Source organism: Tasmannia lanceolata, unplaced genomic scaffold, assembly GCF_043159265.1.
Source record: "Tasmannia lanceolata isolate RefF3 unplaced genomic scaffold, GAP_Taslan_0.1 ptg000015l, whole genome shotgun sequence".
NCBI lineage: Eukaryota > Viridiplantae > Streptophyta > Magnoliopsida > Canellales > Winteraceae > Tasmannia > Tasmannia lanceolata.
In genome coordinates this window covers 30,885,788-30,992,843 of record NW_027518692.1, presented here as the reverse complement: position 1 = coordinate 30,992,843, position 107,056 = coordinate 30,885,788, and the positions used below count along the sequence as shown (strand labels likewise).

The 107,056-nt window shown below is 38.5% G+C and overlaps 5 protein-coding genes and 1 long non-coding RNA gene across 7 annotated transcripts; 2 read left to right on the top strand and 4 right to left on the bottom strand.

Annotated features, from left to right (window-relative positions):
- The first annotated feature begins 6,136 nt into the window (after positions 1-6,136).
- LOC143846399 (transcription factor MYB3R-1-like) lies at positions 6,137-34,190 on the top strand. Of its 2 annotated transcripts, none has more exons than XM_077354833.1 (12): positions 6,137-6,332; positions 13,745-13,971; positions 14,417-14,471; positions 16,722-16,779; positions 20,054-20,148; positions 20,344-20,447; positions 21,976-22,104; positions 22,646-24,479; positions 27,501-27,790; positions 30,274-30,391; positions 31,783-32,025; positions 32,866-34,190. In XM_077354833.1, exons 2-12 carry the CDS (start codon positions 13,868-13,870, stop codon positions 32,998-33,000), a joined length of 3,165 nt encoding a protein of 1,054 aa, XP_077210948.1. In that variant the 5' UTR covers positions 6,137-6,332; positions 13,745-13,867; the 3' UTR covers positions 33,001-34,190. The 2 variants fall into 2 exon arrangements, with proteins under 2 accessions (XP_077210948.1, XP_077210947.1); XM_077354832.1 differs by having other exon boundaries at positions 6,139-6,332; positions 27,498-27,790.
- A 337-nt stretch (positions 34,191-34,527) lies between these two features.
- Positions 34,528-36,399, bottom strand: LOC143846401 (photosystem I reaction center subunit VI, chloroplastic-like). Its single transcript, XM_077354835.1, has 2 exons — positions 36,083-36,399; positions 34,528-34,845 (listed from the first exon to the last, which is right to left on the bottom strand). The coding sequence occupies exons 1-2, from the start codon at positions 36,344-36,346 to the stop codon at positions 34,666-34,668; spliced, it is 444 nt and encodes a 147-aa protein (XP_077210950.1). The 5' UTR covers positions 36,347-36,399; the 3' UTR covers positions 34,528-34,665.
- A 3,852-nt stretch (positions 36,400-40,251) lies between these two features.
- On the bottom strand, positions 40,252-52,261 carry LOC143846400 (aspartate aminotransferase, cytoplasmic-like). Its single transcript, XM_077354834.1, has 12 exons — positions 51,983-52,261; positions 50,430-50,501; positions 50,230-50,291; positions 50,045-50,128; positions 48,535-48,634; positions 48,327-48,447; positions 44,969-45,132; positions 44,673-44,810; positions 42,742-42,863; positions 41,863-41,957; positions 40,998-41,118; positions 40,252-40,579 (listed from the first exon to the last, which is right to left on the bottom strand). The coding sequence occupies exons 1-12, from the start codon at positions 52,199-52,201 to the stop codon at positions 40,495-40,497; spliced, it is 1,383 nt and encodes a 460-aa protein (XP_077210949.1). The 5' UTR covers positions 52,202-52,261; the 3' UTR covers positions 40,252-40,494.
- Positions 52,262-58,386: 6,125 nt separating this feature from the next.
- Positions 58,387-71,378, bottom strand: LOC143846397 (uncharacterized). The gene is made up of 7 exons (XM_077354830.1): positions 70,606-71,378; positions 69,206-69,537; positions 63,436-63,775; positions 60,849-60,997; positions 60,648-60,741; positions 59,403-59,474; positions 58,387-58,699 (listed from the first exon to the last, which is right to left on the bottom strand). The coding sequence occupies exons 1-7, from the start codon at positions 71,128-71,130 to the stop codon at positions 58,655-58,657; spliced, it is 1,557 nt and encodes a 518-aa protein (XP_077210945.1). The 5' UTR covers positions 71,131-71,378; the 3' UTR covers positions 58,387-58,654.
- Positions 71,379-72,382: 1,004 nt separating this feature from the next.
- Positions 72,383-80,828, bottom strand: LOC143847085 (uncharacterized). The gene is made up of 4 exons (XR_013234935.1): positions 80,510-80,828; positions 80,205-80,265; positions 72,842-72,915; positions 72,383-72,649 (listed from the first exon to the last, which is right to left on the bottom strand). It is a non-coding gene; the product is annotated as an uncharacterized LOC143847085 (long non-coding RNA).
- A 4,772-nt stretch (positions 80,829-85,600) lies between these two features.
- Positions 85,601-105,384, top strand: LOC143846389 (TOM1-like protein 9). Its single transcript, XM_077354820.1, has 10 exons — positions 85,601-86,100; positions 90,814-90,892; positions 92,474-92,572; positions 92,670-92,783; positions 95,116-95,276; positions 99,764-99,845; positions 100,821-100,906; positions 102,199-102,363; positions 103,237-103,703; positions 104,635-105,384. Exons 1-10 carry the CDS (start codon positions 86,000-86,002, stop codon positions 105,162-105,164), a joined length of 1,884 nt encoding a protein of 627 aa, XP_077210935.1. The 5' UTR covers positions 85,601-85,999; the 3' UTR covers positions 105,165-105,384.
- Positions 105,385-107,056: the final 1,672 nt, after the last annotated feature.

Genomic DNA, 107,056 nt, shown 5'->3' with positions numbered 1-107,056 from the left:
ACGCTAACTAAACTCCAATTGTGAACGTTAGGTGTCAAAGTTGTGAGTTTGTTTGAAAGTTTAAATTCGTGGCATTGAACCATAGGTGTCATGATGTTTACTTGGGATATCTGATTGTATTAAAAGGACATTGCTAGGATAAAACCTTAGTGAGTGATAGACCTGGCAAACGGGTGGGTCGGGCCGGGTCAACCCGCGGGTGATGCGGGTCACACGGGTCTAGTCAGGAGATGACCCGCATTTTTGCGGGTCAGAATTTTGGTGACCCGCGCGGCCCGCGGGTGGGCCGGGTCAACCCGCGGGTCACCCGCAAATTCAAATAGTAGTTTATTTTGGAAAATATTATCACTGGATTTTGATGAGGGGGGTATGGCCGGCACCGTGGGATGATCCAAACCGTCCATTAGATGGCCCACAGCCTAAATAGGTTGTGCCCCAAAAATCATTTCAATAGGTTGATCCTAACCCTCCGATCTAGAGGGTTAGGATCAAGTGATCAACCCTCTAACATTCAAATCGGAGGGTTGGGATCAACCTATGGTGCTAGCCACAACCTATTTATATTCTATGGTGCCAGCCATAACCCTCTAAATTAGCGTAACAAAATCACCACCCTTTAAAAAGCCAAGTGACTTGTGAGTGCCCGCGGGTGCCCGCGGGTTGACCCGACCCGACCCGTGTTTTTGCGGGTTGGGTCACCCGCGGGTTAGTTTTGACGGGTCACTAAAACTCAGACCCGTGCCCGCAAATTTGCGGGTGGGTCGGGTCGACCCGCGGGCACGGGTCGCTTTTGCCAGGTCTAGTGAGTGATAGAACGGATGATGTAGTTCTAGGCTACATGGACAGACTATACATTATTGAAAAACAAATCCATTGAATTCATACATGAAGGGTGCTTGTGAATAATGGTAGTGCCCTAATTGTATCGGTCTAAAACTCTACATTTTTAACTGCGGTCCGAGACACCTATTCTGACTCTGACTGCATAGTAAGTACTGAATGTAGCCGATGAACTTTTCAGATGATCATTCATGACACTCATAAGTACCCTTAAGATATGATTGGATAACCCTAAAGTAAGTTGACCAAAGCGGTCTTTGTGAGCATAATTTGGAGCCTTGGAGTTTAGACCCTCGGTAATGATTACTCTGCCACTTTCAAGTCCTTGATGGAAACTTAATAGAGAAAGGCCAGAAGAGTTGTTTCAAAGGCAACATATTGAGTCCGACAGATATGGAGTCCTAGTAGGGTCAATTCAGGGGCGATGCCAGAAATTTTGCACAAGGGGGGCAAAAATTATAGTAATTTTTTATCTATCTTAAAATTAAGATAGAAAAAATTTCTATCTGAAATTTTGCACAGGGGGCAAAAATTATAGTAAATTTTGCACAAAAAATGGAGATAAAAATGGTAAAATTAAAATTTTAAACTTATTTTCTATCTTAGGGATGATTGGAAAGAGGGGCATATTTTTTAAAAAAGGGGGTAAGTATAAAAAAAATTAAAAAAATAAAGGTATATATTTTTTTCTAAACACTAAGGGGGGCAATTGTCCCCCTTTCCTCTCATGTGGCATCGCCCCTGGGTCAATTGGCAGAGATTAAGACTTGGTATTTAGTATCGCCCTTATGTACGATGGATGACACATGAAGTAATAATACCTCAAGTTTGTGATGGCTGGAAAAGTGATAGGACCCTATCTTTATATGTTATAGGTCCTTTTAAGTAAGTACTCCTAGAAACAGGTAAGGGATAGATCTAGATATTACTACGCATGTTTTGAATTTCATTTGCGGATTCTTATGAGTAGCGTCTAAGTAGAGGAAAATGGATCATTACAATATGGAAAGAGAATAATGTAAAGATTTGAGTCCGTTATTCTTCTCTGTTAATTTATAAATGTTGGTTTTATTTGTTTTAAAAACCTTATTTCAGGAAACTTGATTCTTTCATCTATAAATCATAGTTTGAAAACATAACGGATATTTTCTAATTCTTCGTTCCCATTTGGTATGTATGTGGTCCTTTTTAGGACAATCCATATAGATTGATATTGGTTTCTTCTTATGATCGTACTTGAATTACTTTGCATGAGAATAAGATAGTCAATAATGCGGGAAATAAACAAATCGAACGGGTAAGAGCTTATCCAATCAATGGCTCGAACATTAGGCAAAAATATATGATTGATGGATTAGTTTGAAAGAAAAATTCATTTGATTTTATTGATTCCAATATATGTATGGAGTACGTCAAAGGATACGACGATTAAGGGTCTAAGGGTGTCACCTAGAGTATCGATCCACTAAAGGTCATTTATGCTAAGATCAGTGTACCATTTCTAACTCTGACGGTTAGTGAGGGAGATTATCAGTCTCTAACCATTATAGTTGAGTTTCACAGCTATTATTAAATTTCTCTTTAAATGAAGGTCAGAAGCCATGGATATATTTGTGATCTATAAAGTAAAAGTTGAGAACTTACTTGACTTGCAGATCAAAAAATGCTATGGTCTATAAAGGTAATGAGTATTGTGGCGACACTCATAAATGAGATGTGATCCAAGGGCTTTCACCTTATATCTGCAAGAAAATGGTATTACCGTATGGACGTGGTGAGAAGCATGTTGGGTAACTCATTTTTGCCTGAGTTCCAATGGGAAGATACCTTAAAGATGGGAGTGCACATCCTAAGTCGGATTTCTATTAAGGTCACACTTAAGACCCCTTGTATGATATGGATCAATAGGAAGCCAAGATTTGAATATTTGCACCTATGAGGTTGATTGGCCAAGGCTAAAGTCTACAATCCCGAAATAAGGAAGTCGACCCTAAAACTATTATTTCCTATTTCAGTGGTTATCATAAAAGGTTCAAATTTTTTTGGTTTTCGTGTCTTAAAATTAGTACATGTATCACATAGACAAGATGCACCGAGTTTTGGGAAAATGGTGACCTTAGTGGGAGTGTTGTGCCTAGGAAAAAAGAGCCTCTGAGAAGAACCGTATTATGATCCCGTCTCTTTCCATCAAGCTATAATGAGTGATCTGTCGGTTCGGTGCTTGAGGCCATGAAGGAAGATCTGCTCTCAATAGAAATGAACCAAATTTGGAAAGTCAGCGAGTTGCAAAATAGAGTCAAGCCAGTTGGCTATAAGTGGGTCTTTAAGATCAATGTTTGACTACAAGCGTGGCATTGAGATGAATAAAGTATGACTGATTGCAAAACGCTACACTCAAAAGGGTGGGAGACTATAAAGAGACTTTCGCTCCAATTTCAAAGACTCTTTATGGAAAGGCATGGCTTTGGTGCCTCCTCTTATTTCGGTAGTGGTATTTGAAGTTTTACATATTAATTATAGGATTTGAGTTCAATCAATATATCATGGATAAATGAATATATCTTAGGGATAGTGGGAGTGATACCATCATTTTTTGGTATCATGAGTTGATGGTGTACTACTCTAAATTGGTATTACTTTTGCCATGTTGTATTGAGACAAGAAAGCGCAGGCGCTTGGCCTGGGTAATTCTTCTGCCCAAAGTGATGAATTACTCTAGTGCCATGTCGACTATGCCTTGAAGGAATCTTGGTGTAAAGGATCTAGGCAGAACATTCTATACGATAGAAGTCTATGTTTACTTAGTTAGGTCTCAAGGATTATTGGGGATTGTCTCATAAAGGCTACATTGACAAAGTCCTTAAATTGTCAATATGGATAAGTGCCCCACTGGTAGTTTCCTTTGTGGTCAGGGACGATATATTCAGCTAAGTGAGAGACTTGTCTTGAACATGCTCAGGAACAAAAAGACCTGAACTTGGAAATAAAGATGCCCTACATGGGGGGAAGAAATGACTCATAAGACTGACTATTATTTTGTTGGGCTTTACGTTGACAAATGAAGAAGCAAAAGAAAGGTACTTCAGTTGGAGAGCTTTTCTTCAGCTATGACAATTTGGCTCGGACAAATGTTCTATCTTCAACTGTTGCGACCACGGAAGGAACGTCCAGAAAGATGGACTTCAAAAGCTTTGAACTGTCAATTTTTCACTGGAATCTAGCAATGCTAACACTTCTTCCTCCTCTACTTTCTCCCCTTGAAGATGGGCGAGGGAACTGATGGTGCAAAGGGAATCGCACCAACATGGGTGGGGGATCTTGGCTCTCTTCGTTTCTTTACAGGCATGGAAGTTCATCACGACTCACAAGGTCTCTACTTATCCCAAAGTCGCTATACTACTGATCGTCTTCATCCTACTCACATGGATGATGATAAACCTTGCTCAACTCCTATGGCCTCCTCCCTTCGGTTATCTCGCTTTAGCGGCACGACTCTCTCTAACCCTAGTGAGTATGGTAGCACGACTCTCTCTGACCCTAGTGAGTATCGTAGCGTAGTTGGCAAGCTTCAATTCCTATCTCTCACACGTCCGAACATCTTCTTGCGTGTTAATAAAGTGTGTCAATTCCCTCACCGTCCAACCACCAAAGATTGGACTGCAGCCAAAAGGATCCTACGGTAACTCAAGGGCACTCTTCACGCGGGGCTTCTTCTCCATCCATCCTGTTCATTATCTCTTACAGCATTTTCTGATGCATACTGGGCAGGGTGCCTTGATGATTGAAAGTCCACCGAAGACTATTGTCTATACCTTGCTCTACCATCATTGCTTGGAGCTCTCGTCGACTACCAACAATTGCATTTTCTAGCACAAAATAGGAGTACAAATCGCTTGCCGATACTACCGCTAAAATTTATCGGGTTCAATCCCTTCTCCATGACCATGGTGTTTCTCTTACTCGGCCTCTTATAATACGGTGTGACAACATTGATGTCACCTACCTCTCTGCCAATCCAGTCTTCTGTGCTCGTACCAAACATGTCGAGATTTATTTTCAATTTGAACGTGATAAAGTTTGCAAGAGAGAACTCGATGTCCGATTCATTTCAAGCTCGAATCAACTTGCCGATCACTCACCAAACACTTAGCACGCGACGTTCTTACTGTTACGGAACAAGCTTACAACAATTTCTCCACTACTTTGCTTGTGGGAGCTTGTTAAGGGATCTAGTGACATCAATCATGGTGATCTGATTGAAGTCAACATCTCTCCCTAGAATTACCTCTCTAAGTAAAATTGCTTTATTTCTAAATATGGGACTGCCATATATAGCTTATTGCTTTGTATTAGATTATTTGCTCTGTATAGATTACGAATCCCATTCAAAATCTTTTCTTGTATAGCTTGGGATTCCCGGATCATGTGACACTTGAATTCTGTATATTATCCTCCTCTCATCCTTGCACGCACAAAAGAAACAAATTTCAAATCCATAATTGCATTCTCAATAATATTTGAGGATCTTTTTCCAATTTTAGTAATTTTTTTAAAAAAATAGAGGATTTGCTAGGGAATTTCACGGAAAAGGCATTCGAGGATGACTTTTATAGGAGAGAACAACCACCTCATATGAATGAACTAATAAGACAAAATCTCCTTAAAATTGAGCCTGCGTGTCTGTTTAGTAAAATTTTGACAAAAATATAAGATTTACTAGGGAGTTTCTTGAAAACTCGCTCCGAGGCTGACTTTTGCATGAGAGAACAGCCACCTCAGATGAATAAGACAAAGTCTGCTGAAAATTGAGCTCGATTGGCTGTTTTCTCTTGCAAAATTCAGCAGTAAAAGTCCTTTCCAGGTTTTTTTTTTTTCTTGGGATTTATGTGGGTAAAGGTAGGAGACAAAAGAGGGGACAAGCATTAATTAGAGAAAGATATTATGATGAGTGGAGAGAGAGGTAGAGAGAGAAAGAGAGAACACCCTTTTCAAGACAAGATTTTGCTGAAGTCAGCAAGAAAAAGCTGATGTGACCACTAAACCTTTACCCACATAAATCCTGGGAACAAAAAAAACCCAGCAACCAAACAGAGCATTAAAGTTTCCGTGAGGGTGCTCGGATACGTTTTAAACAAAGAAATAAAGTTACTGTCCGTACGGTAAACGGACGGGGTACAGCCGGTTGCCTGCCGTTGGGGATTCGAAATATTTTAAAAGTGGGCTTAATATAGTATTTGACAAAACCCTCGAAGCGGACGTTTGTGATCTCGTCATCCTTCACGATCGGAAGAAGGTCACCCGTTAGATCAATCTAGATCTGATAGACGTTTAAACGTAGGGTTTAAAATACGAAATCCGCCCCTCTTATGTTCTCTCTCTCTCTCCCCCCCCTTCTCTCTCTCTGCGAATTTTTTCCTTCTCCGTTTGAAGAATCGGAGATTTCTAAGATCTGCGAAGCTCAATCCATCTGCCTCATCGATCTCTTCGATTACGTGAGTTTACGATTTTCTTTTCGAATTTATTTGATCTGGAATTAGGTTATAGTCTGTTCATTTGCGTTTTCTTTTAAATTTGGGTTTTTTTTTAAGAATATTTTGAGATTAGGTTTCGATCATTGGTTTATCTGAAATCCCAATGTCTCGAAAAGGAACTTTCAAAATTTTGTTGAAATTGCCTTTCTGTAGATTTGATTTTTCATAGTTGAGGGCAATTTTTGGTTAATTTGAATAGTGTTTCCCTTCAGAATGTCATTTTGAGAATTAGGGTTTTCTCACTTTTCTGTGTTGTCTTAATATATGATGAAAATGTAGGTGGCAATTGGGTTGAAATTGCCATTCTGTAGATTTGTCTTTTAGTGGTTGAGGGGGATTTTTGGTTGATTTGAACAGTGTTTTCCTTCAGAATATCATTTTGAGAATTAGGGTTTCCTCACTTTTCTGTGTTGTATTCATAGGGATTTTTGGTTGATTTGAACAGTGTTTTCCTTCAGAATATCATTTTTAGAATTAGGGTTTTCTCACTTTTCTGTGTTGTATTCATATTTGATGAAAATGGAGTCTTTGGCTGGTTGAATTTTGTTTTTTAAAACCCTAATTTGGTTCAAGAGAAGCTGCCAGAGGTTCGAGTTTACTTGGTTGATTCGAACCTACCTTTAGGTGGTTTTTTTTGTTTTTTTTGTTGAAATTTGAGGTTTTCCACAGTTTTATGGGTTGCCTCTGTATTTGATGAAAATGGTGTATCCATCAACAGCACCTAAGTCCGACATGCATAAGGAAATTGCGGTGGACTGACTATTAACAAATGTTAGACTTCTATATTGATGAATGCCAATGACACCTTTTGTATTTGATGAAAAATGGTGTGTCCAAACACAGCACCTTAGTCCTACATGCGTAAGGAAATTGCGGTGGACTGACTGTTAAAAAATGTTATAATTCTAAATTGATGAATGCCAATGGCACCTTTGACCTAATCGAGTGCCTTGGATTGAAAGCGGCGACATACTGTGGAAAGTAGCCAGTTGCTATGGTGTCTGAACATGGAGCTTTGGATGAGGAAACCAATAATCCCACTTGGTATCTGCAGAACTACTGTGCTCAAGAAGATTAAATCAGTAGGTTTTTAACCGGTCTGAAGCTGGGTTTCAATCATCATCCGTTCGGGCCACATATGAAGATGCCGGCGATACTCTTCAGCAGAAAGCTCCTCGAGGAACCCTAATCTCAGCCGGGGATAGGAAAAGAGACAGAGAGAAAAGGGTGACTTAAGATTCCGTCGCCTTGGTTTTCACGACACCATCCCTTTGCCGCTGGTAACCAGGTAAGTCCCTTTGTTTTTTCTTGATTCGTTTGCCCTGCTCTCAAAAAAGGGGCTAAACGAACTCATAGAAAAAATTGATCGAATTAGGTTGTGTGCATTGGCTTCGGGCTGTCGTCGTATTTGAAGAAATGCCTTAGAGGTAGAAACAGTTTCTTCTGGGGCGTCTCCCTCGGTGGAGGCTCCCCCACATATAGATTCTTCCTCCCTTGCTTAGGTCTCCAGGCACTGCCTACCTAGTTCCCCCGCCAACAAGCTCTTCAGGTCCGGCTACCTGGGCTCCCCTTGTTCAAAATTTCGCTGATCCAGCATCTAGAAACTTGTTTTTGCCACAACTGTCACTGGTATTCCAACCCTTTTCCTCAGTGTAGAAGACATAAAGAATGGTTTTGCACCATTCAAATTGGCCCTTGTGGCCAAATGCTCTTATGGTCACCCTTCATTGTTTGTAATAAAAGGGGCGATCAAGCAGAAATTTCACTTCTCTTCTGATCTTGTTGTAACGATCCTAGACCAAAGACACTTCCTCATCAAGTTTGGATCTGAACAGGATGTTCCCTCCGTATGGCTTGCAAACAACATAAAAATTCAGTATTTCCTCCTCCGGCAAACAGTGGAACCTCCCATTGCTCCAATATGGATCACCCTCCCTGGCCTACCTCTGTATTTCTTCAACGATGATTTGCTGGCTCTAGTAGTTTGTCTCCTTGGGAGGATGCTCAAAATTGACACTCCAACCATTCAAGGAAGCAGAACAGATATCGCGATAATCTGTCGAAATCAATCTCTGAGAAAAACTCTATGATCACATCTGGCTAGGGATCCCTGGTGGTGGAGTCACCTCACAAACAATCATTTATGAAAAACTTCTAAAGTGGTTTGACCTCTGCTTCAAATTCGGGCATCATGACTAGGAATGTAGAACTAATGTCAAGGTGATGAAGCCGCAGCAAGTCACACCAGTAGAATGCCATAAAGAGGGAGGCGAAGCCTTAGCATCTAAGGATGCTGCCAAACTAAATTATGGCCAGGGAAGCATGTCAACTAAATCCTAGGTAGTGAAATCTTTTGCTAACTCCAGACTTTGTTAAGGATGCTGTCAAACTAAATTATGGCCAGAGAAGCATGTCAACTAAATCCTAGGTAGTGAAATCTTTTGCCAACTCCAGACTTTGTCTCTAGATGGACCTTGGCTGAAAAAATACCAAGTGAATCAAATTCTAGAGGAGCGGGCGGTGATACCCAAAAAAGGTCTCTTCTGATTATCTGATTATTACAAATGCAGGACTGCAAACTCAAGAGAAAACACACCAGCTTATTCTTGAAGTTCTTGAATTGCAATCTATGGATCAATTGGAAGAAGAAACCACACAGGCTATCACCATACAAAGTGTGGAGCACCCATCTGTGACTGGCCCAATGGAACCATATATAGACCTTGAGCTGAGGGTAGCAACACTAACAGATAAAAGATTGGTTCTGCTCAATTTTCCGGGGACACAAATCAGAATCATGTATCCTCTGCTTTCATCCTAGAGAGAAGGCAGAAAGCCTTTTGATGTCAAAGGGAAAAACCAGCCTTGCCACCTTGAGATCTCCTTCAAAGTCAAACAATAAAACCAAATCAAGACTGGCTCCAGTTCTGCCCCAAAGCAAAAGATCAGAAAGGGTTCAGAACTAGGCCCTGCCTCGACTGGGGCAGCGCCAAGATTAACACCAATTACCAGGGAAATAAAACCCAAGAAAAGTAAGGGAAACTCTATCCTTGTTGCCTCCCTGCCCATGCTCCTCTTATAAGGTCCAGGAAAGTCAAGTGCCAGAACTCTTATAAGGCCCAAGAAAATCAAGCACCTTCTGGCCCAGCCTCAGCAGGTTTGGTCCCTTTAATCGTCCCAACCCCCTCTGATCACATAGCAGGAAGGGACCTTTTTGGGCTAAAGCTCAGGTTCTCACTAGCAGATAGCTATTCTCTTAGGGAGCGCCCCCGCCCTTGAACCTCTGCCTGATGTTCCACTCAGCTGTCCTGGGCCCGCATTAGCAAATTACTGCCCCTGCATCTTCTCCGCTAACCACTAAAGCTCCAACCCCACCTGCTGCCCGAATGGACCCCTTTGCTACCAGCTTACCGAGAGAGGAGGCAGTTAGGCAGAGAAGTCCTTTCAGAAGCAGGTTTGCTATCCGGCTCAGAGTCATAAACAAATGAAGACACATGTCAGATTCAGGTCATGATATTCAGGCTTGAAGATGATGGAAAAAGCCACTCAGCTCCTCCTATAGTCCACAAACATTGGTTTCCATCGGGCCCTTTCTTGCTAGGAGGATCCCCATCTAAGCTCCCTTCTTCGACTAGTTTTCTAGAGGGGCTGGACTGTTTCGAGGAAAGAGTACAGGCTCTTTCAGAGAGAGTCAGAGAAGATTCTTTAGGCTTGCTTTGCTAAATGATAACATGAGTCTTGACACAGAGGTAGACATTGAAGATCCAACACCACTACGTATGCAACCCAGTAGAACCAAGGAAAAATAGAAAACAATGGTAAAAACACGGTCAAGGAGAATCTCAAAACCAACTTCTCACCATGACAAAGGCCTGATAATATTTGCGAAGGGTTCCAGGATTTTTGGGCTTAGATTCACAGAGCTACAAAGAGGGCTACTAGTCCTCCCCGTTGGTCCTAAGCTTACTCTATTGCTACCCTCTTTAGCTCTTTGTTAGGGTTTTCTCTTTTTGCTAGTGAGGCTAGGAGGCCTACCCACTGCTTGTTTGTCCCTTATCAACTCAACTCAACTAAGCCTTTGTCCCAATTTGGTCCTAAGCTTACTCTATTGCTACCCTCTTTAGCTCTTTGTTAGGGTTTTCTCTTTTTGCTAGTGAGGCTAGGAGGCCTACCCACTGCTTGTTTGTCCCTTATCAACTCAACTCAACTAAGCCTTTGTCCCAAACTAGTTGGGGTCGGCTAATGAGTCCTTTAGAAAATTTTCATGAAGAACGTGAAAGAATTTACCCGGTTCAAATTGGCTAAGTCTAATCCTAACACTAGTTGTATGCCCCTTATCATATGTAAAAAATTTAGAGGTTCGTGTCATGGCCGCATTCCTTTTCAGGTTTGTTGGATGGAAGATCAGAAGAAGAGAAAGAGGAGAAGAGAGTTGAGAGAACGGAAAAGGAGAAAAATGAGAGTTAATCAGGCCCTCTCACAAATATGATTTATATATAGCTGTACAGTTTGCTAGGGTTATACACAATGAAATGATCAATATACCCTCAACCTGATATACAAACTACATAACTCATCCAATACTCCCCGTCAAGATGGAGTGTATATATCGTACATTCCCAGCTTGCTACAAATATCACTCAACTTTGCCCTTCCTAATGGTTTGGTAAACATATCGGCCAACTGATCTCTTGATCGAGTAAATACAATGCATATTTCACCCTTCCGAATCTTCTCACGAATGAGGTGTCAGTCCATTTCAATGAGATTAGTCCTCTCATGAAACATTGGATTTGTGGCAATATGGACTGCTGTTGTATTATCACAATACAATGATGCTAGAGATGAGGGGAAAATAGTCCTCTTAGATAAGAGCCCTAACCACGTCAGAGCCCCACGTGTGTGCCATGGCTTGATACTCCGCTTTTGCTCTTGATCTGGCTACCACGTCTTGTTTCTTACTTTGCCACGACTCCAAATTCCCCTCAACAAAGGTGTAGTATCCTGTAGTGGACCTCCTATCTGCTGGAGATCTTGCCTAATACGCATCCGTGAATCCCTCCAGCTTGACATGGCCATGTTTCTTAAAAAGTAAGCCTTTCCCAGGATCACTCTTCAAGTACCTCATTATGTGAACAATTGTAGCCTAGTGAGAAGTGTGTGGCAAAGTCATGAATTAACTGACGACTCCCACTACAAAGGAAATATTAGGACAAATGACTCTCAAGTAGATTAATTTGCCAACTAGCCTCCTGTATTTGCTTAGTTATTCTAATAAGTCTCCCTGATCTAGATATAGCTTTACATTAGGGTCCATGGGCATGTCAGTAGGTTTCACTCCCAAGGAACCTGTTTCCTCTAATATATTCAACACATATTTCTATGAGACAACGAAAGTCCACCATGAGATTAAGCCACGTCAATCCTAAGAAAGTACATGAGATGACTTTAGTCTTTAGTGTAAAACTTTTACTTTTTCTAAAGGAAGGTCTTTAGCTTCTGTATGCATGTGTTGTTTTTCCCGTAATGACAATATCATCCACAAACACTATCAAGAAAATGTCCCCGACATCAAACTGAGAACTAAATATGGAGTGATCCATTGCACATTGCTTCATACTGAAGCGCATAACCGCCTCTTTGAATCTTCCAAACCATGCTTGAGGAATTTGTTTCAGCACATATATAGCTTTACGAAGACGACACACTGATGATCAGGGAGGGGAAGTTTTGTCTCTCTTTCAGATGTCCTTGGACGATTTAAGGTACACCATAGGTCCTGCGACCTTGGGTTCCATTGTTTTCCAAAGAAGGGTTTTGATCTCGTCTTTCTGTCTCCGTTTGCTATAAGTTTTATCTTCAATATCAGGGGGATCTCTTTCAATAAACTTAACCTTTCCTCAGGCAAGAAGAAAGGTTTCAATTGCCATTCACCATGGTGGATAATTGGAGCCATCCAATTTAATGGATGTCATTTGAACGTTTTGAATCTCCACAGTAGGCGAAACAGAGGGAGTAGCCAAAGACGGACAGATCACACAAAATTACTAATTATTATTCAGACAACAGAGAGAACATGAAGATATTAGTACCTCACTCCAACCGACGAAAGTACCTTAGTAAAACCATCAATATTCAGACAATGTATTACTTTTCAGAAGCATAGTAACCCCAACATCACAAACAATCGGCACTCTAAAAACTTATCGGGTCATGGAGAAGACGGGGAGCACGATGAACCAGACACACAAACCAGGGTTACCGTTCAAACGATGCAGCTGTACCATTGGTACTGTTCATGCAGTACTGTTTACGTGACACTGTTCATGCGGTACTGTTCACGTGGCATTGTTCATGCGGTACTCTGTTCACATGGTACTATTCACGTAAACAATAACTTGTTTTTGAATTTTGGAAGCAGAAAAAAGAGAAAGTGGGAGAAAAAAATGAGAACGTAAGAACCATAGGGCTCTGATTCCATGTTGGATGGAAGATCAGAAGAAGAGAGTAGAGAGAATAGAGAAGGAGACAAGTGAGAAAGTTAATCGGGCCCTCATCAATATGATTTATATATAGGTGTGCAGTTGCTAGGGGGTTATATATAGTGAAATGATCAGTATACCCTCAGCGTGGTATACAAACTACATAACTTATCCAACAGGGTAAAAAAAAGTTAAAAGGCTGAAGTGAAATAAGGAAAGTCTCATCTCATCTAATTTGTGAATAGTTAATAACGGACTGCTAACAAATTCATAAGAGAAACCGTGTGGTCCTGTTTACTTTTAATTGATTAATTTGTCAGATTGAGGTTCAGAGCCTGGTTGAACAACAGTAACTTACAATGACTCTCCCGAGGTCTGCTGCATCTCTGTTTCTGGAACAATATGTGGCGGATACTCACAAAGAAAATTGTGACTCAGAAAAACTAGAACTGAATCCTACTGTCAGGAGATGCATAGTGAACTAGAAATAACCAGAAACCAAAGCAACCTCCGATCTGGACCCTTGTTTTGTTTGGTTGAATTTTTTATCATTTTGTACTTTGATTTGGTTAACAAGAACCAATTAAAGATTAGAAGTTACTTGGTTGGAGACACTTTATTTGCTTGACTTTAATCCTAACTTGAATCCTAATTTCTTTAAGATTTTATATAGGTTCATGTTTCTCTTAGTTTTATGGGTTGTCTTCATATTTGGAGGCTTTGGTTCGATGAAGTTCAGACTATATTTTACTCATTATTGTGCCTTTGAATTTTTTTCTTTTGAAAATGAAAAAAAAATTAAAAAAATTCGAAGAATGTTTCTCTCAAACATTTCTCTACTGACTTGCATAAATGGTGCTCCTTTTTTTGTTTTGCATTTTCGATTTGCAGTTTGTTTTGCACTATTAAGAGGTAGCTCTTGTAGCTCTTTCTGGAGGTTGCTGATGGTTTGAGGTATGCAACTTCACTATATGAGAATTGAGGTATGCAACTTCACTTGTCAATCAAGGAGCAATGGCAAGTGACAGGACAAGAACTGGCCGGGGAGGGGAAGTTTCCGTTCCTCCTCTCCCAGATGGGGCTGGCGAGGGTTTTCATAAATCAAGACCTCTGCATGGGTAAAGTTCCTAAAGTAACTTTAAAGATAGCACGATGTTTAGTTCATGTTATATATATATATATATATATATATATATATATCTTTCGTTTTCTTCTCTTCTTTGTTTGTAATTGTATTATTGTTAAGAATAGGTCTATAGATGAACATGCTTATTAGGTGGGATACATGTAAACTCTATTTCATTTATCAATAACTACCTATGGTGGAAAACAAGCTTTGTATGTAGGGTGATTTTTGTGTATTTGCTTTCGTCAGTTCCACTGCTACGGAATTTATGTATGGTGGCGGATGTTCATGATTTTGGGGGATATATCTTTGAGACTATTGGGATATTATAATTTCTTTTTGTTTCAAATTTGCTCCTGGCTATCATATTTGTTCAATTGAATGTATTGAATGATTGCTGGTGGCTAACCTAACACATTTATGTGATGCTTTTGTAGGAGAACAAGTGGCCCAACGAGGCGCTCGTCAAAGGGGCAGTGGACAGCTGAAGAGGTAATATTTACATGGAAATGTATTCATGGTATACTTTTTGGAATTAAGAAAATATGATATGTAACCGGCTTAGGAACTTTTTCATTTTTTAGTGTTTGGTTGTAGCTATTTCCTGTGTTATTAAGAGTGGAACTCTTCAGTCATCACTTTTGTAGGAGCTTATCATTTTTCAAATATATAATTTTTGTTTGTGATCTTTTAGTTTCTGGTATATCTTTTAAAAATGAGTGGAATTTGATCTTCTCTTTTGTTAGATATCTTAGTGACATTTTTCTTTGATATGTTGAAGAAATATTTTTCATAAACTCTTAATTTTCCAATTTTATGAGTTTCTTAAGTCTTCTTCTTTGAGTCTTTTCTAATGTCTATTCAAGTAAATGACAGGAGCCACTATAGATGGAATATTCATGATGTGATGCCTGTGATATACTCATTTCATTATGTTATTTCAATTCAGTTCTGCGAATTGAACAATGAAAAACTTTTTTAGAAATATTGCATTACACTTTCAGTTCTATTCTAATGGTTGTTTACTTTTCTTCTTCTTTTACTCCCATTATTTATCCATTTGCTTTAGATGCTCTTTTGTATGAACTTGACATTTAAAAAGTTAATTTATTTTTCTTTTTTCCCTTTATTTATGCCATCTCACTCTTTCTCATTATTGGGGCTTGTAACTTTTATGATTTTTCATTTCCTCTTCCTTTTTTAGCGAAAGGAGTGTGCATTTCCATGGCATTTGAGGAGGCAGTGTGGCCTCCAAGCAAGGAGTATCATGATCCCTCCCAAAATTTTAACCTTGTGAAGTTGCTTCTTTAGGAGTTGTTCATTTTGTGTTCTTGTCAAGGCACTCTAATAAATGTTCTTGTATTGTAGTTTCTGATGCCTAGATTTTTTGCAAATAAGCCTAATCTATCTTTTTTGCTACTTGATCCGTTTAGAGATAAATGTACGGACGTGTAGCTTTGATCATGGTTTTAAATTTCGGCCAAAATCCGAAATTTCGGATTTCGGATTACGGTCGGGACCGAAATTTAAAACCAAAACTGAAAAACTGAAATTTTAAGATTTTCACCGAAATTTCCACCGAAACTGAAATTGCCACGGAAATTTCATATCCACCTAAATTTCGTTTTCGGCTGAGGCCAAAACCGAAACCGAAATTTCAAACCATGTCTTTGATTCTTTTTTTTTTTGAAAGGTAATATTATAAATAAAGGAAAAAAACAGGAGACCGAGATGGAACTCCCATATTTACAATAGAAAACGAGAAGACAAAAGAGACGAAATATACAATCAACGGCACACCACTCCTCAAGGAGGAAGGTGGTCAAACCACCTAATAGGACCACCAGATCACCACGCTTGGCAAGCACATCCGCCTTATTATTTGCCGATCTTCTGACATGTTGATATCCTATAGAAGACCTCGAAGTTATATCACCAATCTCATCAAACATGGAAAGTAATCTCCACGGAGGAGCCTTCCCACCTTCAGCCAACGAATCACATTTAGCGAGATCCAACAGACTTCTATCAATATGCAAAATGCCAAAATGCGCAGCCCTCACTTCAGCTTCAGAGGCATCACAGACACCTATAGAGCCATAGTATGCCCACACTACTCCCCCCTCTTCGTTATGACACTCCTCCCACCCCAGCCGGACCCGGATTGCCAAAGCTCGCTCCATCAAAATTAACCTTAAGCATATTTTGAGGAGGCGATTCCCACCTTTGCGAGACAAGAGCTCTCCGATCAACACTAAAACAAACCTCCCTCCAACCTTCCCAAAGATCATAAGCCAATACAAACCGGAAAGAAGGAAGGCATCTCACCCAAGATATAACCAAGGTGATAATCTTCAAGTAGGTCCAATGAGGGTTCTTAGCTTTCCCCTCAAATATCCTAGCATTCCTCTCCTTCCAAATAGACCACCACGTAGCAAGTAAATAAAAATTCCACAAAGTTTTCCCTTTTTCCTTCCAAGGAACCCCTCCCCACTGATGCAATAACGACGGAATAGACTTTGGGAAAACCCAACAAATACCAAATCTCATGTTTTTTATTCTTGGAAAAACATGAGATTGGCCCATCATGTCTTTGATTCTTGAAGCTTTGTTTTGTGCAAATTTATGTTTTTCAGTGTGTGTTTTTGATGGGTTGCTTCATTTATATTTATTTGGTTTCTATGGTGTTATCCTGTGCACATCTTCTGATAAGGTGGATTGCTTTTGTGTTATTGTATGCAGGATGCGTTATTATGCCAAGCTGTCCATCGCTACAAGGGGAAAAATTGGAAAAAAATAGGTAGCTTTGTACTTGATATCCATTATAGATGATACATATACTCACACTAGCGCACACACATATATGCGCACACACACACACACACACACACACACATATGGGAGTAATGTTTTTTGCTTGGTCTAGCAGATTACGTTAATGTTATCTGCTCAGTCGGCCAAACACAGTGGGGGCCCGCCCGCATTGTTCCAAAGCATTCATTTGATGGGCCCTGACATAGATAGGGTGTGCCCAAAAAATCAGCTCCATAGGATCATCCTAACCCTTCGATTTGTGGAGGTTAAAATTGACAGATTTGTGGAGGTTTATACCCGTCCATTTTAACCTCCACAAATCAAGAGTTGTGATGATCCTATGGAACTGATTTTTTGGGCACACCCTATCTATCTCAGGTTCCATCAAATGAATGGTTTGCATCACCCAAACAATGTGGGCGGGCCCCCGAGCCCCCACTGTATTTATGGCCGACTGAGCAGATAATGTATTTGCTCGACCGAACAGAAACACTTTTCTGTATATATATCCTATTATTTTATTTGCATGCACCTTTATATAAGTTACGATTAATTTCTTCCTAACCATTGTTTTTCATTTTTTGTTCTTTTTCTTTGGCTTTTATTGTCATTTTGCCACCTCCAACCAGTTCTTCATCCTTTCCTTCCTAGTCATTTTATATTGGCTGTAATCTTCAACTAGGACATCTTGCAATTATCAATGTACTCATGAATGATTGGACTACTCTCTCCAAGCTTTGTAACAGAGTTTAGCATCTATCATTTAATTATTTTCTATAGTTTCAACAGAAACTATACCTGGACATTGTTTTCCTAATTATTACCACGATTACCTCCTTTTCTGATTCTGAACAAATTTCACGCATATATGATGAGAATTAATCTGATGAAACTTTGAAGTTCTTAGAAAAAAAGGGGCACCCAAACTAAGTTCATTGTATTTGGGTTGGAAACCTGTCAAGCTTGGAGACCAAAGTTCAGACCTGGATACTGTAACTAAAAACAAGAACGATTCATAAAATGCCAAAATATTTGTCCGTAAAGTTGATTTAAGTAAAAGAATAGTGTAATCTAAACTTTGTGTTAAGACATAGCAGTGATGTGTTACTGAGGTTGAAAAACAATGGAACTGAAATGGTAGGCCACAGAAGACATTAACAATAGACAGTTCATAAACAACAGAATATGAGGGTAAGAATGTCATTGTTGGCTAGATTTAGCATGCTATGGTGTCATGGTGGTTAAAGTTCAGAGATACTATTTACCATGGTTTTAAATTTCGGCCGAAATACCAGATTTCGTCCGGGACCGAAACCGAAATTTATACCTAAATTTACACCGAAATTTTGGTTTCGGCCTCAGCTGAAACCGGAACCGAAATTTCAAACTTTGCTATTTACTTAATATGTTGTTTGGATATGGTTATTGTGTAGAACATCTTGTGTACATTTTCTCCCTACAAGATAGGTTTGTACGAAGATAATAAACAAACATGATTATATTGTGCTTTGTAGTTGTATATCTAGTAAGAATTGGTATCCGCTCCCCAATCAAGTGAATTGATCCCACCGGATTAACTCTTATTTAAGAGAGATTTTTCTGATGGAGCACCTTCTCATGGTGCCATCTTGTGACTGTTAGTGTTGGGCATGGAGAAGGAGCCCATTTGATATATCAAGGTCCTGTTTTAAGGACTGACACTCTTTATAAAAATTACATGTTTTTGCACCAATCCTCGTGAGAATTGAACATGAGACATTAGACAATGTTTTGTGTACCCTTACCACAAACACAACAGTGAGGGATTCATTATAAAAATTATATATTGTGAAGCATTACGATTTAAAATCCTGTTAGAATATTTTGTTATGTGCTTCTCCACGATCATTGAAATTTTCTTCATAGTTTTGTCCGTCGGTGTAACATCAGAAGAGTATTTGTAGTTAGTATTGTGTTGTTGTTCCGGTCCTTTTATCTGTCCATAGAGCCATATTTGTTGTTCTGGATGAATTGTTTCCCAATACTTCAATAGCATATCAGTTGTTGGATGGTTACCTTGCCGGTAGAAATCATTCTACCCAGGTCATTTTGTCCGTGGTTATCAGGAACACTAACAGTCCAAGGGAAATCGTAGCTGGAAAACCGTTTTGGAAACAGCCGTGAGACCATCTCCCCAGATTCCAGGGTTTTTTGTGATAATTTGTTCTTGAATTTGAATATCATGTCTCAAAATGAGATAACGTGTTTTGTGAGTGCGGGAAACAGGTCTCCGAAACAAACAAATTTCTAAATTTTGTTTGTTTTTTGAGAAAATTCTTTCTCAAAAATATGCCCAGTTCTGGAGAGATTTGCAATGATGTTCTTTGAATTCGAAAACTCTTTCTCAAAGTGAGAAAATGCATTTTGTGAATGTGTGAGACATGTTTTCAAGGTATTTTACCGATACTTTGTTTTTTCTCTTAAAGGAAATGATTTCATTTTTTGTTTCTTCTGCAATTATCCATCAGCTCCTCCAACTTCCAAGTGTCCCCTTTTGTTTCCTTTCACATATTTCTTTCATTTGTATGCGCCTTGTAAACTCTCACATGTCCTGCATCCTCTTGTCTTGGGCATGCATTTTCCTGTATTTGTGTTGCATGATATTTCTGTCTCTTGGTCTAGCAACTATATGTTTTACCTAACCTGTTTATCACGTCATGACTTTCTGCTTTCAACCCTGAATATACCACGTGAAACTACCAATTACTCCAAAAGCTTAAGCTATTGGATATGACTTTATTTAATCTTTTATACTTTAAACCCCCCCACACACGTGCCCTCCTTTTAGGGTTAGCCTACACGTGGCACATGTGCATGGATTTAAATTTTGGTTTCGGTCCCAATTTCGGCCTTGGACGAAACCGAAATTTTGGCCGAAATATGGTAAAAATAATAATAATAAATTAATCATTTGGGAAATTTCGTAAAAATATTATTTAAAAAAAAAAATTCTCAAAATTTTGGCTGAAATTTGGGAAATCTGAAATTTCGGATTTCGCAAAATTTCGATTTTGGTCCCAACTGAAATCCGAAACTGAAATTTCGGATTTCAGACAAAATTTAAAACTATGCACATGTGGCCCCTCTATTTTTTGGGTTGGCCATTACATGTGGATTTTTAATATCATGGAGTTTTGAACTGACCTTTGCTATGGTGCCATGCGAAACAACCAATTACTCCAAAACTCATTCCTTTACATGTACTTTTTTGCGTTTTGCAGCCGAATGTTTTGCAGATCGCACTGATGTTCAGTGCTTGCACAGATGGCAAAAGGTCTTAAATCCTGAGCTTGTGAAAGGACCTTGGTCAAAAGAGGTAAGTTATTCTAGCTGTAACTTTAATCTTATGAACCTACGCTTTTCTGCTACCTATAAGTATTATAAATATAAACAGTCTTGCAAACCTTCCCTGCTACCTTTATTTTCACATTTTCTTCTCTTCTACTTGGAATTTTTTTGAATATTCGTGCTATGTTATCTAATTTAATTGATATTACAACATCTTAAACAGGAAGATGACATGATAGTTGAATTGGTGAATAGATACGGGGCAAAAAAGTGGTCAACCATTGCTCAGGCATTACCTGGACGCATTGGAAAGCAATGTCGAGAAAGGTATGACTGAATAATGTATTTATCCATAATATATACTCTAGACTTCAGATGTGATTCATATACATATATTGTTATAGTATACCATTAATAAACTTACGGTTTTGGTTTCGATATGCATTTTAGTTTCGGTATGAATTTTGATGGGCATGCTAACAGAAACATTTTGGTTGTTTGTGTCGGTTTCGATGGAAATTTAGAACCATGTTTTAGAGTGTTTCTCAATTGAAGTGGAGTTTGCATTTTTTTTCTTTACCTTGTTTAGTCTTGGAAATATCTGGGTTGCTTCTAACTCATGCTTGATTAGAGCTTAACTTTGATTAGTTATAAAGCTGTGCAGCTGGGCTTTAGAGTCTTTCTCAACTGATGAAGTCGAGGTTGTATTCTTCTAGGTAATGTAGTCAGGTACCTTTTTCTAGAGTTGGACGTTAACAAATACTTATCAACGATTGAAATTTCGGTTTTGGTTTCTGCCTCAGCCGAAAATGAAATTTGAGTGGTAATTTTGGTTTCAGCTTTAAATTTCAGTCCCAGCCGAAATCTGAAATTTCGGTACTTCATCCGAAATTTAAAACCACGATACTTGTACAGAACAACTGCCTTCTAAAACATTTGATAAGCATTATCTCCAGATTAGATGTTTTGGAATTTCGCTATATAAATCGACGGGCAAGTTCCTTTGATAAGCATTATCTCCATCCATTTGCGCGTACTTTGAATAAGAAAATAATTATTCTGTGTAGAATTTAAGTGGCATATTCTTTCTTTCACTTACTTGATAATGTTGAAACACCTCATGCCTTTGCATGTTTGGTCCCTGTTCTATAATTTTTTGGATGTATAAAGTCAGATACCTTGTGACCATGGTTTTAAATTTCATCTGAAATCCTGAAATTTCGGATTTCGGTTGGGAGCAAAACTGAAATCCACAAAACCCGAAATTTAGGAAAAATGATTTTTTTATAATTTTACTTATTTTCCGAAATTTCAGATTAAAAAAAGTAATTCAATTTTTTTCCGAATTTCGGGATTTCGGCCGGAATTTCGGTTTCAAAACTGAAACCGAATCCGAAATTTAAAACCTTGCTTGTGACTTGTGTTAGTGTTGAGAATCGAAAATTGTCTTTACTCAACTACTTTATATGACATGTTCTTAAGCATTCTTGCTCGTTTTAGATTTTTAAGACATTCACTTTGTAGATTAACGGTGGTGTTCTTTTTCATACTTCATGGAGGCTGCATCTATCCATTTGTGTTATTTTAAATAAAAAAACTAATGTTCGTGTGCAGAATTTAATTCTTCTTATTTGTTTTTATGTTTGATAATGTTGAAACACCCAATGCCTTCTCATGTTCTATTACTAACATAAACTGGTGGTGTAGGGAGACCAAGTTATTCCCTTTCTAATTTCAGAATGTGGTGTGATGTGGGTTATATTTTGATTTGTTGTGGAACAGCTCTGTTCTTTTTGGATTAATTATTTTGTGTTATTAGAGCATGTTATTTAAGTGAAATGGAATCATATTTCAGGTGGCATAATCACCTTAATCCTGCCATAAATAGGGAGGCATGGACTCAAGAAGAGGAACTGGCATTAATTCATGCTCATCAAATTTATGGGAACAAGTGGGCAGAATTAACAAAATTCTTACCTGGAAGGTAGATCCTGAAGTTCTTATCTGTCTGGAATAAACACACCACTCTTAAAATTAGTTTCTTTGAGGTTTTTTTTTGAAAACGTAAGGGCTGGTTTCTTCTTTGGAATTATTTGTTTCCATCTGACCCAGATTCATCTTTTAGCCTTCTAACAACTTTGCTGTTTCAGTTGCTTATGCACTGTTGCTTAAATATTTTTTATGAAGTTGCCTGTTTTTGCATTTACCTTTCACTTGAGGCCAAGGTTTAAAATTTCGGTTTCAGTTTCGGACATAGCTGAAACTGAAATTTTAGCTGAAATTTGGTAAAAAAAAAAAGCAAAGTAATTTCGGCCGAAATTTTGGGAAAAAAATTTAAAAAATATCATTTTCCCAAAATTTCGGCCAAAATTTTGGATTCTGGCCGAAAAATCGGATTTAGGTGGTTTCGGTGTCGGTCCCGACCGAAATCTGAAATTTTGGTATTTCGGCCGAAATTTGAAACCATGCTTGAGGTCTGTTTGTCAATTTAACTATTGAATATCGCTTTGTTCTATGCACATCAGGACGGACAACGCAATAAAGAATCACTGGAACAGTTCTGTGAAAAAGAAGTTGGATTCCTACTTGGCATCAGGGCTGCTTGCACAGTTCCATTTCCAAGGTGTGCCTCATGTGGAAAACCCAAACCAATGTATTTCATCATCGTCTGTGAGTAAGCAACAGAGCAGTGGAGATAGTGGTTGCAAGGATGGGGCAGAAGTTGAAGAATTATCAGAATATAGTCATTGTTCAGCTCCTGTTGGTTGCTCTGAATCTGAAGAAAAGGCGCAAAATTCTCATTCAACACTGGGTTCTAAAGAATACAACTCTCCTATTGAAAAACCCACTTGTGCAATCCCAGAAATACCTTCGAGTGTGGCCATCTCTGCTAATACCTTTGGCCAGAAGGGTTTACGTGAGTCTGGAAGATCCGACAGTAATGCTTCTCAGTTGAGCTCTTATGAATTGCATAAGGCAGCTTCAATGGAGGCAGTGCCAGAATCAACGGGCAGCTTACTCGAAAAATGCTATAACTCAGGTGCCGGCGAAAACCATGATCAAGAATATGTTAATATTCAAAGCTCCATATCTCTGGGGGATATTGTTATTGGTCCTGATAAACCCGAAAATGAAGTATTAATATCTCAAGATAATTGTAGTTTGACTAAACTTCTAGAAACAGGGAATTATGGTGGTTTTTCTTTGAGAAATCTTATGGAAGGTTCTAATGACTTGGATGGCTATGGAAGTTCGTTAGTTTTCCAACCTGAAATTCAAGGCTCTGAAACAACCCGGAGTTTAGCGCCTTGCTCTCACCCGTATTATCCTCAGAGATCGTCTGATATGTTGGGAACTTCGTATCGTCAGAGTTTTTTCACTGTAGGTTCTCCATCTCTACTGTGTTCCAGTGATGGTAAACTTATATCTATTAATGAGAATACTGAAGTTAGAGAAACACCAATTAGCACTCAAGATTTAGAGCCCATTACGTGCTCATATGATGACTTTATCTATCTGAACAACTCCGTTACTTCTCCCAGTGGAGATGAAAGTGCCAAGGGTTGCATGCTTGTTGAAAAAGATCAAAAAAGGGATGCTTTGAAACCTATTCTCGATGAAATGTGTTCTTCCACACCCATGGATTCCATTGGAAACCTTACTTGTGTGGATGGAAGTGCAATTATGCATACAGAAAATCAGGATCCAGAAGCTCTATTTTATGAGCCTCCTCGCTTTCCAATCTTGGATATTCCATTTGTTAGCTGTGATCTCATACAATCTGGTGGCGAGGCATATAGTCCACTCGGGATTCGGCAACTTATGAACTCAATGAACTGTTCTACTTCATCATACAGCTTATGGGATTCGCCTTCTCATGTTGGTAGCCCTGATGCTGTTCTAAAGAGTGCCGCCAAATCCTTCTTATGCACTCCTTCCATTTTAAAGAAACGACAGCGAGAACTATTGTCACCTTTGCAAGGAAACAAGATTGAGAAGAAAGATGGGAGTAATATGACTTGTGGATTATTCTGTACCTCTTCTCCTCTGAATAAAAGTGATTTTTCTTGCCTGGATGTTATACTTGATGAAATTGGGCCTTGCAGAGCTTCCTTGTCCACTGTCGAGGGGTTTCTTCTCTCTCCATCTCATTGCCTAAAAATGAAATCTATAGCTTCCCCCAGCTGTCAAGGAAATTTGGATCCTGCCTCTAAAGAAAGAAGTGATGAAACTGTAGTTTTGGAGGGAAGCTATCTGGACAAAGTTTTTGATGAAAGTAACCATCAGGACATGATAAAGCAAGGAATTACAGGCTTTGATGCACTTACCAAGATTGATACAGATGTTACAATCCAAAATGTGAGTTTGTTCCCCTCTTTTTTTCTTATATCTAACAAGTAATTCCATAGGGTTTAAGTGATAATTTCATAGACATGGGAATTGCTTTTGGGTACGCTTATTTCACACTGCTTCAGTTTGCTTATTCTTATAGAGGTTGCTTTTCTGCATTATGAACAAATGTTCATGTTGAAAAGTAGGCTATCAGAATGATCCCCATCCCTTTCAATGAGAATGTTCAAGGCCCATCGTATATGTAGGACTCATGTATGATGATTGGGTTTGGCACGCCCCAAACCGAGATCCGGTCTAGGCACGTAACAGCCCCACACATTCATGATCACAAGCATGAATATGTAAGGCATTTGTAGACAAGTCAATTGTCTTTTTCCACACCACTTCATCTACCTTGAACCTTGTTGCAAGCAAGGAGTTGATTCTGTTTCGTTTTGGTCAATGGAACAGAACGTTTTAGTGTTTTGGTAGTTTCAGCATTTCGGTTCGGAAAAGACCCGATGACCAGAAATTTTTTTTTTATAATTAGTAAAAATGAGTAGAAAGTAGTACAGGAAGTGAGATGAGTAGGGATTAGTATGCTTATGAGAGATAAATTGTGTGGTAGAAGAAGTGAGGAAAAAAAGAAGTCTTAGATGGGTTTATATAGGGGTTTGTGGAGGAAAAAAGACGGAAAATACCCTTCCAACAGATATAAAATGGTATAAAATGACTAAAAAATTAAGGGTAAATGGTGAAAAAGCAAAAACTAGTCACTTGGGGGCATTACTGTAATTTTTTTTACAAAAAATGGTAAGTATTTCGACTGAAACAGGACGAAACAAGGTGAAATCCTGGACGAAACACAACAGGTTCTGTTTTATTGCGACGAAACGAACTGTTTCGGCCGAAACAAAACGAAATTTACCACCTAGAGTTTACTGCATTGGAAATCAATGATTCTAACCTCACCTCGCTAGGATTGTGTTCTTTCCATTGAAGAATCAATCAAAGACTATTATCAGTGAGCTTCTTTCATTTGTTTTTGTATCTTGAATTCCTAGAAGAGCAAAAAAGAGATCTTTACTCGGTTACAATTACTCTTGTGCTGTAAACATTTTCTGCTAGAATTGTAAAGATTTCACTTGAGCTGGGACTTGCTGCAACCTACTATCACACTGCTTGTATACATCAATTCCTGCAACTTCTACGAACTCAATTTTTAAGCTTACAGTCCTCTCGGGAAGCTCAACTCAACTCAACTCAACTAAGCCTTTGTACCAAACTAGTTGGGGTGAGTCCTCTCGGGAAGCTAATCTTGAAAATTCTGATCTGTAGTTCAGACCCCCTTGGAGATAGTAATTGGAAACAGGGTAAGCTGCACATTCACTCTCTCTCTCTCTCTCTCTCACATTGGAAACAGGGTAAGCTGCACATTATCTCTCTCTCTCTCTCTCTCTCTCTCTCTCTCTCTCTCTCTCTCTCTCTCTCTCTCCCGTGCAGTCACTCTCTTCACACCCTCTCTCTTTCTCTCTCCATGTCCACTCTCTACATATTCACTCGCTTCATGTCCTCTCTTCACGTCTCTCTCTCTCTCTCTCTCTCTCTCTCTCTCAACAATCAGTCTTGTGCTTAGGAATCATACAACGGGGCCTACTTATTTCGATGATCTAAACCAGTCATTTAGTGCTCAGCGCCATAGATAGATTATGTCCCGAAAATCTTCTCGAGAAAATGATCGTAAGCCTTTGATCTACTTGGTGTAAAAGGATGACTTAAAAAGGTTTGTACATTTATTTACCCCTGTTGAATAACATGTAAGGTTAGTTTAGTCATTACTTGTAGATTAGGGGTATTGTAGTCATTGTACATTGGATGCCCTATTTGGGGCCTATATATACATCATTTACATGAGCAGCTCCCTAGTGGAGACTCTCCATCTTCTTCATTCCTCTTCTTCTTCCTCTCTTCTAATTCTAGACTCATTTCTAACAACCCCTACAACATGTGGTCACTGAAATCAAATACTCCTCTTAGTTTACACTAGACATTGGAACAATAGAAATTATTTCAAGGGTAAACCATTGCAAGGAAAGTTCCTTCGTAATGGTTTACCTTGAAATGGGTTACCTTTTCTTATTTACCCTCACTGGAATAGAACCAAAAAGGTTGTATTATTAGTAAGTGCAAATCGGCACCTTTTGCTCTGAATTTTTGGCAACTATAACATTATCTTGAATTTGCACATTTTATATACCCTAGTGTAGAAATTGAGAGATCTCTAATTTCTCAAAATAAGATCAAACCACGATGTGCACAAATGTCAAAAAGAGATGCAAGAAACATAATTACAAAAAGCAAGAACAAAAGATTTATGCGGTTTGGCATTGTGCATATGTCCACGGGAGAAGAGTTTCACTATTTTGGTTTAGGGCTATAAAACTCTCTTTTCTTCTCGGCCAAGAAAAATTGCAAAATCTCTCTCTCTCTCTCTCTCTCTCTCTCTCTCTCTCTCTCTCTCTCTCACACACACACACACACACACACACACACACACACACACAGAAATACCCTCGTGTAAAACTGAAAATTGATTTTCTCTTCCAGGGCACAGCCCTGAAAGCCCTGGCAGGGTAATCAATCACTGCCAAAATAGAAGACATCTTCACAGCACCTAGCAATAGATTTTCTTGAGAAATGCATGTTTTTTTGCATCAGTACTAAGTGCTTTTGGTCCATATTTTTGTTATCATGATTTCTACTGGAGAGTTCTATCGTATTATATTTTCCATATTATTATATTTAGATATTCTAAAAAACTCTCTAAAAAAATTTGCTGACTATTGCCATCTATTGGAGTCGCTGTGTATTAGCTTGCTGATAAAATTGAAGATTATTCTGTTTAGAATTTGTTGTTGTTCCATGGTTCATTTTTTCTCTATCAATTGGATTTCTCCCTTTTCGATCTTCTAACTTGATTTTTAGTTCTGTCATCTGGCTTCACTCTATTTGAATTTAACAAGCCCATTTTTTTCTCTGATGCAGCAGCCAAATGGAGTTCTTGTTGAACATAATATGAATGACATGTTGTTGTTTTCCCCTGTTCAAGATGGATACCCGGCAAATAATTCTTTGAATGGATGTTCTAGGTCTTTAAAAACCATTTGTAGAAGTTTAGAGATTAAATCGGACAAGTCTGGTTTAAATGGCCATTCTGATCCATGTTTTTGTGGCATTCTCTCACCTACTATCACTGAAAGGAGGATTGATCGCCCGTTACAGGTAACATTTGAGAAGGCCGGGTTGCCCAACGATTCTGGCATTGAAAACTTCAGCATGTAAGACTCCTTCTACTTTGTTCTTAGTTATTCGTACTTCCAATATGTGGCCAAATTTTTTATTTTATAACTTTCTGATGAAAATAGTCTATCTAAATAAAGAGATTTGTAGAACTTGTCAAAACAAGTGGTAACCATACCATTTCCATATAATAAATTGTGAACTGTAATGATATATGTATCAATGCTTAAGCACTTGTGGTTGGTCTGTACCCACTCAACAAAAAACTGGGTTGACTCAAACGAGTCAACGGTTGTCTCCTTGAAGTTTTTACTGACTATAGCTAGTCATATAAGTCCTTGGTTAAATGACTAAGTAGGGTCAAAGCTATGTCCATCAAAGTGAATATATATTTGAACCCGGTGAGCGAGTCATATTTGTTCACATTGCTACAGGTTGTATTTTTCATACATTTTGTAATTAATGTATGAAGATATTATTTGTTCGTTTCATTCTCGGTTCCCAACTTGGTTACCATATCATTATTCTTTTATTAATTAAAATCCTATATTTATGAAGTGATTTACCAAGTCAGGTCAAAACCAAGTAGACTCAGCCAGGTAACATTTATAAATCTGGTTTGTGCAACTTTTGTTCCTAGAATGGAAACGAATTATATTAAATCCTATATAATTCATATATAACTTATATGAAATCCTATATTTATTAAGTGATTTGGTGATATTAAATACATTATACTATAGAATATATTATTTTGAGTTTTCTTCTACCGTTTATATCTATTTTATGTTTGTGGGAAGGGTGAGTGATGTAGATTGTAGGCCCAATAATTGGCATATTTGCCCATTAGGACTTTTAGTGATTTATTTCCATGTTATTTAGTATCTAGGATTTTTATTTCTTTTTGGATTGGTATAAAGGAGCGGCAAGGCTGGGATCTGGTGGGGGTAAACGACAAAAAAAAGGCAGCAAAGTGCTGGTGGAGGTGGGGTTGGGTTTATGGCCACTCAGGTTAGAGAGAAAAGGGGATCGGACGGTTAAGGACAAGATGGGATGGTTGTGGCTGGTTTGGATCAGGTAAAACTGGGGATTAAGGTGATGTTTGGTACTATCTTCTTGTTGTGAAAACCAAGAGTGAAAGGGCTGTTACCTGCGGTTGAATCTTTGGGGAACTAGTACGTCGTGGATCCTTTGCTCTGATACCAAATTGATGTAGGCCAGGGAAGAGAAAAAGAAGAATGAATAGAAGAAGAGAGGAAGGAGAGAAGAAGAAGGAGAAGATATAGGGAAAGGGTAGAGAGAGAGAGGAAATAAGAAGAAGAGAAGAGGAGAAGAAGAATAGAGGAGAAAGAGGAAGAAGAAGAAATTATGGGAGAATAGAAATTAGAGGGAGAAATATGTATTTACTTCAATTAATCATCAAAACTAATAATCTCTAATACATGGGGCCTATATATAGGGAAAGGGTAGAGAGAGAGGAAATAAGAAGAAGAGAAGAGGAGAAGAAGAATAGAGGAGAAAGAGGAAGAAGAAGAAATTATGGGAGAATAGAAATTAGAGGGAGAAATATGTATTTACTTCAATTAATCATCAAAACTAATAATCTCTAATACATGGGGCCTATATATAGGCAATTGAAATAAAATTCAATGGAAAATAAATAAATGCCTTAACTCTAAATAACATGGAAAATAAAAGCCCTGAAACAAAATACCATGGAAATAAAAACCCTAAAAACTAAATAACAGGGAAATAAATCCCTAGAAGTCCCAATGAGCAAATGTGCCACTTATTGAGCCTACAATATGCATCATCCCCTCCCTATTGGGTTGCCATACCTGGGCATATAGGAAAACAACTGGATTTTTAAAGACACTGAAATTTGGTAGAACCAAGGTTTTAAATTTCGGTTTCGAAAAGCGTTCGGTCCTCACCGAAACCGAAATTTCGGGCGAAATCCACGAAACGAGATAAAATAATATTTTATCCCAGAGAAAATTTCGGCTGAAATTTCAGGAAAGTATTAAATAATTAAAAAAGGGAAATGATTTCAGTGCCACAATGTTTTGATAAACATGCACTCCACTTGTTTGTCGTGTAGCATTTAAAGGGCTTTAAGAGCTTTTTGAGAACCGTAATATCCTTTAAATACTACATGACAAACAAGTGGAGTGCATGTTTATCAAAATATTGTGGCGCTGAAATCATTTCCCTTAAAAAAATATATAGATTTTTGGGTGAAATTCTGTAAATCTCGGCCGAAATTTCGGGGGAAGTGAAATTTCGAACGAAATATAACGTTTCGGGTATTTTGGTTCAAAATTTCAGATTTCGGTCAAAATTTAAAACCTTGGGTAGAACAGGCATTTGTCCCCATGGAGTTACTTTTCTGCATATATTTTCATGGACTTATTCTTCTGCATAATTTAAGGAGCCTTTTCTTTTACAAATCTTATTGCAGAACTAGTGATGCATGATCATGCTTCTTACTGTTTCCATGTCTGGCTGTATTTCATAATAGATATTCTGACACTCCCGGCATTAAAAGAGGGATTGAATCTCCTTCAGCATGGAAGTCACCTTGGTTCATGAACCCTCTTCTTCCAGGACAGAGGTTTGATACAGAAATAACATTCGAGGTACTACACATATCCTTAGTAGTATACTTCTCCACAAATTTATTTATCAAAGCGTCTAAATACAACAGCGGGGACAGGGTCTCCGACAGGTATCTGCAAGCATTAATCCAAGGTTTAAAATTTTAATTTCGGTGTCGGCAGTGGCCAAAACCCAAATTTCAGCCGAAATACCAAGATTTCAGCCGAAATTCGGTAATTAAAATAGAAATTGCCGAAATTCGGCCTAAATCCGGGCCGGCACCTAAGTCATGTACTTTCGGTGTCGTCCCTGGCCTTGGCCGAAATTTTAAACCATGCATTAATCCCATGCAGCTTGTAATCCAAAACAGAAAACGTACAGAACCTCTACCATGTGGCAGTGCACCAGCTCTCCCCCACAGACTTTATATTGGAGTATCGCACTGTACACTGCTACAGAATGTGCCAAACTGATAGCAGGAGCCAACGTCTCGCCTTAGATACCCGGAGCAAACGAAGTCCTTCCTAATGGTTTTGTTGTCACTATTAATTCTTTTAAATGGATTTCTGTTTACTAAGCTTCCTGTAAGAGTTTAGCATAAGAAGGCTGCTGCATTTCTATTGCTTGAAAAGAAAAACGCGTGCATGAAGGCTGTGACATTTTACCATTTCAAGAAAAAAAAAAGGCTGTGACATTATGAGAAACCTCGTTTCAGGCTATGAAATCTATTTAGTTTCTTAGCTAATATAAATCAGTCGTCGTTGCGCATCCAAACACTTTGGGCCCATTTGGCTACAATGAATTGTTTTTCATGATAAATCGGTGTCTCAAAGGAGAGATGAGGAGTGAAGTGGCTAAAAATCAGGAAACAAAATACCGGAAACTAGTGTCTCCAAGTGGTAGAAGTGGCTAAAAATCCGAAAACAAAAAACTCTACCCAATATCTGATCGACTATTTCCAGATTTGCTACTCATCACCGGAGAGACTAGTTTATGGTATTTTGTTTCCTAATTTTTAGCCACTTCACCCTCATCTCGATTTATCATGAAAAACAATCATGTTAGCGAAACGTGCCCTCTGTAACAACTTGTCTGCGTGATTGACACCTTGTTTCTCCAACGACGACCCCCCCCCCCCCCCCCCCTCCCCTTCACATTCTCGGAATTCTATTGATTTTCTTGTAGAACTTTTGTTAAATGTATTCATCCATATGTTTTGTACACAAACAAAAGAAAAATCATTCGATATGTACATTTCTAGCACTTTCATATGTCCATATTTTCTGTACCCTGCAGTTCTGATTTTGCAAAACTGTATAGGCTGAACCTGTACTTGATGGTTCCCATATGCTACAATTGTGCCCTTGTAGGTTTTCAAATGTGTCCAACTAAAATTCTTTGACTCTGTTATTTTCTAATAAATTTTTTGCAGGATATAGGATACTTCTTTAGTCCTGGAGACAGATCCTATGATGCCATTGGGTTGATGAAACAGTTGAGTGGACATACTGCGGCCGCGTTGGCTGAGGCCCAAGAGGTTCTGGCAAATGTAAATGCTGATCCGGCTGTTTCCCACGCAAGTGAAAAATGCCTTGCTAACCAGAATTCCTCTGCAGTGAATACTTTCCCGGAAAATGAACTGGAAAATCTTGTTCCTTTGCCCCCTGGTGTTCTGGTATGATATTTACCATTTCCAAGTTGAAATTTACTTCACCCCTTAGGTCTCCCATCCTCTCTCTCTCTCTCTCTCTCTCTCTCTCTCTCTCTCTAAACATACATACATGCACATGCACTCACATCAACACACGTATCTCTGGGGATTTATGCAGCTACTCAAATCCATGCAAACCTTTGTTTTTTTTTTTTTTTGACTCAGCAGCCACATTCTGAGTTGACCAAGCAGTTTTGGGATTTTGATGTCCAGATGCATCTGTAGACATAAGATCACAATCATATGGGCTCCCATTAGCTATTTCAAATTGCTTGGCCATGTTGTTTTTCATGTTAGAACCTGAAACCATGCGGCCAAAAACTCAAGGTTGCATAAATCTATGTCACAAATATCTCCGATATTTTCAAAATATCGTGTTTTTATTGTGGCATTTTCACAAGACGACGAAATCCTGAAATAATCCTAGTATTTTAAAAATATAGCGATATTTTCATTTTTATCATAAAATATCACAAAAATATCACAATATTATCCTGATATTTTTACGGTATTTTTATTTTATATTTTTTCATAAATTTTATATATTTATATATTTTAAAATTATTTTATTTTTATCGTTTTTCGCTATATAAACCCAAATATATATATATATATATATATATCCCGATATTTTCCCTTGCCGGGAAATTCCTGAAAACAATATTTGTTATATAGGCACGAATGAAGCAACTAAAGCTCGTGGCTTGAGGTTTGCATCCCTCAAGCCCTCAACTACTGAACCTAGTGATGCATGTCTGGTTTTTCCATAGAACATATCCTTCTCATTGGATGTTTTCTTTGTAGACGGAGCGACGTGTTCTTGATTTCAGTGGTTGTGAGACACCAGGCAAAGGAGCCGAGAAGAGGAAACCATCTGTGGTAGGAAATGCAGTAAGCTTCTCCAGCCCGTCTTCCTATCTGATGAAAGATTGCCGTTAGCAGCTTGTTTCGGTTACACCACTACAAGAAGCTTCTCAAATTCCCTCTTCCAATATGTTAAGAGGGTTTCCATTAGCATTTTGTTACTCAACTACTGAAAGCCTTCTCAAGCCCCCATGTTGAAAGGTCGCTGTTATCAAGGTTTTATTGTTAAACCCCCACTACAGTGAACTTTTCTCATCTCTTCCTGTCTCAAGAGTTGGGTTTCCATTAGCATGTGGTTAAGTTCAACCCATTATAGTAAAGCTTCTCAAGCCTATATCCTATCCATTGGAATGTTTCCAAGCCCATGTTCCTATACCTTTGTGTAAGCAGATTACCGTTACAAGGTTGTCATTCCTGAACCTGCAAGTATGTTTCCAAGCCCATGTTCTTATATGTTAAAGGTTACAGACCGATTCCACCTACCAACATTTGCATTTCTTCTACTTTGTTTGTTCTTCTGCGACACTAAGCTTCTCGAGTCCCTCTATATGCAGGTTATTATTGTTAATCCATTACAATTAGCTTTTCTGGCAGCCCATTCACATCCATAGAAAGGCTAACCTTTTGCGAGTCTTGTGCTTAACCTTCAGGTCTCAAGCCTACACACCCTATCGATCGAAAGGTTGCCATTAGGAATTTGTTATGGTTAAACCCATAAGTATGTTTCCAAAGCCCATGTTCCTATCTGTTAAAAGTTTGCAATCAGAAGGCTGTGTTGGTCACCCCAATGGGAAGCTCCAATTCCATCCAAAGGGTAGCTGCTTGCAAGTTTGTCATTGTCATCCAACATTTCCATTTCTGCTACTATTGGCTGTTTATTCTTCTTCTACAGCTTGTTCTCATCAGACCAAAGGTTATCTTTAGCACATTTTCTGGTTAACCCTGCTCTTGGGTATCATATTCTATTCCTCTAAATTATATACATATATATACAGTGTTTTGTTTTTCTGTCCATTTATCTTTTGTTTGTTCTTTTTCTCTTTAAATATAAGAGATTTGTCAGTTCTGTAATTTCTGTTGCTACTTTATTCGGACCCATTCCAATCGGAAGACAATTGGGCTGAAGATTTGTCAGGTGTGTAATTTCTATTGATAATTTTATTCGGACCCTTTACAATCTAAACAACAATTGGAATCTTTTGATGTATGGTTTCTCATGAACATCAATTTTGTATTATATAATCCTTTGGGCTTAAAATTTTGAATTTTTGTTTCTAAAATATCAACTCTTGTCTTAGAAATGAATTCTAGACTTAAAAAGGTGATTCTGGGCTTAAAATTTTGAATTTTTGTTTCCAAAATATCAATTCTTGTCTTAGAAATGAATTCTAGACTTAAAAAGGTGATTCTAGGCTCAGAGCAGAATAGTAGGTGAGGGCCGTCAGCCGTGAGGCAATCTGGTCATTTGGACCTACTAATTTATGATACCCCAGCCCGTAGGGAATCCAACCAAAAACCTAATTTCAACCCATATTTAAACAGGCTGAAATTTTATGCTGGAGAGAGAGAGAGAGAGAGAGAGAGAGAGAGAGAGACCTAATCTCTTCACAACAAAGGTAGCTTCCATTACATAATACCAATCAAAGATTGTCCCAAGAAGGTTTAGGCTTAGTTACATGTTGACAGACTGATACACACCAACAACATACAGAAGGTTTAAAGAAGTGGGTCCCACGCCGATCATATCTTGCCACGTGGCCCAAGTTTAGGTGGCAGTTGTGGGCCCTTCTTGATTGGTAGTATGTCACCTGTGGCTGTGGAGCTGAGATAGGCAAGGGTAGAGCCACCCCCCAATATCAAGAACTTGAGCAACAACCCTCTCTTGGTGAATGGAGCTGCAAATGTCTCAAAGAACTTGCTCTACATTTCCATCACATATTGTAGTCAATAATAAAATATCCAAATATTAATTAAGTTCTTGTGTGAAAACACAAACGTATACATGCATCAGGAGAGTTATCCTCAGTCTCTTACTTATTTTAATAATGACACTCCTCTCCTTATTTCCCACTTTTTCTAATTAGCAGTAGACAGTTAAAAAAATGTAAAATGAAGAGATGAGTGCCATTATAAAACCAGGGGAGTAAACTTGAGAAGGTTGAGTACTTGAACTAGCCCTTAAATTATGATTTAGGAAGTTCTTTATCCTAAAAAATTTACGCGAATCTGGTGCACAGCCATTAGATTTAAACCTTCATCTGCCGGGGTCCATCGATGACGTAAAAAATACACCATTTGGACACTGCAACCATTAGATAGTAACAATTTTGGTCGTCGAATGTGAATAATTATCATTTCATTTTTAATTCAAGTTGCTAATTGGGTAGTTAAGGAACTTTTCGGATAATTATTTACAAATAATTGTTATGATAAATGTTAATGACTTCTACAGAGACCTTAATCTCCTCTTTGTTAGGGATACCTTAAATCATCAGATCAGTGTAATTATTTGCAACCTTTCTTTCAAGGTAGGACCCACTAGATCAACAGTCAAGATCTTTTAATCAAAAAATGTCTAGCTGATTTTAGAAGATAAAATTAGCAGCATCTTTTTAGCAGTTCTCTTTTCAATTTAAGTAAAATTTTGTACTTGCTCAAAGCCTATAATTTATCCTCCAGTCTTTCATAATATACTGAATTTTTCATTAGAATTTTCCTAGAATCTTAAATAATTTTCAAAATATAGCTAAAGACTTTTAGCAAAAAGTGGTTCTGAATTGATGAAGATCCACTCGGCTTCATTGTATCTTGGAGGTGAATTCGTGGTTCCCCTTACACGCAATTAGTGAGGGTGAATATCGTATTAAGAGAGATTTTATTTGTTAAGCGGGCGGACAAGCTCGCATTGGATTTGCTGCCCTTGGATCCAACAACAGCTCAGTTTTTAAGAAGCTACCGTTGGATCAAATATCAAGGGTGGTACTTCCATCATACCAACCAATACTCATCATTTTGTACTTGCTCAAAGCCCATATTTACCCTCCACTCCATAAAATACAGAATTTTTCAATAGCGTTTTCCCAAAGTCCTAAATAATTCTTAAAATAGTGGTAAGGACTTTTTAAAAAATGGAAAAGAAGAAGAAGAAATTACGAACCTGAAGAGAATTATAAGGTGATGGGGCATCTGAGCCATACAAGTCCCATTGCCCTGTGGTGTTGCCAATGTCCTCCAAGTCAAAGTAGATGCTCTTCTCCCCGTACTTGGCCACGACGCCGCCGGACTTTCTTCCGAGGTTAGTGCGTGTCAGATTCCGGCAAGACGGCTTGACGGAAAGTTTGGTTCCGGCAAGGGAGCTTCCTCCCAGGCCCTTAACGGTCACCGGTTGTACTGCTGCTAAGGTAGCTAGAGAAGAGGCCATCACTTTTTATTTTTCCTTTGTTTTCTTTCTTATATTTTTTTCCTCTCTTTGCCTGCTTTTCATATATATGTAAGGGTGGTATTTTGCGGGTTCTGAGATTGCCACGTGTCAAATCTTATGTTTTTGAGAGATAGTGTATGTACCCACTTCGGTGATGACACTTGGCTACTCTGGGATAAGGTTATCCTTTTGCAATCTTATACATGGACTACATTGCATCAATCATCAGCTAAAACGTGAATTGCTAAGCCCAGTGGTGAGAGAAGACATGGGTGAAATGATTTTAGACTGTTTATGTAGCTAGTGGGCCAAGACGAGATCATACCACTATCATGGTCTCTTCTACTAATCAGGGCCTTTCAATATCAATAATTAGTTGTTTTTTGGGAAAATGTCCAAGGCCTCCTCTGATTTGAATGTTGGGAATAGATTTTTGAGTTCAAAGCTGATTATTAGACTCAAAATTAAGGCCCTGTTAGTTCTGACCATGTTGGTTCTGGATTTTGAGAAGGGAAATGATATTTCCCACCCCACCCCCGTGACGGATAAAATCCTCCCCTTAACGTTATTAGTTAAGTTTTAAAGGCAAAGAAAAACATTAAAGGTGGTGAATTTATCCTCCAGCAGTGAACCATTCTCACAGAAACCGTTAAGAGGGGGGATTTTAACTGTTTCGGAAGGGGGAGGTATCAGTTCCTTTATGAGAATCAATATTGCGTTTAATTTTTAGTCCAACTCAATATCGATTCTCATAATCCAGAATGAACAAGGCCTTTGGATTGTGAGAACCGACCGTGAGTCCAAAACTGATTATTGGACAAAATTAAACATAAATTTGAGTCCAACACTCAGTTTTGGACTCACAATCAGTACTCAAAATCCCAAACAAAGAGGGCGTGAACATAATTCTGATTCCAATAACCACTTTTGCCTTAAAAACAATTCTGAAAATCTAAAACAAACAGGGCCTAGGAAAGCTTCTTTCAGTCGAAGGTAGATGCTCAGTTTTGGACTCATTATCAGTTCTCGAAATCCAAAACAAACAAGGCCTAAACATAATTCTTACATCAATAATCATCTTCAGAATCCAACACAAACGAGGCCTAAACATAATTCTGACTCCAATAATCACTTTTGGATTCAAAATCAATTTTCAAAATCCAAAACAAACATGGCCTAAACATAATTCCGACTCCAATAATCACTTTTGGATTCAAAATCAATTTTCAAAATCCAAAAAAAAAAAAAAAACAGGACCTAGGAAAGGTTCTTTCAGTCAAAGGTAAAGTTCAAGAGATATACTTCTCATTTGAGGGGACAAACCATAAGAAAACGTCAAATTCTTAGAATAATTAGAAAATTCTTGAATAATACCCGAATTTTACACCCTTTTTACACGTAATTGAAAACCTGAATAAGCAAAAACTCACATATTTATTAATTTACTTGTAAAAAATCACAGCCAAATATTTGGAATTAGACCCGAAAAAAGATATTGAAAAAGATATAATAGATCTAGCGAACACTTGCAATTAACCATCCTTCTATGTTTTTTTAGCATTTCCTATTTAGGGAAAATCTAATCTAACTACTATATCTGAAGGCGGAATCGTGGGTTAAGTTCTTCCACCCTTTGCTGTTATTTCCACTTGTGTCCCACTGCCATAATTCCAATTGTATCCCACATGTAAGGGCATTTGTGTCATTTGCTGTTATTTCCGCTTTTGTCCCACCTTTTGATCCACAGTCAGCATTACTCTTTTACCATTAACCCCTTTGCTGATATCTAACATCTACCTCTATGAGAAATTATTTGAGGGTAAAATCTTAATCTACATGCGAAAAGTACCGACACGGGTACCTGTCTATGACAATTACGGCGAAAAACTACCAAGAAGAGGTAAAGACATATGACAATGATGAAAGAACTACTTTATATTACGCATGCAGGACACTTGCAAAATATTTATGGATTCCGGGCACCTAAAGAGGAACAACAATTATGGAAACCCCCATCGATTGGAGGGTTAGGATCAACCTATGGAAATGGTTTTACGGGCACAACCGATTGATGTTGTGTTCCATCACATGGACGGTTTAGATCAACCTATAACCCTCTATAAATCGAAGGGTTCGGATCAACCTATGAAAATTATTTTTGGGCACAACCTATGTAGGAAGTGGCCCATCCAAAAGAAATTTCTTTTCTTTTTGTCTAGGATTTACACGTCAGCATTACTCTTTTACCATTAACCCCTTTGTTGATATCTAACACATCTATCTCTATGAGAAATTATTTCAGGGTAAAATCGTAATCTACATACGAAAAGTACCGACACAGGGTACGGGCCATACTGTACATTTTAATAGAGTGAGGAGTGCGATCATCAAAATACGGTGCGTAGTGCCATTATAAAATATGGTAGTGAGAACATTAGCACTATATATAATTTCAAACCGTCGTTGTTACTTGGATGTTTCCACACAGGTCGGGTTCAACCCGAATTTGGGTTGGGTCGGGTCAGGCTTTTTCGCAAATCGGGTTGGGTTGGGTTGGGAAAAATCAACCCCAATTGGAAATCGGGTTGGGTGGGTTGGGCTGTCGGGCAACCCGACCCGACCCAAAACCCGAATTTGGGTTCTATCTGAAGAAGTTCTGTATATGTGTGTTTTTCTTTTTCAACATTGAAATAGTCTCCACAATCCATAATGGACGGTTTGGATAATCCTATGGTGCTGGCCATACCGTACTTGAATAAAGTGAGGAGTGTGATCATCAAAATATAGTAGTGCGGATAATATTTCCCTTTGTTAATTGTTAGTCCCATTTTGGTTTGGATATTGAGAACTGATTGTGAGTTAAAAACTTATTATTTGTGACTCACTATTGGTTCTCAAAATCCAAAACAACCCGGCTTGAGTTGAGGTGGTCAACAATTGGTACCATATCAAATCGGGTCAGCCCAACCCAACCCAACCCGAATTGGGTCAGGTTGACACCCAAGTTGCACCCCTAACTATGACGAAAAAACTGCTTTTCCTTATTCACTATGTGCAGGTCAAATTACAGAAATGTTGATATTACGAATGCAAGACACATTGATGAATTTTGGACACCTTAACAAGAACAACAATCGTGGAAACCTCTACAGATTGGAGGGCTAGCATCAGCCTATGGAAATGATTTTACGGGCACAAACTATATTGATGTTGTGTTCCATCACATAGACGGTTTAGATCAACCTATGATGTGGTCTGTACAATTTTAAATGGATAGCACGTGCATTTTTACTAGTTTACATAAAGCAGCTATACGTGCATAATTAGAAAAACACTTGCACTTCATCTGAATTTTTCCTGAAGAACAATGCTTCATAATTTCTATTGTAGCATGAGGTCGAGTATGATTGATCTAAGAAATAGGCAATCCAATCTAGATCTATAAAAAAGAGTACAAAATATAGAGATTCGACGGTCTGGATTAGTCTCTCGAAAAACTACTGAAGATGCAGTTAAAGAAGAATGATTCAGTAGGAGCTCCCAAATTTGGTTGATCGTGGCCGTCAAATTGGATAAAAAAGGAGTACAGAATATAGATGCAAGGGTCTAGATTAGTTATTAGAAAAACAATTTTAGTTAAAATAAGAATCCTTCAGTAGGGTCTCCTACCTTGGTTGATCAGAGCCGTCAAATAGATAGGCTTTGCTGTGGATCAAAGCTGAACTACACCACGCTGAGTACTCCTTATCAATCAATGCGAGCCGTATTTGCAAAATGTAGTAAAATGGGCGTAAAACAAATTTTACACCCACTTTGGCATTTCAAAATGGGGGTAAATTTTATTGTATATCCAAATAAACATAAGAAAATTTCCTCATTTTCAAAATCCTTCATGCATTCCTGAATTCAGTTCAGAAATAGGATAATATATCATAACACATGCATACAATTTTCCATAATTTATGAAATTTCTCAATTTTCTGCCAGATTTTCTTCCGATCAGTCTCGATCACAACTGAGTTTATCGCTCTAGGATGATTATTATGACGACAAAAAGGACAGAAGAGAAACTTAAGGACATAAGGCTGTTTATTAAACTCTATAACAATCAACTAGTGTTGATAAGTATGGAAAACATACGGGTTTCATTAGACAACGCCTGTGACTGCTGCGTGAATGGCATCAGCAAGATTAGGGAGTGTCTTTGAACTCAGACCCGCCATGCTAATTCTCCTGCAAAAGAGAACATTTTGGTTTTGAATCTAATATTCCAACAAATAAAATTTCATCGTTGCCAAACATGGCCTAAGCATTATCTAAAATACAGGTTGAACTTAATGCATGTGGAAACTTTCAACTATCAAGAGTCAATGGCCAAAGAAACCAAAAATCTAGAATTTGGAATCTAAATCCCTTGGGTGGTCTTCCCAACAGAATTCTTTACAAATATGTGATTAGTAAATCATAGATTCCAAATCCACAGATTTTCAAATCTCAAATTAAAATTCAAAACCAAATCGAAGGGGTATCCAAACGGGCCCTTGTGTTACTGACAGGCTAGTATTTTAATCTGAGAAAAAAATTCCTACTCCTGTTAAAAAATGAGGCATCCGGAGCTTTAGGAATAAAATCAGAGAATCAAAATCATTACCCATCGGATGTCATGTAAATGTGGTATTCTCGGGTCATGAAGGCAACTTGCTCAGTGTTCAATCCCGTGAAAGTAAACATTCCAATCTGCTTGATAATGTGACTCCAATCACCTGGCGTACCTGCCAAACCATTAAGAAACCCAATGGTATCACCATCCGAGTACAATCAAATGAGTAAGCCCTCATGCATATGTTCTCCACGTAGAAGGATGATTTTAGCGAATGCATAACAGATTAAGACTCGAATTCAAAACATGGCAATAACTCTCAGAAGAAGCTCGTTTTTCAGATCATCCTTTAACTCTTTTTTTCTTTTATCCAACTTCGAATTTGCCTCCACAAAGTCAGAACTTGGAGAAACTCAAAAGACTTTCCCAAGTCAAACTTGAATTCTCGTGTTTGAGAACCTAGAATTACTACTGGAAAAATATATAAAAGATCATTGGGACATGCAGGTTCGCCGTAATAATTATGCCCCATCCCTTTAGCCAATTTAGCTCTTAATAAAGGTTATTTTGGCCGATTGATCTTCCAATATACTAGTTTCAACAACTCTCGTTCCTTACATTTCTTCCTAGATAACTTCTAGATATAGGATTTTTCTCTAAGTCTTGATAATTGGAAGAGAATGCTTGGGGTCGGGCAACATTATTAGAAGGATGTATGCCTGATGCACACAAAACTCCTCATGAAGGTGAAGCCCTGTGCTTTTTAGCAGTTTTGGGTTGTAATTTTGAGGCCACAGATATAACCGGACCTTACCCACGGGAAATAAGTATGAGATAATAAGAGTCCGCAATGCTTAGGTTAAAACCACGAAAGGGGATCAATAGAAAGGAAAAGATTAATGGTAGATCAGAATACCTCTAGCACTTAAGGCATCAAAGAGCTGTTGACGCATGCTGATAATCCGGTCAGCCATAGCTTTCAACTCAATCGTCCATTCATGATACATTTTCCTGCAGACCAAGCGCAGTGAAGTTTTCGAAAGGAGATCAATGTCATCAAATCAACAAGCCATGGAAATTACGCAAAATAGGATCACTGATAATTGCATGAAAATATACACTCTTTCTGAATGACCATATCAATATTCCTTTCATTTCTGGGCAATGTTATATATTTGGGCAGTTTATATTCTCTCATTTTATTCTTCGCCGACTTTATATGTTGGAAAAAACCCTCATTTCCAGCTAAAGCAAGCATAACTTCCCTCCTGCTTTCAATTAACAGAGATTACAGGCTAAAATGGCTAAATTTTTTTGAAAGAAACCGTCTAACTGATTGAAAATAACCTTGAACAAATTGATCAACTTCTACAATAATAGTACTTACGTTGTTTTTACATGAGATGGGCAATGGTATTTTTTATTTTTTTCAAGGGCAATGTTGTACATTCTGGAGTTCAGCATTACTTCGAACGTAAGATTAATTTCATAGAATCTTATCAATCAAAAAATTAATTTCATAGAATGTGACACTTTTCAACAACACGCCTTAATATACCTCTAAGATTTGTTTGTGAAAGATATACTATTAAACAAAATATTTCTTTATGAAAATAAAAATGTATGCATATAATACAAGCATAAATAATAATCTATTCAAAATTATACAAAAAATAACAGAAAGAATATAAATAAACTTATGTATTGGCCAAATTGCATGTGATGACAAGGCCTGCCATGTACCTATGAAGTGGAACTTTTTCAAAAATCTGTAGTCGTTATGTTTAATGTATACCTGTCATTGAGAATCGTGGCCACAAGGGATGCGCCGTGAATTGGAGGATTTGAATACATGGGCCTGATCACAAGTTTTAACTGGCTCTCGACCCTAATGGCAACATCAGCCGTCTTGCAGACCTACAAAAGAGTTTTCGTAGAAATTACCCTGGTCAGGTCATCTGAAAACAAGAAGAAAATAGAGAAAATACATGATACAAATGCTTTCTGTAGTTCCTAATGAAGATTTAAAACTGGGCGTTTGGTGAATGTCTTTATATATTTTGATGGATTTTAATGAAAAACAGTCACTCTAAATTGCCAAAGTTCAGTTCCAAAAACGAAACAGCAGGGAGTTTGAAAACTTGGCCTTGACCAACTGAAGTAGGCACTGCTGAAAAATGATTCTATATAGCTTTCTAAAACAATCTGAGTATCAATGGGAGGCACAATTTTTTCTATGATACTTTTCAGTTCTAGGTGGCCTGGTTGGCCTAGATGAATGAGTAATTGAAAAGTAAATAAAAGAATGATAACAGAAATAAGAGAAATATCTAACATGAAAGATCAGAAAAAATAAAAATAAAAAATACTAGGGACTTGTAATGCTCTTAGTCTAGGCATGGAAAACAGAGTGAAAGAAGTATGGTAAGGGGGAGAAAAAAGTGAAAACAAATAATAATTGTGAAGGGGAGTATCAAAGAGGTAAAAGGCTGTCCGACTTATAGAAGCACTTCATCTGTTCAGAGATGAAAAGCAATCATATAAAACAAGAAGTAAACCACTCCAACCATAGGATGAATGGAAGAGAAATGACTGACTTTGCTGCACTCCGAGAATCATAAGTCTGGGACAAGACTATATTTTTGTGAAAACTGGCTTAGCAGATCTTTAACAAAGATGAGTATTTTACTGACTTGGCCAACTGAAACTAGAAGATCTACGAAGAGAATCCAAGTCTAATCCAAATTTATGAACATTGGAGGTACCTGATCCATTTTCACATCATTTCGAAACAAACCATTATCTAGAATAGAAATTCTAGAACTACTCGAAAGAAGTGAAGATCATGCAATTTATAAACAAGGCAGATCTATGAATGAATCAATGCGCTGAGATTCTAAAGACTTAAAAACCTCCTGGGACCAATTCCAGAAGAGGAGAAAACATGATAATATTATAAAGGGAAAATTACATTTACACCCCCTCTAGTTTCTGACACATCCACTTCTACCCATATAATTTAAAACGTGACAACTACACCCCTGTAGTTTCAATTTGTATAAGGTAGGCCCCCTCAGTTGACGGTTCGTCCACAGATTGAAGGGTTAGGATGATCCGATGGAGCTGATTTTTTGGGCACACCCTATCTATGCAGGGCCCATCAAATGAACGCTTTGGATCATCCAAACAATGTGGGCCCATACCCGAATCCAAACACTACCAAAAACATAGTGGGCCCACATTGTTTGGATGATCCAAAGCGTTCATTTGATGGGACCTGACATAGATAGGGTGTGCCCAAAAAATCAGCTCCAACGGATCATCCTAACCCTTCAATCTGTGGACGAACCGTCAACTGAGGGGGCCTACCTTATACAAATTGAAACTACAGGGGGTGTAGTTGTCACGTTTTAAACTATAGGGGTAGAAGTGGATGTGTCAGAAACTAGAGGGGGTGCAGATGTAATTTTCTCTATTATAAAAGAATCAAAATGGCAGACAAAAACGGTGTGAAGAAAACATGATAACATTACAGAAATCTGGATTCAATATGAATATATCAAACAATCTTATAAGAAAATTTTACAGATGAAATAGCCCAGCCATTTTTTCACGAAAAGAGATGCCAAGTTTCATTGATGACAGATAGAGCTTAGATCCAGTCAATTAATAGTTTAAGAAGATAATTAAATAACTACAGCTTAGACATTGGATTTAGATTCTTACAATGCTGAGGGCACCAACACGCTCCCCATAAAGCCCCATGTTCTTTGCGTAGCTCTGAGCTGCAAGGCATTCGCCTCCATCTCCAACAAACATGCGAACAGGCTGCGCATCTGCATCCAGACTTCCACTTGCAAATCCCTAAGAAAAAAGTGGACTCCCGTTTCAGTAAAAAAATTCCAATTGAAATAGAGACTATTACAAGAAATGGGTCTAACCGTACTTTTTATTCTTGTTGTAACTTGTAGAAATACCACTTATCTGCTAGTGCCAAATTCAATACAGCTTTAGAACATTACCTGGTACGCACTGTCAAAGAAAGGTAACAACCCTTTTGACCTCATCAATTGCCTGATATGTTCCCACTGCTCAAGGGTAGGATCAACACCAGTTGGGTTATGGGCACATGCATGAAGAAGCACTATAGCTCCCGATGGGGCAGAACCAAGATCTTCTAGCAAGCCTGTTATCCAAAAAAATCAGACTTGGAAAATAAGCATAACACCAAATGGTCTTTTGTGGTGACAGGAGGGGAATATATAATAGATATGGGATTGCTAGGCAATTTCACGGAAAGCCATTTTGTGGCTCACTTTTGCAGGACAGAACAGAGGCCGGTTGTTCTCTCCTGCAAAAGAGAGCCATGAAATGGCTTTCTGCGAAATTTTCTAGAAAATCCCTGCACACACTCTTGTTTTAATAATGACATGCTTTATTTGATTTTACACTTTTCTAATTAGAACCATTTAAAAAAAAACACTTTTCTAATTAGTTTTTAAAGGCATATAGATAGGAACTATTATTCTTGAACCCTCGCCCCATACGTGATCCGAGCTTGATGGCTTGACATCTTAAGGGACATTTTATTTGTAGTATCTATTTTTCTTTGGTAAACTTTCTATTTTGCTATTTTTGCTATTTTGGAGCCTAGATGTGGGGGTTGTCCACGTCAAGGAAGCAGGATTCTTCCCTGGGAGCCTTCGATTCCCGCTCTGGCAACCTTGGTCCACGTCACCTAGGGCCTACACCACCTCACACCCCACTTCATTGCGTACTTGGACCATATTAGCCCTAAGTAGTATTTAGTTGTGACTTAAGTGTAATTAAGTCATTTATCAATGATTTATGATTTAAAAACTCTTATATCCTATTAATCATTGATGGGGCCCACTCACTTAAAAAAATCTCACCTATAAATGTCTTTTCACAGCCTTAATTGAAGCATTATTGGATAAAAACGTGAATAATAGCCTAAGGTTAGGGTTTCTTCCTCCTTCCTCATATCTTTCTCCCTTCTCTTCTCTTTACTCCATCCCTCCTCTTTCTTTGCCTCTCCTATCTTCTTTATTTACTTCCCCTTCTTATCTCTCATCTTCTTCTCATATTCTATTATTCTATCTCCCATCTTCTCGCTTCTTATATCTTACATCTATTTTTCTCCCCTTTCTTCTTCACTTTTCCCTCCTTTTCTTCTACTTGATCTTCTTTCCCTCTTTTCTTGATCTTGATCTTGATCTTGATCTCTTTCCTTGTTGCCTAATACATATTTCCTCATTGATTTCATTTCCCAGGCTGCTCATGAGGACACTTTCTTCCACTCTAGTCCAAATTGCTAAAGGATTTGGACTTAGGTCCATTTCAAGATTTGATGGATTTATTTGATTTGGAAGTCTTTGATGTTTTTTTCTTTCTAAAGGATATCTCAAAGTCTTTGATGATTAGTCACATTTCTCTTCAAGAATGTGAACCTTGGAAACAAATTCTTTGGAATAGTTTTATCCACACAGTCTAGTCTCCAACTCAAAGGTTATATAGAAACTGATTGATTTTCATGTCCTCAATCTTGCGTACAAGATTAAACCGAACATCCTTCTATGATGATGGTGGCATTGAGATTAATGTTCCAACAGGGAAATTTTCAACAAGGTAATTCCATTTGTAAATAGTTGGAACTCCATCACTTGAGGTGAAATAGGCTTATCAGTCATAAATTAAAATCATTATAGTTTCCAAAATGAAACTTCTTCATTACTTTTCCTTCTACCTAGATGTTCTTCAATGAGTCCCACCATAACTCCTTTGCAGACCTAGTTGCCTTGGAGTAATTATAAAAGTGCCGATCTGAATTGCATTCAAGATGGTGTGAACGTCTACCAACTTTTGAATTTGAGCCCTTAGATCCTCACACTCTAAATGTATTTTCTTAGGTCGCCGGTGTTTCAACAATGGTAAGCATACAATAAGTATTCAATTTTTTTAAGAATATTCATCATCTTTGTTCCCATCTATGAAAGTTCATTCTGTTGAACCTAAAAATCATCATTTGGATTGGATCCAAAAGGTTGGTGGATTTAGCAGAGGCCGTTAAATATTCGACAATTAGAGAAACAAGGTTGACTAATGGCTAATTCTCTATCATTGAATCATTGCTTAGACACATGTTATAAGGCCCACTCCAAATTCTGCTTCCTGAATATAGTTGGAGCCTCTGAATCATGCAAGAGATTTTTAATCTTTTTCAGTTTTTTTTTTTTTTTTTTTTGTATTAATCTCTGAACTCTCTTTGGGGATTTTGCCATTGAGGGAAGATGTGTGTGTGTGTGTGTGTGTGTGTGTGTGTGTATGTGTGTGTTTTGCATATGTTATAGATTAATCCTTTAGAACACATTGGTTGCTGACTTGACATCAAATCCATGGAACTATGACATAATTAGCGGTAATGCACATATAAATCACTAAAATTTCAACTAATACTATACAAAACAATTCATTGACAACTAAGAGTCACTAAAGAAAATATCAGGTTAAATAATTCTCTATTGAGTTTATCTAAGTTTTTTATTACTTTTATAAAAAAAAAAAAAATTTAGTGCCTATGTTCCCAAATTAGGGAATGATGACCCCATGTTTTGGTCAAAACCAAGAACTTCACCAGATTTTATTTATGGTTGGTACATGTATGTATTGTACATACAATTTCACAAATAAATTGTTGGGCGTGAATTGTCGTGGATGTCTTCTCATAATAATCGTGAAGGGGAAAGAACCAATTCAAATCGTATGGATGAAAAATGATACAATGCAGTATGAATTGCTTTCACCCATTCCCATCAAACTCCAAAACTGAAATTTAAGTACTGCTTTCTACATCTATATGATGGTGCTGAAAGATGTATTAGCATTTAAATATTCTGCATTACATTTATTTAAGTACTGCTTTCCACATCTACATGATAATACTGAAAGATATATTAGAATTTAAACATTACTATTCTAGAGCACAAAACAATGAAAATTGCATTATATGTTTTTTCATTTCAAGTGAAGAAGTGAGTATTGCAAGTTCACTGTCTAATGAAATGGTGACAGATTGCAATATAATTGGTGGTGGTTGGGTAATTAATGTGCATAAATACTTAATAAGTGAATTTGGGAATAGATGATATTGATGTCCATGGTTGAATAATCAAATATTCTATTTAAAGAGAAATGGCAAGTTAAAAACTAATGGTAGAAAATTTAAGCAACTCAGTAATTCAATAACAGTTTATTGAAATTAATTCCACAAAATAAGAAAAACATAAGACTTGAGGAATTTTCCTAATATCTGTGTTTCAATGTGTTCTTCAAAACGCAACAAAAAGGACAGTTCTGGACCTTGGAAGTTCAATCCACGTGTTGATGGATCATAGTAGCGATAAATCTTCACAGACAATCCTGCTATTGTGAATACTTTCGGATGGTTTCCCCATGTTGGTTGTGGAATGTATATTAGGTGCTGGACAACAAAGTAGATAATTAGCCTCATGCTCTCTAATACTATTAGTGTGCCGAAGATAACCAGTGAAAGGAATAAGTTCTTTACTTGGTGGTAATGTCTTGCAAGAAATTCAGCTCCAACCCTCAAGGAGCCAGTACCTGATAAGCACTGCACAGTAACCACCCTCTTCTCCTGAATAGCAGGGCTGTTTCCAAAGGATGAAAAATCTTGAATTCAGCAATCTCTAGGCATATAGAAAGGGAAAACTCGACAAGAGAGGAAAAAGTAATGTTACAGGAAAGTCCCTTCTTTTCTTTTTCTTTTTTTCTTTTTTTTGAATGAAACATGAAGGCCCCATCCATAAGCCAATAAATAATCCTGCCAATTACTAAAAGGTAACAAACTGTATCTTTATTTTTATTACTATTATCTTTTTTTAAAACAAACCAGTTTTCCCTCAAGTGATATAAGCTAGAAAAAATCAAGAAAAAGAGTCAGCTTTTAGATTGTTGGTTCTAGAGAAAAAGTAGCCTTCCCTTATAGTAAAGAGTATAATAAGAAGATGCGGATGTTCAATATATAACGGCTTCAAACTGGAATAATATTTGCAGTCGCCTAACAGCCTAGTGGTGGTGCATGCACCACTATAAAAAGCTTAGTCGCCATAGAAACAGGTGGCATTTGGGTTTTCTATGACATGGTTGTTTCTAGTGTCGCATATGAACAGTGACTGAAGTGTTAAGAAACTGCAAATATCATTCCTCCGCCTGGAAAGAAAATTTCTGCTTTGAAAAAAGCAACATAACAGTGATTTAGTCGTCAAAATTTTATTTTAGAAAGGTAAAAGAACAATTGAAATTTTCAGTTTCCAAGCAATGGTCATAATTTCTGTGCATAAGGAAGTTAAAGTTTTTCTTTTCATTAGAATGAAAATTGTGTGTGTGTGTGTGTGTGTGTGTGTGAGTGAGTGAGAGAGAGAGAGAGAGAGAGAGAACATAAGAAGAAATAAAAAACCCGGAAGTGTTCACTCTACAAAAGCAAAATTTGTATGAACTATGAACTCAGCTGCATCCCTCATAGGAATCACAGTTAATTCACAGAGGAATCAGGGTACGCTAGTGAGTTTCTAAAAAAGAGCCTTTCTCTGGGTTTGGTGGAAGGTTGAGCAACCTTAATTATTTCATAAAAATCAATGGAATTGTTTCTATTGTTCCTCCAAAGGTTCAAAGCTTTATAGGTTCTCAGAAAGGATGGATAGTTTCTATTTTTATGGAAGCTTGCAGTCTTTCAAAAAACAACTCAACAGCTAAAATCTCTGCCCCGCCATTAAGAAACCCACAAAAAATCTGTTGAATTGGCTAAGTAGCAAAAATAATCATCTAGGAAAAATAAAGATATCTTGGCTACTGTCAAGGCTACATAATATTGACACAATGGAAGTATAGAGTTCTCCAAACGTATTTAGTCAAGAATCAGCATATTTGTCTTTTGATAAATAAATTAAACACTGAAGCCCTTTCCCAGACAAAATAAATCAACAAATATTATTTCTGTCAGCATGTATAAAAAGTAACTGCATTTAAAACAAATCATGAAACTGTATGGTGACACTAACCTATCAGTGCCGAAAATGAGCTTAGCACTCGATTTATTAAAATCCGCCAGTCCAGTTATAGGGAGATACTCTTTAACACGAGACCTGAATATCACACAAACAGGAGTTCAGCATCCATTGTAACATATAAATTTACAAATAACCTCCAAATTCCAAACTAATATAGACAGGTTCAGTTTGCTTACTGATCGTTTACCATCAACTGCTCGGCTTGCCTCACTACATTCAGAACAAGGGGCTTTCCCTCCTGTTGCATTTTGCAAATGTTACAAAAAATGGCAGAAAAAATGTCTCGAGATAATCATATGGGATGAAAATACGTGTATGTAAATACAACGTGAGTAACATTGCCACAATGCTTCAAAGAATAAAGACTAAATCACACCTCTGTTCGGTAAGCACCAACGCCCAAATTTAATTTTATTGGGCTGGGATCCTTGTTATAGGCAACTGTCACCTGTTCAGTTGAGAGTATCAACAAGAGTTATTGAAAATGCTAGCTAGACAATCCATTTTATAATAGCAAGAGTGTATAAACTGATGTGGACACTTGAAACTGAATAGATAAGATAAATAACTGCAAAAGAAGAAAATTGTGATAGAGAACAGAGGAGACCGAAGGTACACCGGAAAAACAGGAATAGAACTGAAAAAATTCAAATCATAATCAAGCAAAACAAGGATCCAAATGAAATATAATTTTAAATTTTAAGAGAAACAGTTAAGAGAAAGAGTTCCGACGATAAAAAGAAAAAGGAAGCGAATTTCCTAAAATTAGAAATTGAAGAAATTAGAAAATGATCCACTTGCAAAAGAAAAGACTAGCATAAGAAACAAGTTAAGATGAGGCAAGAAATGAAAAATCCTCTGGCGCCTGAACGATGATTTCGAAGAACATGCAAAGAGAATATTTGGAAAAGAAACGTACGAATAGAGACATGATTTTGACAAAAAATAAACAGCCAAAAAACTGTTAGAAACCATAGAGAAGCAGGATTCCTGGAAGAAAAAAAAGAGGTTTGAGCAAAAATGGCAAAGATCTACACACAGAAGAAAAAAGGAATAAAATTAAGAGAAATCTAGAGAAAACAAGCAATGATCTTAGAAGAAAAAACCTGAAATTCGAGACATTTTGCAAAAACTAGGAACGAACAGAGATATGATTTTGACAAAAACAGCCAAAAACTGTCAGAAACCATAGAGAAACAGGACTCCTGGAAGAAAAACAGAGGTTCAAGCAAAAAGGGCGAAAGTCTACACAAAGAAGAAAAAAAGAATCAAATTAAACGAAATACTACCGAATACAAGCAATGATCTTAGAAGAAAAAACCATAAATTCGAGATATTTTGCTAAAACTACACAACAAGCAAAACTGAATAAAAAAAAGGAATCAAATTAAGCAAAATCCTTGAGAAGCCAAGCAATAATCTTAGAGAAAATCTGAAAATGGAGACATTTTGCAAAAAAAAAACTGATGAAAAAAAAAAAGATTCAAATTAAGTGAAATCCTTGAGAAGACGAGCAATGATCTTAGGAAAAATCTAAAATTCGAGATACATTGCAAAAAGTAGAAAAAACAAAACAAAACCGATCTCCAGAACTGACTAAAGAAGAGGAATTACAGAACATACTCTAAAGAATCAAACTAAGTGAAATCCTAGAGAAGAAAAGCAATGATCTTAGAAAAAACCTGAAATTCGAGATATTTTGCAAAAACTAGGAAGAAAAAAACAAATCTGATCTCCAGAATCATCAAAAGAAGATAAATTAGATATCATACTCTACAGAATCAAATTGAGCAAAATCCTAGAAAAAACAAACAATGATCTTAGGAAAAACCTAAAATTGGAGACATTTTGAAAAAAAAAAAAAAACACAAAAAACAAAACAAAGTTGATCTCTAGAACAGCCAAAAGAAGAGGAATCAGAGAACATACTCCTAAGATAGGATCCTCTGGCGCTTGAACTATATTTTCGAAGACAGAATCGCCATGGAAAGCAGCCATTGGAGAGGGAGAGAGATTAGGGTTTTGAGACGCCATGGACGAAGAAGAAGAAGAGAAATCCTCCACCAAATGCCTTGCAACAGTACTTAACCTGCGATCACTGGTAGTGGAACCGTGGGCGCCGGATAGTGTAAACTGCGCGCCGCGCATTTTAGCCTCTTTCCAACTGCTCCTATCGACTTACTCAGGCCTCTTTTGTAATGGCGGTTGTAGCTGACGTCGCAGTAAAAAGTGGCAGTCTGGTGGATAGTTTTCTGTCAGGAATTGACACGTGGAGGTAAATCTTTTAAACGTCACTTTTATATGGGCGTTGATTTTTTCGCCCCAATGTAAGATAATGCGCCCCACTGTTATAAAAAACGTTAAAGTCTCCCACAACTCACGTCACAAGCGGGGCGCATTATTCTACTGGGGGCGAAAACATAAGTGTCCTTTTTTATCCCTTTCTTGCTCTATCCACGTTTCTGTTCTTTTTTTGCTTTTTCGCTTTCGTAAGTTGGCGTGCTTGTGATGTAACCATGTAGGTTAGAGAAAAGTACGGAACGAGGCTATTGTTTGGAGTAATTACGGATTGCGGGTACCTTTAAAACAACAACAAAAAATGGGCTAATCTTCAAAATCGGGGGGTCAAAAGACCTTGATACCCTTCTGACATCGACAAAGTCCTCTGTTTTCATTACTATCTATTAAATTGGCACGCTTCATGAGGATTCTTTTGGTTAGTTTGAATGAGTATTTGAACCGAAAGAACCTTATATTCATTTCTATCTTGGCCGTCAGAAATAACTAGAGACGGATGAATACTTCACACGTGTTGGAAAACTTAAACTTTTTAGAACGCTAACGTTATTGAATACTTTAGCAAGCAACGTTATCATTTCTCACTTTTCTCACTTCTCTTTTGGCTTAGAATGGTAACGTTATTGAATACATCTCTTTTAGCTTAGAATCTTTTCCCTTCTCTTTTGGTCCTCATTATTAACACCGGCTTACCCCATTATTTAACGCCGGCTTACCCATTAATTACGCTGGCGTACCCATGAATTCCACTGGCATACACCCTATTTCTCCGGCGTACCCATTATTTCTCTTTTGGCTTAGAATCTTTTCCCTTATCTTTTGGTCCTCATTATTTCACTGGCTTACCCCATTATTTATGTTTCCGCCGACGTATCCGATTATTTCTGCCGACGTACCCATTATTTCTCTTTTGACTTATAATCTTTTCCCTTCTCTTTTGGTCCTCATTATTTACGCCGGCTTATCTCATTATTTACGCTTTCCACTGGCGTACCCCATTATTTCCGCCGGCGTACCTATTATTTCTCTTTTGGCTTAGAATCTTTTTCTCTTCTCTTTTGGTCATCATTATTTACGCGGGTACCCCTTAATATTCAGACGGCGTACTCCTGAATCCGGCAGCGTTCTCAGCCAAAAGAGATGTGAGAAATAATAAAATATTCAATAGCGTCGCCGTTCTAAGCCAAAAGAGGCGTATTCAATAACGTTACCGTTATAAACCAAAACAGAAGTGAGGACTAAAAGAGAAGTGAAAAGATAGAAACGAACCCAAAGCCAAAAGAGACATATTCAATAACGTTATCGTTCTAAGCCAAAAGAGGAGTGAAAAAAGATAATGATTGACTTTGGGTTGTCAGCATTCCAAAAAAAATTTCAACACGTGTCAAGCATCCATTCGTCTCTAGTTATTTCCAACGGCCAAGATAGAAACGAACCCAAAGTTCTTTCGGTTAAAATACGCATTCAAACGAATGAAACCTCGTGAAGCACGCCAATTTAATAGGCAGTAATGAAAAAGAAAGTTGAATGATGTTTCTGCGGATGTCAGAAGGGTATGAGGGTCCTTTTCCAACCAATTTTGAAGATTAACCATTTTTTTCTTATTTTAAAAGGTGCCCGAAACTGTAATTACTCCAAACATCGGCCCTCATTCCGTACTTTTCGCTGTAGGTTATTAGAGAAAGATACAGAGTCGAGCTAAGGTGCACCTTAAAGAAAAATAGGCGCATTTTAGCATTTTTAAGGTTGTTCATGTATAACATAATCCGGAATGCAAAAGTAGGGCTTAGCCTAGTTGTAATGCAATGCGGCCCACCCACTGTTCTGCAGTTGGTCCCACCTTTGCTTGATCGGTACAATTTTTTTATAAGTCCTTGGTTTGGATTGTATCTTCTGTGGCACAAAAATTACACTAATCACTTAATCAGGTGATGTAACATCTAATAATGAGGACGTTTGGATACGCGGATTTTAGAATTCAGGATTTTAGTTTGAAAACAGTGTTAAAGAGGGTTCATAGTCAAGCTGTTGTATACTGTCCTGGCAGCCTTTCTTGGATTTTAAGTGAGAAAATCAGGTTTTAAAAATCTCTCCTACATCCTGAGATTTCTAAAACCTGGAAATATGGGAGGATCTGCTATTCTCTTGCTGACGGAAAGAAGGACGAGAAGTAAAAAACTACGGCCAGTCCGCTTCTTCTCTTGTCTCTTAGCTATAATTTTGAAGAAATTCCATATTCTAAAATCCGCGTATCCAAACGGCCCCTAAGTTTTGTCAATTTTCACGATCTTAGCTGTTTGGATTGGATGATTTTGTGAGTTTTCTAAACAATAAGGGCATGTTCGGCTACACTGAATTTTTTTCCCCTACAATATTAGCTTATCCAAAGGTGAGGGAGCATAAGAAAAGCTTGAAAACCCAGGAAACAAAATAAAAACTCTACTTAAAGTCTGATCTACTTTTTCTTGATTTTTGGCCACATCTCACCCTCTACTCAACCGTGCCCTCTCTCAGCACTAGGAGATCTAAGAGATTAAAAGGAAAGCCTATAAAGCAGACGGTTCATATTAATCAAGAGTGAGAGTGGTTATGCCTTAGGAGCATCCCAGATTCTCTTATAATGAAATAGTGCCCTACTGAATCAGTACTCTAAGATACATTAGAGGATAAGAGTTATTCATTGTTTGTCCCATAACAATTTATGATAAGATCCAGAGTAGGGGTGTTCATTATTCGGTTAAAACCGAATAAGCGAACCGAACCGACCGAATTGGATGATCCTAGCCCTCCGATAGAAACCAAGATTTTTTTTGGAAATTCGGTTATTCAGTTTCGGTTATCTCAAAAAAAATTCAATTAACTGAAATCACCGAAATTATGATAAAAATCATTATTTTTTCAAAAAAAAGTGCCATATGGTCACTCCGTAGGATGATCAAAACCGCCCATTTGATTGATCACAACTTAATTAGGTTGTGCTCAAAAAATCATTTCAATTGGATGATCCTAGCCCTCCGGATCGAAACCAAAATTTTGCTTTTTCCCCTCTTTTTCTCCCACTATTCGGTTATTCGGTTATAACCGAATTTTTAATAGGTTCGGTTTCGGTTACCGAAATTTGATAACCGAAATTATTTCGGTTATCAAGTTTCGGTTATTTCAGTTCGGTTATAACCAAATAACCACCCCTTCTAGAAAATCACTATCAATGGTAGAAGGCAATTTTTTGGTACCATAACAGTTATTCAGATACTGTAGAACATCACGAGGCGCCCCGCATGGTCCTAGTCCCATGTTGTTGCTGGGATAATAAGTGACTGCTAAGGAAGAGACGGCCTAAAGCCAGAATCAAATAGAAATACTCCTTCAATATTACAAAGGCTGAAGAGATTTTCAATATTACGTTCGTAAGGGATTCAGTCGATCGGCTGAAGAATTAAAAGGGTAAGAAGAAAATACCCTCATCTGCCTCCTTTGATGGCAATAAGCAAGCAAATTGCCGTTAAGGTGAGCAGCTTGTAACTCCTAAAAAGGTACTCGCTTTGTTTTTTAAATGTGTTGTTGCATGAGGGTTCTTAAGAAGTCATATCCATTTCGAAGGTTGTTTCTCCTCCGACTAAGTCGCCCGGAATACGGGTGCAACTTGGCTCGAGTTTAACCCGGGTTTGGGTTGAGTTTTCCCAACTCCGGTTGAGTTCGGGTCGGGGTCGGGATCGGGTTGAGGGCTTGGGCAACCTGACCCAAGTGAAACCTGACAGTTTTTATGAATCTTTTTTTGTAAGCATAAAAACCCAGGTTGGTCATGTTGAACTCAGGTCGGATCAGGTTGAGGTTGAAAAAAAGGGTTCCTTAGGTCAGGTCGGGTCGGGTCGGGTCGAACCTCGTCAGGTTGCAAATCGGGTCGGGTTCAGGTTGGAAAAAAGGGTTCCTCAAGGTCAGGTTGGGTCGGGCTGGCTTCAACCCGACCCGAGTTGCTCCCCTAGCCCGAAAGTAGCTATTAACATTTTTATGAACGAAGGAGATTAAAAAAATATGGTTTTCAATTAGACTAATCCCAGCCATTCTTCAAAAAAACTGAATGAGCTGATTTCGGGCGATACGCTCAGACGCGACAGAAGTGTAACAATCTCCCCATTGTGGGGCTGGCTAATTCCAGTCTCCATATGTAAATTTTAGGGGAAAAAAAAACAAGAAGAAGAAAAGCATCAAATCCAAATCCGAATCCAAATCCAAATCCAAATCTGTCCCCTGAGAAAAGAGTTTTCATCACAATTCACGAATGCAGCTTTAACCGCATTTCACGCATATTCAATGCTTCCATGTTTTTGCATACATGTGGTGAAGCGAAAGAGACATGAAAAGCATATGTTACTACTAATCCAAACATTATGTCTGTTTCCTCGATTACATATGTAAAAGACAACTACAGCTACTTCTAAAAATATTAAAGTTTTCACTTCAATATTACTCATAAAATAGGACTAAAAGTTTCTTGCATAAGATCATTAATAATAGAACACACAAAATAGTTTTGTATACAATCCAATTAAAGGATTTTTTATAAGGCCCTGTTCAGCCAACCGATTGTTTCTAAAAAATTTGAGTCCAATAAATTGGTTTTGGACTCACAATCGGTTGTCAAAATCTAAGGCCCTGTTTGTTTGATAACCGATGGTGAACCCTCAAACCGATTATTGGACTCAAAATTGATGTAATTTGAACCCAACAATGGCCTAAAACAAACATGACCTTAGATTGCTACAACCGATTGTGACAATGTTAAACGAACAGGGCCTAAGTTTCATCCATATCAAAATAATCTCTCCAATGAATTTCAGGGCCCACAAATCTTTTTCTAATTACTTGGAAACTCGATAGTTTGTCAGACCATTCCATGTTTCCAAAATTGAATAACTTTGCCCATTTATTAAACCCAAATTGATCTAGAATCACTATCATCCACCAAAAAAGAAAATTATAAAAAAAGGGCAGTCCAGTCCACGAGGCTCCTGCCATTACGGGGTCTAGGGAGTGCTAGATCCACGCAGCCTTTTTCCTGCTTTGCAGAGAGGCTGTTTCCGTGACTCAAACCCGTGAGTCCGTGACCACCATGCGCCCAGGCTCGCCCTCTACCATAAAAGAAAATTATAGATAACAAATATAGTAATGTAAAATAAGGGTTTTGCTCACCATTTCACAAAAACAAAAACAAAAATTAGGGTTTTGCTATGAATATATGTTGAGCCCTAGAATTGCCTAGTGGGTTCCCGGGCCCAAAACTGGGCAAGGATTGAAATTTCGGTTTTGGTTTTAAATTTCAGTCCCAGCCGAAATCTGAAATTTCAGTCAAATTTTCAGTACTTCGGCCGAAATTTAAAACCATGAAACTGGGCGTAAAGAAAATTCAGGCCCGGCCCATTATTAGGCACAAAACCCCGGTTTTAGTCTTTAACTGTGTTTTAGGTAGGGGGTCGGTATGAAAACTTGGCCCCCTAGTTTTAAAAGACCCTTTATATTGTGGCTGGGAATCTTGGTGAAGCAATTTCTTCTTCTAATTTTCCCACTAGCATTTCAAAACGTTTTAAGGGCTCAGCAGTTTTCCTTGAAAGCGAGAAATTTTTTTTATTCTGGCAAAAATTATTCATGAGAAATGAGTTAATCAAAACTACTAGACCCTGGGATTTTATTTTCCAGGATTTTATTTTCCCAAAATCCAAACACCTAAGCACTGCAGAGATTCCTTCAAGCCTTGAAAAGACCAGACTCTTGCTGACATATACAAGATCCCCTCTTTTACAATTCATATGGAATTGATCTAGTGTTGCAAAGAGCCCACCCCCATTTCTCCATGGTTTGCTAAACTCTTGTACATTTGGCTTCTTAATTTTCTACACAAGAAAAGAAAGTTCTAGCTCCCAGTCTGTTTCTATGGTGGTATATAACAGGGAAATGATATTGCCAAACCTAGTTTCGTTAGTGAGGCTATGTTTCCTATGTTACAATTTTACAATCTGCCAAGGTATTGTTAGAAAAGATTTAACTTATCAAGCTCAAAAGAGAATTGATTAGACTTTCATTAAATGACAGGAAGTAAGGAAACATTGCATGGAAATTCCCAAGTGAAATCAATTTTTCACTGCCACAAACGATGATTAAAGAGAAATACATCTCTAACGCCGGAGTTGAACAACCCGAAAAATTAAAAAATCTACTAAAATGATAATAAAAATTAGATAAAGTCTCCCATGCATATGAAAAGAGCACGAGGGGGAAGAAAAAGTACTCTCACAGACAATACTCAACTCAATCCAGCTTTACTCTGTCCATCTCGCTGATTATCTCTTCGAACTGTACAAATCAGAGTTATCAATAGCATCAGCAAATTAAAAATCAGAATGTATAAGCAACAACAATGACCAGTGTTTCAAAACACGGCCAAAGTAAAACCTAGTCGACTCAGCACAACACAGTGAGTACTCAATTGATGCAGCTGAATTCTTGGCTCATCAGTCAATAATTCAGGGGAGTCCAAAAGGAGTTTTGACTGGCTCTGTCGGGCAAAACTCGGACTCAGACAAGAATAGGTATGGTAAAAGGGAGTTGACTCGGGGGAGTCCATCATGATGTAGAGTTTTAAAACTATGACAATGACAACCAACAACAATACCAGCACAAGCACTAGCCAAGGTTTTAAATTTCGGCCGAAATCATGTAAAAAATATATATAAAAAAATTGTTTTAAAAAAAAATTCCACCGAAATGTCTAAAATTTTGGTGAAAATCATGTAGAAAGGGTAAAAATGAACTTTCTCCAAAATATTGTAAAAAACGATTTCTTGTAAATTTCGTTTCAGCCTGGGCCGAAACCAATTTTTTTTGTAAAAACATTGGCTGTAGCCATGCCAACACAAACAATAACTGCGGAACCCAACCATCACCACCAACGCCCACTCTAAAACTAGCACCACCCCCATAAATAACAAACAAAAACACCAGCAATAGCAGTAGAAGCAACCAAAATAGCAAAACCCAAAAATCATGTGGTACTGACCTTAAGGATCTGCCTCATGAAATAGTCACCATACCGCTTTGTTGATTTGGTTTCAACAACATGTACAACATCCTGCATTTGGGGATAGCAGAGAGATAGTAAGCGAAGTGAGGTTCTACTGAAACACATGAATGTTTGAAATAGAATTTATAATTCATGCTTCACCAATAATGTGGTTTTCCACAAGTGCCAGTGTCAATACATATAGGCCCCAAAAGCAGTCTGCTAGTATCATTGAAAATATCGGTGAATCCATAAAATGTGGCATTTTTTTGCTCTCGAATACAATAAATATGGATCAATAATTATCAAAAGATCTGGTAATATAACTTTTACTGGATTACTTTGTCTAGACTGACGCCATCGATCAGCTAACCATTAACTTTTGTGATCCATATTCAAAAGAAAAAGGTGCACTTGACACCAAGGACTTCAGACACATTAGCTTGGTGGGGTAGTCTTTTCTTCTTCTTTTTTGGTGGCGTAGTCTCTATAAGATCAAAGCCAAATTCTTGTGAACAGATTGAGGTATGCTTTGTACGGTTATCTCTTCATATCAAGGGACTTATGTTGACAGCCAGCAAATCTTAGATAGCATGCTCATTTCCAACTAGTGCACTGATTTAAGGAAGAAAGAAGGAAATTCTTAATTGATTTGCATCATTGGGGTAGGATTTAAATCTTATGTAGAATACGGAGGTCTCATGTGGATTTATTTTCTGTTTTTAAGTTGTGTTCCATTGCAATCTTTGGACATCTCTTCCCTATCCCTACCTGTTGCTTTGTTCTTTCTCTTCTAATAAACTTCATTTACATTAAAGCAATATATAAAATAAAAGAGATGCCTAACATAATATTATTGTTTAGCAAATACAAGTATTTGCAAATATTAAAAAGAAAGTAATGGTGTCAATCAATACCAAAACAGTTAATGGTTGAATTGGAATTCAGCCAAGTAAATGGCATGTTTTTCATTGGCTTAATGGTATTAAAATTGGAAAGCTATAATTTTGTAAACGCAAGCAAGTTTGACAGAGACGTAATCATTTCAAACTTGGAACCAGAAGACTAATTTCCAAGTCCAATATTGGTTTTTGAGCATTGCTTTCTTTTTCAGAAATTGAATATTAATGTTTTTCCCATTATATTGGTAAAGTTTTTATGGCATAGATGTAATCCACTACAACAAGGAACAAATCAGATAGAAGAATGTTGGCATTATATCAACAGGTAAATAAAACAAACCTCACTAACGTAGAAATCAACATCTGCATTAGAGATGATCTTTCCATCATTGCCAACTGCATGTGTTTTATGCTTGTAGGTCATCAAGATTGTCCTGTCGGAACATGAATCCCAACAGACAGCTTAGAAAGTCATATCCAAGTTTCAGGTAACAATGTGGGGGCCCTTAGAGTTCCCATTTTAAGTTAATGTAACACTGACCTCAGAGTGGGTTCATCTACTTCCATATAGGTCGCCAGCTTCCCAATTGAGATGGTTGAATACAATTTCAAGAAACTGCGAACACCTGATAATAACTGCTGCTGCTTCACTTCATAAAGGAACAGCTTTAACTGAAGCCTATAAGCGTCCTGCAGCAAACGAAAGTATAGTTTGTAAGCTGGAGTGGTTTTGAAAAGTGGAAGGAGAGCTGCGGTTAGTGGATCGAGCTCATGCTTGAACAGATCCTCACTTCTGAAATAACAAGGGAAATAATATCCGCACTCCTTTGCTTTGATAATAGCAGTCCTTATCTAATGAACATTTTTGGAATTGGCTATTGCTAATTTTTTTGGGAATTGTAACAACCTATAACATCAACCCGAGAGGCATAGAATAAAGAGAGGAGTGCCACTGTCAAGAGTGGGTTTTATTTCCCAACAATTGACTGTACAAAACAAAAAAAATGATAAAAAAAATGAACGAAGCAAACCAAACTTAGCACGGAGATTTAACAAACAGTGAGATGAAAAAAAAATCTGCAGAGAATATATGGCTATACTACTAGACAAGCTGATGCCCAATTAGATGGCCTCTATATCATCACAACTGTAAGGTTGCACACGCTATATAGTGTTCCAAATATCTATAAATGTTTACAACAAAATAGTGGTGTTTGGAGGTGCTTAGAAACCAACTAAAGGTGCCCAAATACTACCTATGAGTGGGAAAAGAAACCTACTAATAAGCTATGATTTGTGGAGACTCACAAGAGTGGCGTGTGTTGACACAGACACGGGGAACAGAAACCTACTAAGAAGCTATAATTTGTGGACACTCACAAGAGTGTCGTGTGTTGACACGGACATGGCAACCCCCCTAAAGTTTAGAAACAAGGACACGGCAAGAAACAAGGACCCAGCCAAATGCACATAAAATGAAAATAAAAAAGAATTGAAACGGTTAATGGACTTTAGCTTTGGAAAGTTTTCGAAATAATTATTTATAATGTAACCTATTTTGGAATATCATGATCAAAACAATTCTAAAATTATCAGGCACTTGTTCATCGTCTATTGAAAAATTATCACCATCCTTAATTTGCCCAAGAGCCATTAAGCCCACCTTGGATATTTGAACATTTCTATAATTTTCGTTATAATACAGTGGTGTGAAAGGAAAAAAGAGCTTTTACTTTTATTATTAGAAATGATAGATGCACTACTTTGTTTAAGCAATGGCACTCCTCCCCAAAGGCTGTTAGAATCCTCAGAAAGCTGCTAACAGGCTAGCTGGAAACCGTTCAATAAAGTGAGTAGTGTCATTATAAAAACAAGGTTGTGCAGCAGGCAACAATCAATGCTGAACGGGCAACGGCAACAGGTAGCAGAAAACGGGCACAGGCAGCGGTCACAGGAAAATGAAAACATTCCAGCAACTTAACTATGAATCCAAAAAAGTGTCAACACCTATGATTTGTCAACACAGACACGAGTGTCGCGTGTCGACACAGAAACGAACATGACAAACTCCCAAAATTTAGAAACGGGGAAACTAGTAAAATATAAGTACATAAAATCATGTTTTGTGTACACGGATTCGTGTGTTGAGTTTCGACAAAGATACGAGGCATCTGACAAGTCATCCCCTAAAAAATCTAGAAATAGTGGCACACTCATACACATACATACATATAAAGTTACTGGCACTTCTAGAAGTACATTTAGAAGTGTATAAAGGAGTGTCGACAGGTGTGGACACGGGTGTCATGTCGAACAAGACACGACACGTGTGTCAGCAATAAATTCAAAGTGTCAGCTAAATCATAGGTCAACACGTGTCCACATTTGTGGCTGTGTAGCAACATGTCAACACAGTTCTATGCTAAAAACTCCAAGTGAATAAGCTTTGACTATAGCAAAATAAAGGCACCCAGAAACTACATATAAGAACAAAATCTTACTTACAATCTTCATAACAAGCACATTCCATAATTAAAAGTTTTCCATGTCACATCTCATGGCCACAACCACTAGTAGTAGCCCGTTCTGGCAGCAATGCTGGGGCATTTTTTATTTTTTTTTGAAAAGTCAGCAATGCTCGGGCATGTATCTAAGTTACATACAGCTTTCCAAGAATGAATAGACCTTGCAGGCAATGCCAAAATGTGAATAGCTACAGCAGTCTGGGATGGAAAATAAGGATAAACCCATCAGCAAAAGGAAAAACGAAACAACAAAGGGTTATTCCTAAATGCCAAGCAGTAGCAATTCCGGGGATTCGTGTTTTAAAAGGACCAAGAGACAGAGGGTTCACAAAGCCAACATATGAAAATGAAATGTAATAAAGCAACATTCAAAAACAAGAGCGACAACTCAAAAATCAGCCAAGTTGACTCAGTTTAGCAGGCTACGTGTACCAACTACCAAGTCATAAATTAGAATTAATATAGATAGACCTGAGATGATGGCTATCTTTCATAAAAGAATCTCAAAACTGAAAAGCTGATATCCAACGTCGAATCTAAGTTTCTGAACACAAGATATTAAAATTTCAGTAAATTGCACAATTACGTGTAGTAAACAAGTACCTGGTTGTAATTTACAAGAGGCTCGTCATAAATTGGAGCTGATGGGGTAATGAATTTGGGGCAGGCATATGAGAAAAGTTCGTCATACAGAGCATATGCCTCATCATCATATCTTTGCATCCTCAACATTTTATCACCATACTTCTCCCTCAATTGATTGTTCACATTCTCCTCTATGAGTTTTACTTGGGGACAAAGAGAAAGACAAGTTGCCAACAATGCATACATCTGCTCATTTTTCTTTAAGATTTGATCAAACTGAGGTGATTTCTGATGATACTGCTTGGTCTTCCAGATATACAAGAGAACCTTATTGAATTCGTGTATTGCTTCCACATACCTGCAAAGAAGCACATCAGGATGCCAATCCCCAGGTAAAATGAGGGGATCATAAATTAAAAAATAGGAACATGCCATAGATATAGTTTAAGCCAATGCACTAAGCGAGAACAAAACATTATATAGGAATATGTCATAGATATAGTGTAAGCCAATCATCTAAGCAAGAACAAAACCTTGTATTTATACATGTGTGTGTATTTACTACTGTATAACTGCAAAGATACTTTACTGAAAACAATTTCTACAAATATAGCCGACTTTTGAAAATCAGAGGGGAGAAGGGACTTCAGCAAGCTATTTAACAGGGGATCAAATTGGGAAGTCCTCATGCACATACTTGAATTTGATCTAGGTAATTATGAAACTGGAGATCTTTCCCTGGAGTTTCACTCCCTCTCATCGCTTGCTAACCTTGTACCGATCTTCAGATATTCCTTTTTCATATAGTCGTCGTGTGTCCTTTTCAACATTCAAGCTTTCACCACTTAAGGTTTCTCGTGATATCTTTTCAAATTTTCACCTTGCCCAAGTGTGGACAGAAATCAACGAAGAAAATGATTGAAGTCACGACCCACGCCTTTTTGCAGTACCAACCGCAGCTTTCTACCATGCCCAAGTGTGGATGTATATTCACGACGAATATCATTGGAGTCGCAACCATACCTTTTTGCAGTACATTGAGCATCGACGAAGAATATGGTTGGAGTCACGCTCACAACTATTGCAGTATGTGAGCATTTGGCCTTAACAATCCCATCTAGTCTCCTTAATATGTCTTCTTTGCTTTCTTTTTCACTCTCTCAGAACTCCTTTTGCCACTCCTTCGTATTTATTTTTGCATACTTCAGTTTGCTATAAAACCTAAAGTATTTCCTTCCACTTTTGCCATATGTGACAAGTATGTTGATCAGACACGGTTTGATGTGGTTCTAATAGATCCATGGCACGTGCTGTTATGACTTATGACAACCTTGGAAGCACGACAGGAGTATTCTTTACGATGGCTGTAAGAAAACATACACTCTCATGAGGAACAACAGAAAGTTAGTACTCCTGCCTTTAGCGGAGAAGCCTGACAAGCCTACTACAGAGAAGAAATTCACTTATCTATGTAGGGCTGAGTTTGAGGAGGCACTGGGAGAGTCCGAAGTTGTCTTTGCTTTAGTCTCTACTACATTTGAAGCAGTGTGGAGAAGGGGCTAGTTTCATTACCTCCTAGTATGGCACAGATTATCAGAGAGTTTGAGGTGTTTCCCCATGAGCTGCCTAGGAAGTTGCCCCCTATGAGGAAAATTCAGCACCAGATAGATCTCATGCAAGAGGACATGCTACCAAACATGGCACAATATAGAAAGTCCCCTGATAAGCTCCGTCGGCAGGTTGAGATATTACAAGTGGTATTCATTTTTTGTGAGTGAACCCATGTGTCGTCCTTGCTTTATTACTGCCGAAGAAAGATGGTACCTGGCGGATATTCGTTGACAATCGTGCCATCAACCGTATCACTATTAAGTACAGATTTCACATTCCTCTGCTAGACGACATGTTAGATCAGCTGAGTGGAGCTATAGTCTTTATGAAGATCGATATAAAAACTGGTTATCACCATATATGTATTCAGCCAAGGGACGAATGGAAGACAGCTTTTAAAACCCGAGAGGGTTTATTTGAATGGCCGGTCATGTTGCTTGGACTTGCCAATGCGTCGAGCAAATTTATGCGGGTCATGAACCCTGTGCTTTGACCCTTTTATTGGCAGCTTTGTTGCTGTTTATTTTGAATTCATCCTCATATACAGCCGAGATGAAGCAAAGCATTTAGACTGTCTGAGGGTTATCTTACTACCTTGAGGACTGAAAATCTTTATGCCAATTTCAACAAATCTGTTTGGATGGCGTCGCAATTGATATTTTTGGGATATCAAGTTTCTGCAGCAGGGATTAGACCTGATGAGGCCAATGGTGCAGTGGTTGTTGATTGGCCAGTAACACATAGCATTCATGATGTCCGTTCACTCTATGGGTTGGCTAGCTTCTACACGAGCTTCATGCATCGGTTTAGTATGATTATGGCAACTATTACCGACCTCCTGCGACATGGCGACTTTACTTGGATAGTTGGATGCAAGCAGATAGACATGCCTTTGGGGAGATAAAGGCTTGCCTTACTAGGGCGCCAGTTTTGGCCCTTCCAGATTTCTCACAGATATTTGAGGTGAACTACCATGCCTCCAAGGTGGGGGTTGGTGCTGTTCTTAGCCATGTTGGTCGTCCAGTTGGCTATTACATCGAGAAGCTAGGTGGTACGGCACTTTGATACTCTATGTATGACCTAGACCTATATGTGATTGTCAAAGCACTAACCCATTGGCGACATTATTTGATACAGGGAGTTTTTGTTGTTTTCATATCATCAGGCTCTCAAGTTCTTACGGAGACAGCATAAGCTCAGCGTCAGGCATGCTAAAATGGGTTGCTTACCTACAAGAGTATACATTCACCATCAAACATAAGTTAAGGGTAGAGAACAAAGTCTTCAATGCTCTTAGTCGTCGCACTCTCTTCTCAGTTCTATGAGCATTGAGGTGCTCAGATTTAATTTGGTCAGAGAACAAGTGCATAGTGATGAGTTCTTTAGGCCGATTGTGAGACTAGCAGAAGATGGCAGATCTGATGAGTATCACCTGCGGGATTGTTTTCTTTTCAGGGGCAACTTTTTATGCCTTTCAGATTCATCATTGAAGTTGTTGGTCACTAGAAAGTTACATGATCAGGGACACTTTGGGAAGAGCAAGACAGCATAATTAGAGAAAAGAAAATTTATTGGCCTGGTATTGACAGAGACGTACACACGTATGTTCAGAGATGCCAAACTTGCCAAAAATCCAAAGTAATTGTTAAGAGAGAGGATAAGAGAATGAGAAGAAGAGAGTGAGTTGAGGATCTCTCCCCCTCACTAGTATGTATGTATATATGTGTGTGTGTGTGTGTGTGTGTGTGCACGCGCGCGCGCGTGTGAAATAAGTATAATGACAAAACTACCCTTAGTACATATTCTAACAGTCCCCCTCAAGCTGGAATGTATATATTATACATTCCTAGCTTATCACAAACATCGCTTAGCTCCGCTTTATTCAATGACTTGGTAAACACATCGGCTAGCTGATCTACTGATCGAGTGAATGAGAAGAAGAAAGTGAGTTGAGGATCTCTCCCCCTCACTAGTGTGTGTGTGTGTGTGTGTGTGTGTGTGTGAGAGAGAGAGAGAGAGAGAGGTACAACGACAAAACTACCCTATGTAGTATATACATATTCTGACAGTAACCACAACCAATGAAGGATTATACACTCCACCTCTCATTCCAGAGGCATCTTGGAAGGAAGTTTCTATGGATTTTATACTTGGCCTACTGAGGACTGTCAAAGGGTATGACAACATTACGGTGATAGTGGACAGGTTCAACAAGATGGCTAGATTTGTGCCTTGTAGGATGACTATGGATGCCAGCCATATTGCTATTTTGTACTTTGCAAAGGTTGTTTGCCATCATGGGATACTTAGTACCATCATCTCAGATAGAGATTCTAAGTTTGTGAACCATTTTTTGAGCAGCCTTTGGAGAGGACTTGAATTGAACTCAAATTCAGCTCCCTTTACCACGCCACGGACAGATGGTCAGACAGAGGAAACTTCGCAACATTTCAGGTTGTATATGGCTGCAACCCATTAGGACCTTTGGATCTTCTTCCCTTGCCAAATGGGAAGAAAGGATTAAACAAAACCGCAGGTAGACTTGAGGACCTCAAGGCTATTCACACAAAAGTCAAGGAGAATGTAGAAAAAGTCTACCAAAGGGCCAAAGATTGGGTGGACCAACATAGAAGAGAAGCTCACTTTGAAGTGGGAGATCTTGTTTGGGTCCATTTCTCCAAAGAAAGGTACCTCATGAATGCCTACCACAAGCTAAAACCAAGAAAAGTGGGCCATTGCCAAGTCTTAGAGAAGATGGTTGACAACGCTTACGTAGTAGAGATGTCCACCACCTTACACCTAACCAAGGGGAGCATTTGAGCTTGAGACCAAGCTCCAAATAAGAGGGAGAGGATGACTAGGACAAAAACACCATGGAAATGGCTGACCAAGTGGAGGAGGATCTCTTACATGACCTTGGACACCCTAAGACCCTAAGGAGGTCAGTTAGGCTCATGGACAAGGCTGCTCTGACCTAGAGGGGGTAGCTAAGGACATGGCTTCTATTCTATGTGATAAAACTCCAATGGATGGCTAGTGTTGTAATTTTCTCTTCTAGTAGGGGTGTATGTGTATTCTTTTAATGGGAGGGGCATTCATGAATTGAGAGTTGTAGTGACATTCTTGTAATGTGAGGAGTCTACGCTTATGTAGGTCTTTTTTTAACTTTCAAGAACTTTGGATGAGATTTGAATTGTAGAGCTGGATCCCTAACTTTGGGAGAGAGAATACTTGTAAAAGGGAACTTTGATTGATGTTAGAAAGGAAATCCTGCTCAAAGGCCTTACGTTTCTTCGTCATCTCGGATTGAAGTTTCAGTTGAGCTAAGTTCCCTTTTATAGTTATTTTTCATTGAAATTCAATAAAGAAGCAGTTTATCTCTGTTCTTGCTCATCAACTTGCAGTTTTTCAGCATTTTCAGCACATTTTTTGTCATTTCTAGCAACATATTGGGTTTATGGCTTTTGATGAGAAATTTTCATTCAATTGATGCTCATTCTCTGATCTGGACTGAATTTGATCTTATCTTACCATTTAGAAGTAGATTTAAACTAGATCTACATTTTACAAAAGAAGTTATTTTAGGCATTATGTGTATAGAATTCCTTGATTAATCGTTAGACAATCTAGTGGGATAACAGTGTTGCAAAATGTGGATGTGAGCCAAATTGCGGGAAAGCAACTCCTAGTTGACTCAGTAGGGTGTGGGTGAATACTTGGTTGACATGACCGAGTACACAGTTGATGCGGTTATAACTCAGAAGATCAAACGAGTTTTGATTAACTTGGTAGGGCAAAATGCAGACGCAAAAGAAAAAAAATCAGCAAAGGTAAAGAGAAACTGATTGGGGCAAGTCGATGATTGATGCGGTGAGTTTTGAAATTGTGGGAGAAATGCTAAGCTAGCACAAAAATCTATGAATTCATGGAGTGAATTTGTGGAAACTCCTTGACATTTGAGGTTTGTTTGTGTAGGTGATCAATGTCTCTTTAATTGAATCATTTCAAAAGGACAAAGATTGAAGCTTTTGATTACTCTAAATTTCAAAATAATGTTATAAGGTATACATGATGGATGAAGACAATAAATATTCGATGCCTTAGGAAATGTCACGAATAATACAAATTTGACAAGGTGGCAGGACCAAACAATACACGCAAGAGAAGCCGCGCATACCTTCGCAACATCAGGTTCGCAAACCCATAGTGATATATAGTAGTAATGTGGCTTCCAATTACGCTAGTGTAAACACCTGGCTGACTTATGTCAATAGGAACCAAACACTTTAAACCAGTATGGTAATCCCCCAAAAGACAGTGAACCCTCAGCAACCCCACCATGCTGAAATAGCCCAACACTTTCAAAACATTGCTTCCACCATTGTAATCATACCCATCTGTAGCAGTGAACTGTTCTTGACCTTCTTTCTCTTGCTCCAAGATCTGGATGATTGTGGACTTTTCCACAAGGGCTTGCAAGTAATTGAGCACCCCATACACATTCCATGCCTACAAGGAAGCAGACAATAAAATCAGAGAATGCATTGGATATCAGAAATTAATTATCTAACAAATGCAACCCCATACACATTTTCATGCTGAGTGTCCTTGGGAAATTGGGGCAGAGCACAAACTACAGTATAAAATCATGTCTTCCCCCACTTTATACCCAATTACCCACATTACAAGTAGCACCAGCTCATGTTATGCCCCCTCTTAAAGTTTGGAAATCCCTATAACATATGCACATTCATTCCAAAATCCAAAACCCACCACCCAAACTAAGGCCTCGTTCTTTTTGGATTTTGAGAATTGATTTTGGGTCCAAAACTGATTCTTCTAATTTTGAGTCCAATTACTTGTTTTGGACTCAAAGACCAAAACGAGCACGGCCTAAATCAATTAACCAACTAATCAATCTATAATTATGAAAAGGGCAGCCAATAGTGATGTCAGAAAGGCGGCCAATCCGAGCGGGGTGTGGCTAGGCCCCGCTTAGAGGTGTTTGACTTTCTTCCCCCTTGAGTTGAAGGGGTGATATATCTCTTGTATTATTTTTTCTGTTTCTTCTTGTTTTACCGACCAACTCGGTCATAGTTTCTGTTTTTCCTTCTTGATGTGATCCTGGGCATCACTTCTCCATTCAAAAAATAAATAAATAACGCATACAAGTAAAAAACAAACAAAGCCCACTTGATCATCAGATTGGATATCAGAAATTAATTATCTAACAACTGCATCCCCTTACACATTTCCATGCTGTGTGTCCTAGTGAAATTGGGGCAAACTACAGAATACAATTATGCTTTCCCCTTAACTCAAATTACAAGTAGCAACAGCGCCTGAAAATAATGCTCCCTCTCAAACCTGCCAAATCCCTACAACCTATACTCACATTCCCTCCAAAATCAAAAACCCACCATCCAAACTCAATCAATAACTCAATTAATCAATAGATAATTATGGAAAAGAAAAGGAACAAGAAAAGCAAAAATAATCAATCAATAACTAAAGCATAAAAGTAAAAAACAAACAAGTCCCACTTGCCCACTCATTGAATCCTTTCAACTGGATTACCTTATCATACTGCCTGAGCAATGCAATCTCCTGCTCAGTCTTGTTCTTCATCTTCGCTCTATACTGACAAAACGACTGAAACTGATAAACAAACTCATCCACCATATCCCACAACCACTGATTAGGCAACTGCATATTAACCACTCCATGTAACACCACCTGAAATAAACTACAATAATTATCATAAGACTCAATCCTCTGAGTAAGACTCGGCGAGAGCCGCGCATAGAGATGCCTAAACCACATCTCTTGGTAAAGGAGGCAAAAAACATGGTCATTGTCTACGTATTGGGCCACGGCTTCTACAGAGGGCCATGGGCTCTCTTTGAACATTCGGTCACTTAGTTTTTGAAAGCTTCCTTCATACATTTGGTGGATTTCGTATACGTTTTTTTCTCGGATGTGGCGGTAGAGATGGACTACGAAGGTTTTTACTGAGTCTGGAACGAAGTTTGGGTCGTAGCCTAGGTCTTGTGGATGGTTTTCGTGGGATGGGGTTTCTTCGTAGTCATTGGAAGATGCCATGGTTGCAGATTGAGAAGGAAGGGTTAGAGTTAGGGTTAGGGTTAGGGTTTAGGACTTGTAGATAGAAGGGAAAGGAGAGTAGGGTATGCGTTTGGCCTGTGTTGAGAAGAAGCTGCAGAAATAGAAGGGAAAAGAAAGAAAGTAGGGTTTTGAGGGTTTGTTTTTTATCTCAAGGGGAGGAGGACTAGGGTGAAGTTTTTTGTTATAATCTTGAGAGGGGATGCCCAGGTCTATGTGGAACCGAGCCTTGTATAAGACAGGTTTAAAGGGCTCAGCCTAAAGAATCCCATCAGCTCTAATTTTTATTTTTATTTTTTTTGAAATTATCTCGGGTCGGGTGAGGCTGGTTTTTTTTTTTTTTAAAAGCCTAGGATTCCTAAATCCAACCCTACTCAAGAGAGTTTCTCGGGTCACATCGGACCGGGGTTTTCTACATTATCGATACATGCACCATAATTTATGTTGCAATAGTTGAATTTATGGTGCATGACCTATCCCAATCCTACTATTGAACTTATATATTTGGGACATATCTAGATAAACAGTTTTTTTTTTTTCCAATAGACATCCCAGTATGATAAAAAAAAAAACTCATGTGTAAATGTATGCACGATGTCCACATTAAAATGATGTTTAATCTTCAGTAATAAATCTATTTGCATTAAGAATTGATAGGACCCAGGAAATTATTGTTGTTGCATGGACTAATAATTGTTAGTTCATATGATCATCCTAATGGAAGTGACAGGCACAAAACTAGAGTTGCAACTCGAGTTGGGTGGATCCAGTTCTCTAGAACCCTACCCTAGCCTAGAAGAAATCCCGGATCAGGTCGAGTCGGTTTATTTAAAAAAAAAAAATTCCGAGATTCTGAAACCCTGCCCATGATTTTTTCGGGTGAGGTAAAACCCAACCAAAGTTGCGACCCTAGAAGAAACTAGAGTTTTAGAGGGTTTTTCTCTTTGGGAGAGCAAGGCTAGGGTGAGGTTTGTCATGTATAAATTCAATTGCAGAAACAGGGGAGAAAGTTCAAGGAAATTAGGTTTAAATTTGTTTCCATTTGGATGCGCCATGAGCCAGTTTGGTTGAAGAGAAAGAAAGTCCGAGTTTTAGCACTAAGTTGTAACTTAGAAGATGACTCTTCCATACTGCTCAAAGTGGTTGCGACTCGAGTGACTCATTGTTTGCGTTTGGATTACGGGAATCGGGAATCGACATCACATTATGATTCTCCATTAAACGGAAACAGAACAAAATTAACATAAAAATAGGGAATTGTTATCACCACTACTGTATTTTGATGAGGGCGTCCACACTTTCTTAAAAGTACGGTATGGCCCACATCATAGGATGATCCAAACCGTCCATTAGATAGGCCACAGCCTAAATAGGTAGTGCCCCAAAAATTATTTACATAGCTTGATCATAACCCTCCGATCTATAGAAGGTTAGGGTCAACCCTGTAGCATTCCTGGCTCTGCCCCTGCGCTTGCTTCAACAGGGTTCTCTGCCCGTAGAACTGAAATTTGAGAAAAGAGATTTCTTTAACCAACCAACTAATTTCAAGAGACTGCTCATACTCCCATCAAACGGAATTAAGAACACCTTCATCGGATGATCCTAGGCCTTTGATCGATCCAGAATCATTTATGACCATATGATTAGTGCTAAATCAGTCTAGCTGCAGTTCGCTTGAGAAAAGGGGGCCTACCTTTGATTGATCTGAGCCGTCCATTGGGTAGGTTGCGCTATAGATCTCTTGTGGTTCCACTGCCACTGGCATGTCTACAATTATTGAGTTGGTCAACTAGTGGCAGTGGGGCGAACAGACAGCGTATATGTGCCTCACTACAAAAACTAGATCAATGACTACGTGTCTATGCAAATTGGATTTTGAGAATTGAGTTTTGAGTCCAAAAGTGATTATTGGACTTAAAATTAAACTGATTATTTGAGTCCAATAATCAGTTTGAGACACAAGAGTCTATTCTTAAAATCTATACCGTTAATCTTTTTTAGACCTTAATTTTTGTAGATGAGATGCCAGTTGGGCATTTGTTTTATGGTTAGGACCCAGTATTGCACCTTAGGTCCTCCTTGTTTTGGCTGTTCGTTTCAGATTGTGATAACCGATGGTGAGGGCCCCAACCCATTATTGGCCCGAAAATATGTTTACTTTGGGGCCAATAATCGGTCCGGGCTACCCATCAAAAAATAAAATAATAATCGGTCCAGGCCCTCACCGTCAGTTGTTACAATCTGAAACGAACAAGGCCTTTGGATTTTGAGAATTGATTTTCAGACCAAAACTGATTATTGGACTAGAATTAAACGAAATTTTGAGTCAAATAATCAGTTTCGGAACACTCTAAATTGATTTTTAAAATCCAAAACAAACAGGGCCTTAGGCTTCAATCCTAATGATCTGGTGGCTATAGAAATCAAGTGTAGTGAGCCACCACAGTTAATTTTCTCACAATAGAATTATTACTTATTTGTCCCTCTTTTGTCTCGAAGCTCCTTGGACATTGTATTCTTTGGCCGTCCATAGACTTTATAGAATTCACTTGGAAATTTGGTAGAAAGAGCATCCGAAGAAGAAATTTTTATTAATTGTCTTTTCTTGCAGTAAGCAAAATTCGGGTCTTAAACTCTGCTCTAAGAAAAACACTCTTCAATTGTCGTTGGTTCCTCTTCCTACACAGAAAGAAGTTATGGCAAATCTATTACTCTCCCCTCTTGTTGATGCAATTGTTGGCAAACTAGAGGGAGCCATAAAAGATATTCAACTAGTGTGGGGTGTTGATGAGGAGATCAAAAACCTTTCAAGCACACTATCCACAATTCAAGCTGTGCTTCAAGATGCTGAAGAAGCGCAAGTAACTAGTCGGGATTGGGGGCCTCGGAAAGACAACCCTTGCGCAGTTTATTTACATTGATAAAAGGTTGGAGCATTATTTTCGAGTTAGAGCATGGGTGTGTGTATCTGAAGATTTAGATATTATCAGAATAACAAAAGCAATTATGGAATCAGTGGCTAAGAAACCTCGTAATCTGAACGAATTGATCCACTTCAAGTTAGTCTCAAAAAAATGTTGAGCGGCAAGAGATTTCTACTCGCTCTAGACGATGTATGGAATGAAAATCAAAGTGACTGGAAGAGGCTACAAGCCCCTCTCAGTTTTGGGAAAAAAGGGAGTAGAATTATTGTAACTACAAGGAGTTCAACATTTTCAAGAATCATGAGCACAATTCCTGCCTATAATTTGGATGGCTTAGCAGAAGATGATAGCTGGTCCTTGTTTAATCGAAGGGCATTCACAGTGGGAAACTCAGATGTACCTCCAAACTTGGTAGAAATTGGTAAAGAGATTGTGAGAAAGTGCACAGGCATGCCTTTGGCGATAGAAGCTCTCGGAGGTTTGTTGCGCTCAAATACTGATGAGAAAAAGTGGAAGGATATCTTTAAAAGTGATATGTGGGAATTATCAGAAGCGAAAAATGATACTTTTCCAATTCTAAAATTTAGCTATGATCACTTGCCAACAAGTTTGAAACAATGCTTTGTGTATTGCTCCTTATTTCCAAAGAATTATTTGATTGAGAAGGACACTCTAATCCAACTATGGATTGCAGAAGGATTTATTCAACCTGAAGGAAGAAAGCGATTGGAAGACATAGGTTCTGAGAATTTTGATAACTTGATGTGCAGGTCCTTTTTTCAATATTCTCACGACAAATTATATTACAAGATGCATGACTTGATTCATGACCTCGCACAGTTCATTTCCGGAGATGAATACTTCAGAATAGAAAATAGTAATTATAAATTGGAGGATGTTGCCGCTTGCAGTGTCCTTGCAAAGGCTCGCCACTCATCATTGAGATGGCAAAGGAATGAAGGCTCACAAATTTTTGAGACCTTTCATGAATCCAGGAGATTGCGCACATTTATGATATTTCCATGCTACCAAACACTCACTAAACAAGTTGCACATGATTTCTTTCTAAAATTAAGATGCTTACGAGTGTTAAATTTGCAATTTTCTCGTGTCAGAGAATTGCCGGCTTCTATTGGCAACCTAAAATATTTGAGGTAGCTTGATTTCTCTTATATGAATATCACATGCTTGCCCGAATCAATAACTAGCCTCTATAATCTGCAAACACTAAAACTTGACTATTGTACTGGGCGACTTGTTGAGCTTCCAAAGAACACTAGCAACCTAATTAACTTGCGGCATGTTTCTTTGAAGGGCCAGGACTTGGGAAATTAACAAGTCTCCAAACACTAAGTATATTTATAGTCGGCAAAAAAAGTGGATGTGAGATAACGGAGTTAAAACACATGGCGGAGTTGAGGGGAAATATTCACATTTCAAAGCTTGAATTTTGATTGATAAAAAGAATGGCAAGGAAGCTAAATTGAAGAAGAAAGAGCACCTTGATGGGTTAAAGTTGGAATGGAGTGACAATAATTCACGAGATGTTGCAGTTGATGAGGAGGTACTTGAAGGCGGACCAACATCAAAACTCTAGAGATAATATCATATGGTGGTGTCAGTTTTCCAAGTTGGATAATGAGCAATAATCTGACAATTGTTCGTCTCGTCCAATGTAGTAACTGCCAAAAACTTCCGCCTCTTGGGCAGCTACCCTTCCTCAAGGAGCTCGAGATAAAGACAATGTCTGGATTGAAACACATTGGGTGTGAGTTTATTGGTGAATCCAATAAAGTTACTTTGGGTTTTCCATCATTGGAGAGATTTTGGTTGGAAAACATGCAAAGTTTGGAGGAATGGTTTGAAGCAGAGGAAGGAGACATGCCCTGCCTCGGTACACTAAGAATATCAAATTGTTCCCAAGCTGAGGAGGTTTCCCCACGCCCCGTCCCTTAGTACTTTGATATTGGAAGGCTGTGGTGAGATGATATTGGGTTCAGTGTCTTGCCTCACTACTCTTACCTCATTAACGATCAATAAAATTGAAGGGTTAATATCCTTACCCCCGGGATTGCTTCAACCCTTAGCCGCACTTACGGAATTGAAGGTTACATCTTGTTTTGAGTGGGCATCTTGGCCAAAGGAGGTTGGGTTGCATGACCTTTCTTCTCTCCAAAGTTTACAAATTTCCAACTGTCACAAACTGAATTCCGTGGGAGAAGAGGAAGAGGGGCTTCCCCCCACGCTTAAATCTCTCAAGATAGTAGGTTGCAATAGCCTCAAGTGCATAACTACACGGGGACTGGGAAACCTGATCTCCCTCCAACATTTGGACTTGGTTACACAACTCCCATCCTTACCAGAGGATGAACTACCCACCACTATTGAATCCCTTAAATTCTTCCAATGTCCTAATCTCAAGTCCCTGCCCAAGGGGCTGCTCAATAACCTCACCTCTCTCAAACAATTGAAAATTGAAAATTGTGAGGGGCTACCAACCACGCTTACGTCCCTTGTGATCATCGATTGTGGTAATCTCAAGTCTCCGCCCAAGGGGATGCTCGACAACCTCTACTCTCTCAAAAAATTGCATACCACATCTCCCACTGTTATCGGTTGTGATAATCACAAGTCCCTGCATGAGACATTGCATAATCTTACTTCCCTTGAAGAATTGGAAATTGAAAATTGTCCACAACTGGAGTCGTTGCAGGGGCTACCCATGACTCTTAAAAATCTCACTGTCATTGGTTGTGATAGTCTCAAATCCCTACCTCTGTCATTTGCGAATCTCACCGCCCTCCATAGATTGGAAATTAGAAAGTGCCCTCAAATGCAGTTGGTTCCAGAAGGGATACTCAACATGCTGACACAACTATTTGTTGATAATATCAAGATCTTTCCCAAGAACCTCACCTCCCTCTATTCCCTTGATATTTCTGAATCTCAACTTGAGTCCTTTCCAGGTGAGCTTCTGCCCACCACACTTATAACACTCTATCAGACGGTGTAGTAATTTGAAATCCCTGCCCAAGGGCATGCAGAAGAACCTCACATCTCTCGAAGTACTGACCATTTATGACTGTCCCCAACTTCTTTCCATGCCGGAGGATGGGCTGCCCACCACCCTTCAAAGATTAGATATTTATCGATGTCCGGAAGTAGAGAAACAGTGACGAAAGGACGGAGGACAATATTGGCCCAACATCTCACACATACCCTATATATGTATAAATTCCTTGAGGGTTTTATGACTACGTTGGTAAAGGTACATAACTCTTTCTCATCTTGGCTTTTCATTAATTATATGAATGGATTTCACTATATTATTTATTTTAAAGAAAAGTAAACCTCACATTCACTTTCACCTTCATAGAGAAAAAAGAAAACAATTAATTTTACTGGAAGTTAAGGTTGACAAAGAAAGGACACATAACCATGAAAAATGAAAGGGAGATGATATTTTCACCCCTCTGCAGTACGCATTCGCCCCCTTATAACGTGAACAGTGGGCAACTTTAACGCTTTTTGATGTCAAATCACGTTATAAGGGGGCGAATGCGTACTGCAAGGGGGTGAAAGTATCATCGCCCAAATGAAAAACATACGACAAATTAAAAATTCCATGACTTTCAAGTCTAACCCAAATATTAACTGATTTTCTCATTAAATCTCAAAATTGCTTACGGATTTTCTCACTCTCCTTTTCTTTTCATTTTCTTGATAAGAATACACAAGAATGATTTGAAACAAATAATATTTTATGTACTCAAATTTTTCAGTTTCTCATTTTTTACATCTTATCTTTTGAGAAAATAAATATAATTCATTGAAATTTGAAAGAAGAAAAGAGTTCAATCTCCACAACTTCTGGTTAATTATGTGTCACTCCTAATTAAGTTACTTTCACTAATGTGGAAGTATTAAGACTTGTTAATTCCGTCACCAGAGACAACTTTAATCTGTTAATGTGCAGGGATATCTTGCTTGGCTATTTGTGGATGTCAACACTAGAATTTTCGGTCATATATTGTCTACATCAGAAACCTTTTTCCTTTTATGCTTCTTCTACTCAGGTTTGATCTATATCAGCGACTATTGAATGTGCACACGCATTTAGTCAATAGAATCTTTTGAAATACTCGATCAATATAATGGTAGAAACACATTACTACTCCTAAAGCCTCAGAACATAGAACACATGTGTATCTAACATTTAGATGAGTAATGCCTAAGGAACTCATAAAGAATTAAAAAGTGACTATGTTGATCAAGATGAGTACTTATGTTACTTACAATCATAAACAGAAACCCAAGCTCAAAAGGATTTCAGCTTAGGATGGAAAAACAGAAGTTGGAAAAACAACTACTCAAAGAAAAAGTAGATGCCAATTTGCAATCCTATCTTACAAAGTCTAAGTAGGGTAAATGTTTTCTTTCTGATATGCCTATGTTGATTTTTTTTTCTAAAATTGAATCTGACATTAGTTGATGTGATGCTGGTTAAGAGGGCTTATTATATACATTTTCCTCCGTTTAAGTTCAGATTTACTCATCGAATCTACAATATATTATGACTTATTTGCAAAAAAAACTGGGATGAATTTACGGAGTATGTATCATCATTGAATGTATCCTCTATTTAGGCCTCTTTGGTTACTTTTTTTTTTTTGCCTAAATGGGCTTCTTTCCTTAGTGGAATCTAATGTATTTTTTCACATTTTTTCTTTTTCAATAAGTTTGAGCTTATCCAGAAGATTGTCTATATCATCTAAAAAAGCAATTATTGGGTGAAACTAAGATTCAGTTTCGCTTCATGTCCGGACGATCGATTATGGAAGCTATCTTCTTGATTAGGTGGTTAATGGAGAGATTTAGAGAAAATAAAAAGGACCTTCATATGGTTTTCATGGATTTGGAGAAAGCGTATGATCGGGGTTCCCAGGAGTGTTATGTGGTGGGTCCTTGAAAGGAAAAAAGTGCCTACTAAATATGTTGATGTGATTAAGGATATGTACGATGGAGCAGTAACTAATGTCAGAACTACGGATGGCACGTCTAGTGAGTTTCCAATTACAATAGGATTGCACCAAGGATCAGCTCTAAGCCCTTAAATTTTTATGCTAGTTATGGATGAGCTTAAGGAGGGTATCCAGGATGAGGTGTTGTGGTGTATGTTATTTGCAGATGACATAGTATTAATCAACGAAACCAAAGTATGAGTAAATGATAAATTAGAGTTATGAAGAACTACTTTGGAATCCAAAGGTTTTAGACTGAGTAGGACTAAGACAGAATATATGGAATGCAACTTTAGTAATATAAGGAGGCGGGACGATGATGTAGTAAATATGATTAGTCTTTCGCTATCTTGGTTCTATTCTACATAAGGAAGGAGAGATTGAAGATGACGTTAACCATAGAATAAGAGCAGGTTGGTTGAAGTGGAAGCTTGCCTCAGGAGTTCTGTGCAACCGTAAAATCCCTACCAAGTTGAAGGGAAAGTTTTATAAGACAGCTGTGAGGCCAGCCATGCTGTACGGCTCAGAATGTTGGGCCACCAAGAAGCAGCATGTGCATAAGATGAGTGTAGCGGTGATGCGAATGCCTGGATGGATATGTGGCCACACAAGGTTAGGTAAAATTAAAAATGAAGACATTCGTAAAAAGGTGGGGGTGGCACAAATTGAGGAGAAGATGAGAGAGCACCGCTTAAGATGGTTTGGACATCTCCAACGTACGCCTTTGGATGCTCCGGTGAGAAGAGGCGACTCGTGCCAAATTGATGGAATAAAAAGAGGTACGGGCAGACCGAAAACAACTTGGGTAGAAACATTGAGGAAAGACTTGATAGCTAGGAACATAACAGAGAACATGACCTTGGATAGGATAGAATGGAAGAAAATGATCCACGTAGAAGAACCAAACCAGAACCAGGATTACAGCCAGATAGATTCCTTTCACCTTCTTCATGAAATTTTTCTAAATGATTCATTTAGCCGACCCCAACTAGTTTGGGACAGAGGCTTTGTTGAGTTGAGTTAAGTTGGGTGAAACTAAGATCTATGTTAACAAAGCTAAACCACACCATGGATTTTATAGTTCAACAAATCAAAATTAAGATCTACTCACAAATAAAGAATAATCCCTGACTCTTTCCACATGTTTCCACTTCCCCATTCTTTTTGGAAACCTACATACACTCATTGATATTAGTAGTAGTGTTGCATGTATCGATAACATTAGGCAATGCGAATTTTTTGGGGGAAGTAATTAATTGAGTTGTCAGTAGCTTCTTAGTAATGGACATTTTCAATGCCAGAATTAAAATCCAATAGACAAGTATAAAGCATGCTAGTATGAAGGAATTAACTAAGGCATCAAACCAAACAGCCGCATGCATTCCACTAAGGAGTTTCCACCAATTAATTACTGACCTTCATGTACTCTAATTCCATTCCAATCTCAATAGTTGATGTAATCCACATAAATGAGGTAAGGTTCGTCGTAGTCGTTGGAAGCAGCCATGGTTGCAGATTGAGAAGGGAGGGTTAGCGTTAGGGTTTTTGACTAGTAGAGAGAAGGGAGACGAGAGTAGGTTATGCGTTTGCCCTTTGTTAGAGAGAAGCTGGAGAATAGAAGGTGAAGAAAAGGCAAATAAGGTTTTTAAGGGTTTTTTCTCTTGTTTCAGGGTGAAGCTGCCTAGGTATGGGACCCAGCCTGATATGGGTATGGGAAAGTGGGGGAGTACTCGAGCTTTTGGAGTTCAATTTACTCTAGCTTTTGGCTTATTGGTTAGTTACTCAACAATTTTTCGTGTAATTTAGCTGCAAAAAAAGGAGAAAGTAGAAGGAAAGTCGGGTTAGCATTTTATTTTTGGGAAAATTACATTTACACTCCCTCTGGTTTCTGACACATCCACTTCTACCCCTATAGTTCGTCCACAGATTGAAGGGTTCGGATGATCCAATGGAGCTGATTTTTTGGGCACTCCGTATCTATGTCAGGGCCCATCAAATGAACGCTTTGGATCATCCAAACAATGTGGGCCCATACCCGAATCCAAACACACAGTGGGCCCACATTTTTTGGATGATCCAAAGCGTTCATTTGATGGGCCCTGACATAGATAGGGTGTGCCTGAAAAATCAGCTCCATTGGATCATCCTAACCCTTCAATCTGTGGACGAACAGTCAACTGAGGGGGTCTACCTTACACAAATTGAAACCACATGGGGGTGTAGTTGTCACGTTTTAAACTATAGGGGTAGAAGTGGATGTGTCAGAAACTAGAGGTGGTGTAAATGTAATTTTCCCTTTATATTTTACTTTGGGATTAGCAAGAGATGGGATTGTGTTGGTGTAAAAATATGTTCTTGCGTCGGTAGAGGCTTGATATGTGCCCATCCTGCGCTCAGAGAATACGTACAATAAGAGCTGGGCACGTGGCACCTAGCCCAATTAAGTAACCGAGCTTGTCTCTTAAGATAACATGGGAAGGAAGGACTCTCCATCTCCACGATTAGCAACTCAGAATAAATAGGAAATGCCCCAGGGGAAAGACCCAACCTAACACGACAACTTTCCTAAAAGTTCGGTGGTTTAAAATAGAAGCCGACTCTAAGCTTTTGGAGTAACTGGTTGTTTCACATGGTATCAGAGCAAAGGTCTTGAGTTCAAACCTCCTTGATAGCAAAAACCCACATGCAATGGCCAAACCCAAGAGCGGGGCCACACGTGCCATGTGTAGGCCAACCCTAAAAAGTGGGGCCACACGTGAGGGGGAGTGTTAAAGTATAAAATATTAAAGAATGCCTTCTCCAACAGCTTAAGCTTTTGGAGTAACTACTTGTTTATAAGGGCACCCTTTATGTGACAAAGTTCATATTTGATAACCACGCCCCATTTGCATTCTAATTCCCCGAATATTTTTTCCTTGCCTTCAATTACCTCTCATCTTTCTTTGAAATGTCTAATCTCAATATTTGATATTTGCACCCCTCTTGTTTATCTTTTTTATCTTCAGTATGTTGCCAAGATTCTTAGTCGTTGAGTGTCGCTCCTCCTTTCAATTTATATCTTTGTTTCAAATCCTGATTTTTATTTCTATTTTCTATTTTCTTCGTCAATCCATTTCAGTTGAGGTACCTCTTTGAGGTGCATGCCTGAAATACGAGCTCTACTCAATGAGGGGCCTCGATTCCTCGAGGTTCGTGCCTGATATAGTCACATTCCATGAGGATCTGCATCAAAAGCTGACCCATGGCACGAAGATCGGTGTTTGAAACCGATCAATCCTTGAAGATCAATATCTACTAAAATTGGTCTATGAAAACTCGCCCATGGAGGCTAGAGTTCCATCATTCTCCAAGCGACATCAGCATCAATCATCCGACAACAGTAGTCAGAAATCATCATCTTCAGCAACATATATTAGACGACATCTGCATCAAACAGTTCATGCAAGATTTAGAAAGTGTTCATCAAAATTGGCAAATTTCACATTTCTTACTGGGGATATCTATTATTGGGAATATCGATTGTAATCAAACATATGTCGATGTCCAATCCACATATGTTTGAGGGGCCATGATAGAGTAGATCAGATCTAATAGGATATGACCATTGGATTACAATGTATTGGATGAGAAGAGGCGTAGTTAGAATAGATAAGGGAATCAATTTAGATTTGGATTAGAAAAAGGATTATCTCCATCTTATATTTATCTTGCAATGCTTATCTGTAAGTGCTTGTTTAAGCACATTTTTACGTTGATGAAAATCATTCGAGAGGAGAAAGAAATATCTGATCCAATACAAAGAGCTCGGTTCACCTAGTTCGGCTTCCTCATCTTCTAGTGCAATCCACTTAGCCTGATTTCCTCATCTTTCTGCACGGTCGGTTTAGCTCATCTCTAAGTAAGTTCCCTCTCTCTCCTTTACATTCCTTTCTTTCTACAATATCTTCTAGTTCTAGCTCTAGGTCAAACTCTTCTAGTTTAGGCTCTTCTTCATACTCCGAGGGGTCGCTTCCCGAGTTTCCCCTCTCTCCGAAGGGTCTATTAATTTCCTTAGAGAGTTTGTAGATATTAGGTTGCCTCTCCTTGGTGAGTGGGCTTGCTCTAGGTCAGCCGAGTTGTGTCTACGAGGACACTCTCAAGGCCGGCTTCAGATTTCCTGTTCATCCCTTCATTGTAGAAGTCTTTAGATATTACAGGCTCGTTTCGGCTCAAATACTCCCCAATTCTTGGAGGTGTCTAGTTGGTTTTGTATACATTGTAAAGAGATTAGGTCATTCGCTCACATTAGACCTTTTATGTCGTTGATTTATTTTAAAGAAGCATCCATTCTAGGAGGGCTGGTTTTACTTAAGCAAGCGAACTCATGTAAAAACCCTGATCGGGTTTCCATCGACGGGGAAGAACACATTTTTCTTTGCCTAGTGAGGGTGAGAATTAGGACTCAACCATAGTTAGCAAAACATAATTTGACAAAAAAACGAAACGACAAAAAATCGAGTTTAATACGGGATCAGTTAAAAAAAACGCAGTAAAAAAACGGAAACACAAGAAAATGAGTTTAGATTTTTGTTATTTACAAAATATGGTGGCGGTAAAATTGGAAAGTTGGCCAAAAAAATGTGTTTAAAACGTTTGCCTGAAGAAGAAAAAAACGGAGTTTTATTCGATGTAAAAGTTTTAAATGGAATTTTAAATGCGTTTTTATTTTATTTTAAAAATATCGTTTAAAATGGAGTTTTGCTAACTATGGACTCAACACGGTCTGGAGAGAGCTATCTTTTAAGGAAATAAACGTTGTTTTATTATAAGATTCAGGGCAGAGTCAGTTGCGACCTCCACAAACCAAGACGAGCAACTCACACTTGAGATTATAAAAGTCACCCTAGCCATTACACCATTCTTTTTTTTTGGGGCACAACATATATAGGTTAGGACGGCCTAGTGCACGAGGCTCCCACCATTGCGGGGTCTAGGGAGGGCTAGAGGTACACAGCCTTACCCCTGCTTTGCAGAGAGGCTGTTTCCGTGACTCGAACCCGTGACCACCAGGTCATAATGGAGCAACCTTACCATTGCGCCAACGCTCGCCCTCTCACAACATATATAGGATGTACCTCGACTATCATTTCCATAGGATGATCTTAACCCTCTGATTTGTAGATAGATTGTACACTCTAAAAACCTCTGATACACGGGGCACAACCTAATTATGCTGTGCCCCACCTAATTATGCTGTGCCCCAACAAATGGACAATTTGGATCATCATATGAAGCGAGTCAACTATTTGAAAAAAATATGGATTTCACTCGCACTCAACACAGAGAGAGAGAGAGAGAGAGCGCTCTATAACCCATGTCAGTATCAAAGCAGATCTCTAAAGATCAGAGGGTTAGGATCATCATATAGTATGGAGATGATGTATGGGTACATCCTATTTATGTGGTGGCTCTACAAATGAACGTTTTGGATCATCTTATAAAGTGGGCACACCATACTTTTTAAAAAATATTGGCCTTCTCTATATAATAAAGGTTTTCATAATGCTAAGTTAGAGTTATAGAGAACTACTTTGGAATCCAAAGATTTTAAACCAAGCATGGCTAAGATACAGTATATGGAGTGCAACTTTAGTAATGTAAGGAGGCGGGGCGAGGATGTAGTAAATATTACTGGACAAGAGTTACCTAAGAGTGATATCTTTCGCTATCTTGGTTCAATCATAAATAAGGAAGGAGAGATTGAGGATGATGGTAACCACATAATAAGAGCAGGTTGGTTGAAGTGGAAGCGTGCTTCAGGAGTTTTGTGCGACCGTAAAATACTTACCAAGTTAAAAGGAAAATTTTATAAGACAGCTGCGAGGACAGCCATGCTATAAGAGTCAAAATGTTGGGCCACCAAGAAGCATCATGTGCATAAGATGAGTGTAGCAGAGATGCGAATGCTTAGATGGATGTGCGGCAACACAAGGTTAGATTGAATTAAAAATGAAGACATCCGTAAAAAGGTGGGGGTGGCACCAATTGAGGAGAAGATGGGAGAACACTGCTTAAGATGGTTTGAGCATATCCAGCGTAGGCCTTTGGATGCTCCAGTTAAAAGAAGTGACTCGTGCCAAGTTTATTGAGTAAAAAAAGGTACGGGCAGACTGAAAACAAGTTGGGTAGAAATAGTGAGGAAGGACTTGAGGGCTAAGAACAAAACAAATAACATGACCTTGGATAGGATAGAGTGGAAGAAAATGATCATGTAGATGAAGCCAACTAGTGTCAGGATTAGACTTAGTCAATTTGAGCCAGGTAGTTCCTTTCACCTTCTTCATGAAAATTTTCAAAGGACTGACCCCAACTAGCTTGGGACAAAGGCTTAGTTGAGTTGAGTTAGAGTTATAATGTGCAGTCTCTCCAGGAATTAGCATCATCATTTGGAAATGAATTTTGGGGCATAGCTTATTTACATTGGGGCCCAACAAATGGATGGGTTGGATCATCCTATGAAGTTCGCCGTAGAGTACAGCCAAACACCACTTCAATTCTTCTTAACAGGGGCGCGAATTATCCTACAGGGGATGCGAATAAATCATTGCCCAAATTAAAGTCCAACTAGAAAAAGGCCCGAGGTTGGCGTAAAACGAAATTCTATACTACTCTTCCAAAAGAATCGGAGTTTCAGAAACCCCGTTCCTCTCTCGATCAAACCCACTTTCTTTCCCTAATTTCTCTTCTATATCCTCTTCTCTGATCATCTAATTTAAGAAATCACGGTAAGAGTCCTTGCAATCTCGCCGGAAAACTCCACTCCGACCCGATCTTCGATTCCAAATTCCTCTTAGCCAATTTAAGGATCGTTTGTTTTAGTTTGGGCTATTCTATCTTTTAGGGCTTGTGAAAGAAATTCACGAAGCAATGGTTAATTCGCTGGTTGATCGGGCAACGAGTGATTTGCTGATCGGTCCTGATTGGGCAATGAACATTGAGATCTGTGATATCCTGAATCATGACCCTGGGTATTTAATCCTCTACCATTTTTTTTTTTTTTAAAAATTTGGGCCTTTTTCAATGTAATTGAAGTGTTTATGGAATCTCTTTCTGATACTCTTGATCTGTAAGGTTGTATGATTTTTTTGTGTGATTAATTTCCATATTTACTTGTGATCTGTCTTTTGTTTTGTGCCTTGTAGTTTCTTTCTCTTGGTCTTGTTCAGAACAATCTTTAGTTTGATTTATTAATGGTATAAAATTCTAATAAAGAATGGCCACTGAATATTTTTTTTTTGTTTCTTTGATACAATAAAAGACATGGATGTGCAAATATCAGTGACCTAAAGATTTTTTGTTTGTTTGTTTCTTTGATACTATAAAAGAAGGGAATTGCTAGGGTCCATCGCAGAAGGCATTTTGCAGCTGGTCTGTTGCATGTCAGACCAGCCACCTCGTGAATGGAGACAAAAACAGTTGTCTTCATTCACAGGGTTGCTGGTCTGACATGCGCAGACCAGCTGCAAAATGTCTTTTTCCATGGACCCTAGCAAATCCCATAAAAGAAATCTATTAAAGAGAATGACAATAAACAAAAGGGGAAGAAATTTGTCGGAAAAACATAACACATATCTATTATATAATGTTGAGATACATTGAAATCTCAGTCCGTTTGATACGTAGAAGATTAGAGAATAAGTGTTTTTTGATAATATCTGAATGGTGTGCGGATTTGTAGCTTACTTTGGAGACCAGCCTACTGAGATTGGTGATAGGGCTATGGCAAAGTTTCTCATGAACATGCGTTGATTTTATGTGTCTTGCAACCGGTTGTCATTCTGTATGTATAGAATGGAATTCCCTGATATTTGCATCATGGTTGATTCCCAAACCATTGGGGCTTTCTTTCTGTTACATAGGGTTGAAACACTCCCTCAGCCAGGCAACGAATTTGGTTATTTTGCAACTTTTCATTTAGCTTTTATTATGAAAGGGCGATGTGACTCATGGCTACATAATTCCGCCGTGTCCCACTTGGCCATGCAAGCCAAATGCATCTCATAAAGATTTATACTAGATTTTGGAATTTTCCTTTATGATTTATGTGACAAAGTTTTATTCCCACTTTTATATATTTTTTAATGGATGTTCCCTTTGTTGATGCTCACATCCGGCTGAGCAAACGAATGACTATGATGATGCCGATCCCACATGTTGTCTGACTCCGACGCTGACGGCAAGGAGATTAGCCCAACCTGTGACTTGCGCTCACAGACAACATGTTAGGGACCACCCGGAGTTGGAACTCCCGGGGAACCCTCCGACGCTCAAGTTAGTTGGGAGATCAAAAGAATGAGAGCTTAGCACAAGAGAGTTGTGTGTTACCTTGGGTCTAGAGAGGAGGGTTCCCTTTTGTAAGTGGAGGTTTAGTATTCCAGGGTATGATGTAACGGCGATGTGGCGCCGTGTTATTTGCCGTTTTGTCGTATCAACACCTGGCAAGCTACGGTTGCCTAAGGATAGAGCTGATTGGACACTGCTGGGGCATGGCACGATCCTTAAAAGGGGCAGGTACGGGAGATTGAGGTGATTGGAAGGTTTGTGAGGCGTTCTGCTCTTTTTGGCGGTTAAGTGATGTGACTTGTTTCCTGCGAGGCGGCATGCGTCGGTGAGGTGACGGACATGTATCATGCAGTATGGCTCTGAGGGTAGGTAAATGTCAGTAGGCTCATGGGTGATGGTGGTCACATGTGCCTAGAGATGGCCACGTGTCGATGGCTGCGTGGTCGCTTCGGTGGAAGGCAGTTGTGGGTTTGCACTCCCCTGAGACCCGTGTATCCGGTCTCAGCCTTGGAGGCTAGAACCTTTTTCTAGGGCACCGGATTAGGGGTTTCCGGTCTGCATGGACCCAACGCCACGTGTCTTCATCTTATTAGTGGTTTGATTTTACCCCCATCATATTGCCCCCCACTTCCTTGAGCCGTTGAGGGTTAAGGAAGTAAATCCAGTATTTCAGAGTGGGGTTTCCGAGACTGGCTATACGATGCCGCTGTGAACGCGCTCGCTCATACAGTTTTCGAGGATTCATGCCTCGGGCCTCGTAACTCCGCTAGCTCCGAGCAGAATCCATGTGTTGCTGATCAGCGAGGCGGTCCGGAGTGTCGCGATATAGCGGGGACCTATAAAAGGGGTTCTAATGACATCGCTATGGGGGCTGTTCCATTTTATTTTCTCTCCGCTACATATAAATCTCACGGCCCATGGAAGTTTGCAAACATTATCACGTGGATTAGTGAAGCGTGCATTAATCTCAAGATATCCTCATCTCACTCCCCCCATTTGGCCAACTCCATGGCTAATGATCTCACAAAGTTGGGGGCTGACCGTGATGGGATTATACTTTTGCATTCTGTTCCTATTGCTTAGCTGCTGCTGTTTTTTTGTTTGTAATTTTTGCTTAGCTTTTTTTTCCTTTTTTTGAACGGGGCTATCTCAGTCCTAGTCCCTTGAATAAAATTCTTTGCTGTCATCAAAAGAAATAAGAGCCCTTACTTTACCGAATAAACCTTGATATCTCTCCATTCACCTCTAAATACTCCAATACCAAACGACTTTGGGTTTTCATGAGTGTTCCCACCAAAGTTTAATTTGATGATATTTGATTTGGTTGCCGGGGGGGGGGGGGGGGGTCCATCTTACTACTATTCAAGAATTTTATCCTTAGAGAAGATTATGCGATGAAGATGAAGTGCTCACTGGAGAGATTTTGAGAACCCCACACTCACACACAGAAGAAAGAGGAACATGAATTGTGGTTCTCTAATATGTATGCCTTGTTTGCTGTACTTAAATAATAGAAGTGAACCCTAAACCACTAGAGATTCTCCCTTAAATAGAATTTTCAATACCAAGAGATGAAGGTGAGCTTGAGTGCTTGCGAGAAAGGAGTGAGTCTGTCGTTTAAAAAAAAAAAAAAAAAGAAGGAAAAAAGCAAACCAAAAGAAAAAAATGAAAGAAAGATTTACAAAGGTCATATGTTGGGACATCTCTCTTAAAATGGGATGCCGTGCTTTTGAATATTGATATCATCCGCTGGATATTCTGTCTGTATCTATCATGTGATATTCTCAAATACTGGCAATGCAAAACCCAAGGTAGAAGTTTTCAGGTAACATTGATTCCATGGCCCCTGTTTAGTGCTTCTAATTACAGCAATGTCATCTGGCCTTGTGGCATGTAACATTGATTCCATGGCCCACTGTTTAGTGTATCTAATTACAGCCTTTTCACCTGGACATGTGCCATGGATGCCAATTGTAAAAGTGTCTTTAATTGTCCGACTCTTCTACCTCTAAATTCTGCTGTATAAAAGTGCATAAATTAAAACAACATTCTAAGAGAAGATAATATAAATCCTAAGAAGATTTGAAAAAAAAAGAAGCAATATCAGTTTAATTCCAATGAATGTCAATTGAGAAGCTCTAAACAAAGTAATAATCAATTCGAAATGTTTATTTTAATTTTCTGTGCTGGTAAATAACATTTTTTTATTGTCACCAGGGCACTTCACTCATACAAGTCCTTGTAATGTTGGGGTACAGCTGGATGATACTTTGATTTCTATAGAATTTGGTCGAGAGCAGGCTAAATGAAAATATTTGATTTCTGCAGAATTGTGATTATCTGATATGTACGAGTTGTTGGATATAATAAAAGGAATAGAAGTGAACCCTAGACTATGAGAGAGATACACCCTTAAATAGCATTTTCAATACCAAGAGGTGACGGTGAGCTGAGTGTTTGCAAGAAAGGAGTGTCTTTGGTTTCGAAAGAAGGAAAAAAAAACAAACCAAAAAATGAAGTAGAGATTTGCAAAGGTCCTATGTTTGGATACCTCTCTTAAAAAGGCGTGTGATGCTTTTGCATATTGATATATCCAAAGATACTTTGTATTCATCGTGTAGTGTCACCAAATGTTGGCATGGCAAAACCCCAAATGGTACAAGTGTTCAGGTAATATTGATTCTATTGCCTCCGCTTAGTGCACCTAATTACAGCATGGGAGCATATTTACCTCTAAAAATCCAAACATGGGGTCACTGCTGTATACAAATGAATGAGTAAAACAAATTCTAAGAGAAGATAATATAAACCAGAAGAAGGTTTGAAAAGACAACCTCAATTTAATTCCAATGCATGCCAGTTGAGAAGCTCTTAACAAAGTAATAATCAATTTGAATTTTTCATTTTATTTTTCTGCTGTTAAATAACTCTCGTTTATTTCTTTTACATGATAATATGGTTATAATAGGTAATATATATTGGACATTTTTGTAAGTTAAGTAAATATAATATTTTATTTCATATAAAAAATTTACTATTAAAATAGATAAAACTCAAGACATGTGATAAATCTAAATTTCTCATAGTATTATTTAGAAAAAATTGGTAAAAAAGATCTAGAAGTGTGACAGTGAATCCTAAAGTATTGGAATCCGACACATGTCCGACATGGGTAGGTCGCCCATTCATGGAGAATCAATGTAACAGAGAACAGGAAACTTCACTCGCACATGTTCTGGTAACACTAAATTACAGCTAGTTATCAGTTATTGATTTTACAATATTCAATCAATTCTCTAGCTTTGTAATACTGTAACAGCACCAGCCGGATGATAATATGCTAGTGGTTGTTTGCTTTTCAAATTGTCATTATTTTCTCATTACTTTTGGTTGATCAGACAAGTAAAGGACGTCGTAAAAGGCCTTAAAAAGCGCATTGGAAATAAGAATCCAAAGCTTCAACTTCTCGCTCTCACGGTGAGAACTACTATTTCTCGTTATGTTTAATTAGTCTGTATGATCCTTGCAACTCTTCACAGGCATTCCCTTACGCATATTCGCTGCCTATATGTCAAAACATGCAATATATATATATATATATATATATATATATATATATATATAGAGAGAGAGAGAGAGAGAGAGAGAGAGAGAGAGAGAGAGCAGATAAGCTTATCTGCGCCCGAGTTCAGAAATCATGGTGGGGCCACATTTTTTGGGTGATCCTAAGCATTCATTTGAAAGACCCCATCATGGATGGGGTGTGTACCAAAAATCAGCTCCATTAAATCATCCTTGTTTTTTTTGGTAGGTAAGCTGGGGTTAGGCAAACCCCGACCAGATTCCATTAAGAAAAAACAAGTTACAAAGGAGGGCCTCTAGGGCAAAACAGGCATAAGAAAAATAAATACAAGAGCCGAACCGCCAGGAGAGGGGTGCCTGAGACAAAAGCCCATAAGGAGCAAAGCCTGAACAGACTGCATGTAGGGGCCCATCAGAAGCGCTTATAAACCGTTCGCCTCATCCAAGGCAATCAGATTTAGCAGCTCGGGAGGGAGGTCTTCACAAAGGATGGCCTCCCCTTTAATGGAACAATCCCATTTAGAAAGGAAATCTGCTGCAGCATTGCCTTCCCGCCAGATGTGACTTATCTTCCAATAGGCGAAGCCGCGCAAGATCATCCTAACCCTTCCATTTTTGGGGTGAAAAAATGGGCAGATTACTGGACAAACAGTATCTGTCCATTTTCACCCCCACAAATGGACACCCTATGATGATCCAATGAAGCTGATTTTTGGTACACACCCCATCGAGCGCAGGAACTGTTTTCTCTATATATAGACCAATGGAGCATTTCGTGCTTGCGTTGATCTTTTATTGTGAAAATTAACTACATCCATAGCATCTAGTATTTGATCACATGTTGGTAACTGTGCATATAATCTGAGAAAGAAGGGTATAAAAAATTAGTAGTTGCCCAGACATCCAGACATCTTTGTTAAAATTGAAGAGCTTTCATGCATTGTTTAGTGCAGCTGGATGAACTAGTTAGGGGAGAGCTTTCATTCATAATTTTTATGTGGCACGTACTTAGTTGTATTTGAAGCCGAGAAGGGGGGGTAATCATATGGCATTGTTGTTATTCTTCGATCGAGTATTTGGAGTTTTGGACTCTCTCTCTCTCACTTGATTTTATTTGACATTGCGACAAGGGATAATTGCACTAACTCATTCTCTCTCTCTCTCTCACTTGTTTTTATTTGGACTCTCATTCTCTGTCTCACTTGCAAGTGTCATGGATGTCGATGTGAGTTTACATATAAGGTATCTGGGAACATTATTTAAGGACACAAGTTAGTTATCGGAAGACACTGACTCTGCATTGTTGATTTATGTGGAATTGATATTAATCGGGTACCTTAAAACTGTGTATTTATTTTGTGTGTGTGTAAGACATAAAAGAAATATGCTTTGTATATGTTGTGAGGACATGAAGCCTTTGCCAATAGTTTTATCTGTCTCACATCATGGTAATAGTCATATTCTGCCATATTCCAGCTGTTGGAGACATTGATAAAGAACTGTGGAGATATTGTTCATATGCATGTTGCAGAGAAAGACATCCTGCATGAGATGGTGAAGATAGTGAAAAAAAAGGTTGCAATATTCTATGCGAGTTTTGGCCTATCTTTTGTTTATCACAATTATTTCCTGTTGGAAATCATTCATGATCTTGATTTTTACATCTTTGCAGCCTGATTCACATGTTAGGGAGAAGATACTTATTCTAATAGATACATGGCAAGAGGCTTTTGGTGGGCCAAGGGCAAGATATCCACAATACTATGCTGCTTACCAGGAGCTATTGGTAAGGCCTAGTCTTTGGTGTTTGGAAGAACTTATTGACTGTGCTTTTCTTAAGGCAAGGAGTTATGCATGGACTTTATTGAAAGATGTTAAGATCAAGGTTTGAAACTTCGGTTTTGGTTTCGGTTTCGGCCTCAGCCGAAAATGAAATTTCAGTGGAAATTTCGGTGGCAATTTTGGTGTAAATCTTATAATTTCGGGCAAAATTTTTAGATTTCAGTTTCGGTTTTAAATTTTGGTCCCTCCCGAAATCCGAAATTTTGGTCTGAAATTTCAGATTTTGGCCGAAATTTAAAACCACGGTTAAGATTCAGCCTTTTGTAGAATATTGTATGAACTAAGCATAACAACAAGTTATAATTGCTCATTTATGCTGGCCTTAACTTTCCTGAATATTAGAACCTATGTTGCATTAGCACAGATGCGAGTGTCGGATTCAGCAAACCTTAAAAGAATGATTCGTGGATTCGCCAAAATATTTTAATCAATTATCAAAGTTTAATTTTTTTTACATCATAATATGATTATACGGAGTAATATAATGAAACTTTTAATAAGCAAAGTAGACATAATGTTTTATTTCTTATATAACAAGTAATATAATGAAAATTTTAATAAGCAAACTAGATATCTGAGGAGAGTGAGACTTGGGCGAAAAAAAGGCGATTAAAAAAGCTCCCTCCCTAGGGCGTCGGCCTAGGGAGGGAGGTGGTTTCTCCTTCTCGTCTTCCTCTCTCTCGTCCCCTCTCTCTCCCACATCTTCCTCTCTCTTGTCTCCCTTTCTCTCTCTCTCGCTCATTCTCCCTCTCCCTCTCTCTCTCGCTCGTTTCCCCCTCTCTCCCCATTGCTAACCCTTTTTACCGTCTCTCCCATGGTTGGCAAAAGATGAGCCGCGGAGGCCGAATCGGGAACCGTGGAGGCCAGATCTAGAACATGGCTTTTCCGTGGTGGCTAGATCTAGGGCTATGGAAGCAGGATCTGGGGCCATGGAGGCTGGATTGGGAGCCGTGGAGGCCGTGAAGCTGGATTTGGAGCCGAGGAAAATCGTGAAGGTTGCCGATAGCCGTGAAAGGCCGTGGGGTGCTAGACCTGGAGCCGTGGAAGGCCAGCTATAGGCGGTGCGAGGCTGTAGAGGCTGTGAATTGTCGGATCGAGGGGTCATGGAAAGCCGGGAGCCATATATAGGGCGGAATGGCCGGAGCTGGGCTCGAGAAGGCCGGATTTAATGGTGAAAGGGCCGGATCGAGTTAGGGTTGATGGAGAAAATGGATGGGGGAGTTGTTGGAGGCTGTGGAAGGGGCCGAGGTAAGGAAAATGGTGTTTGGATTCAGGAAAAAAGGGGGAGGTTGGATATGGAGTTGAGGGAGGTTGTGGATAGCGGCAATGAACCTTGTAGGGTTAAGGTTTGAAGGTGGAGGAGAGGAGGGGAGTTTTAGGGTTGTTAGGGTTAGGGTTGATTGGGGAAGGAGGTGGGGGAGTAGTATAGTTTTTAGGGTTACAGTTTAGGGTTAGGGCTAGGAGTATACTTTTGGATGGGATGATTTTTGGGTTAGTGGAAGTAGGCTTTGGAGATGATGGTGGAAGAATTTGATATATTTTTATTGGGGAGCCGTCGGTGCTTGGTGGTGGTTTGAGGTGGAGGCCGCCGGAGATCCGATGATGATGTTGGGTGGTTGGCTGTCGTGCACGGTTAGGGGCGCACAATAGCTCTGGGCCTTCGAGCAAGATTTTTGAAAATCGAATTTCCCAACAGATTGCAAAGGAGAAATCGGTGTGACGTGGCAGGTCACGATCTTGACTTGGGGGTTTCACAAAGATGGCATTTTTTGCTTTATTCGATTCAATTGAGGCTATTGGGTAATGTAAGGGGAAATGGGTTTTCTTTTGGGCCAAGGTGAATGCTCCTGGGCAATTCATACTATGTAAATCTAGTGGGACTACTGGTCCCCATTGTAATTTTGCTGGTATGAATATATTTGTCAATTTAAAAAAAAAGAAGAAGTTTATTTCCATTTTTAGAAACTTACTATTAGGATGGGTAAAACTAAAACATGCGGTAATTGTAAAGTTGTGGTAGGTAGTATTAAGAAGAAAACAAATAAAAGAGACCTAGAAGTATCTCAAAGAATCCTGAAGTATTGGAATCCGAGGCGTGTCCGACACGGATTCTTCTCCCATTTAGAAGAACCCATGTAACATAGATGAGAACCATAGCCCTAACTAAATAAAGGATCACCATCATTTCTTGGTTCGCAGAAGCTTTATTCATACTAGTGTTGAAGATAGTTGTAATGTCTTCTTTTACTTAGATAAATTTACTTTTTGTGTATCAGCGTGTTGGAGCAGTATTTCCTCAAAGAGCTGAGAGATCTACACCCATATTTACTCCTCCACAGACACAACCTCTGTCATCTTATACTCAATCTTCACGCAGTCCTGATCTCTGTCAAGAAGCACCTGAGTCTTCCATGGGTCCCGATTTTCCAAATTTGAGGTACATCAACTGGATCCTTCTCTCCCCATGTATGCTGAATAATTTTTGTTGTTCCCTATGCAAATTCAACTCTGCAATATGCATATTCTATACATCTCTACCATTATTACTTTAATTGCTCAGAACTCTAATTTTCAAAAAAAGATTATGTAGAATGGTTTTTTCCTAGCCACATGGAATTGCTTTTTCAAAAACAGATTGTGTAGAATGATTTTTCCCTAATAATTAAAAAAAAAGAAGGGTTTTTCCACAGTAAATTCCTAAAGGAATTAGGAATATCATTGGGTTTGATCTATGCTTGTAGTCAACCTAGATTAAATCTATTTCTGCAGCAGATTTTTATCCTTTTTAATTTTTTATCCATTGAAAGGTTAGTTGTTGTGATTTTCTATTGTAATTTATCTTTTATTTGATTCCAGATTTGAGATATATTGTTGACAATTGTAATCAAAAGCCTCTTGCATTTTTTTGCTATAAGTTGCATCATAATTTAGTATCAAAACCTAGATGGCTTCTAGAAAGCCCTCCAGTCCTGATTCAAGTGAAGATGTGCTAGAAAACAAGAACCTTGATAATGTTTGGGAGATGATTCAATAACAAGCGGAGAAGCATGATCAAGAGATGGAGGAGATGAGTAAGCAATCAAGAGATGCCTTAAGCTTCAAGTGCACCGGGTTGTATAGAGATTAATTCGGAAGGAGGTGAAGATGAGGTAGACCGTAGGTATCACACTCCACTCTGTAAGGATCCCCATCGACAATGATTTTGGCCCATTAATCATGCTCCACAAGAGTAATTGATCGGAACAAGGAACTTTGAATGATTAGAAGTCAAAGACCATCTTGATTCGCTGACCGCAATGGAAGAAGTTATAGCTTACAAGGAGGTACCAATGGATGGCTTTCTTATCACTAGATGTTTGATGTGATTAATCCATTATGGATGTCTTTCTTGCTTATGTGATGGTTTCTGAGTTTGTGTTTATGCTTATTCTAGCATTTCTCAAAGTTTCATCTTATAATTTTATCATTTGCATATGTTTCCATACGTTTCCGTGATTTTATAAAATTTCCACTGACATCTTCACCGAAACCGAAATGTTTCTGTTTCCCTGTTGACTGAAACCAAAACCAAAATCGAAATTTAAAACCTTGGTTGGATGAAGAGACCTCTCTTCTGTTTCCTTTCCCTTCCTTTCTCCCTCTTTTGGTCATGGAGAAACCAAGAAGGTATTTTGGTCATAAGAAAGGGATGATCTTCAAGTGTAGGCAGGAAGAACAAAATTGGGTGGAACGCTTGCAAGTATAATCCTCCCTCTGCCTTCTTTCTCTCTTACGTTATAGATTGTGTCTGTGCCGTATTGAGCGGTATTTCCACCCCCGTTTCTATCCATGCCACCTGCTTTTTCTTTTTTTCCTTTAAAATTTTTTATATTCGTAAATTATCAAAATAGCCTTTTGGTTTTGGGTCTCTGTCTCATACATGACCATTGCCCTGTCATCTATCCCTCTTCTCATCACTATCACCACCTCTCTCATACATCGCTGTCACCCAATAATCTGTAACTTTTCCCAAGGTTTTAAATTTCGGTTTCGGTTTTGGACATAGCCGAAACTGGAATTTCAGTCGAAATACCTAAATTTTGTTTAAAAAAATTCGGTCAAAATTACCAAAATTTTGGATTTAAAAAAAAAAATTACATTTTCCCAAAATTTCGGCTTAAATTCGGCCTAAATTTGGGACTCTGGCTGAAATTTCAGTATTTCAGCCGAAATTTAAAACCATTACTTCCCACGATTGTCATCTCTCTCTCTCTCTCTCTCTCTCTCTCACACACACACACACACACACACACACACACACACACAACGACAAAGGCTCTGGGGAGAGCTAAAAGCTTCCTTCTCTCCATCGTGGCACAACCTATAGAGAGGCTGTTGAAACCCTTTCTATTTAGCCATTAGGGAACCCCTCTAGGGAGCCCTTTTAGAAACAATCATCCTTCAGAAAAAAAAAGAATCTTTGTGAATTCTGATTGGAAACTCAACAGCAAAGCCTTGAGTAGACCCTCTTGTGAAAAGATATGATTCACTCTGCTATATCCGGAGGGAGGAAGCCATGAGTACCTGAATTTGGATTGACCTGGGCAACTTGTTTCCATGGAGATTCAAGTGGAGGAAGATGAGGAATCAAACCTAACGACTTGGAGAAGGAAAACACAATTGTTTCCAACACCACATGTACTGTGTCAAGGTCTTCCCTTGCCTCCTTTGGAAACATGAGTCGTTAGTCCCTATCACATCCATGGCTTTGGTTTGTCCATTGTCACTGCAGTTGATCTTGAATTTGATTGCATGTCCCTCCAAGAGAATGAGGAAACCATCAAATTGAATCTGGTCAATTTATAGTGGGCAAAGAGATTTTCTTCTTTCTCTTCTCCTATATGCATGTTTCCCATCATCCATTCATTTAAAAAAAATGACCTTAAATGTCAATAAGACAAACAAAAGTGATATATATATATATATATATATATATATATATATATATATATATAGAGAGAGAGAGAGAGAGAGAGAGAGAGAGAGAGAGAGAGAGAGAGAGAGAGAGAGAGAACGGTTCCTACACATGTGTAGAGAGTTCTCTACACACTAGCTTAAAATACAGTGGGGGCCCACATTGTTTGGGTGATCCAAGCCATCCATTTTAAAGGCCCTCACATAGATAGGGTGTCTACAAAAAATCAGATCCATAGGATCATCCCAACCCTACGATTTGTGGAGGTAAAATGGATGTCTTTAAACCTTCACAAATTAGTTCATTTTTTGCCTCCAAAGTTCGAATGGTTAGGATGATCCTATGGATCTGATTTTTTGTAGACACCCTATCTATGTGAGGGCCTTAAAAATGAATGGTTTGGATCACCCAAATAATGTGGCCCCCACTGTATTTTAAGCTAGTGTGTAGATAACTTATCTACACATATGTGTAGGAACCGTTTTCTCATATATATATATATATATATATATATATTTATTTATTTATTTATTTATGCGAGAGAGAACGGTTTCTCCACACAAGTGTAGATAAGTTATCTACACACTAGCTTAAAATACAGTGGAGGGCATATTGTTTGAGTGATCCAAACCATTCATTTGATTGGCCCTCACATAGATAGGGTGTCCACAAAAAAATCAGCTCCATAGGATCATCCCAACCCTATGATTTGTTGAGGTAAAATGGACGTGTATAAACCTTCACAAATCTGTCCATTTTTTGCCTCCACTGTTCGAAGGGTTAGGATGATCCTATGGAGCTGATTTTCTGGGCACAGCCTATCTATGTGAGGGCCCATCAAATGAATGGTTTGGATCACCCAAACAATGTGGGCCCCCACTGTATTTTAAGCTAGTGTGTAGATAACTTATCTACACTTGTGTGTAGAAACCGTTCTCTCTCTCTCTCTCTCTCTCTCTATATATATATATATGGATTTGCTAGGTACCATCGCAGAAGGCATTTCCTGGGCCGGCTGTTGCATGAGAGAGCAGCCACATAGGATGAATTAAATGAATAAGACTAAAAGTAAGCCTATATGTGGCTGCTTTCTCATGCAACAGCCGGTCTGCGAAATGCCTTGTGCAATGGTTCCTAGGAAATCCCATATGTGTGCGCGCGCTCGCGTGCGTGCGTGCGTGTGTGTGTCTGGGTGTGTGTTAAATTATTTATTTCAAACAATCAATTTTGTAGTCATGGATATTGGAAAAGTTTAGTCGGCAAATTTACAAGTGGTGTCCACCTGTTTGATGATCCAATTCATTCATCTGTTGGGAATGAATCATCCCACAAAAAAAATCTCACCAATTAACTTGTGGAAGCCAAATAAGCTCTCATTTATTTCATGCCATAGATATTTATACCAATGTAGACCTCCGTGGTTGTAATTCTTGGTTTCATATTTGCTTTCCTGTTTCACCGGTCTAACATTTAAAAAAGTTTATTAGAACTGCAGTTCCACGGCACAAAAGCATCATGGTCCATCATGGATGACATTAAGTATGTTATCAGGACGTAATGAACCAACTTGTATTCCACCTGATCCTGTGGGAACATTTTCATATATCCAATTAACGAAAGATAATTGTCATAATTGAATATTAACAAAATAAAGTAGTTCCTGGATCCACGTGACTAAAATGAACTATTTCCTGACAAATTAGTAAATTACCCATTCATTGTTTGTAGGGGTCTCTTTCTTTCTGCATTTTGTCATTCTCTATGCATTGTACTCTGGCTCAACTAATTTCTTCTTTCTTGCTTAAAGTCACATGTTATGTGCTCTGTTTGTTAATGAGAACTATGGAACCTTTTTCCTTTTAACCAATGCTTATAGTTGCGGTTTCATTGTACTTCAAAGTGCTACTGCTCACTGATTTATTGGTGTAATCCCCTTTCCCATGGGACTAATGTTTTGTCGTTTTGGTCAGCTTGACAGAAATTCAAAATGCCCGTGGTATTATGGATGTCCTTGCAGAAATGCTAAATGCTTTAGACCCGGGGAACAAAGAGGTACATGTAGATGCGATTTTCAACTTCAAAACATGTTTTCGTTCGTAACAATATTTTGTCGAGACATTTGGATGATTTCATATAGAACTATATACATATCTTTAACTGGACAGAGTACCCATGAGACTCACTGAGTACAAAATCAAGAGTCTGGTCGAGTCAACGGGGAAACTCCGTTTTCTTATAACTTGTAAAAGCTCGATTGAGTCCTTGAAACCATGGTTTTAATTTTGACCGAAACCGAAATTTACCGAAATTTCATTTTTCGCCATTTACCGAATTTCGGATTCGGTCCGAAATTTCGATTAAATGCCATTATTTATTTTAACAAATAGTGTTACCGAAATTTCGGAATTTCGAAAATTTGGTCCGGAATCTCGAATCAAATTACCAAACCGAAATTTCTGATTTTGCCGAAATTTCGGTTTTCGGTGGGGGTCCGAAACGGTTACCGAAACCGAAATTTTAAACCATGCTTGAAACACTAAAAAATCTTATTCAATTACTCAAATTTTCAACTTATTACTCGGAGAATCATATTATATCATAAGCTTTTTAACTTGAAAACCTGATAAGTATATACAGAGTAATGATTTCATATATAGAACTATATACCAGTGTTTAACAGAATTCCCAAGAAACTCTTAGTATAAAATCAAAATGGGGTAATTCCATTTTCTTTTAACTCGTAAAAACTCGATTGAGTACTTGCAACACTAAAAAATCTTGTTCAATTATTCCAAATTTCAATTTATTACTTGGAGAATCATATTATATCATAAGCTTTTTAACTTGAAATCTTGATTATGTACTTTCAGAGTTGTAAGTTAATTGAGACTCGGGCCGTTGTTGAGATTAACTTGAGTTCCATTTTTTTTAAACCTTGATATATGCTGTGTGGTTTACACCCCAAGTCTTTGCTACTTTCTTTGCATATCATTGTAATTATTGAGACATCTCGGTGCTGATTTTCAGGGACTCAAGCAAGATGTAATTGTTGATCTTGTTGAACAGTGTCGAACATATAAGCAGAGAGTGGTACAGCTTGTGAACACAACTTCGTAAGGCTTCTTTTCCCTGCTACTCCATATAAATGATTCTGTATAACCTACGTAACAAGGACCCAGGACTTTAGTATATGTCCCCATTTGTGGTATAACTTGTAAAGAAAGGAAATAAATAATTAGTGAGGACAAAAGCTTCTCAATTGGAAGTTGCTTCACACACATGCACATGCGCACACACAACAAAAAAAAATCAATTGGAAGGCTAATATTAGACATCAAAAGCTTGATTATTGGGTGAGTGCTTGCAAAAAAATAAGTTTTGGGGGTTGCAGTGCAAGACTTATGTAGAAAATGGAATGAATTGTTGAGGACAAGAGGAGTGCTGAGTGGTTTCTGCATCATACCATTAAGTTCAAATTTGATGGGCAATGGCGCAATGCTTTGGTAATCAGGGGCTGGCAGGAGGGGAAGGTGTTTTCAGAAATGTTAACGTATCTTATGAATCAAGGTAAGAGCCCTCCTTATGGGGCTGCCTCTTCTTGATGAAGGGAGATCTATCGATTGAAGGTGACTCGTTGAATGTTATTGCTTGTCTGGTCCATAGTACTTTAGCCCCATGACAGTTAAATCACATAATCAACGAGATTTTGGTTGCGGGTTTAGGAAATGATGTCTCCTTTTTTCTACGTGCTTAAAGACACTAGTGATTTAGCAGAACCTCTTGCTAAAGAGGGTGTTATGAGAGAAATTTTAGCTTTCGGGCAATCTGTGTCCCACATTTAATTTTCTCCTTTTCTGTTTTATTTTGGTTCTTTTTGTTACTATTTTTCTTATATGCATATATAATTTGTCTTTCTGTGTGTGTGTGTGTGTGTGGGGGGGGGGGGGGGGGGTGGCGATATCGGGTATCTCCAAGTTGAATGTCCAACACCCTGTGGCCTTGTCCGACATTGAGTATCTCCAAGTTGAATGTCCAACACCCTGTCGCCTTGTCCAACATTGAGATGTGCCTTTATCCTATCTCTCTCTGTGTGTGTGTGTGTGGATATCGGATATCTCCAAGTTGAATGTCCAACACCCTGTGGCCTCGTCCGACATTGAGTATCTCCAAGTTGAATGTCCAACACCCTGTCGCCTTGTCCGACATTGAGATGTGCCTTTATCCTATCTGACAACCTGACTTGGCTAATGATCATAGTAAATGTGTAGTTGCAAAAATTGCATTAATCCAATTTTGGATATGAATTGTTCTTTGTGCCTTGAAATATTGTCAGGCTTTTTGTTTGTTTCAAATTCCTGATGTCCAAAATGGCTAATCCGTGGTAATACTCTTTCACTTCTTACAGGGATGATGAGCTGCTTTGTCAAGGATTGTTACTGAATGATGACTTGCAGCGTGTACTGAGCAAACACGATGCCATTTCTTCTGGTTCTGCTGTTCGGGTAGAGAAATCAAAGCCTCTTAAAGAACTCATAGATGTCGGAGAGAATAAGACAAATACCGATAAGGGGTAATCTGAGTTTTCTCATAGGTCTATTTACTTTTATAGTTTTATGTATATTGCATTATATGTCATTAATTTGTGATAATAAAACTGCTGATCACTGGTCATTTCACAAATATCATGTTTATATCCTTCAAGTCATTTGTAGGAGTTGACTAAATGTTGAGTATATGACCAGTTTCCGTTGAGGCCGGAAAAATAGAATCTACTTGGAATTTGGTCTTGTAATTTCTGAGTCTAACTCAGTCTAGTTAGTCAAAATGTAGTGAAATAATAGTTAAAAAAATAAAAAATAATCAGTTTAAAATTGGAAGAGTAGGAATACCAAAAAAGGTTCGAGCAGAATATTTTTGCTTTTGGCATTTGATGAACTTAGCTTGGTTGATGAAAAACTTGACCGGTCGATCATCGATCATTTATTTATTTATTGGTGACATAGGGTATCCTCACCCTAATTTTTAGGGCGGGACTATTCCCTACGGATGCGCGCAATCACCTGTATACCATGCACTTCGGGTAAGCCCGGGGGGATTCAAACTTGCGTCAATGGGGAGCATACCCATGACTTCAAGCCAAAGAGCCACATGTATGGGTTATCGATCATTTATTTGCCTAAGTGTTTTTCAGAAATACATAAGCTGAGTTGTTGATATTGCTTCCGGCAAAATCGATTGACTCAACCATGTTTCAGATTTGGAGTTTCATGTCCAATTGCTAATCTTTCATTTTATTGATTGTAATATTGGTTAGCATTTGTGTAGCTGCGGATCTCAAAAATTCCTAATTAGGATGCTTTCTGATATTATATTCTTTAGATGTCACTTGCCATTTTGTCCATTGCCATTAACGGACATAAGATTATTATTATTTTTTATGCAGGACTACTTCAATTGCGAGTTCAGGAAACCAACCTCCTCTCCAGCAATTACTGCTTCCCATGCCTCCATCAGCAAATGGTACACCAACCCCTTTGGCAAAGATTGATCCCCATATGGACCTTCTCAGTGGTGATTACAATTCGCCAAAAGCTGACAATTCACTCGTTCTTGTTCCTGTCAGTGCATCATCTCCCAGTTCTACCTCTCAGCAGGACATATTTGCTCTATCTGACCTGTTTTCCCAGAACAACAATGCTACCAATTCGTTGGATTCTCAACCAGTTTATCCAACACCACAAACATACCCTTCAACACCTAACTCTCAGCCTCCACAGCAGTCACTGCAGCCTCCACAACCTGGGTTTTATTCGAATGGGAGCGTCCAAAACATGGGGCAACCCCTATATGAGCAGACATCTCTCGCCCAAGAGACCCATTTAAACCATGCGTCGAATCCTGTATGGAATGGTGAGGTTGCTCAGAGTACATTATCTTTTTCTCAGTTGTTCCACCTTTGCATGGGATATAATTGCAAGAGGACTGATAGACTGATGGGCGCCCTTGCAAAAAACAGTTACAAGGGCGCCCCCATTGGTCCTTCTAAAGAAAGTCCGCACAGAAAAATAGGAAAGGGCTTGACAACTATAAAGTTAAAGCAGCGTTAAATGTACTTTTTGGACAGGACCGATAGGAACGCCTTTGTAACTGGTTTTTTGCAAGGGCTCCCTTCAGTCCATCATTCCTCTAATTGCAAATCTTTCATTTTAGGTGCCTATCCTACCTTAGAACCTTATGGTTTCCAAATGCTTTGAGCCCTGACATGGATTAATTTCTGCTTTCTGTTGTTGTCCCACTTCCTGCTTCTTTTGCTACTGCACATCCAGTAATGATAGTTACATGGCACACGCAATTATAAGACTGCCGAGACTATTGGAATACGCAAAAGGATAGCTGGAATTTCTTTACATATTCTATCATTTCTAGTCCTCTTAAAGCAGGCAGCTCATGTTTGCTGTGAAGTTAGTTTGACAATTGCTGCATAACTGTCACAAATATCATTCTCGGGAAGGGAAAATCTTGGCATATATCATTTTTTTATTTTTCCGGGTTTATATCCGAAAAAAATGATAAAAATTAAATTATTGAAAATATATAAATTATGAAAAATAAAAAATAAAAATATTGTAAAAATATCGTGATATTATCCATCACGGTAAATGAAATTATCGCTATATTTTTTAAATTCTCGGGATTGTTTTAGGATTCTGTTCTATCAAAATATCACGATAAAATCGCAATATTTTAAAAATATCGGAGGTATTTGTGGACATAGCTGCATAACAGACTGGTTTTGGTCTGTTCTTGTTTGATACGAATTTCGTTTTTGTTTGCTTAACAGGTACATCTGCCCAAGGTGACGGAGCACTGCCACCACCACCCTGGGAAGCCCAACCAGTGCAAAGTACCCAACTTGAGGGCATCGAACCTCAACCAATGCAGAGTGGTCAGCTTACAGGTGCTCATTATCCACCAATGCAGAGTGATCAGTTCATGGGTACAAATCCTCCGCCAATTCAGAGCGGTCAACTTCCAGGTATGCATTCTCAACTGTTACAAAGCAACCATCTCGCAACTGGCATGTATACTCAACCAATGCAAAGCCAACTGGAAGGTATGTATCCACAGTCGATGCAAAACAACGGGTTTGGAGGCTATGGATATGGTGTCCCACCTCAGTTCTTTGAACAGAGAATGTATGGGCTTTCCATGCAAGATAACAACAGGTACATGTCCACCTCTTATCAGATGCCTACTACTTCTGGCTACATTCAGCCCAACAAGCCATCAAAGCCAGAGGATAAATTGTTTGGAGATCTTGTGGACATGGCCAAGACAAAGCCAAATGGTAGTAAAGTTGGGAGCTTGTAACTTTGTAAGATGAGTGATTAGTGCCTTTTTTTTTTCTTTTTTTTGTATGTTTCTTCTTTTGGCTCTCTTATTCGTATGGTTATTACCTGATTTTATCATGTACATGCAATGAAGAAAAAGAAAAGTAGAGAAGAAAAAAAAGGAGAGAGGGAGAGAGAGAGAGAGTTGAGACATTTGTTGCTTGAGGTTTAGAATCTACAGGATTCATATTTTTCTGGTTCTTGTGGACTCTCATTTTATCTTCGGAAAAGGGAGTATTTCAAGAATGTCCAGATGAGTGTTGTTGATATAAACATCTGGGTTTGAATTGGTAGCCAGACACTGAATTGTCGAAGGATTAGTGTTTTTGTACTGAAAGTCAGTAACGTGTAGGCACTGTTGGAAACTTACCTTTTTGATGGCCTTGCAAAGGCCTTAAAGCTCTGAAGTTGGCTACTGGCTAGTGTACCGTGTACATTAGACCTTTAGCAACTTGACATAGTTTGATTTTTTTCATGCTTAGCAAGTTGTTAAGCTTGGTGGCTGTGAGATATGGATAGCATGTGCTATTCCTGGGAGTTATTAAGTTTGATGGAAGCTTATGCCATCTATAAGACCATTCGAAGATCCTTCTTCTTCTTCTTCTGTTTTTCTGGGGAAAACCAGTTTCCTAAAAAAGCCAAAATTCATTGTTTGGTTAACTACTATAATGCAGATTTTAAAATTTTGGGACAATTTTTCTTCCAAAAATAGGAATGTAGAAAACCATCTAAAACCTATAATGCAGATCCTCTCATGTTTTCAGGTTTTAGAAATCTTAGGATGGTGTGTTGTTTGATGAGATTTGTAGTCTTTTCTGTTATCAACAAGTGTTCCTTATCCATGATACTATTGAAGAAGAATCCCTTGTTTTGGCTACTGATATTGACACTAACATGTTTCAATTATTGCACAAACTCAGCTTGTCTTTTCTATTTTAAGTAGCTTCTAAGAGTTTTTTTGGGGAACCATCATAACCTTTTCTTTGGGTATGTAAGCTGAGATCTCGTAATAACCTTTGATAGTTGTTTAAATAATAAAGGGAAAAATACACTTACCCCCTGTGGTTTCTGACACATTCAACTTAACCCCTGATGTTTAAAAAGTTACAAGTAGACCCGTGTGGTTTCAATTTGTGTAAGGTAGACCCCGGGGAGTTTTAAAACCATGGTGGTTACAATCTAATTAGAGTAGCTTCAATTAATTAAATGAGATAAAAATAGAAAAACTAGTACTTTTTAAATCTCGACGTCTCTGCTTTTTGAAAAAATTGTGTGTTTTGTCACCATTCCTCCCCATTGCTTTTAATGAAATTCTGTTCATATTTTCTCTAGGGAAATGATAAATGCGCCCCTTTTTATTGCTCGGGACACCCAGCTACAGTGTATCTTATTTACCTCAATATTTTTTAGGGAGATGATATTTTCATCCGTCTGTAGTACGCATTCGCCCGCTGATAACGTCAACGGTGGGCAATTTTAACTCCTTTTGATGTCAAATCACGTTATAATAAAAGGGGCGAATGCGGATTGAGTTGGGTTGGTCCGGGGTCACCCTAGGCTAAACAGAAAAATACAATAACCCAAAGAAAATCAAGATAAAATTAGAGGACAGAGGTCGGGTCGGTTCGGGTTGGGTTGGTAAGCCTTCAACCCTAACCCAACCCGAAATTAAATCGGGTTGGCTTTTCCCAACCCTAACCCAACCCAACCTGAGGAAATGCTAACCCAACCCAACCCAACCCAAAATCGGATTGAGCCCGTTGGGTTTGGGCTAAGCCTGACCCAATTTGCACCCCTAAATTCCAAACCCATGCATATCATGGGACCCACTATTTACACCTCATGCTATGATGGTGTGGGTTCTAAGTAATA

Coding starts and splice junctions, on each gene's coding strand:
- LOC143846399 (XM_077354832.1), top strand. CDS start 13,868: ATGGCAAGTGACAGGACAAGAACTGGCCGGGGAGGGGAAGTTTCCGTT. Junction 13,972..14,416: donor AAATCAAGACCTCTGCATGG/GTAAAGTTCCTA, acceptor ATGCTTTTGTAG/GAGAACAAGTGGCCCAACGA. Junction 14,472..16,721: donor GGCAGTGGACAGCTGAAGAG/GTAATATTTACA, acceptor TATTGTATGCAG/GATGCGTTATTATGCCAAGC.
- LOC143846401 (XM_077354835.1), bottom strand. CDS start 36,346: ATGGCCTCTTCTCTAGCTACCTTAGCAGCAGTACAACCGGTGACCGTT. Junction 34,846..36,082: donor CACCTTATAATTCTCTTCAG/GTTCGTAATTTC, acceptor ATGGAAATGTAG/AGCAAGTTCTTTGAGACATT.
- LOC143846400 (XM_077354834.1), bottom strand. CDS start 52,201: ATGCGCGGCGCGCAGTTTACACTATCCGGCGCCCACGGTTCCACTACC. Junction 50,129..50,229: donor CAGTTGATGGTAAACGATCA/GTAAGCAAACTG, acceptor TGTGATATTCAG/GTCTCGTGTTAAAGAGTATC. Junction 48,635..50,044: donor CTCATTTTCGGCACTGATAG/GTTAGTGTCACC, acceptor CTTTGGAAACAG/CCCTGCTATTCAGGAGAAGA.
- LOC143846397 (XM_077354830.1), bottom strand. CDS start 71,130: ATGGCATCTTCCAATGACTACGAAGAAACCCCATCCCACGAAAACCAT. Junction 60,742..60,848: donor GTAGATGAACCCACTCTGAG/GTCAGTGTTACA, acceptor ATGTTCCGACAG/GACAATCTTGATGACCTACA. Junction 58,700..59,402: donor TCATGAGGCAGATCCTTAAG/GTCAGTACCACA, acceptor TGATTTGTACAG/TTCGAAGAGATAATCAGCGA.
- LOC143846389 (XM_077354820.1), top strand. CDS start 86,000: ATGGTTAATTCGCTGGTTGATCGGGCAACGAGTGATTTGCTGATCGGT. Junction 86,101..90,813: donor ATCCTGAATCATGACCCTGG/GTATTTAATCCT, acceptor TTGGTTGATCAG/ACAAGTAAAGGACGTCGTAA. Junction 92,573..92,669: donor TGAAGATAGTGAAAAAAAAG/GTTGCAATATTC, acceptor ACATCTTTGCAG/CCTGATTCACATGTTAGGGA.